General features: G+C 41.8%; 3 protein-coding genes across 3 annotated transcripts in view; 2 read left to right on the top strand and 1 right to left on the bottom strand.

Annotated features, from left to right (window-relative positions):
* The first annotated feature begins 26648 nt into the window (after positions 1–26648).
* NEUROD1 (neuronal differentiation 1) lies at positions 26649–29775 on the top strand. The gene is made up of 2 exons (XM_063118594.1): positions 26649–26780; positions 28550–29775. Exon 2 carries the CDS (start codon positions 28561–28563, stop codon positions 29659–29661), a length of 1101 nt encoding a protein of 366 aa, XP_062974664.1. The 5' UTR covers positions 26649–26780; positions 28550–28560; the 3' UTR covers positions 29662–29775.
* A 14394-nt stretch (positions 29776–44169) lies between these two features.
* On the top strand, positions 44170–95432 carry CERKL (ceramide kinase like). The gene is made up of 13 exons (XM_063118596.1): positions 44170–44480; positions 60106–60348; positions 72285–72416; positions 78589–78652; positions 81406–81548; positions 86762–86836; positions 88956–89133; positions 89515–89583; positions 90142–90167; positions 90244–90352; positions 92117–92213; positions 94557–94720; positions 95344–95432. The coding sequence occupies exons 1-13, from the start codon at positions 44210–44212 to the stop codon at positions 95423–95425; spliced, it is 1653 nt and encodes a 550-aa protein (XP_062974666.1). The 5' UTR covers positions 44170–44209; the 3' UTR covers positions 95426–95432.
* A 3632-nt stretch (positions 95433–99064) lies between these two features.
* ITGA4 (integrin subunit alpha 4) overlaps positions 99065–144179 on the bottom strand; it is a 51844-nt gene continuing 6729 nt past the window's right edge. Inside the window, exons 3-28 of the mRNA XM_063118597.1 lie at positions 142797–142903; positions 142297–142423; positions 140608–140675; positions 138458–138587; positions 136535–136620; positions 134555–134617; positions 134328–134465; positions 132708–132819; positions 128966–129060; positions 126057–126147; positions 124340–124385; positions 123101–123255; positions 120966–121123; positions 119151–119300; positions 117222–117298; positions 112916–113066; positions 110137–110235; positions 108955–109034; positions 108483–108572; positions 107254–107344; positions 106271–106378; positions 103284–103403; positions 101403–101522; positions 100980–101078; positions 100574–100693; positions 99065–100267 (exon numbers count right to left, since the gene is read on the bottom strand). Of these exons, the coding sequence (XP_062974667.1) occupies positions 100163–100267; positions 100574–100693; positions 100980–101078; positions 101403–101522; positions 103284–103403; positions 106271–106378; positions 107254–107344; positions 108483–108572; positions 108955–109034; positions 110137–110235; positions 112916–113066; positions 117222–117298; positions 119151–119300; positions 120966–121123; positions 123101–123255; positions 124340–124385; positions 126057–126147; positions 128966–129060; positions 132708–132819; positions 134328–134465; positions 134555–134617; positions 136535–136620; positions 138458–138575 (2472 nt within the window). The 5' untranslated portion in view covers positions 138576–138587; positions 140608–140675; positions 142297–142423; positions 142797–142903 and the 3' untranslated portion in view covers positions 99065–100162. The remainder of the gene's footprint in view (positions 100268–100573; positions 100694–100979; positions 101079–101402; positions 101523–103283; positions 103404–106270; positions 106379–107253; positions 107345–108482; positions 108573–108954; positions 109035–110136; positions 110236–112915; positions 113067–117221; positions 117299–119150; positions 119301–120965; positions 121124–123100; positions 123256–124339; positions 124386–126056; positions 126148–128965; positions 129061–132707; positions 132820–134327; positions 134466–134554; positions 134618–136534; positions 136621–138457; positions 138588–140607; positions 140676–142296; positions 142424–142796; positions 142904–144179) is intronic.

Genomic DNA, 144179 nt, shown 5'->3' on the forward strand with positions numbered 1-144179 from the left:
CGCCGTGGAGGCAAGTAAGTGGGGAAGGGGGGCAAAATGGTGGGTGAATCTCAATCTGACCCTTCGGATCTCGCTCTGGGATCCGATCCGGAGTGGGTCAGGGGAGGGTTGGATCGGCCCAAACTGGTTCGGGCCCAACCCAAAAGTTCCAGATCAGGCCACGAAGCGGTTTGGGGAGCTGCTGCACAGCCCTAATTAACCCAGTTCAGTGCAGGCAAAAATCCTTTTCCTGGCAACAAATGAACACATACACACACACACACACACACTAATATTTTTTTAAAAAAGCATCCACAAACACACAGTTTTGATGACTGAGGAATGTTGCAAGCTGTTCCCTTTCATCCACTGAGGCCAGCAAAATGTGAAGCTCAAACATTCAAAAGCATTAAAAGCAGACATCACTGAACAAAATTTATCTTGCCATATGTTTGAGGCTTTCACCACATGGCCCTACCAAGCGAAGAACGTCCTTCACAGTGAATGGGAGGAGATAAATCTCCCTTATCAATTGAGATCTTTCAGCATTACTGCACGAACATCTGGCGACATGGAACTATCACTTACATTTAAGTCTCTAATGCTCCTTCAGCTACACATTTTACTGTCCACATGTTCACACAATTTGCACTCATTAGCAAAACCCACATTTTGTTGATGACTAGTCTTTGACAGCAACCTTCTTCTTGGGCCCATTTACCAAAGATTAACTGCGATCTTTATAACTCTCTACATTTAAAAATAAAGTGGCATCCTGCGAAAATACTGCTGAGGAAAGAAACAGCCTGCTTCAAATATACCATATTTCTTCGATTCTAAGACACACTTTTTTCCCCATATAAACATCTCTAAAAACGGGGTGCGTCTTAGAATCGCGGGTGCGATTATTATTCTTAGAATCAAAGCTTTTTTTCTGTTGATGGTACTGAAATTATTGTGCATCTTACAATTGATGGTGCCTTACAATCGAAGAAATATGGTAGTAATTACCTGGGAGCAGTCTTGATGAGGGGTTTGCCCCAGAGTGGATTTGGAGTGGGGGCAAGTCATCTATATGACGCAGCTGCCACTCCGAAGCCATCCAGGGGCAAACCCCTAATCTCCGCTCCAAAAAAGTCAGGCTCTTAACCCAACTTTTTTGGACACGGAGGCATGCCACAGCCGATGGCGACTGCTGATTGGTCATCATCGGCTGGAGGAGGGCCGGGCCGGATGCAGCGTGTCCCTCTTTTCTTTCCCCTCTGGTTGCCCCATTCCTTCCCTTCCCTTTTAAGCATTTTTTTAATCTATAGATGTGATCCTTCCCATCTATAGATAAAAAAATAAAAATAAATAAAAGGGGGAAGAGGAACAGGACAGCCAGAGGGAGTGAGGGAGTGAGGGACTCCTCCTTCTCACTGTCTGGTTCCGCTCCCACCCCGGTTTTTAATATATTTTTTTATTTCTTATCTATAGATGTGATCCTTCGCATCTATAGATAAAAAACAAACAGAGTTTGTCTGTGGAAGGAATTGGGCAGCGAGAGGGAGGTCAGAGGGAGGAGAGCCGGTTCCCATCCCTGTCTTCCTCCCCCTCTGGCTGCCCAGTTCCCCTCCCCACCCCCGAATTTTTATTTTATTATATTATGATGATGATGATGATGATGATGATGATGATGATGATGATGATGCGAAGAATCACATCTATAGATAAAAAATAATAATAAAAAGGTGGGGGAGAGGAATGGGGCAGCGAGAGGAGGAGGAACACAGGGATGCAAACCGGCTCTCCTCCCTCTGACCTCCCTCTCACTGCCCCATTCCTTCCACCACCCCTTTTTTATCTATAGATGTGATCCTCCGCATCTATAGATTAAAAAAAAATGTGGGGGAGGAATGAGGCAGCCAGAGGGGGGAGAGCTGGTCCGCATCCCTGTCTTCTTCCCCCTCTCGCTGCCCTGTTCCTCCCGCCCTCCCTGGTGCTCGGCGGCGGCAACTCTGCACTTGTGCTCCTTGTAGTGCAGGTGCCAGGAAGGAGCATGAGTGCGGAAGCCCGAGGCCTCCGGGCACCAACTCGCTGCTGTCAAGCCAGGGCCCTCATATAGTTTCTCTCTATGCTTTCTTTTACTTCTCTGGAGTATTTTCTCTTTAAAGCAGCTCCTAATAAGTCTCTATTATGCTTCGAAGCCATGTTCTGTTACTCCATTTGTAGGGTGACCATATGAAAAGGAGGACAGGGCTCCTGTATCTTTAACAGTTGTATTGAAAAGGAAATGTCAGCAGGTGTCATTTGTATATATGGAGAACCTGGTGAAATTTCTTCTTCATCACAACAGTTAAAGATGCAGGTGCCCTGCCTTCTTTTAAATCTGGTCACTCTAGGATTGATCCTGCAGCTTTAACTGTTGTGATGAAGAGGGAAGGTTCTCCTTCCCTCTTCATCACCAGGTTCTCCATATATACAAAGGACACCTGCTGAAATTCCCTTTGCTATGCAACTGTTAAAGATATGGGAGCCCTGTCCTCCTTTTCATATGATCACCCTATCCATTTGTTTGCTTGTTAATTTGGGCAGGGGCGGGGAAGGTATTTGTATCGTGCTTGGGTGAACTCTCACAACCTGAGAACAAATTTATTTATTTATTTATTTATTACATTTCTATACCGCCCAATAGCCGGAGCTCTCTGGGCGGTTCACAAAAATTAAAACCATTCAAAGTATAAAACAACAGTATAAAACCATAATATAAAATACAATATAAAAGCTCAACCAGATAAAAACAGCAGCAACGCAAAATTACAAATCTAAAACCATGTTATTTAAAATTTATAGTTTGTTAAAATGTTGGGAGAATAAAAAGGTCTTCACCTGGCGTCTAAAAGCATATAACGTAGGTGCCAAGCGAACCTCCTTAGGGAGCTCATTCCACAACCGGGGTGCCACAGCAGAGAAGGCCCTCCTCCTGGTAGCCACCTGCCTCACTTCCTTTGGCAGTGAGGCAGGTGGCAAATGCTTAAGTTCTCCTGTCAGCTCTAATGGCTGCCATGTTTCCTTGCTCCTGCCCTTCTACTTCGCTGGCTGTTGCCTTGAGACCTCAACAGGTGGCAATGCAGGAAGTGGTGGTATGGTGGCAAATGGGGGAAGTGGTTGAAAACAGGGGTGTTTTAAGCTTTGTCATACCCTCTGGTCAAATTGCTGAAATGAATATGCTCAATGTGGGTCTTCCCTGAAACCTCATGTACAACTCTCCTAATATAGCTTACTTTTAAGTTTGGATATTATCTTATTCAGTAAAGGACTATATATTATGATAGATTTGTGTGTGAGTTTGTGTGTGTGTGTTTCCATGTTTCCTGTAGTGCTTGGCTCTGAAGTCCTGGAAAGAAAGACAAGATGGAAAAAGAGATACTTATTTTATTTATTTATTTATTTATTTATTGCATTTTTATACTGCCCAATAGCCGACGCTCCCTGAGCAGTTCACAAAGACTAAATTACTTCCAGTGTTAGTGCTATGCAGGGCCAGCCCAAGACATTTTGCTGCCTGAAGCAAAGGTCAATAAGATACCACCCTGCATTTCACATCCTGAAGGTAACTGGACTGGCAACTGAATCCGACTTCAACACTGGCAATGAGATACCATTTTACACCATACCTGAGGGAAGCAGACTCATTTAGGGGTTTACAGCAGGCTGTGTGGATGTCTGGGGGGCTCAAGGGGAATGGCTGACAGGCTGCCATCACTGCCCCCAGCATGTGCCCCCTGAGGTAGTTGTCTGACTTTGCTTCATGGTAAAGCTGGCCTTGGCACTATGAGGCTTTGCGTGTGCAAAGCATACACCTCTCAAACGTGGACAACAAATAAGGATGAGTCACTGCTCTCACATGCCAGCAGTTATCAGCCTCTGTCTTGTGGTAAACAGATGGATAATTAGGATGACTCTGAAGACTTACGGGATTTCTTTGTAAGGCCCTAAGCCATTAGTTTTCAAGATTTTAGACCCAGGACCTAACGTTAACCCACTTTTATTTCTATTTCACACTTTATATGTCTGCCTTTGTCCTTCTCTCTGTCTTTGTTCCTCTTTCTCTTCCTCCTACTTAGCTCAAGCCCACACAACTTGTGACCCAACAGGCCACACGCCACCTGTGATATACATGAGTGCATCTTTAAAGAGGCCACTTCCTGTCCCTCCTGAATCTCTGTAGGTGTATCTCTCCCTCACAGTTTGATTCTGGCAGTCAGCCATGTTCTGTGCTGTAGCTGGAATAATGGCTGCTGTTCTCTTGTTGGATCTGCCTGATTCTTGACTCTGAAGACAGGTAACCCACTTCATGCATTCTCCTGAATGAGTGAAGGCTGAAACCTGAGACAGGGCTGCATGTGCTGCTCCTGTCCCCATGTGTGCATTCAACACAGAAGTGAGGGGTAAGGCAGCACAAATGGGGATGTTGGGTGGGGGCAGTAATCCGGCCCTATAAAGGGGTGTTTTTTTTCTGAGACCTTAGATTGCATGAAATATGTATGTTCCCTCCTGAACCCACACATTAACAAAAATATACGATGTCAGAAATTCTTGAAGATAATCACAACGTGCACCAGCCATGTATGGTGGCCTATCAGGGGTTTGATGATAAACCTCCTGTTTTTGCTGCCTGCCACGAACTAAAGAAAGAAAGAAAGAAAGAAAGAAAGAAAGAAAGAAAGTCAAGCTTTCTTTGGGGGAGACTGTACTGGATGGCTGCATCCATCTTTGTGAGTTGCATTGTACAGAGTTGTCTCCTACGTTTACATATGCTCTCTTATTTTCTTATCCCCCTCTTTTTCTGGGCTGGGGGTTTAAAAGGAGAATGATGAAAGTGTCACTTGACTTGCTCAGCTTATGAATGTATAGGGTGGAGGCTTAATGAAATCCACAACCTTGACTCCTGTCCCCTAATTTTAGCCCAGTCATTTCCCCCTAGCCTTCTAAATCAAAATCCAGTCTCTAGGAAGCATCTCTAAAGGAAAGGCCTAGCCTCCTGTAATCCCCTGTGATTCTAGTGTTGGTCGCTTCCCCAACCTTAGAAGTGTGAACAAGTTGTGAGCTACAATGGCTTATTAGCTGAAGACAAGAAGTCTTAATGGTCTCTGTCAAGCAGCTCCATTAATGGTGGAAATAGGCCATCTGAGGAATCTCAGACAGCTGGATTGAGACCTCAGGTCTGAGGTTCCTCACTCTTGCTCTATTGACTATAACCCTTAAGGGAGGATCCTTGCTTAGGTACCTGCTGTATGCAAGATTATGGCTTGCATAACAGGGGGCTTTGCTTCTGTCATCCCTTTAGGTGAATATTTCCCCCCAAAAAAGGGCATTGAAAATCAGTCCATTGTTGTTCATTCATATAGTACCACCATGCAATACACAATGCTCTGTTAGACTGTAAAATCTTTTATTCCATTTTTATCGATTACCCTGTTCAGACAACACACTAAGTCATGGTGTTAACCATTTTGAGCTAAACCTTATGGCTTAGTGTATCAAGAGAACCATTCCTAACCATGGTGGTTACATAAGCACAGTTTAAACATGCTCACTAACCATTTGCTGCAAAAGGGTTAACAGCCTAACCATGGCTCAGTATGTTGTCTGAACACACCCTATGTAAGCTAGGGGTGCACATCCTGCAGCCCATTAGCCAGGTATCACCCCCATGACTCCCTGCTACTGCTGCCAACACCCCAGGGTTGCTACTTCTGCACCACTAATGGCGATGGGTAAGCAGTTCTCCCAAATGAGGTCACTGGGGTAGGGCAGAGGCTGTAGCCTTCCCCTACCCAAATGACCCCAAAATGCCTGGTGCATACGCTCTGCTGTCTTTCACAGAAAGTGGAGCACTTTTTCTTCAAAAAGAGAGAGTTTGGCCAATCCTTCAATGCCTGTGGGGAGGCATGCCAGAAGGACATACACTGCATGGGACATAAATTGCATGGGAAAGATGAGCAAGAAACAGAAATGATATATTCATGTGCTTTCCATAGGACAAGTATTCTTGTGAGGTTACCTTAAGGATATATGCCCCCACCCCACAAGGATCTATAGAGGTATATCAAATCTAACAGAAACTGTTCTTGCTTTGAAGGTGGAGAAAATACATGTGGATACTTTTTAACATGGGGTGAATCTTTCAAACCACTGCATTATAATAAACATTGATTATCATGGAATCTAGACACAGTCGTCTTTGTGGCTATCAAGACAGCCCCCTATCAGTTCCTGACATCCAACAAAGACAAAATCCTTCAAAGCAACCTGGCACATTGACAACATGCCACAATGATCATCCTTCTGAATGAAATTCATTGACAAGTGGCTGAGATAATGCCAAGAACTTCCAGAACCAATTCGCCTTGCCTCTAACTTGAGTGCGGAACAAAGGGACCCATTGAATTGCACTTTCTGGACCAAGAAGCAGGCAATAACAGAAGTGAAATAAGCAAGAATAAGGTTGGGAGGAAACTGCTTAGGTCAAAAGGAACATATTAACTATAGCACCACCAAGTGACCACATTTAAAACATCACACGCAGATGTTGCAAAGAAATAGAAGTGGAGGAAGGCATACCAAGAGCTGAAATCTACATGAAAAAGCGAGTTCAGTGCTGAGAGTTCAATATCTACATGAAACTGCTGGGAAAGGTTATGCTCTCCCCAGATATGCTCACCTGGTACCTGCATTATGTTCTTCTTATTTTCCCAGGTGGTTTAGAAACTGTTTTTTGTGCTTTCAGATGTTTGCAAGGTTTTGCCCTGGTCCTTGGTTTTATTTTTGGTTTTTGTCATGTTCTACTGCCATTTTTACCCTGTTTTTAACTGACTTGTTTTATTATTATTGTTTTATTTTATTTTATTTATTTATTTATTTATTATTTCATTTATATCCCACCTTTTTTCCTCCAAGGAACCCAAGGCAACGAACATAATCCTCCTCCTCTCCATTTTATCCTCACAACAACAACCCTGTGATGTAAGTTGGGCTGAGAGTCTGACTGGCCCAGAGTCACCCAGTGGGTTTCCATGGCCGAGTGGGGACTAGAACCCAGATCTTCCGACTCCCAGTCTGACACATTAGCCACTGCACCACACTGGCTTTGTATTTTACTGTTGCTTTGTATTTTATATTATAATTTGTATACTGCTCAGTGAACTTTCGTTATTGGGTGGTTTAAAAATCTATTAAATCAATACAAATAAATGGATTGCTTAGTGGGTATCTTTATATGGGGCTAACATCAGCATTTATAGATTAATGTTGTAGATCAGGGTTTTCTTTGGCGGTGGAGAGGATTGTCCTCATGAGGCCCTAAATGGGCTGGATGATGTCAATGGGCATAGCCCTGCCTGTTTTGCCTTTCTCCATGCTGAAGCTGAGAAGAACAGCTCTTCGCCCACCCCCACTGGCTTAGTCTGTTGTCCCCACGAGGGCAGCTAGTGCCATGCAAAGCCACCCAGCTCTCCCAGCCAAGTACCCTACCACCTGCATCCCCACTAAGATTGGAGATAACAATGGATTCCTCCAGGGTGCAGGGCTTGGAGGCCATGCCCTGCTCCTTGGAGGAACCCAAGAAAGCTCCATGGGCCAGACCTCAGCAAGCCAAATTTGGCCCACAGGCCAAAAGTTCTACATCTCTGATGGAGACTGTACATAGGAATAGAAGGTAAGAAGGTACTTGCTGGGTCAGACCAAGGGTCTATCTATTCCAGCATTCCCCAACCTAGTGCCCTCCAGTGTGTTGGACTATAACTCCCATCAGCTCCAGCCAACCTGTCCAATAGTTCGGGATGATGGGAGTTATAGCTCAAACACGTGGAAGCCACCAGCTTCTAGAAGGCTGATCTAGTCCATCATCCTGTTTCCAGCTGTGGAGAACAAGTTCCTTCCATGAATTCCACACATGGGGTGTCAGACAAGACAAGCACTTTGATAAGGCAATGCTAGCATTTTGTACATGAAAACAAATGTTAGTGCCACACATTTACTACATTACTAAAGGACTGTCTTCTTTTGTGTGAATTTCTTTGACCAGAAATTCTTTGACCAGAAGTTGCCAGGGTGGCTTTACTTTGAATTAGCGATGTGGCCGAAATTTGTTCTGTTCACATATTAATGGAAACTTACCTAATTTCACACCCTGAAACCACAAAACTGAGAGATCCTTCGAAATTCACACTTATCCGAAAGTTGCAGTGGAGTTCTCCAATCAAAAAATGCGAGCAACATGTGTATTTTAGGGGAAATAATGGTCAAAAATACATTATATTGGAGAAATTGTTTGCAAAAAAAATGTGTATGTTAGGCAAAAATGTTAGGAGAATTAGGAGAATGTTCAAGCAAACTTTATTTTTTAAAAAAACAAAAAAGCTCTCAAATTTCAGGATGAACTGAAGATTGGAAAAAGCTATCAAGACTGATCTCTTCCGGCAGGCTTATCCAGTAGAATTTTAGGATACTTTTACTAAGCTTTTAGGATTTTTTTTTAACAGTGTATACTATGTTTTTAATCAGTATTTTATGCTTGCTGTTGTTCCCCGCCTCGATACAATCGGAGAGGCGGGTAAGAATTTTTATTATTATTATTATTATTATTATTATTATTATTATTATTATTCCCATTCTTAAAAATGGAAAGCATTATTCTTGCTTGCCACTTTAAAGAAGGTGGGAAATGCATAGAGACTCTCACGTTACTGGATATACTGGGGAAGATGGATCATTTTAGACCCTGAACTTAAGGATCTTCTGGAGGGTGGAGGGGGGTTAGATATCCAGGTTGGGATGGGAACACCAGCTATTTTTCAGCTCATCTAAATTCTCCAAAAAATCACTTCAAAGCTCATTTCAGCTCAGTCTCATTTCCCTTTTTGAACAGCTTTTCAGGGCATTCAAACCAGAAATGTGCACATTTCAGTGTGTATTTTTCAGAAGTATGCACTTTCCCCATTGGTTAATGTGTGAAAATGCACTTTTAAATAAAAGTGCATTTCAAAGTGCACTTTTTTTTAAAAAAATGGATTTTTTAAAAATGCAATTGCAAATTTAGGAACATTTCTTGAAAAAAAGGGGCACCTGCTCACGTTTGCCTTCACAATTCCAATGGGACATGTTTACAAGATTTGCAAACAGAAAAGAAATTCTTATACCTTGCTACGTGTGGGTGTGAAGTATACAAGCAACATTTCTTTTACCCCACCCCCCTGCCACTACTACGACATTCCTCACAGCTGCTTCTACATTCCTGATATGTTAGAATAACCAAACTGTTTGTGAACAATAGAGATATATCCTGAGTGGGTGCAGTTTTGTATTTTAAGCTCCTTTGAGTCGTAGCAGTAGCATGATGCCAGGAATAAAATGGTGTTTGCTTCTGCTGCCCTCATGCCCACATTCCTTCCTGTTCTCTGAGTGGTGATTTGAGCACCTACTAAGGTGCAGGGCCCTTAATGTTGGCCCAAAGGTCCACTGCGCTGCTGCCTGGATCCACTTGTAAAAATTTCTGGGGTGGTGGTGGTAAAGTTGCCCATCTTTAGCTTAAAGCCTTGGCAGAAAGTCATGGGAATACTATCAAGTGGAAGTGAAGCCCATCTTTAAAACTGAGCTCTGAAAAAGCTCTGGAACTTCATATCAGGTCTCCTTGGGGCAAACAAGAGTGAAGAGACTTCAAGGCATGTGCTCTTCTTTTGCTAGCAGCTGGTGCATGTTGGTCCACTCTCTTTTCAAAGGAAAGACGTTGTTCTGTAAGTGAGACTGAAAGGCCAGCACTGCCTGCATCCTGAGATCAGGCTAAGGCCCCAGATTACCTTGCCTTTACAAAGTATTGCAGGGCTTTGCTTTGAGCCTCTTCCTAGTTCCAAGTAAGAGCAACTCTGTAACAATGTCATAACTCCAGTAACACTTCTTCTTCTTTTTTCTTTCCCCCTTTCTTTTTTTGGTCCTCTAAGAAATATTACCTTTTTTATTTTGTAACTTTAATTCACTGGATACAATTGAGCAGTCTTCCCCAACTTGACCAATCTTTTCCAAACTTTACTACAGTACCCATCATCCCTGGTCAGCTGGCTGGGGATTATGGAAACTGTATCCAAATATATCTAGAGGGTGCCAAATTGGGAAAGGCTGAAATAGAGCAACAAATCTCTATACCAATTGATAGGATATTTGATTAAGCACCGCAGAAAATCGATATAGACACAGGAGCGAATAAATTCAGTGGAACTTTTTAAAAAAGCTGCCCTGTAGGTGGAGCTACTCACTTAGCTATCTTATAGCCTCTTAGCATCCTCACTATTTGGAAAACAGTGACTAATGGTGCTCACGGAAGATTTACAGTAAGTACTGGCTGAGAATCAAACTTATTAACTCTGCCGTATAATGAAAAATGTTAATCTGAACACTAATCTAATTGATTGGCTTAGTAAATGCTGGATGATCCCCGCCTCCCAGTATTTATAATTATTAATGTTCGGTTCAAAGTGAGTGTACACAGCCTATAAATTGCAGCTCTGTTTTCATGCAAATTTCAAGCACAAGTAAACCAGAACCTGTATCATTATTAGAACAGTAGTGAAATTTCTAACATTTGTGTGTGTCTGCTTAAAGGGAGAACCTGTATATTGCAATGAAGTGCCTGTCAAGGAGACACACACTGTCAGGAGTAGTGGATGGGTTTTGACCCCAATGCAATGTTGTCTCTGAATGCTGGGCTGTATTTTACCCTGTATCAGTGGATGGCAGCTATTCATTTATTTGGAAGAAAGCGAAAGAGTATACTTAAGGTAGGGTGACCATATGAAAAGGAGGACAGGGCTTCTGTATCTTTAACAGTTGCACAGAGAAGGAAATTTCAGCAGGTGTCATTTGTATATATGGAGAACCTGGTGAAATTCCCTCTTCATCACCACAGTTAAAGCTGCAGGAGCTATACTAGAGTGACCAGATTTAAAAGAGGGCAGGGCACCTGCAGTTTTAACTCTTGTGATGAAGAGGAAATTTCACCAGGTTCCCCATATATACAAATGACACCTGCTGAAATTCCCTTTTCAATACAACCGTTAAAGATACAGGAGCCCTGTCCTCCTTTTCATAGGGTCACCCTAACTTAAGGACACCACTGGGGGTGAGGGCATATTCTGTCCTTCCCCTTGGTGATCCAGTATCTGGGGAGAGGGTCATGTTTTATCCCCTTCTGAACTGTGTTCCAGCTTGAAGACACCTTACTTTAACCCATAGAACTGCAAAAGAGCCATTGAGAACTGCACAATTCCTTATCAGCATAGCCATTTACATTCATCTTGTTATGGGCCCAGACTGAGAGCCTTTGGAGGTAGAGTCCTTGAGTGGTAGCTGCTCTGATGAGGAGTCAGACCTTCTTTCCACTCTTTCTCATGTATGCCCCCTAGATCCTGCACCCCTCCTCCAAACCCTGGGGTAGGGCCACTGCCATTGGACTCTGAGGAGCAGAGTCTCCAATGAGCAGGGAGGCCTTGAGGAACGTTCTGCACCAGCTCAATTGCCAGACATCAAACCTCAACCCTAAGAAGAAGCCAACAACTGTGTTAAAAGATACTGGCCCTTTAAGATGGCTAGATTCAACAGTTGAGGGGCGGAGCTTCAATGTGACTCTCTTGGCCAGACCACAAATCTCTGGCAGTTGCTCCAGGCCAGTGCTGGGTTACTTGTCTCCTTACCCCGTGGTTCTGAAACCCTGCACTGATCTTTGGATCAGCATTTCACTCTTGCCTGCAAGCCATGCTCCTGCTCCAAGGCAACTCTGATTTATAGCTTTGGCTCTTGCCTTTCTGTGGCAGAGGAAATTGTGATGGATCAAGAACAGGGGTGGGTGAGAATATTGTTTCAGTTTTGATAAGGATTTTGCAACATTTGCTAAGTTCTCAATATTCAGGACAAAAAGAACTTGAGATATTATTGTTGTTGTTGTTGTTGTTGTTATTATATGAATGTGGGAGAAGCTGAAACTGACAGACTCCTCCATCCAGGCCCAGGACTTGCTCTTTAAAGACTGGGGTTCAATCCCTGTGTGTTCAACCATTTTAGTGTTTAATTAGGATTGCCACCTCTTTTTTTTCTGACAACCCCCTCATCTTTAATAGCTACATGGAAGGCAGGTACACCACAGAAGTAGCTGTATCTATTGAATTTAGTTGGTGCAGATGGGCAAGAATTTTGTTTCAGTTCATTTTTTGAGAAGAATTTACCAAATTTGACAAGGTTCATCATTGTCATGTCTAACCCTACTGCCCCTGTTTTAGGAGAAGATGTTTCAGGTAATCAATCAAAATCAAATTCAGAACTAGAAGATGCAGCGCCAGACACCAGCCAGCCCGAACCAGTGGGGGAGGAAGATCTCACGGGTGATTCCTCAGCTGGAAGTCAGCCCTCTCCAGAGCTTATCTCCTCAAGGCCAAATCCTACACACTCAGGGGGAAGTGAGTTTTCTTCCGGGGGCGAGCATCCCAAAAAACTAGTTGATGCTAGGGTCTGCTGGAAGCTGAAATGCAAGGTGCGAAAAGAAGGCGTGAGAAAGTCGGAGAGATTATGCCATAACCTACCACTGCACCAGGCACTCTGAAGTTACGGGCATTTTGAGAAGTAGCTTTTTCTTTTTCTTGAACAGACAATTGTCTTGCTTAGTTTGCATAGTTTTGCCTAGGGGGACGTTTCCAAGAAGTTAGACTCTATTCAGGTAGAAGAGCCATTTATTGCTTAATAAAAGCTTTCTGGATCACTAAGCAAGCCTGTCATTTACCTCCCATCGAAAGTACGAGTGTTCTGGGAAACACAACAATCATGTACAGGAGAGAGAGAACTTGAGATTAACAAAATTCAAATGCAGGGGAAAGCAAAACTGACAGATTCTCTTATCCCGAGTCAGGACACATCTGCATAGCTCTATTGTTGGTTCTATTTTTTTATTGTTTATTTTTTAATGTTAACAGTAGAGCATAATGCTGGAGCAACAGTTCCATGAGATTCTCCTACAATGAAGTTGTTGTGGCTGTTATTGTAATGTATATGCTTCTGTTGTTAAGTATTACCTGGGTAAGATAGGTTTAATAGTGTGCTACAGAGTGAATGAAAGGTGGGAGGGGCTTGGGTGTGGGAAGCTTCTAAGGTGATAGAAAGGGAGATCTGACAGTTAGGCCTTAGCGAGAGCTACTATTTAATCCAGGATGGAGGAGGGAAGATCTTGTGTTGTATTTAAGGTGAGATCCCTCCTCCATTTACACGTGAGGCACGACGACCTCAGGAAGAGAGGCGTCGTGCCCGCCATTTTTTTTAAAGAGGAGGGAGTGCATGAATGCTTGTGAGCTGAAGGTAAGGTGTTTTTTTTTAAAGTACTTTCCCCACTTCCTCCACCCTAACCCTGATGAACGCAGTGCTCCTCAGGAGCGCTGCAGCCTGTGCACAGCTCCCAGCGAATAATTGCGTGGAGCAGGGTCAAACCGCGGCAACTGGCCACACGTTTTGCAGTCTCAGGCTCAGCCCAGGATGGTGTAAAAACCAGGCCCAAAGGGGAGTGCTCTATCCCGGGGAAAGGGAGGGCTCATCCCTCCCTGATCCCGGGATCCCCTGTGCATCACATGGATGCACAGGGATGATCCCGGGGTTCACCCCGTGATAAAGCCTGGTCTAGCTAAGGCCTTAGTCAGTTGGATAGGGCTTAGGGATTGAAGAGGCAACATCTAGTTAGTCAGATTTGTGTATAGAACTTTAGAAGGGGTAGAATAGGTAGGGAATTTAGGGCCACACATTGATTATTATCCATACTATATATTGCTTCATATTTTAAATAAATCTTTGTTGTTGTTGTTTAAAAAACATAAACTCCACTTGTTGACTGACTTATTATGCTACCGTTATTAAATCTATTTGCTTGTTATCTGTATTGGGTTGTGGGAACCAATAAGGCATATTGGATGTCTCTGGAACCCAGGGGGGGGGCTGATGCTTGGGTGCCAGTGGGACAACGGATCCAAGTGAAAGCAGATGTTCCTGAGGGGTTTGCTTCTCAATTTCTGAGGTAGAAATTGGAGAAGGGTGGAATTTGGGAAGGAATGCCACAGAAGTCTTCTCAGGAGGTCCTCAGTGTGAAGATCCTTCATGGAAGACAAGCTCCATTGAAAGGCAGCTTGCCTATCAATGTACATTTCCTCCTGCCATGCACAGGCACAGGCAAATGCTGGATGTCTTCTAGGATACACTGGCAGCTCATGTAAGATGACAATGAGACCCAATAGGTTTTGCCCAACAACAACAACACCAGTGAACTGAGTGTGCACCCTGGTGCAGAGGTGGGCAGAAGATAGACCTTCAGATGTTTTAGACTTTGTCTCCCAGCATTCCTGACCATGGCCATGTTGGCAGGGGCTTCTGGGATTTGAATTCCTAGCCATCGGCCCACCCATGCCCTAGACGATGCACAAGAATCCTCTGCAATGTCCATGGGATGTGTAGTACAATTGTCAACCATTATTTTCTAAGAGGGGAGAACAAAATCAGTTCCTTTAAAGCCCTAAGAAGATTTCAATTTAGAGTATATGTATATTGAGGCAACAATTTAATCTTGCCAAGGCTTTAGATAATCTGCAAACACCTGTCCTTGCTGTTTTCCCATCCCACAACTGTCCTTAGCTAAGGGGTGCATTTGTCTTTACTAGTGGCAGTGATTCTTCTGCATCTGGAACAAGTGGTCAAGGGGACGGGGGGAGAGGACATGGCCATCTGGGAAATCACAGATGTCTGGAGTGGGATCCCAGGAAGGTTGGATTCAAAGCCCAGGCCTGAGTTTTCTAAACATGTAGACTGGCTCTAAGATATAGGACAAGAAGTGTATATCTAGAGTGACCATATGAAAAGGAGGACTGGGCTCCTGTATCTTTAACAGTTGCATAGAAAAGGGAATTTCAGCAGGTGTCATTTGTGTATATGGAGAACCTGGTGAAATTCCCTCTTCATAACAACAGTTAAAGTGCAGGAGCTATACTAGAGTGACCAGATTTAAAAGAGGGCAGGACACCTGCAGTTTTAACTGTTGTGATGAAGAGGAAATTTCACCAGGTTCTCCATATATACAAATGACCCCTGCTGAAATTCCCTTTTCTATGCAACTGTTAAAGATACAGGAGCCCTGTCCTCCTTTTCATAGGGTCACCCTAGTATATCAAGAAAATGCTAACAAGTGACTGGATGTGCTGTTTTCGCACTGCTGCAGTACATTTTGGCAGGGTGCAGATCCACACAGTTACAACCAATCCTATGCACTATACTCAGAAGTTCAGTGGGGTTTACTCTGATGTAATTGTGCATAGAACTACAGCCTAAATGCATGTGTGTGAATCTGAGCTGTCTGCATGGCCGGATTCATCAGGAGGAAAGGCGTTTGTCTTTCCTGTGTTCCCTGGAGCAGGCTACAAAGGCCAAGCAGACATGGCTAGGGTGGCCATATGAAAAGGAGGACAGGGCTCCTGTATCTTTAACAGTTGCAAAGGGAATTTCAGCAGGTGTCGTTTGTATATATAGAGAACCTGGCAAAATTCCCTCTTCATCACAACAGTTAAAGCTGCAGGTGCCCTGCCCTCTTTTAAATCTGGCCACTCTAGTATAGCTCCTGCAGCTTTAACTGCTGTGATGAAGAGGGAATTTCACCAGGTTCTCCATATATACAAATGACACCTGCTGAAATTCCCTTTTCTGTGCAACTGTTAAAGATACAGGAACCCTGTCCTCCTTTTCATAGGGTCACCCTAGACATGGCAGAAAGCTGCTTTGCAGGTTGCTCACAATGTGGAACTCCAGGAGGGGTGTATTTGAGTTTGGAGAAAGGACATTGTAGAATGCCAGTAAGCAGCACTGGCTTAATGTACATTGAGCCTGTAGTGAAAAGGGGGTATGGTGACCATATGAAAAGGAGGACAGGGCTCCTGTAACTTTAACAGTAAATGTAGAAAAGGGAATTTCAGCAGGTGTCAATTGAAGAGGGTGAAATTCCCTCTTCATCACAACAGTTAAAGCTACACTAGTTATAGTAGAGTGACCAGATACAAAAGAGGGCAGGGCTTCTGCAACTTTAACTGTTGTGATGAAGAGGGAATTTCACCCTTTTCAATTGACACCTGCTGAAATTCCCTTTTCTACATTACAGTTAAAGATACAGGAGCCCTGTCCTCCTTTTCATATGGTCACCCTAAAAGGGGGCCATGCTCTCTCTTATCCACATGCAAGCAGAAGCTGGAGATTCAGTTCCCACTCCCCAGCCTCCACCAGCACTTTAGAAACCAATGGGATTTCTCTCTCCCCTCCCCCCAATTCATGGAGTAGTCCTATTGAGTCTGTTGAGACTTCAGTTTGAGTTTTCTAGTGCTTTGAGTATGCCATTTATGCTTTCCTATTTGCTTTGTTTAAAAAGGGAAGCTTCCAGCCCTCATGATTACAGGGAAGCAGTTTCCATTATTGCTGGGTGCTTGCATGCACAGAAATAAAAAGGTGGGTCAATAATGGAGTGCAGCTTCTAGTAATAGGAAATCTTAGGTGGGCTTCCAACCAATAAAAAAGTGGGGGGTTATACCAGGATAATCCATTGGGATCAAAATTGAAAATGAAGATGTTGCGTGTTTTTAATGCACCAACTTTGTATAGCACAGAAACTAATTTCATATAATGATTAAAGCACATTTTTAAAAAGTGCTTCTTGAGATATTGACTCCACATGGTTATACATGCAGTTGACTCAGTTTTGGGGGACCACTCTCATGCAATCTGCTACGCTGGGTGCACAGGGTGCTAAGTTTCTATGGCCATGGGACCACATACAAGCACACATTCATGGCAAAGTGTCTTCTGCACATAGCATGCCTGTAGATGTGTAAGTAATGTATTACAGTCTGTACAAGTACTTTAACACATTCTATGACATGTGCATTCAAATAGGGATGTGCTCCGCTTCTCCTCGAACCGGAGAAGCAGGAGCGGAGCGGGGGGCTTCGCCTACCCTTAAGGTGGAGGTGAAGAGGATTGGGGGGCCAGCGGATCGAGGCGAAGAGGATCGCCTCAATCCGGAGCTTCGCCTGAAGGTAAGTGGGGGGGGAGGGGGACTAATCTGGTGCTGCCAGTGCTGCCATCCATGCGGCGGCAGCGGCAGCACCAGGTAAGGGAGCAGGGAGGAGGGACGCTTACCTTCCTCTGTCACCGGCTTCAATTGAGGCCCCGGTTGAAGCTGGAAGTGAAGGCCGAGGCCTCTTCTGGCTTCAACCGGGGCCTCAATTGAATCCCGCGACGGAGGAAGGTAAGGGCAGGGGGCCGGGGCCGGGGTCTGGCCTACCTGGCGCCACCGCCGGTGCCATCCATGCAGCGGCAGCGGCGCCAGGTAAGGGAGCAGGGAGGAGGGACGCTTACCTTCCTCCGTCGCGGCTTCAATTGAGGTCCCGGTTGAAGCTGGAAGTGAAGGCCGAGGCCTCTTCCGGCTTCAACCGGGGCCTCAATTGAATCCTGCGATGGAGGAAGGTAAGGGGGCGGAGTGGGTGGGTGGTTTTTCTGGTGCCGCCGGCGATATAGTGATGGCGGCGAAGTCGGATCTCGCTCCGCGGAGCGGAGCGGGAGACAGGTGGAGCGGCACAAAGAGGATTGGGCCCGATCCGAATTTTCCGGATCGGGCCACGAAGCGGATTGGGGGGTCCGTGCACACCCCTACATTCAAAAATGGTTGAAACAGCAAAGCCTCTGCTTCAGCCATTCAGAGGATATATCTTAAAATATATTGAGATGTAGCACAAGACAGGCAGGACACAAATTAGGCATACTTAGAATAGACTCCTTGAAATCAATGGGATTTAATTTTAATCCCATTGATTTCAAGGGATCCACCCTAAGTATGACTAAATTTGGATCCAACCTGATGTTTATTTTGACTTGGGCATACCATTTTCATATGTACAACAGCAGATTTAATGTTGTTTTCCGCTTTGGTAGTTATAGTCATGTCTCAGTCTCAAAAACCTACACACGATATCTTTTTAAAGGGCAGAATGACATCGCTTGCAATCTGACCCTTTGCTTCTCTGTGCCATGATTCACACTGAGAATGCTGTGCGCTTTAAGGGCAGGAAAGAAGGCCTGCCAGGACAGAAAGCAATTTCCCATGGCAGGTGCAGGGAGCAGGTGGTACACAGCATTACCTGCAACAAAAAGGTAGCTTTGGCCTATGTTGTTGTTGTTGTTGTTGTTGTTGTTATTATTTATTATTATTATTGAACATGGAAATCTTATTGCATCCTGAGCCTCTCCTGGTGAGGTGCCAACCCCCCCCCCCCATGTCTGCAGCATGATTTATTATGTGGAAATACCACCGAACTAATCAGTAGAGTCACTAATTAATACGGATCTGCATTTTTGCATAAGCAATTAGTGCAAAGAGAGGGTGCAGGGGTGGGGGGGAGGAAGTTGGGCTTGTTTAATCTCAGCACCTATTCAAGTGGAAAGGCCCACCAGGGCAAGGCTGAGGCCTATCCACATTTGGAATTTCTTTCTTTTGATTAGTTAAAGGAACGTAAAGGTCAGGTTATCAATATTTAATTCAAATGGAAATGAGTTTCTTAAACAGGAAGTTTAAAAAAAAGAAAAAAGAACAACTCACACACCATACACAATATTTTATTTATTTAAAGAAGGTGAGACTCTTGGGTAAATGCCCGGATCAAAACTAATGAGATTGTCTGCTTACAAATCCTGTCTGAGAAGAGTCCTAGTTCCTAATAATAGAGGAGGTTGACATCAACGAAAAAGGCTTTTGGGGAGAGAGTGGGGGATGTTCTAGAAAGGCAGTGGTTCACCTTCCAACAGGGCTGTGGGCAAGTTTCAGACTTGTGAGATCTACTTTGTGTTTTTTCCTAGAATACAAATTTCTGCCCACTGGAACCTCGTTTAGAAGGCATTCACTTAAAATTAAAGAAGTTTTAGCCCAGGATTTCGTTTTGAATACCAGAACTGAACGGAGCCCACAATCCTTCCACACAAAATTCATTCCTGGTTACCCCAGCCTTCCTTCATTTCATGCAGAGTCATTTTGTTGCTGCAACCATTAGGAGATCAAAACCCTTTCTGATCTACAGCAAATTGCTAGAAATATATTCCAGTAGATCCAGATCAACCTTCCATCCACTCTGGTCTGACAACCCTTTATACATAGATGGTTGAGTGCCCCCTCCCTGTCTTACTACTTTATTTTAAGTCAAATGTTTTTAAAATCTATTGTGATTTCATCATTCTATGCCAATGGGCAAAAGGCTCACTTAGCAAGCAGATAATTAAAACCTGGGTCTGGATGTAATTTCCATTAACTAAATAGAAGTTGTCATTTATAAAATTAAACAACCTCATTTAGCAAGGGAGGGGGGAAAGGGGAATAGGTTATTCAAATGAAGATGTTGTGGGGATGCCAACAAAAATGCCCACAAAGATCTTATGCAATTGCACTCTTAAATACAGGTAAGACTCATTTGTTTCGGCTCACTCACCTTGGAGTAATTTCTTTAGTCTGAGTGAGCTTAAACCAGAGAAAATATTTTTGGAACTGCCCCTAACTGCTTTTAGGTTCATGGTACTTAATATTTTTTTCCAATTGGTAATACAGGGGGCATTGCAATCAAGCAAAATAGGACTTCATTCCTAAATATCCCCAAACATACTTGTTCCTCTCTATAAATATATCTTTTTCTTGTATATGTAAGGTACTTAATATGCAATTCAAACTAACAAAACAAAACCCATCCTCATTTTATGATTTTGGAATTGTAGAGTTGAAATGTGGATATAGGTAGGATTCAGAACAAAGTCAAGGATAATAATAATAATAATTAATAAATAAATAATGTGTTCTTTCCGATTTACTTTAGTGTCACCAGGTGCTCTTTGAATTTGCAAGTTCAAATAAAATCTTTCCTTATGGGATTATCTAATCCAGTCCAATATCTCCCGCTCAATTATTGAGGGCTTCTAAGAACGACTTTTGTGGATATCCCCCCACCCCCCCAGAATTTCAAGAGAACTTTTGAACCGAAAATGGCCGGGGGTGGGGAATCAGTTGTGGATCGTCTCTGCACTTTGACGTGTCCCTTTTGAGCAACGGTTAGCCTTCTGGATGCTGCCCTCCATTTAGCAATTAAAAAATATATGCTTTTAGCAGTTCATCATGGACTTTGCAGGCCATCGGGGACTAGCTAACAGCAAGGGGAAAAAACGACCCGGGCAAAGCCTTTCGCCTTAGGACAATCTGGGACTGTGAGCTGTCCAGGGTCCTGATTTCTCTGCTTTCTCTTCCTTGAAAATTGCAAATTGGCTGGTACTCCACAACTGTTGTCCCCGAAGTGAGTTTCGCCCGGGGTGTTTCCAATCTCCACCTACCCACACACACACAGACACACCATCCTTCCCCGAGTTAGCTTGTGCTGATTAAACTCAGTGAAATCGATAGATCACCTTTGTTCGTAGTCAGGGCCCCTCGTCCGTTACCTGGCTCCGGCTTTCCTCAATCTGTTCCTATGGCAAACAGGTGTGAGGCTTTTAGCTCGAACCCCGGGCACGCCTCCATGTACTTCTTTGGCACACACCAAGCCCCAAAGCTGCGTCCTTTTTAATGAGCTCGGCGCTTCACTGGGCGAAATCCGCCGGCCTCGGACCTCTATGTATATTGCATCTATTGCATGTGTACATAGCATATGATTTAAACCATTTTATTTTTATTTTATTACGAGAATGTTCTGTCTCACTTACTTTCTGCAAGGGTTAGGAAATTCAAATAAACAGAACTCATCCCTAGCTACCGCTGCCGTCGTAAATCACTCAATATAAGCCAGGCTTCCTCTTTCCAATAGCTTTAAGCTATGATTGGGGGGAGAAGGGGAGGGGGAGCGACAGAGAATCCTTTTCTCCCTTCATTCTCGCAGGTGCAATATGAATCAATTATCTTAATTAAGATAATGCCGCAAACCCCAGAGATTTCCTTGGGATAGATTTTGCGCTCTTTGGACAACTGTAAGGCATTTTAATAGCATTTCCACCGCCTCCCACGCCGCCTTCCCTGGATCTGTCGTAAGTAGCAGTGCTTTGCATTTTAGGTCATCCATTGATTTGATATCCCCCTCCCCCCCCACGCTTAATAATAATTTTAAAAGTTTCGCAAAGCTGCCCCCACCCAAAAAACAAACAAACAATTTGTAAATAAAATGAGGCCCTGCCTTGGCTGTGGCTTCTTCAGTTCGGTGTTTAGATGGATAGCCAAATAGGTTTTGATTTTAGATTTTTAAAAAATGGGCTTTGTAAATTTGCTGTTTGAGGTGCAAAATAAATGTTAAAAGGTGTTGGAGGGTTGGAGAGAGAAGCGAAAGGAAAAGAAAGAAAGAAAGAAAGAAAGAAAAGAGAGGAAAAGGAAAGGAAAGAGAAAGAGAAAGAAAAAAGCGAAAAAGAAAGAAAAGAAAAAAGAAAGAAATAGAAAAAGGAAAGAAAGAAAAGGAAAAAGAAAAGGAATGGAAAAAGAAAGATAGAGGAGAGGAGAGGAAAGAAAAAGAAGAACATTCTTAAAACAAGGAACGAAATATTTTCTGTTTGGGGAAATTCTAGCGAGTTGGGCATGCAGAGCGGAGGGCTCGTAGTCTCCCGGCGCGCATCTTCTGACCTGTCCTTCTGTGCCACCCTCTCCCCGCGGCAGACGTCCTAAACGCTCCCCCCCCCCCGGCCCGCCTGCCCAACCCCCTCTGCTCCCCCCCCGCCACCCGTCGCTGCTGCTGCTGTTAGCGTGGGCCCAAGATCTGGCGGCGGCAGATGAGCTGCAAGCGGGCGGCAGGAGGGGCGAGCAGATTTGGGACGTTGCAAAGGGGCAGCGAGCCGTGAAAGCGGCTTTTGTCGACCGCGCGTGCCGCTCGCGTGGCGCTCGGAGGACCAGAGTCCTCCTCCAGCGGGGGGGGGGGGAAGGGAGGGAGGGAGGGAGGAGGAGGTCTGGAGTGTTTGTGAGAGGTCGAGGGAACCAGACGGGGAAGACTGATTCCCTGGGAAGGAGCGAGGAAGGGAGCAGCGGATGCTTTCCTGGTTCCTTCCCAGTGAGTGTGCCCATACTTACTCCGAAATACTACCACCACCACCTGGCCGCCGTAGTAGTAATGTACTACTGGAGAGATCCGGCCCTCGTCCCCAGTCGGCCATAAAGCTCACTGGCTGATTTCACCGACTCTCAACCTAACCTACCGCACAGGGTTGTTGTGAGGATAAAATGGCGAGGAGGAGGAAGACCGTGTAAGCCGCCTTGGACTCCTTGGAGAAAGGTGGGATAGAAATGTAACAGCTAAATGAACAAATAAATCGGCCCCTCCCCCTTGTAAATCCTAAAGCTGCCCTCTCTACTTGCAGGGACAAAGTTCTCGAGCCGCTTTCAAAGCCGGGATCGAGGGCCGGAACCCACATGCCAGCCCAGCCCTGGATCCACGTGGCTCTCTCAACCCAGCTAATGGAGGGTGGCTACAAGTAGGCAAAACTGTACTGTCGAGGATCTGCTCTAGCGGATCTGGAGGGCAGAGAAAGGTTGGGTGGCGGCGGCAGCGGGGCTAAATCCGCAAGCGGGGGGGGGGGGCGAAGGAAAACAAACAAACTCCCACCGGAGAGAATCAGTTGTGTAAGTTGCCTGGCTTTTAGCTCGCCTTCGCTGCTTTCTGTTTGCCATCCTCCCGTTCCTTCCCATCTCTCCTTCGAAGCAGGCCTCCCCTGGCAGACTTTCTGGAGCTATCGACCTCTCTCTCTCTCTCTCTCTCTCTCTCACACACACACACACACACACACACACACACACACACAAACACACACACAAACACACACCCCTGCCTGCCATTCTCTTGCCTGTCCACCCAGTTCTTGGAAAAGGAGAGGTTGTTAAAGGGAAGAGAAGGAAGTTAATACAGCCTTGCTGATTGGATTTATATAGTAATCGGGGGCGCTTTGCATTGCATGGTACATTCTGTCCCCGGCTCAGTTGGGGAGTCTCTCCCTGCTCCGCTCCATCTCCCTCCCGAGGCTGAGTGAAAAGGAGGTCTGTGATAAAGGGAAGGAGGGTTGTGGGGTGTGTGTGTGATGCTTCATCTGCAAAGCCAGCAAGGCAAACCGAATCGCATTCAGTTCTTCTCATTCGGGGGTGGAATCAAGAAGGAGGTCGGTCTCACAGATGAAACGAGAAAACTACCCGCCTACTCTGGAAGTGGAGGGATCCATCGATTCAGAAATTTCAACCCGTCTTCTCCGGGACCGTAGTTCAGGGTTTGGCATCCAGGCCAAGAGGCGAGCCGAACAAACGGCAGACCAAAAAAAATATCTGAGTCGTTCTGACGCCTCGGGGTGTGTGAGTGTTGTTTGTGAGTATGTGTGCAAAGGTGTGTGGGTTGAGTGTGTGTGAAAATAAAACAAAAACAAAACACCCTGGAATTTAGTTTTCTAAATATTTCTATTATTATCCGTTAACATGCCACAGGAAAAAAAGGTTAAATGTTGAGAATAAAAATGAAAGACTGAAATCTGTGGTGCCTGCCCTAGGGTGATTTTAGACTTCGGGCTTAGACTCTCCTTAGAGGGCAATGTTTATTACCGCTCCACAGGAGGAGCAGGAGGGGGGCCCTATACAGGGCTGACTGACCACGTTTTGGAGCATATTATGTGTATTACTTCATATACTCCAAAACCTCCTCTCTCTGCCCCTCGATTGGTACCACTTGGCAATGGAGGCTGGTGGCTCCAATTTCGGTGGGGCTGTGAATTCATTCTGGGTTTTAGTCAGAACCAGTCAGAAAACTCAAGGAGCTAGCCAAGGTGCTGAAGGTTACCCTAGCTGGGCTGAAAACTGTTTGCTCCAGGCCGTCCAAGTGAGCTTCTTGGCCATATCCAGGATTAGACCCTTGTAGTCGAATTCATGTTAGTCCAGAAGGACGGCTCACTGTTCCATATTCACAACCAGGATGGGTTTCTCAAATCTCCCCTTCCCTTGTCCTGCCTTCTGTGTGTGTGTGTGGGGGGGGATAGCGAATCTTGCCTAGAAACCATCCAAAGTCTGCACTTGAAGCGAGAATGGGAAGAAGAAGCGGTCCAAACTTAACATTCCCCTCCACTGCACCATATGAGTCTTGAGGGTTATATTATTTATAAACTTTTCAATGAGGCTTATTTCTGAGTAGACATGTGTAGCATCGCACTTGCTAATATTGCTGAGAAGAGCCTGTGAAAGGGTCACTTTTACTGGGGTGTGCATAATGGTTGAAATGAGTTTAAAGAACCAAGGGCTATGAGAAGTAGTTACAGACCCACCCGATGAAGATTTAAGTGCAGCTGATTTGAGAAAGTAGAATCGTAATGCAGAGAAAGCTAAAACCCACATAATCCTCTGTATGAGGAATGATCAGCTATTCTATGTTAATAGAGAGGATGCTGTTCATGTGATCTGGACAAATGGATTTCCCAGGTAAATGGGTATAGAATTGGAGCCTAAATGGCTTAGGACAGGAGTAGTCACCTCCAGATATTTTGGACCACAATTCCCATAACCCCTGATTAGGGCTTGATAGAAATATCTATTTATTACATTTCTATATCATCCCATAGCTGAAGCTCTCTAGGAGGTTTACAAAGTCGTTTTTTAATAATAACAATAACAATAATAATAATAATGTTGTAATCCAAAACATCTGGAGGGCATCAGACCAAATGCAGAAGGTAAACTCAGCTGTTTGGCCCGTTAAGGAGCCAGAATGGGACTTCACCTGTTAACCATATGGAAGCAGCTTTGAACTGTTTCAAAAGGAGGGATAATGAATAATAATAATAATAATAATAATAATAATAATAATAATAATAATAATAATAATAATAGCATTTTTTATTTGTTTCACCTCTTCCACCTTCTAGATGAACGAACTGCATTAAGATTTATTTTAATTTTATTTAATTAATTTTATTTATTTATTTGATTTATATCCCGCCTATATACAAAACACTCTAGGCGGCATACAAAGTTACAAAGGTTGTGTGTGTAGAAAATCGATAGCTCTTTAGTGTAATAACATATGAAAATGGATGCCTCCTTTTCTTCCCACCATTCTTTCCGCCTCGGTTAAGAAAGTTGTTTGCTTTTGGTTTGTTTGTTTTAAATAGTAAACATAAAACCGAACCGAACCTGCATGGGTTCAGTTCGGGGTGTGTGTGTCTTCTTTCCGCTAGTATTTCAAGGGGAGATTGTCATTTGTTGAGACCAGAGTTCCAAATCCCCTCGACCTTCTCAGCTATCCAGTCTGGCTGTTATCGGGCGGAGGGGTTCTTGCCTACGTAAGCTGCCGCCTCGGGATCAAGTTTCTCGGTCTTTGTTGCTTTGGCTGCCACAGACCAGCACCGCTCGTCGAACGGATGTCGCCCGTTTCTTTCCTTCGAGCAAACGTGAGTTGGGGACTGCTCGGCGCTGCAGACGACGCTTGATTTCTTCGGGAGGGAGGCGGCGAGATGCTGATGAGGCGAGGCGATTCCCTGACCCAAAGGTGGGTCCACACAGACCCGAGAGGAGAGAATTCGGAGTCCGCAGGAGTGAGGCGACAACTCCAATGGAAGATCGAAGGAGGAACGCACGCATACACACACATACACCCACACCCCATCTTTCAGAATATTCGGTCCTGGCCTGTGTTGTGGGTCTGTTGTGTGTGTGACGCATTGAAATAGTTCACGGGTGTGACTGTGAACGATCCCAGCAAGAGCTGCCTTTCCCCCCTCTGCGCCTCGGGTTTCAGCAAGCTAAGCCCATCGGGGAAACACGTGGCCAACCAGGCAACTCCATCCCTTGGGGCAAACCAGAGGAGCTTCTGGACGGGATCTTTGATCAGTGGAGGCTAGTGGCTCCGATGTCAGTGGGGCTGTGGTTTCAGTCAGAACCCTAAAAGAGGTCACCAAATTAGTTCAGCACCTTGGATAGCTCCTTTAGAGCGCTGACTAAACTCTGGCTGAAACCCAGAGCGGATTCACAGTGCCACTGACATCGGAGCCACCAGCCTCCACTGTTTTTGACGCTGCCTGCTGGGTGGCAAAGGAGGTGGGCGATCTCATGAAAAAACCTTCCCTGCCGGCCTTTCTGTTCCAAAGCCGAGCAGTTTCGCCATAAAAACAAAAATAAAACGTAAGAGTTCAGTGACACCCCAACCCCTCCGGACACGTTCACCTTTCCCGGTCAGCCCTCCCCCCCCCCCGCGCGCCCCTTGGAGCAGCCAGCCACAAGCGTTTGCCCATGGGCGAAAGGGTTAATCTCTCCTGCGGGTACAAACAGGTCCGCGGAGTCTCTGGCTGGCGACAGATGGCCACTTTCTTCGGGCCACAAAGGGATGGGATGGAGAGGCGGGCGGCATACAAATGGGTAGGTCACGTGACCCCCTCGGAGCTTGACGTGGGCGACCATATGGCGCGTGCCGGGGAAGGCTGAAGGGAGGAGTGGGGGGGAGAGCGAGGGGGCGGGGCTTGCCATCAGCCCTCACCAGGGGGCGCCTCCAAGTCCCCGCCCCCTGCCCTTCCCCCGGCATGAGAGCCTGGCTATATAACGGGAGCCTCCTCCTCCACGCAGCCTCAGAGGAAAATAAATAAAATAAAATAAATAAAGGGGTAACGCGCCCTCACCCAAGGAAAGCTTTCCAGAAGCAACAGGGTTATGAGACCGTCACTGCAAAGGACACGCTGAAGAAGGAAAGGTAATTCTGAGCCTTGATTCCCTGGGTTAGGCAAGGGGAGCGCTTGGGCGAGAAGCAGGGACTCTTCTCCAGGCGGAATCGGTGTCTTGCATGACGGATATTCGTAACTGAAAGGGGGGAATAAACAGCCCACATCCCATAAAATAAATAGGCAACGTCCCATCGCGTGGATGGCTTTATTTCTACAGGACGCGATTGACTCTATTCTAATCCAATATGGAAGAACCGTTGAACTGCCTTCTCTATTTTCCTTTTTAAACGGCATGCCTTATCGGCGTACATTGGGTGGGACTCCCAGCCAGAGCCTCATTATGTTTACTCAGGAGTAAGCCCTATTGATTGCAACCTCAGCTGCTCTTCAAATTTTATAGAGCTAAGCCTTGTGAAGGGACGGGGGTGGGGTGGGGGTGGAAGAAATGCGACAGAAAAGATCCAGCGTATTTGTGCGTCGTGGCTGGTTGGCACTGATTTGGGGAAGCAAAACGAATCCGGCGGATCTTGCCCATCCGGCTGGAAGGAGCGGGCTGCCGTCTAGAATCGAGGTTGCACCCACTGGTAGTCGATCTCGTCCCATTCGTTTCACTGGGTCTACTCTAAGTAGGACTAACGTGGAATACAGCCCTCAGTGTCTATGTTTTGAGGGTGGTGTGGGGCAGAGAGGAGCAATTTCCACTCATTTGATACAACTTCGCTGTCCTTTGAATGAAGTTTGGAAACTAAAAGAAAAGAAAAGAAAAGAAAAGGGGAAAGTCCATTTTGGAGAGGGAAAAGAAGCAGCAGACGTTTTGGTACCTGTTCCAGTCAGGCGGGACAGGGATGTTTTGAAGTGCTAGATGAGCAGAAGGTCTCAGAAGCCACTAATCAATTCAACCATGGGGCTCAACTGTTGCTTTTTGATTGCACTGGAAAGGAGACTTAACTAGCATCGCTTGCCCGGATAGCCTGCAGGTTTCCTTCCATCCCCCTCATTAGCAAACGTTTCCCCAGAACACTGAAGTTCCTCTAAGACAACCCCTCCCTCAAGGGGGGAGGGGAGGGGAGGGACGGTTTATTAGGCGGTGACTGCACCTGATCCCCCGTCTCGACGGCCGAGTTTTTCTTGACTCTGAACAGTTGGGAACTCTGTACTGCTATTGTACAGGATGGAATCGGCAGCTATTGTGAACAGGCATGAAAAGGAATAAATCGTGCCCTGGCGGAATCATTATTGGCAACTTGCCCTGTTGAATCGGTAGCCGCCGCCGCCGCCGCCTCTTCCTCTTCCTCCTCCTCCTCCTCCGCCTTCAAAAGCATGTTCTTTTCGATGGTGTCAGTCAAATTTCCTTCTACATATAATCTCCTTAGAGCCATTGGCACGAATATAAACAAGTTACATAATGCTATTTGAGGCGATAGATCTCATTGTAGTGCAGAGAAAGTTAGACGTTTGTTGCTTGGAGCGGGAGGGGAGGCGGAAGGAGTAAGGGAGGGTAAGTGGGGAACATCTATAAGTGATTGGGATAGAACCAGTCTGGATGGGATGTCTTGGGTGACATTCATTGCAATTACGATGATCACGTTCCATGGCTTTGAATGGAGTGGCAATTACAGTGCTTCCCAAACAATGCCGGTCGTGCGATCGAATGGATGTTTGCTCGGAAGTAAGCCTCACTGTGCTCAGTGGAGGTTACTCGCTAGTATGTGGGTTTAGGATTGCAGCCTGGAGTGATGCCCTCTTTGTGGCGCCTCTGTTCAATGTGTCCCTCTTGTCTCATCTCTTCTGTGTCCAGAATATCCCAGGATGACCAAGTCGTACAGCGAGAGCGGGCTGATGGGGGAACCGCAGCCCCAAGGGCCCCCCAGCTGGACTGACGACTGCCTCAGTTCCCAGGACGAGGAGCACGAGGCGGACAAGAAAGAGGAGGAGCTGGAAGCGATGCACGCCGAGGCCGAGGTCGACTCGCTGAGGAACGGCGAGGAAGAGGAGGAAGACGACGACCTGGACGAAGAGGAGGAGGAGGAGGAAGAGGAGGAGGAGGAGGAAGAGGAGGAAGACGACGATCAGAAGCCCAAGCGGCGCGGGCCCAAGAAGAAGAAGATGACCAAGGCTCGCCTGGAGCGCTTCAAGCTGCGGCGCATGAAGGCCAACGCCCGCGAGCGGAACCGCATGCACGGCCTCAACGCGGCGCTGGACAACCTGCGCAAGGTGGTGCCCTGCTACTCCAAGACGCAGAAGCTGTCCAAGATCGAGACGCTGCGCCTGGCCAAGAACTACATCTGGGCCCTGTCGGAGATCCTGCGCTCGGGCAAGAGCCCCGACCTGGTCTCCTTCGTGCAGAGCCTCTGCAAAGGCCTGTCGCAGCCCACCACCAACCTGGTGGCCGGCTGCCTGCAGCTCAACCCGCGGACGTTCCTGCCCGAGCAGAGCCCCGACCTGCCGCCGCACATGCAGCCGGCCAGCGCGCCTTTCCCGGGCCACCCGTACGCCTACCAGTCGCCGGGGCTGCCGAGCCCGCCCTACGGCACCATGGACAGCTCCCACCTCTTCCACGTCAAGGCGCCGCACTCGTACGGGGCGGCGCTGGAGCCCTTCTTCGAGAGCGCCCTGGCCGAGTGCGCCAGCCCGGCCTTCGACGGGCCCCTGAGCCCGCCGCTCAGCGTCAACGGCAACTTCTCGTTCAAACACGAACCTTCCGGCGAGTTTGAGAAAAACTACGCCTTCACCATGCACTATCCCGCCGCCGGGCTGGCCGGGGCGGCGGCGGCGGCGGCCCACGGATCCCTCTTCTCCTGCCCGGCCTCGCGCTGCGAGATCCCCCTCGACAACCTCATGCCCTACGAGAGCCATGCCCACCACGAGCGCGTCATGAGTGCCCAGCTCAATGCCATATTTCACGACTAAGCCCTCCCAGGCGCACCGGCGTCGCTCGGGTGCCCAGGATGGCAACGAATCGACGGGGCGTCCAGCGACCGCCTGGCTGATAAAGGGGGCCGCCATGGCTGCCGAGTGCAAGGCGGAGAAAGGAAAGGAAAAAGAGGTGGGTGAAAGAAAGGAAAAGAAAGAATAAACCTTCCAGGCGCTAGAGTCATCTCTAGGTATTATCGTGACTGCCTTCAGGAGCAATGGGGATGCTACACGTGTCCTCTTCCCCTTCCCTAATCCACCCCCCACCCTCTCTGCCCCGAATCGAAACCTACACTGGGGATGTAGAAGAGATTCAACTCGCCTCCCTATTGATCTGATCGGGACAACAAAATCACAAGCAATAATTAGGATCTATGCAATTTTTTTTTTCTAAACTAGTCACTGGCCAGTTACAAAAAATAATAATAAAAAATAAAATAAAGAAAAAAAGTATATATCAAATCTCTATTTTTCAATCAGCATTTTTTCCTACTTGTTACCTTTCCCATGCTGAATTATTTTGTTGTGATTTTGTACAGAATTTTTAATAACTTTTGATAAAACTATTTTAAACCATGCAGCTTCATCGATTTTTATACGTATCGGAAACAAAGTAGAATTATATCTAATTTATACAGAATAATTTAAGTAATTTAAACCAGCAGAAAAGTGCTTAGAAGAAAAAAGTTGTTTTGTTGCCTTAGCACCTCCCTGCCCCCATCCAATTTCCTTTTGAATCCTTCACACACAAAAATTGCACAGAACCAGCAACATATTTTTCAAGAAACTTTTTATTTTCTTGCAGAATTCTACGGTCTTTTTTTAAAAAGGGATGGAAGAAGGAAACGGTTCTTTTTCTATTACAGTGAATCATTCCAACATACGTTTTGTGAAAACTTGTGTAAATATACACCCATATTCCAATAAGCAAATGCCAACACTACTTATCGTCCCAATCAAAAGCTGCTTGATTATCACATTCAATTTGCACTGTTTCTTTATGATCTTTGGACCCCACTTCCACCCCTTCGCATCGCGTGATTTTGAAGAAAACCCGAGATAACTTGAAAAACACTGATGTTTCCAGGCAATGTTAAATGCATGATTTATTATACATAGTCACATGGATCTGTGGTTTGTCATATTTCTGTCCAGGAGTCGAAAGCGAATCAGTTGGTTTGGTTTGGTTATTATAATATATACCGATTGTAGTCAGTAGTCTCAAACCAGTTTCAAACCATTTGACTCCGTAATTAGAACAATAATATAGTTATGCATGTACAATGCAATCCAGAAATAAGTGCTGTCTGAAATGTAACGCTGGTTCAACTGAAATCAATCTGTACTGTAATTTTGTTCGTAATCCTGTATATGACGGTGTAATGCACATTTGGAATTTTAGGAAACACACTTTTACAACGAGATAGTAAGGAGCCCTTGGTCAAATGTCGCATTTCTCTTTAAGTGTGATTCCTCCCCCCTCTCTCCCCCCCCCCAACTTAGTGTAAGCAATTCCTATGGGATTATTGTAATCGTTCCTAAAAGGTGCAACCTTGATTATTTGTACAATAAACTGAAATTTAAACGACAAAAAACCATCTTGAGGTGCTATCCAATAGAAACCCTGGGAGATGGTGGAAAGTGACCGAAGCGCTCCGGGCAATCTGATCTGGGGGCTACAGCGAGTTCGGTCTCTCCGCTCCGATCGCGTGCGATACAACAGGCGCCGTTCACGTGCTCTCCAGTCACATGTTCGCCTAACCCGTGTCCACCCCTCTGCAGCGCTGGGCCACAGCCGAGCGACAGTAATAGCAGCCCCACGAGGCCCGCCCAGTTGATCCAACTCCACGTGTTGAGAGATCAGTTTGTCGAGATGCCGGCTGTGGCTGAGACCGGAAGCCAGGCGCTCTGACCTGGAAGCGTTTCTCGTTTGAGCCCTAGGTAAAGGGAAGAGGGATCGATTAGGGTTGTTCAGTGGCTTCTCTTAAACATTTTGCATCTGTGATAGTTGAGCTGTGGTTCCGAACAGGGCCCTGAGGCTGTCATCAGACATATACTTACATTGGTATAATTGCCAATGTAAGTAAACCGGAGGAAGTGGTGGTTGGTTTTCACCCCTGGAGAAAATCGTATTCAGTTCTATTACTGTCTGGGGGCTGCCAGTTAAATTGGGTTGGAGGGAGACAGCCCTACTTTGTGTTTATACCATATGTGATAAAAAGTTTAGGGGTGCTAGCTCCTACACACAGGATTGCCCAGGGTTCACAGACATCTCTGGGCGTTTTCTCCCCTCCCCATGACCATCTCAAATATGATTGAAATAACTGTGTGATATTTAGATAGGGGAGAATATTGCCTGCACCCTTGTGTTTCATATCAAATGGGATTATTGATCAAGAACGCACATCCTCTCTCTGATTATTGTGATCTCTAAAGAAGTAACAACAAACTTAAGCCCCCCACCCCACCCCCCAATTTAATCTTGGGCGTATCCAGAGCCGGCCTCTGGCCCTTCCTGGGAATCTTGTCCTCCATCTCCAACAGAATCTCTTTGCTTGTCCTACTAAAAACTGAAATGACATCTTTGCCGCTATCTCTGACCTAGGGCATGAAAGAACATAAGAGGAGCCCTGATGGATCAGGCCAAGGGTCCATCTAGTCCAGCACTCTGTTCCCACAATAGCCAACCAGCTGTTGATCAGGGACCCACAAGCAGGACATGGTGTAACAGCAGCCTCCCACCCATGTTCCCCAGTAACTGGAGTATGCAGGCTTACTGCCTTGGCTGCTGCATTGGATAGTGCAATGAGTATCCAAAGCAGGTGTTATTGAATCAGGTTCTACTCCACACCCTGTTTCAGCACCAATGTTGTTTTTTCTCAAATGATGTGGGTTTCTCCCTGAATAGGCTAACCAATATATCACAAAGACATCCGATGTTTGTGAAGCTACCTTTTTCTTTGGCCCTTGTATTTCTATGGCACACCAAATCTTGATTTAAACAAAGAGGAAAGGGAGCAGCCAGATCCACAGAAATGCCATGTATTATTAAATGTATTATTGTAATAAATTCAAGAATAATTTTAATGATCACAAGAAGGGGAGAGGATGTACCTCTGTGTAGAACAACATGTTTTCCACCCAGAAGGTTCCTGGTACAATCCCTGGCAGTGGAGGCTGGTGGCTCTGATTTTGGTGGGCTGTGAATCCATTCTGGGTTTCATTCAGAACCCCAGAATTCTTGAGGGGCTATCCAAGGTGCTGAACCCAATCCCCAAAATAGGTTCAGCCCCACCAAAATCAGAGCCACCTCTGGCAGACAGTGCTGGGCTAGATGGGCAAAGTGTCTGATCTGGTATAGGGTCAAGTGACCCAACCTCATTGCCTTTAAAGAGAGTGCTGGCTGAAATTCACATACTTTGATCAATGTTAGAACAGTAGTATTATCCCCATATCGATGGAGAGCTGAGTCTGAGAGACTAGTGCCTTGCTTAAAGTTACTTAGAGTGCAATGTTATCTATGTTCTGAACACTGGGTAGACCAGGATTGCTACAATGAAACAGAGGAACACAAAGATATATTCCTGCATAGTTAGACCAATGGTGGTGTGGCCAGAAGAACACATTATCTTATGGATGCCACATTTCAATCTTCTAGGAGTGGGACCCACATGCCCTGTTTCTTTTTGTAGCCCTCTTTCTCTAGTGAAGTACCAACTGGTGAATGCTGTGACCTTGCTGTGCATTCCTCCTTGTCCATACTGCTGCTTTCCTTCTCTCTTGCGAAATGTGCCCCCTTCCGCGCACAGTTGCCTCTACACACCCATTGTGTGCAATGTTCTGAGCGCATGAGCTCTGTGGAATTATTGGTATCTCAGTAGGATTCCAGCCTTTCTCCTTGGAAACCTGTCGCCTACAGATTCTACATGTAAGCCTGCTAACCACCAGGAAAGGCCTGAAACCCAGCATGTCATTGATCTGGCTGTTTTTAGTTTCCCCAACAAACCTGCCCATAACCCCACTGAACTTGGTCCCATTGGCCACCTTCTTGCAGGAAACACGAGAAGTGTCCCAAAGAAACCCAGCAACCTTGATGGGACAACCACAGCCCCTCTCTGTTGATCTCATCTAGCAGATAGGATCTCCTTATCTGATCTTGAACCCTGGCTTGTTCTTCCACTATGTGTTTGGGTATCTTGGGGTTGGCCACCTTTTTTGCACACAGCAATGTCACTCCCACCCCATTTCTCAACATACATAGAGCCTTCCCCTGACTCACTCTCACATATACTCACACAGCCTTCCCCACTCACCCATTCTCTCACACATACACATGCACTCTTCCTCCCCCCAACACACCCCTCAGCACCTCTTCCTGGGTGCTGAGGTCCCCGCACTTTTTTCCCCACTGCCCAGAGGTTGCTGTTAGGAACAGCTGAGGGGCGTGTGTCAGCATGCTCCTTCCGTTTACCCAATGGCAATTAGTGGGAAGTTCACAGCTTAAATATGGAAGACATGTGCATGGGAAGAATGAGTGTTGCACAACACCTTCACCATTCAAATAGCACTGCTGCCAGCCTGCCCAGTAGCTTTTTGTTGGGCTAAGAGAGGAGTGCTATTCTGCTCAGGACGATGGTGCACCAGGAGAATCATCCCCACATGCTGTCTTTCCTATGGAAATTGTGTTCCTGGCAAGAGTGTGGTTTGGGTGGTGGCAGTGGCAGGAGTTGCACTAGAAGCATCTAAGGGGTGCCTGCATATGGTATATTGGATTGGGTTGTCCCTCAAACCATCTCTGACCTAACCTCTGCTTGGTGATTCTGCTCAGTCCTGACTTCAGACCTTCTGCCTTGATCATGATCCCTTCCAGTTTGTTCCACCACCCATCCCTGCCTGTTCTGCTCCAGGTGCCGGCTGACACTGCTCACATCCCAGCATGACAATGCCATTACTGCCATTTCTGCAGGTTGATTTGTGCATGGCTGATGTGGAGTCTTCACTGATTAGCATCATCATGGTTGGTGGCCAAGCAGTATTCCTGGATTTTTGGCTTTGCTTGTGAGGGAGCATAGGGCCACCATCATGGGATGCCAGTATTCTAGCCTGGTGTGGCTGTGGGCAATGTAGCAGAGCCATAGGATTCTCATGTGAGTTTGTGACTAAAAGAAGATGTGAACCAGGGTGTTCTCTGTGCATGATACCAACGAAGAGTTAGCAAAAGCAGCCCTACCACTGTAGCAGAAGAAAGGAATAGCACATTGAGAAAAAGAGGAACAACTAGATAAAACTATAGATGTCTTTTGCTAATGACAGTTAAGCCACTATCACTAGGCTTCCAGATGGCTGACAAGTCACCACCTCAGTCTTACACAAATCTCTTATGAGGTCCATCTGGTTTCTCTTCATCTAATGGAGCATTGACAAGGACCAGCCATCACGAGTTGGGGTAACTCTGTTATGGATAAGTGTGACAAAAGCAGGTGCATAAGTAGTTTTCATATATATGGATGCCTGTCTGAAACTGCTCAGTTGAGATGAATTGAATACCTCTACTGTTTCTTTCAGATATGTTCTGTGTATAAGGTTCATTATGGCCACAACAAGGCCATAACATTGAAGCACTAAGCCTTCATGCTTGACAGGATATGCAAAAAAAATTGGATTCCATAGTGCCATGCATGCACAGAAGAAGTGTAGAATGGAATATTGTGCTTCTTGAGAATCTCAGTTTTCCTCCTGCTGCTGCTTTAAAAGCAAGTCCCTAGCCCTTATGATTGCAAAGGTGGCTTACGCAGGTAATTTTATTTTGAGGATTTATAGCATGAATATACAAATACACATTTTACACAGTACCTTTTGATTGAATTCTCCTCAAGGCAATCTATAATAATACAAAACAAACAACAAAAACATCCCATATACACATACAGACTTCAGCCCTACGGACGGACAATGGATGAGGCTAGTGTGTGCTCTAGTTGTTTCTGAAATCCAAGCCAACCGGCAGTCTGAAAGTGTTATTTCTGGTGTGGGTGATGCTGGGGGTGTTGAAAGTAAGTTACCCCACAGCTACTCCTTCCCTGGGTGATGTGATGAGTGGGGGGCAGCAGACAGGCTAGTTTTCCTATGCCTAGCTGAAAGTGTGCAAGGCAAAGAAGCCAGAGGAGTCACTAAAGAATGAGTGCGCAGGCAAAACAGTAAAACCTGCAGAACAAAGGAAGAGAAATGTTTTGCAGTTGTCTGATTTATACATCTCAGCCAGTGGAGGCTGGTTATTCTTATTTCGGTGGGGTCGTAAATCTACTCTGGGTCTCAGCCAAAACCAGCCAGAACTCTAAATATCCAAGGTGCTAAATCTAATTTGGGGATAGGGTTAAGCACCTTGGACAGCAGTTTTAGAGTTCTGGCTGGTTTGGGCTGAGACCCAGAATGAATTTATAGCCCCACCGGAATCGGAGCCACCAGCCTCCACTGGTCTCAGCATTCTGCTTTTCTTGATGTAGAGTGGAAACCTTTGGGAGAGACTTTTTAAATTTGTTTTTTTTTTTGTTTTTTTAAAGCCTAGAATATGCATAGCCACGAAGATGCTTGGTATGATGACATTAAGGGCTCATCTACACCAAGCAGGATATTGCACTATGAAAGCAGTATGAAAGCGGTATATAAAAGGCAAGAGCCACACTACTGCTTTGTAGCAGTATTGAAGTGCACTGACAACTGTTGGGGCCCATTGACACATACCATATACCGCTTTCATACTGCTTTCATAGTGCAATATCCTGCTTGGTGTAGATGTGTCAATGGGCCCCAACACTTGTCAGTGCTCTTCAATACTACTATAAAGCAGTAGTGTTGATCCTGCCTTTTAAATACTGCTTTCATACCACTTTCATAGTGGAATATCCTGCTGGTGTAGATGAGCCCTAAGATTGCCCTGTTCTAATTCACATGATGATGCGGAGAAAGAGTACAAAATTTTGCTGGCTTAGAGAACCTGAGCTACCTTTTCTTCCTGCCTTCCCTGTACATGGCAACTTTTAAAGCTGACACCTTTTCTAGCATCAGTAGTTCTGGAAACGGAGAACCAATGCCTGGCTGCCTCTGCCTTGTGCTTAGCGACTATGAAATGAGACCTGCAGTGCACCCATGTTCGCAGTGAGAAGGAAAGTGTGAATGCAATCCCTGTGCTTTCTTTTGTTTCCTCCCGGGATTGCCTGACATTTGAAAGTGTATTAACACAGTGAAAACGTCCTACTGCTTACTCTTGGTGCTTCCAGGTGGAGGGCTCCTAGTGCTACCTTCCACAACAGACCATGCAGCTATCCTGTCTTTCCCTTCTTAACAGATTTTTGGTGGAGAGAAAAAAGACAGAAGAAGCGATGGGAAACATTGGAGAGATAATAAGTGGACCACATAAAAAATTCCATGTAGAAGGATGATTGTACAATAAAAGCTTTGTCTGGAAGCACCCTCTATCCCAGGGGTGGGCAGACTTCAGGCTTGCGGGATCCATGTTGTCCCCATCCCACCCCACCCCATAGAATACTGAGTTTTAAGAACCAGAGCCTGGCACAAAAGAGATACACTTAGAATTCAAGAATTGTGAGCCCAGGAATTTGTTTTGTGTAGCAGAACTGAACAAAGCTCACAGTCCTTCCACAAACAAAAACCCAGCCCTGGTTTTCCCTCCAAGCTTTCTTCATTTCAGCAGGATTTCAAAATAAAATAATAAAAGGAAGAGAGAAAGAGAGAGAGAGAGAGAGAAAGAAAAGGGGGGAGGTCATTTTCTTGCTGCTAGTGTTGAACTGGGAATTAGAAATCCTTGCCAATCTATTACAAATCACCCAGAGACCTATGAGAAGATCCAAATCTTCCTTCTGCCCACCGCTGTACTAAAGAGCCACCCCAAGGTTTTCTCCCACAACCTTCAATCTTGGAGTGTCTTTCCTGCTGCTGCATACCACAGGCTCATCTTGGCTGAAAATCAGTAAGAAGTCTGCTTAAAATAAGGTATCTGAAGAATACATTTTTGGCACCACCCTACAGATCAGCCTTCCCTAACCTCAGGCCTTCCAGATGTGTTGGATGAGAACTCCCATCATTTCTTGCCAGCTGGGAATAATGGGAGTTGCATTCCAACACATCTGGAAGGCACCAGGTTGATCTAGTATTCAGCTGCCATATGATTACCCTTTCTAAATGCTGCACTGTTTTTCTTCTTAGAACCAAGGCCACTATCTCAGGGCCACCCCAACTGATTATGCACATTTTTTAAAGAAGTTTTTCTTTTTCTTTCAAGGTGAACATAAAGCAATCTAATAACCAACAACAAAGCAGTTACAAGCACTGCATACAACAGTTTAGAGCCTTGCTATAGCAACTACGCTTGCCTATAGTACACAAACCAAATTTGTGTACTGTAAGCAAGCATTTCCTTTACTTCTTATTTGGTATTAAAAAGGGAGGGTTAGAAGTTCTTCCTCACTCCCCAAAATGTCACTTTTTCATTGACTGTCTGTCAAGTCTATGGCAGGGTACCAAAGAAGCACAAAGATAATTCCATGTGCCACAGGAGACTTTGGGCTCATGCTGCTCAAAAATCAGCTCCCATCTTGCTTGCCAAGACATAGCAAACAGAGGAGACTCTCAAAAGTAGTTTGTGAATTTACAATAAAATAAAATAAAATAGTAAAATAAATAAATAAAACCTTGGATGTAGCTAAAATTGATCTTTGGAGCCCTGCCTGTTTATTAACATATGTAAAGATTAATTACCACTTAATTATACAAATATAGTTATAAAACAAATAGTTTCCATTACTTGTTTTATTTATTTGCAGATTGATAAGCAGTAGTGTAGATCAAAGTTTACACACTTTGTTAACTTGTTCCAGAGAGTTAAACCTGAATGGGGGAAAGTGGAATGACAATTATTTTTTGAAAAGAGAAAAAAAATGCTCCCACGTTTTGTTCCTTTTGGTTAAGTGCTTTCATTTCAGAGAGAAGGATTTTTCCAGTCAGTCAAGGGGCAACTCACATGCCACCATCTTTTATTCAACGGCAAGCACAGATGTTCCTTCTGCAGGGGAGGTTTTAATTTATGAAAATGATATCGTTTATGCATGAATGCGCTCCACATAACACACAGTACTTCCATCTGATGAGAGAAAACTGCAGAACCAGTGCCAATGTCAGGAACATATTCTGCAAATTTACTCACTTAAATGTTTAATGAATATTTGGAAGGCATTTACAAACCACAAGAAAGCTTTTCAATTACCTCCTTTTTTTTCACAGCTAATAATAATTTTCACCTCCTCCAGCCAATGCAATTGACTTTAGGGGTCTGATAAATGTTTGTTGCTGCAGTACATCAAAAGAAATAATAATTATGAGAACAAACAAGGTAAATCGGATATTAGTGAGATTTTGAAATTCCTGCTCAGTATTTGTCCTCATGAAAAATTTAGAATTTCTCCCCCTTAGATAGCACGCACACATATACAAAAGATTGATAGGGATTCTGTTGTCAGTGATACCAACAATGGTCAGCGTTTGCACAAAATTTTGATATCAGCAATCCAAGAAAAATCATATTTCATAATCTCTCAGTCTATACTTCTACATGTTTTCCCTGAGCTGATTAATAAATTGGTGGAAGATGGTCCTTGGAAGTAATCCCTTAATTTACAAGGCTGGAGTCAAGGCTGTTATTTTGAACCATGTTTGTGCAGAGGATATTTCCTTATCATCGCTGGTGCAACAAGTCTCATCCATTTTTATCCTCATGGGTGGAATACAAGGTAGCTGAGCCTAAAATGTCTTCTATCCCAAACTCCAATCCTCTCAGGTAACTTCATTGGTTTGGATCCAAACTATTATTATTATTATTATTATTATTTATTTATATAGCACCATCGATGTACATGGTGCTGTACAGATAACACAGTAAATAGCAAGACCCTGCCGCATAGGCTTACAATCTAATAAAGTTGTAGTAAACAATAAGGAGGGAAAGAGAATGCAAACAGGCACAGGGAAGTGTAAACAGGCACCGGGAAGGGTGAAGCTAACAGTATAGAGTCAGAACAAACGCAAAGTTTAAAAGCTATAGGGAAAAGAAAAGTTTTTAGCTGTGTTTTAAAAGCTGTCAATGGGACATAAGTTATGACTACCTTCAATCCCACTGATTTCAATGGTTGTATCCAAAAACATATTTCCCATGTGCAAGTAATGGGTTGGATCCAGATTCAGTCTTATTTAGAGTAGACTCATTGAGATGAATGGGACTAATGTCAGACCAACATTGGATGCAACCCAATGGGTCTATTCTAAGTATGACTGAGTCTGGGGCCACAGCTAGACCTAAGGTTTATCCTGGGATCATCCAGGGTTCGCCGCTGCCTGATGAACAGGTTTGACCCCTGGACGATCCAGAGATAAACCTTAGGTCTAGCGATAGCCTGGATCTAATCCCGTTATTTTCACGTGGGAAAATATGTTTTTACAACTCTCAATACGATTTTTTTAACAAAATAAAATCTGCTTCAATCCTTAGAACTGGTTTAATAACTTGTTATTATGTAGGATCCATAAAGCTTCATGATCTTAGCATAGTACAAGTAATAGACACAATTTATTAAAAGAGTTAAATACCTCTATCTCTTGGTTCTAAGAAATCTCTTTTAAAAGTACAGCAGTCTATTCTATCAAACTAGATTGTGTTAGAGTGACTGGATTCATTATGCACTTTATCATGGCCTAAATATGCTATTTAGCTGAAAGACCACTTTTGCAATTGGGTTCCCTGCATTTATTCATCTACGTAAAATATATTAATGCATATTAGAGTGATGGGATGAAAAACTGAAAACAGGCTGTTGTTTAAATGCCTACAGAAGTGGTTTCCATAAAAAATATTTTACTGAAATATTCATTTACCATGCTGTCACAAGTAAGGTAATCCAAATTTAAGCTTGGCATTGGTCTTAATGCATCCACTTATACTGCTGAATTGACTACAGTATGTTAGCCACTGAATAGCTGCTTTTAATTTATAGTTCCCAAGCTTGTAGTACTTTGCATCATAGACAGTTACATTTAATATGAAAAGCATATCTGATCAATACTTGTGATATACAGATTTGTAGCATCATTTTGGTGGGACCATCATATAAAGTAGAATCACTGGACAATGCTGAGAGCAATGCAGCTAACTGCCTGCCTGTCTTTTCAATAGACTGAAATTAATGGATCATGTGTATAGTGTTTGGTAAACAGTGTATGTTAAAATGACAAGCAATGCAAATTAAAAGGGGGAAATACATATTATTGGTATTTTGTTTTAAATTGAAGAATTTCAATTTGCTGTTTTTAATCTTTCTTTTTACTGTTTTATTCCTATGTTCACTGCTCTGGAATCTATTTTAGATATGGAACAGTATATAAATATTATAAATAAATAAATAAATAAATAAATAAATATGGATTCAGTATCTCTGTTCGGTTACTGCCTGAATCAAGGTGCCATGGTCATAACAAACTAATATCTCTGAAAATTCCACGAATATGACCCTTCAGTGAAACCCACATGGATTACCTTTCTCTCCTTTGAATTCCACCTTTCTAAATGAACCCTTTGGTGTAATCAGATAGTAATTCTAACCCCCCCCCCCCCCTGGACAAGGGGTTAGTATGGGTGGACCAGCCTCTCTTCTGTGTAGGGGCTTCCCTCCCACAGGTGAATTGGAAGCATTTTTTTAATCACTGGTAGGGGTGGGGGAAGATGAACCTATGGTAAGTGTGAATTGACTGCACATGTAACTGTGTTTGTTCACATTCCCTTATCCTATTCCTCCCTCTCTTCTGTTGTCTATGATTCTTGCCCCTTCCCTGTTATCTCCTTCCACTGTTGAAATTTAGGGCCAAACAAGATATGATGGATACCTTACAGTTGCAGGAGCCCTGTTCTCTTGACCAGATACAGCAGAGAGTAAGGCTCCTGCGGCTTTATCTGTTGTGATGAAGAGTGAATTTCACCAGGTGCTGCATGCATACAAATGACACCTGCTGAAATTCCTTTTTCTGTACAATTGCTAAAGATACAGGAGCCCTGTCCTCCTTTCCATATGGTCACCCTAACTGCCATGAACAGTGATGGTACTGCAAGAAGCCAATAAATAAATAACGGCCCATAGCGATGGGATGAAATAGCTACAAAGGGGTATCTGAGGGGTAGACAACTTGGTGCCCGTGGGGCACCAGTGTACCCTTGGACACCTTTCTTGGTGCCCTACACCTCCCAATTTTTATCTTCTTTAAATAACAAAGTTTCTTACTGGCAGCTGAGATTGCTTTAAAGCAAAGTGAGGGCCTCTTCCCATTTTCTTTTCCCATGAATGCTGGGCCACAGGTGGGGCTCAGAAACGTTGTTATGAAATGGAGATGGCAGGTGACTGCAGGCCAATATTTTCATATGCAGTGCACCCATTTTGTGGTGGTGCCCAGGATAGTTTCTAAAATTGCCAAATATACCCACAGGGCCCAAACGGTTGCCTATCCCAGGGTTATCTTATGCCCAAGCAACCAAGAGTGAGAGATTAATATATTAATAAAACCCAAGTTGTATTTTTTTGTAATGTAGATCTCTGTTGATACAATCTAATGTTACATGTGCTGATGTTATATTCATTATATTACTTATGGGTGGAAAACCACCAGTTAGATGTATGAATATTGACATGGGGTGAAAGCAGAGGCCATTAATGTCAGCGGCAAAAGTCCCACTGGCTTTTATGGAGAGAGGGTTTCCCTACTGTGTGTATAAATGTCGTTACTAATCCTTCTGAGAGAAAGAGAAGAAAAGAGAAGGAAACATGTCCACTGTTAGGTTTTAAATATGCAAAGTTTGTTGTGGCTAGGAATAACATAAAAACATTCATGTTAGCTATAGACTGCCACCTTAAGAAAATGAAACCAGTACAGACAACTTACAGATTTAAACTATGAGAAACAGACAAGAGTGTGCAGACTTCAGTGATCCGTAAAGCATTTCAGAACTATGCAATTGTTTACAGTAGGGGTGTTGAACCTCAGGCTCACAGGCCAAATCTGGACTTCCTGAGGTTCAAATCTGGCCCAACGAGGTTGTCTAGATGGCCTTGCCCCCTTTTCTTCCACTATTTGTAGTTTTCTACCATTTGCATGTTTTTTCCACACTCTAAAAGGTCTCTTAAGGCCTAGTTACTAGTTGGTAGAACTTGAAGCTAAATTTTGCTGGTGTTTTGGGTATTTTGGCCCTGTCCTCTGTTGCCTGTCATGACAATGCCTTGCACAAATGGAAGCACATCTCTGGGTTTTCAGTTTTGTCAAGTAAAGGTCTTGTGCGGTCAATAAAAACCCTTGGAATAGGTCTTATTTATTTATTTATAATATTTATATGCCATTCCCTATCCAAAGATTTTGGAGCAGTGAATAATGAGAATACTAGGATAAAATCAACACCAAAATTTTCATTTTAAAAGAACAAGGTTCAGATAAAACTGCAGGCAGTCATTCAGGTAAAGCTTCTTGAAACAATAACATTTTCAGGAGGTGCCTAAAGCAATACATCGGTCCTGCCTGACCTCTAAAGGCAGGGAATTCCGTAGGTCATCTCTGGGTCTAACCCCCAACAAAGGCACCTACTCAGTGGTGACCCCCCATTTATGGAATGATTTCCCTAACAAGGCCCACCTAGCACCAACATTGCTTTCTTTTCCATGTCAGGTTAATACTCTTCTCTTATTAGTTTTGAATGCATGACAGATGTCTTATGGCTGATTGTTTAAATTGGTTTTAGATATGTTGCCCGCATGTGTTTTGTCTATGTTTTTATATAAATGGTTTTACACTTTGCATAATATATCTTTAATGGGTCTTTTGAAAATCTTTGTGAACTGCCCAGAGAGCTTCGGCTATGGGGTGGAGCAAATATGCAATAAATAATAAGTCCCATTGTGCTCAATATGGCTTCCTTCTACGAAAGTGTGCATACGTTGGCAGCCTAATTGCACGAGAATAGCTGTGTAACACACACCCATTCCCGAAATTTTGCAGGGAGGCTTTTTATTTCTGGATTGGATAATATAAGCCTTGCCCTACTCGCAACCCCCAGCATTCTCTTGGGTGCAGGAGTCGTTAGGAGGACCATCCCTAATCTGGCTCCTGGCTCATTTCCCGCCTTTCGCAAAAACACCCAAGGGAAGGTTTCTTTCGGGCTCTCTTGTCTCCTACTCCCGCCTGCAGGCGAGGCCGGCCCCGTGAGCGCGAGGCGAGGAGGTGTGAGGGGGCCGAGGGAGGGCGCGCGCCTGAGAAGGAGCCCAAAGCTAAACGCGTGCGCGCGCGCCGGGCCGCTCACGCTCCTCCCCCCACGCCCTTTGGGGGAAAGGGAGGGGAGCGGCTCACGGCTGCCTTGGTAGCGGCTGCGACGCACTGGGATCTCTCTCTCGCCTTCCTCCGCCGTTGGGCGGGCGAAGCACGAAAAGGACGGCGCAAGTGGCCCTAAATGCACCGCCCCAGGAGGATAGCGTGGCCCGAGAGCCCGGGCGCTGGGAGGAAGGGAAGCGACGCCACCTCTCGCTCCTCTTCGAGAGAGGAGGCGGCAAAAGGGCAGCCCGCTCTGCAGGGAAGCGCCCGGGTGCGGGAGGAGGAGGCCCGGGGCGAAGATGAGCAGCCGCTTCTCAGAGGGATTTTCGAGATCAAGAAGAAGAGCTGCGACGTGGTGCTGAGTGCCCAGAGGCTGAGGTGGAGCCCAATCCAGCCTGAGAGCCCCGTAGGTGAGGGGGTGCGTGCGTGCGTGCAAGAAACACAGAGAAGCAGCTACTTTTATTTCTTCTGTTTAGCGCTTTGATGTTCTTGTGCATATTTCCTTGGAAGTGAGCTCCACTGAATCCCATGGGGTTTACTCCTGCATGAATGTGCCCAGGTTTGCAGCCCGCGCATTCGCAGATTCGGAAGCGAATGCCACTGGAGCTAATGGGACTCACTCCTCCCCCCCACCCCACCCCACCCCACCCCCGTCTTGAACTGGGCAACCTCAATTTCCCTTCTAGCTCAGACTCCTCCTCTGTCCATCAAAGCCATTCAACTAGGGAGGGCAGAACTAGTGCGTGACGTCGGGTGGAAACACCACTCCCCTTCAGGGGCTGCGTAATTGAAGAAAAGTTTGGTTAACTTTGTGCCTTGAGTGTACCCAGTGCGTGACGAGGTAGTCTAAGGGCTCATCTACACCAAGCAGGATTTCCACTATGAAAGAGGTATATAAAAGGCAGGAGCCACACTACTGCTTTATAGCAGTATTGAAGTGCATTGACAACTGTTGGGGCCCATTGACACATATATACCACTTCCATACATACATATATACCACTTCCATACTGCTGCATCATGCTTGGAGTGGCTCCTGCCTTTTATATACGGCTTTCATAGTGCTATACCCTGCTTGGTATAGATGAGCCCTAAGAACAAAATGCTACTCTGGATAGCTAGTGGAGAGGAATTAGTTTTCTTTTAAGATGACATTTGAAATCTCCCCCTCCTTCTACTTACCAGAGTGCTTCCAGATGAGGCTTTTTGTTGTGCAATTGCTATGTTTCAATCATGGAATTTGAAAAGGAGTTCAGACCACCTTTGCTTCCAGATGAGGCTTTTATCGAACCATCAGCCTGCCTCATTTATGGAATTATACTTATTCAATCAATCAAATTTATTACGGCTAACAGCCAGCATGGAATTATACTGGATGGGGGAGCGGCCCAGGGCCCTCATAGTCATCCACTTCTAATCCTTCCATATTTTACTATTATTTATTTCACTAAGGAGAAAAAGATGGAATAACTTCGCCATACCTTCTAATTGGTAAAACTCTCTGAGAGTACACTAAATCCTCCACTTTTTCAGGTTTTTTTTTCTTGTTACAAAAAAAGCCTTTAAGGAGGAAAAGGTGAAATGGGCTGCACAATGCCTTTGATTGCGAAAGATAGGAGCTGCTCATTTGGAAACAATCTCCATTGATTTAAACCAGCAAGGAACAGCTGATTTCAATCATGTTTCCCATTGATACTATAGAGTATTATTTATCCTGTTATATCATTTTTACAACCAGGGTTTGTATTTGTTTTTTGCACTATATATAATTTTGCATTTTTTTAAAAAAAAAATACCTAGAGAGGGGACATCTTTTAAATATTCTCATATAGGGCCTTTTTAATGATCAGCAGCTATGACAATTTGTAGGTATGAGAATATAGGAATCTGCACACTGGACAAATTTTTTCTTCTTTCAAGTATTGCTCTTTTCTGTTTTAGTCTGCCATGGCCAAGCACCAACATCATGAAAACACATTAAAAAAAATAAGAATAACTGCTCATGACTGATAGGTACAAGAACATTCTGATAGTTACTGGGCATACTAGAGCAACTTATTTTTTATGAGTGAGAGTTTATTTTATTGATTGTGTAAATATTCATATTTGAGAAATGATCAAATTGGTTCTTCATTGATATAGAAAAACTTCCTTAGAAGGAAGCCTCTGATCTCAGAGACTTCCGAGTATCCAGTTGTTGGTTAAGGCTAGATGGGGCGATATCCCGGGGATCGCCCCGGGATCATCCTTGTGCGTCCACATGACACACAGGATCCCGGGAGCAGGGAGGAATGATCCCTCCCTTTTCCTGACATATCGCCCTACCCTTCTATCCTGACATTTCCCACGGTCCCGGGATGATCCCGAGACCGTGGGACGTGTGGCCGGGCATTCTGTTTTCATTCCGGCTCCTCAAAAGTAACTGCGAGGACCTGGGACCCGGGCAAGGAGCTCCTCAGGAGCTCTGTGCCCATTGGGGGGGGGGGGGAGCGGGAGGTGTTTTTTTTAAAAAAACCCACTTACATTTTGTGCAGGAGCGCTCCTGAGCTCTTTTACGATTAAAAAATAAAACAAAATGGCGGGCGTGACATCCTCTTCCTCCCGGGAGATCACACACCACATGTAGATAGAAGGGGGATCCTGTGATGATCATATCGCGAGATCCTCCCCCCTCCCTCCCTCTACACTGGTATGGTGTAGACATGGCCGTTGATGCACGCAGGGGTGAGGAGGAGCAACAGAGGTGATTTTTGTCTTTCCAGTAGACAAGCCTTTGGGCCCATCTAGAGAAGGCACACTGTTGGGGCCTGGGCCAGGGCTGAAGAGGCCATAGAATTTCTCATACTCCAGCACTCTCCTCCCTCTCCACCAGAATACTTCCTTTTCCCTCCCTCTGAGGCTGCATTTGTGGCCTTAGGGGGCCACCAGCACTGGTCTTTCCATGGTTGCGGCAAGGGTGGTGGTGGCAGGGTTTCGGAACTCAGAATCTCCTTACTAAGGTCTTAGCAGTATCTACAACCTGGGTGGGGACTCCAAACAATCCTATGTTCCCTGGAACACTGTCCCAGGTACCATTGGATTGCGCTCTAAATCACTATCTGGTAGAACTTTATTGAATCCGTTTATAGATTAACTGTGGGGTTATCCATTTTATATACAGATTATTTAATATTAACTAAGTTATTCTTTAAGTATAATATTATACTAAGTTATTAGTATTTGCAATTTAAAAAAGGCAAAACAAACTGATTTAAATTAAATAATTTCATTAAAAATTTTCAAATTTGATTTAAAAAAACCTACTGAAAAACTATTAGCCTTCTCCCTCCTTGTACGCTGTGGCCCCACAAAATTGCACCCTTGTATAGCAATTAGGCTTAGATGAAATGGTGTAGGGGGTGGATTTGGGTGGTTGTAGCAATGGGGAGTTATCCATGCCTTAGTAACACCTAAACTTGATTAATATAATGCATTATATGCGAAGCTGCCTTTGAAAAGTCTTCAGAAACTTCAGCTGGTCCAGAATTCAGCAGCTAACATGTTGACAAAGGCTCCTCATTGTGAACCTTTTACACTAGCTCCTAAATTACTATACCTAAAAAAGGATATTGTAGAGTTGGGAAAAGTGCAGAAAAGGGCAACTAAAATGATCAAGGGGCTGGAGCAATTCCCCTATGAGGAGTAGTTACAACAACCCTGTTCAGACAACACGCTAAGCCGTGGTGGTTAAGCATTTTGAGCTAAACATAGCTTGGCATGTCATGTGAACCATTCCTAACTGTGGTGGCTACATAACCACGGTTTAAACATACTCATTTGCTGCAAAAGTGTTAGTGGTCTAATTATGGCTTAATGTGTTGTCTGAACAGGCCCAACAGCTGGAATTGTTTAGTTTAGAAAAAACGCGAAGGGCGGGGGATGAGAGAAGTGTACAAAATCATGCACGGTATGCATAGAGTTGATAGGAAAACATTTTCTCCCCTTATAATACTAGAACCCGGGATCATCCCATGAAGCTGACTGATGGGAGATTCAGGACAAATAAAAGGAAGAACTTCTTCATGGATTGCATTTTTAAACTATGGATTTCACTTCTGCAAGATAAAGAGATGGCCGCCAATCGGATGGCTTTAAAAGGGGATGGGACAAATTCATGGAGGAATTAAGATATCAATGGCTACGTCCTGATGGCTATATGCTACCTCCAGAATCAGAGCCAGTATGCCTATGTACAGCAGTTGCTGGGGAACATGGGCAGGAGAGTGCTGTTGCACTCATGTCCTACTTGTTTTCGAATGGGCAGCTGGTTGGCATTGTGATGCACAGGGAATCCCGGGATCAGGGAGGGATGATCCCTCCCTTGCCCTGGGATAGAGCCCTCCCCTTTGGGTCTGCTTTTTCCATGGTCCCGGGCTGAGCCCGAGACTGCAGAACATGTGGCCCATTGCCTCACGTGTAAATGGAGGAGGGATCTCCCGTTAAACACAACGCGAGATCTTCCCTCCTCCGTCCTGGATTATAAAGTAGGTCTAGCTAAGGCCCCAATTTCATTTTGAACACTAATTACCTTGTTTTGTGCTTGTCTACATTTTCCGTGAAGTGGTGTCCTATCAAAAATACTGAGATATAAAAGAAGTTTAAAAACTAAACCAATAGTAAATTCATTACCTTTGCTTGTTGACTTTTTCGTATTAGCACATCTTTGTGCATGTATTATTTTGTGAAGTTCAATTTTTGTTAATAGTGAAACTTAGTATATCTATATAGCATCTACAGATAAAATCTTGAAGAGCTGTGAATTCTGAACATTATGTGCTTGCATGCTTTAACAGACTGTCTCAATTCTTCTTGTTGCTTTTCATGAAAACCCCCCATTAATTTCTGCTAGTTATGCATTCTTATCAGAACATTCTGTTGAAACATAATGTGTTGGGTATTTGATACATATATTGCTATCCTACCATAAGGGTCTGCTATTATTTTAGACACCAACTGATTTTATGATAGTATTGGATTTCTTCCACATATGCTTATGTTTTTGTCCAGATGAACTCAAAGAACATCTGTTACTTTTGTGGTGGTATCTGCTTTTTCCTTTTAGAATTTGCCCTTTTGGTTAATTACAGCAACAGTTCTGCAGTTTTTCAGTATTGCAGGCTCCAATACAAAGGAATATATGTCACATTAATCAGCTATCAATAGATAGTTCAATTCTATTATATATTGCCATATCTACATATTAGAACTAGTTGTAAAATGGGCATGGTTATTTTAAATATGGTGTGTTACTCTATAAATCGTGGAAAAAAATCAGTTCCATATTTATGTATAGTAGATAAAATATATAGTACACTTTTCTTGATATCGACGATGTTGGGAATGAGGAATTCATGTTCAAATTCAAATTCTGCAGTTGGAATGAATAAACACAACACACACACGGTATATTATATGAATTTACTTATTCATCCTAATCCAGTAAGGGCAATCAATGTACAGAAACTGGTTTCTGTTTACAAGTTGATCTCCTAGATCTGTACCCCCAAAGAATAGGCGCTGAAAAGGGAAAAACTCCACATCTAGCACCAAGAGTTGTATCCTGATAGATGGCTGGCATTGTCAGCATAAAATCATCTCTGCATTTAGACAATTATTTGCATCTGCCCACTTTCAAAGAATGTGGAATATGTTGCGGAGAGGGGCAAAGAGTGCTGTGATAGAGGGAAATTCACAAAAAGTGGAGTTGACCCTTAATATTGGACTACCTAGTTCTTTAATTTCTGAGCCTCCGCCATCTATTGCTTAAATCATCAAATTATCTATCCGATATCATTTCTCTTGTAAAGAACTCATGGATATGATGCTTAAATTTGATGCTTTATTTATTTATTTCATTTATATGCCGCCCCATAGCTGAAGCTCTTTGGGTGGTTTACAAAAGTTAAAAACAAACATTAAAAACAAATATAAAAAAGTTTTAAAGCATAAAAACAGCAATATCCATTTAAAACAGATATTCTGGAGTCAGTTAAAAAACTCAGTATATGTTGTTAACTGCCTGGGAGAAAAGAAAAGTCTTAACCTGGCGCTGAAAAGATAATAATGTTGGCGCCAGGTGAGCCTCGTTGGGGAGATCATTCCATAATTGGGCCACCACTGAAAAGGCCCTCTCCCTTGTTGCCATCTTCCGAGCTTCCCTTGGAGTAGGCACTTGGAGGAGGACCTTAGATGTTGAGCACAGTGTACAGGTAGGTTCATGTCGGGAGAGGCGTATTGTGGTCCCAAGCTGTGTAAGGCTTTATAGGTTAAAATCAGCACCTTGAATTGGGCTCAGGAACATATAGGCAGCCAATGCAAGCGGGCCGGAATCGGTTTTATGTTTGGGGTCTTTGAAAAAACCCACTTTTTAAAGAATATGCCATGTTAATTGGTCTGATAGCATAATGTATAATCATCAGCAGGGCTTCTTACTGAGTCCTGTTAAGTTTCAGAATTTGAACTCATGACAGCCTGTATTGCTGCTGTGAGTTACAGCACACCTAAAGTTGCATAGCTATATTGCCAGGCCCAGCATAGGTTTGCCCCCTATATTCTGGCAGAAAGATAGTGTTGCATGATATAATCTATCCATGTTAGTTGCTGCTCACTAATGATCAAAAGCATTTAAACCTGCTTTTTGGACATTTACTTTGTTTTTAAACAGTTTTGTTATCTGCCAAAATGTTGAGTAGCTTTCAACTAAGGACCACATATATGATGTAGAATAAGTTGTTAAAGCCGCTAAAACTGTGCTATTGTTCATTTGAAACTTGACTTGTATATTCACAATTTTTTTTGGTTAAACAAATGCTCATTGAAATTTTGAAATCATATTTGCACATATGTTTTGTTGATTTTGAAACGGCAGGATTGCAAGGTATCAATTTATTATTTTATATGTAGATTATGTATCAGTGCAGGTTTTGAAAATGATGGTGTAAAATTAGTTTGCCATATTCAATTTATTTGAACTAAGACAACGTTTTCCCCTGTAAGTTTACTCATCAGTAGGACATAGGAAAGTAGCTTTGGTAGGTTTTGCAAACCTTTCAATCTCTGAAACAACAGATGTTACGCTTTTGCATAGTAGTGTGTATCATGGAAACAGAATGACTGCTAGAAAAACAAATCGGATAAACAAATGACAGCAAAACCTTATTGTTATCTATTAACTTTAATATGATGTGGCTATGCATGCAGATATGTGAGGAACACTAAATGGATTAATGAAAAAGAACTGAAGTTATATAAAAAGACATGTTTTAGTTTGCTTTCCTATTACTCTAAAATTGCTCTGTCAGTCACAATGGATTTGATCCTATCCTTATACACAGATGGGAAACTGCTGGTAAAACTACTTTTACCAGTCAACAGCAACTGTGGGCAGGCGACAGGGAACTCCTATTTAATAAGTAGCTGTAAGATAATGGAGGGAAAATAATGGAGGGTGGTGCCCCTCCAACCCAACACAGTCCAATGTTTTAATTGTGGCCATGCCAGTGGATGGGAACTTGGTGGGCTGCCCTGCCTTGCAGTCTCCCCAAGTCTTCCCCCCCCCATCCCCCCCCCCCACTCATCAAAAGAAGCATACATGTGTTTCCCACCTGGCTTAATTGCAGCTAGAACTTGCAGCTGTTTTCCTCTTCACACTCAGAGCAGGAACACGTTGTACAGGTGTCTGTGGCTATCTAATGCCCAGAGAATGAAGGATTCTTGCCTGCTATGCCAGGGCAAGAAAAGTTGAGGAGTGTGTGTGTGTTTAAAAGAAACATATACAGATTTTATTATTACACTTCATTTCATACTCGATAAGCCGTATTCTAGCCATATCTCTATATAATAATAATAATAATAATAAATATATTTATTTCTTACTCGATCCCTTTGGATCGAGGCGGGGAACAACATTAGTACAGGAATCAACACATCTTTAAAATTCTTGATTTTACATTAATCTGGATAGGCCTGCCGGAAAAGGCTAGTCTTCAAAGCTGCCTTAAAATCACAGAGGGAGTTATTTCCCCACTGGTGAGTACAATTCTGAATATGCATGTGTTTTTCTGTTTGGAGGCAGTTGGTATGAATAAGACGGGGGTGGGTGGGAAGGGTGGAATTAAGAGAAGGGAAGACTATAACTGCAGAGGATGGTAGGATTAAGTATTGTAGTTACCATGGATGAAGGCTGCACTGTAATAATGAAACCTACATACTGGATTAGTTTTACTCCTTATGCAGCTGACACATATATTACAAATAAGAATACAGACAATTCTTTTTCAGACATATAAGTCAATTTATTTATTTATTTATTTATATTTATTACATTTATATACCGCCCCATAGCCAAAGCTTAATTCAGTCTTGTGTTTGTTATATTAATGCCTTTCATTTATGCAACATCCTGTATGAATCTACCTATTATCAGAAATGTCAGGTTTTCTAATTACATTTCTGATGCATGAACTTACTATTTTTGGCCTGATTGACAAATCTGATGCACAGGTGGACATAGTGATTACAAGCACCATGCAGTGAGACACATGGCATGAAACAACATGGGGGAAAGAGTACACAGCTTGAACTGGAAATCATTTTGTGGTCTGAATGCTATATGCATGTCCATTGAATGTAGTGCCTGGTACTTAAGAAACACAAGTTGTCTTGATATTTAAGCCGTACAATAGTATATAGACACTTCTAAAATTGACTTCATTTTGTGAAAATACACACATATGCACACTCACACATTGGTAAAGTATTACAATGCATACAAATACTTCTATGCTTAATAATATTTGAAATGTATATAAAATACTGACACCTTCTGCTTACATTCTGCAATATAAAGCATTTCAATAACTTTCTTTTAGCACTTCTGTTAACATCTCCAAGAAAATGCATGTATGATTACTTGATGGCTGCAACATCAAACGATAAGTGGCATTTATTGAACAGCCATCACAGATCAAACACCATAGAAACAACTTTCATATTCGCTTATGTTGTCCCAAATAAATTGGCATTTTAACTACAGCTTTAAGTCATTGAACAATAAATTACAAAGATATGAAGTATAAGTGATGAGCATGCATGTGTGAATACTCCCTGGATCCACTCTTAGTTTTGCTATTCTTAGTGCTATGTGGCTTTGAAGTTTCTGAGTCTGAGATAATGTGATCCTGAAGTTATATCTATACCAGTCCAACCTGCTCAATCATATTCAGTGACACTAAATTCTTTGTAGAGAAGTTATCTCTAAAAGGAAGCTTGCATTCATCAAGAAGCAATGGACTTTTCTAAGAGGCTGCACAATATTTTTTAGTACTGCGATTTCTTGCTGTGGGTGAAAAGTAATTTTGTTTCAGATAGATCAAATCATATTGCTATCAAATGTCTCTGGAAAATGTTTGACAGGAGCACTGAGCATATTAGCTTTGTATCGTGGGATTTATTTCCAAGTAAGTGTGCATAGGTCACAGCCTTATAATTAAAGAATAAGATTTATAACCATGAGACCATTAGAGATTAATCTGAATTGTGCTTTTATTTTGGCATTTTCTTTTAAGACATGCAGCTTGGCCACACTATAACTTGTGCTCTTTGTGACATAAGTATGGAGTATAGGGAAGATGATGCTTAAAACTGGAGATTGAGAACTTCCAGAGTTAATCATTATATGACAAGTTCTCCCATGTTGCTGAACTTTCAACCCTGGCAAAGGTGGCCCTCAGGTGGTGTAAAAGAGGAAGGGAGGGGTTGGATCTGTTCCTGTCATCCTCAGGTAATTGGCATTGTCAAAACTAACAGGGCTAATCATTCTCCCCCCCTCCCTCAGTACTGCAAGTTGCATGCAGGAGCATTTCAGGTGAATGTATATTTTTGTTCTTCTGCGTAAGATTCTTTTGAATGGGAAGGAATCCCAATCTGTTAAAACAATGCATTAATGGCCCCTGTTCAGAAGACACATTCTTAACCATGGTGGTTAAGCCAGAAAGCCAGGCCATGTTCAGAAGACACCTTAAACCATGGCTTTAACTATGGTGAATAAAACAAAAAGCCTTATTCACCATGGTTAAAGCCATGGTTTAAGATGTCATCTGAACGGGCCCAATAAGTCTTCACAATTGCAGTGGTACATATATGTACATGACTAGTTGCAGAATTGCACCTGAGTTGTGTTTATTTTTACTTTCCTGTCTTTAAATTTCATTCTAGCCATCAAAATAGATGAGCAAATCCAATTGCCTAAAACCTTATCTTTTGTTTTAAGCTTTTAAACAAGTAATTATTAGGTGATATTATAAGTTCAGACTAATAAAAACAAAAAACACCAGTATGTGTATGTCTAAATGTGCATCCCAATATGGGGAAAGACAGAGCTTTCAACAGATTATGTAAGTGTTTACCCACCTCAGTGTGAATTCCACTGAAAAGTATTGAAGTGCTGACAAACCACCCACATCCTATATACCTTGGGTTCAGTTTTGGACTGTGTGTGCCAAAGAGTGTATGTTCTCTGGCCAGTCCCCACACTGTAGGGTCACTTAAGTTGTGAAGTGCTGCTCTGGGACAGCAGCGCACAAGAGGAACCAAGTAGCAGCAATACCTTAAAATTTGCCTTGCCAGCTTTAAAGGATTCTGTGAAGGCAGGAATATGGCTCAGTTGACATTTTATTTATTCATTTATTATTTATTTATTGCATTTATATCCCGCCTTTTTTCCTCCAAGAAACCCAAGGCAGCGTACATAATCATCCTCCGCTCCATTTTATCCTCACAACAATAACCCTGTGAGGTAGGTTGGCCTGAGAGTCTGTGACTGGCCCGAAGTCACCCAGTGAGCTTCCATGGCCAAGTGGGGACTAGAACCTGGATCTCCCGACTCCCAGTCCAACACTTTAGGCACTAAGGGTGTGTTTCCTTGAGGATGAATTCTCCCCCAACCTGCATTTGCTTGAAGAAGCAAGTGAAGAGAATTAGGAATCTTCCTCCATTCCCACTGTCCTTTAAGTTTAGGCTGAACAGAAATCTGAGGAATATTCAACAATATTTTTGGATATCATTTAGGGAAAATTCTAATCTGAAACTGTTTTGGACAGGCTCAGCTACTTAACAATATAGTATATCTTACCTAAGTGCTTATCACATGCTGGTAGATATTAATGTCTTAGCCACACTTATTTTTCATGCTTTATTTGAAAAAGTGGACATGTGCAGAAACTGTATGTACAATTAGCGTCAAGCAGATAAATCCAGCTCTAATCCTGTTTATGCTCTAAATCAGACAGATGTGCCAAAATTGATGTAGACAAGCTCTTGGCTTATAATAATATTTTTTAAGATTGATGTAGTATTGTTTTTGTTAAGACCTTTCTTAATGTTAAGTGTCATTAAAAAGAGAAGAAAAACCTAACAAGTGTAACCTACTTTATGAAATTCCCTGCTCAGCTCTTATGGTGATGGAACAACCTAGCAGGAAAGATTATCTTTATTCCTTATAATTAAATTGACTTTAAAAAATACAATGGGAAGTGGGTGCTGAATTAAATAAATAGCATGATATCTAATGTATACTTAAATCCCTTGTAAGAACAGATGGTACTCTGTATCCTTCTAGGTAATATGAGAGGAGAGTTAATGTTTTGAAACAGCTAGCAATGACACTAATGAACGGATAGTTCTTGAATGGGGAAAAATAATTTGCAGTAATTTTAAAAGCAAGTTTAGATTATTTAGAATAGTTTAAATATGGAAAATAAATCATTTCCTTTTTTAATTTAATGAGAAACCATCCATACATTCAGATGAAGTTAAAGGTTTGAAATTAAAAACTTCTTTTGTTGTTTATTCGTTCAGTCGCTTCCGACTCTTCGTGACTTCATGGACCAGCCCTAGTTAATGGTTAATAGCTGTTGTACATCCGTTTGAGCACTAACAAGGTTGGAAACATGGTTTTAAAATGGTAAAAATAATACTGATTTCCTTGCTGTGATCCAATCCAGTGGATCATCTTCATAAAACCGGTTAATCTAGAGTTGCACAGAGTGTTTGTAGCATACAGCCAAAGACAGTTGTATTCTTTTTTCTTCCAACTAGCAACAAGATCATCCTATATCAGCTTCATTTGTAGGCAGATAACAGCAAAGCAATAAATAAATGGTTTTTTATTTGGTTGGTTAGTCTGTTAGCAGCATGTAACCAGGAGGATTTGTCAAAGATGCTCTCTTTGCTCCCTTGATTTTATTGGCTCTGGGCCTTTGGCTGTGACACCTCACCAGCTGCAAGACCAGTCTTTAATGGCTGAAAAGACACACGAAAGCCATTTTACTCAGGAGCAGGTGGTTTCCCTGCCACATAGGTACTTCATATTTAGCAGTTATTAAAAGGTAGAGTGCAACCTCAGAGACAGACAGAACTAGAGAAGTATATGGGATAGGTTACCTCAAAGCTTCAGAAAGAGTTATGTGGCCACCTTGGTAGTCTATTGCAGCAGTTGTGAGACATTTTATTCCTCTTTTTCATGGCTGTGTCCACAGTGGGACATTGAAAGAGGAGGCTAGAGGAGGTTCAGCCTTTAGGTCCAGGAGATTCCTTTTTCTTCTTGATAAGTTCATCCTCACTTGGGGGCTGTTTATGCTACAAGTCATTGCATGGCTACACTGACATGGAGGCACATAAATGGGTCTCAGAAAAGCAGTCACAAAATCCTAGCTGCTTCCCAGGTGCCATGGGTCTTGAACCTTCAGTTGTAAAGAACACGTTCATGGAAATTGGATCCAATTCAATATCTTTGCTTAACTGATGTAGTTTCAATTTTTGTAGTTTTAGTATACTTCTAATGGATAAGGCAACCAGAGAAAAGAAGACTTGGAAAAACTTCTCAAAGTGTGAAGTATTGACAATAGACCTTCTCTGGCCTCTTTTCAATTTGATATTAGAAAAATGGTCATGCAAGATACATAGTTTAGTCCTTGGATCTGGGATGAAAAACTAAATCTAGGCAAGCATCTATGTATTGTCACTGCTTCTGTTTTGTTGTTTATTCGTTCAGTCGTTTCCGACTCTTCGTGACTTCATGGACCAGCCCACGCCAGAGCTTTCTGTCGGCTGACGCCACCCCCAGCTCCCCCAAGGTCAAGTCTGTCACCTCCAGAATATTATCCATCCACCTTGCCCTTGGTCGGCCCCTCTTCCTTTTGCCTTCCACTTTCCCTAGCATCATCCTCTTCTCCAGGGTATCCTGTCTTCTCATTATGTGGCCAAAGTACTTCAGTTTTGCCTTTAATACCATTCCCTCAAGTGAGCATTCTGGCTTTATTTCCTGGAGTATGGACTGGTTTGATCTTCTTGCAGTCCAAGGCACTCTCAGAATTTTCCTCCAACACCACAGTTCAAAAGCATCTATCTTCCTTCGCTCAGCTTTCCTTATGGTCCAGCTCTCGCAGCCATAGGTTACTATGGGGAATACCATTGCTTTAACTATGCGGACCTTTGTTGTCAGTGTGGGACCTCTGCTCTTAACTATTTGCGCCCAGAAATACAAAGTCTGTCACTGCCTCCACGTTTTCTCCCTCTATTTGCCAGTTATCAATCAAGCTGGTTGCCATAATCTTGGCTAGCCAGGAGTAAGACATCTTTTAATCCAAATATCAATTTTGGAGTCCCAGAGACAACCAAATGCAGTTTTCACTTTTGCCTCAGCTACTTCAGAGTAAACAACATTGTGCATCTCTGTCTGCACAATGCAATGGTGTTTTGTTTTGTTTTTTTGCCTCTCTAAGACCAAGTTTTCAGGCCTGTATTGGCTTCAGTATATGAACCGTTTTGAGCGAGCAAACCAAAAATGGGAGATGACGATGATTAAACAGAAATAAAGTCCACTTTTCAGGTAAAACCCCTTACAAAGTAGGTTACAATATAATTTAAATTACAAAACCAACCATATATTTGTTTTATTCATCATAAAACAATACAACAGGTTTCTCCAATTTTGGGGGATCCATTTGGCATTTTGAAAAAGTGTCCTGAACACCACTACAAATTAGCTGCTGCAGAGGTGAGAAAGGTTGGGAACACCCCACCCCCTCATCTGTTGGCGTGTGTGCATGAATGTGTATGCTGTTTGTGTGCTACTCATTCTGGCTTCTCTCTCTCTCTGGCTCCTTTCCTCTCTGACTTCTTTCTCTCTCTCTTCAATTTGTCTTTTTTCTCCTTCCATCCACATAAAAGTAAATGGAGCATTTTCACCCCTGCCAAAAGAACCCCACCACCAAAAATTGGCTAGGATGGTGTGTGTGTGAAGGTCACCCCCTATCAAGGGTTCTTGTGGGGATGCTTTACCTCCCTCCAGCCATTTTTCAGCAGGGACCGTCTCCTCCCTATTAAAGCCAATAGCTCCATTGGCTTTAATAGGGAGAGGGACCTCCCCCTGCCAAAAATTGGCTGGGGGGAGGGGGTTAAAGGTCACCTCTTGCCAAAGTCCCTATTTCCCCAAGGGTCCTTGGTGGGGGTGCACTTCATTCTCTACTCCATTTTTTCGGCAAGGAGGACTTTCCTCCCCTTATGCAAATGAATGGAAGAATTGCTCCATTCACTTCCAGACGGGGGGGGGGGGGGAGTTTGGTGGATGCTTCAGCCTGGCCTTGTGGATGCAGGGGTGCCTGTGGATACCATGCTGGAAACCCCTGCAATTCCAGTTTCATTGAATTGCATAAATCATTGAAGAGAGAGAGAGAGAGAGTGGAAGATAAAGCCCATTGTTAAAAGCATGGTACATTAAAATGGACTAAATGCAGACTGGAATATACCGTATTTCTTTGATTCTAAGACACACGTTTTTTCCCATATAAACATCTCTAAAAATGGGGTGCGTCTTAAAATCGCAGGTGCGTTTATTATTTCTTAGAATCAAAGCTTTTTTTCTGTTGGTGGTACTGAAATTAGTGTGTGTCTTACTATCGATGGCATCTTAGAATCGAAGAAATACGGTATAAGCCTTTAAAATCTTCCTAAAGGCCAAGAAAGGGGGAGTCATACGCATTTTGTGGGAAACAATATTCCAAAGATGTCTGTTAGATCTGTGGTAGAACTTTTATGGCATATCCCTGATTTTTATATTTCTTTATTTCTTTATTACATTTTTATACCACCCAATAGCCGAAGCTCTCTGGGCGGTTCACAAAAATTAAAACCATAATAAAACAACCAACAGGTTAAAAGCACAAATACAAAATACAGTATAAAAAGCACAACCAGGATAAAACCATGCAGCCAAATTGATATAAGATGAAAATACAGAGTTATAACAGTAAAATTTAAATTTTTAAGTTTTGGAAGGGGAATTTAAGAAGCATTTTAGAGTCACCAAAGGACTTTTAATTGCTAAGGGAATTAGAGAGAAAAAGGTCTGTGCTCATTCTCTCTGCATTGTGGCCTGTGTTTCTTACAGACATAAATGGTGATAGTGGTTGTCTGGCTATTTATGTCTATAAGAAATTAGCCACAATGCAGAGGATGAGCATTTACCCCTTTTCTCCACTGAAGAAAAAGAGTAACATAATCTGAAATGAAATTATCCTCCCTACAAAGAAGCAAAAACTTCAGTCTCTTTCAAACATTACTGAACATAGCATGGGAGCAGCTGTGTCCACAGCAAGCCTCACAGTGCACCTAGTAAAAATAGGACAGGGTCTGAAGAATTCTCAAGTGTAAAATGATGGGATGCACCTAAAAAAAACACTATTAATAGATCATTTGTATGTGTGCCTTTAATTAGGAAAGAACCATAAGTGGTTAAACTATGGCCTTAGCTAGACCTAAGGATTATCCCAGGCAAATGGAGAGGTCGTCCCTGCCTGCTCCCAGGATCCACTGTGAGTCATTTGGATGCACAGGGATGATCCCAGGATGATTCTGGGTTATAGGCCTGGTTAGCCATGGCCTATGATTTACTATGAGATTTAACTTTTTTTCCCCCTTTCCCCATCCTTTGGACAGGTCGATCCAGCATGCCCTTGCAGCATGGAGAGGAGTATGTTGAAATGAAAGACGTATTTTCCGTAAAACTGAAACGTCGTCGTTTTGTTGGGCAGCCAAAAGGTGGCTTTTTATTAGGTATCACACTGTTTGTGTGTCTAAAAAAAGAAGGAAATAAACTTAAGGATTCTGCCATCCATCTAAATAACAAAAGTGAAGACCACTGTCACTTGTGGTTTCGGTATTTGAAAGAAATATTGAATGGTAAGTACCTATCAGGAATATTTTATTTCTGTATTTCCTAAAAGCTCTTGTGTTAAAAGAAATATACAGCATGAGCCTATCCATGTTTCTAATAAACATGTTCTTTTGATCTCAGTGTGATGTAGCTGCGAAAAAAGCAGATGCTATTTTGGGCTGCATTAATAGAAGTATAGCTTCCAAATTACGCGAGGTACTGGTTCCCCTCTATTCAGCACTGGTTAGGTGTCATCTTGAGTATTGTGTCCAGTTCTGGGCTCCACACTTCAAGAAGAACGCAGATAAGCTTGAGCGTGTTCAGAGGAGGGCAACGAGGATGATCAGGGGTCTGGAAACAAAGCCCTATGAAGAGAGACTGAAAGAACTGGGCATGTTTAGTCTGGAGAAGATAAGATTGAGGGGAGACATGAGAGCACTCTTCAAATACTTGAAAGGTAGTCACACAGAGGGGGGCCAGGATCTCTTCTCCATCCTCACAGAGTGCAGGACATGCAATAATGGGCTCAAGTTACAGGAAGCCAGATTCCGGCTGGACATCAGGAAAAACAATGGAACCAATTAGCCAGGGAGGTCGTGGGCTCTCCCACACTAGAGCCTTTCAAGAGGCAGCTGGACAGCCATCTGTCAGGTATGCTTTAAGGTAGATTCCTGCAATGAGCAGGGGGTTGGACTCAATAGCCTTTTAGGCCCCTTCCAACTCTACTATTCTATGATTCTAAGCCTAACTTCCAGATAAGCACACTTAGGATTTCAATCATATTCTGTTAGCTAGCTATCACATATAGCTGATTTTAACTTAGGCTGAGTGTGAGTCCATGCGTAACATGAAACAATGGTTTCTGTTTTCAACTAGCTGTGGTTACTTGTTATGTCAGAATTTGGACGAACTGTAGTTAGTCTGAGCTATGATTTAGGGAAACAAGCCTACTTCAAATTGCACTTTATGATCCTAACTTGTTTCCCTAAATCAGGTCTGGGTAGCGCCTTTTTTTTTTTTTTTTTGGCTTCTGAAGGCTCCATGCAGTGGTGGGCAGCAGGTTAGGGGCTACATGCTGGCAATGGGCATGGCTGGGCACTCTCTCACTGTCTCTCTCTCACACACATGCACACAGCTTTCTCACCACTCTGCATGTGTGTGTGTGTGTGTGTCTGTCTGTGAGACTTACACACACACCACTGTGTGCCTCCGCCTCTCCCTGCTTCCCATTTGATTTGGACTGGGGAGGGGACATGCGAGGGATGTGCTGTTACCCTCCCCCATTGCTCAGTGCGCTGGTGCTGGGATCAGCTGTTTCCAGTGCCAATCTGCTGGGCAGCGGGAGGTGGAAGCAATCAGGTGGGGAGGGGGACTGCGGGTTGCATGGAAATTAGCCAAGAGCTGCATGCAGGCTGTGGGTTGCCTGAATGTGCCCTAAACCATAATTAACACTAAACACATTTCTCAGTTTTGGGGGGGGGGGGGAAGTAAATACAATTAGTTGAAAATGGAAGCAAAAAGCTTCTGATCTCCTTGTGGCTGGAGAAGGAAGGATGAGTGCACAACTCCAAGGCTGGTCCAGCCTTGTTCCTATAGTGCTGACCTGTGGTTTAGCCTTACGTCTAAGTACAGTCACTGTCTATGATCAGATGATCATATCTTTGCTTATTAAGCCAGCATATGCATGAGCTTTTTGTTCGTGTACACAGCCCCTTTACTGCAAACTTAGATTTAATATCCTGGCTTGTTCTGAAGCTGTTAACTATAGTTTCCTGGTTTAGATGAGTTTTACGGGGTTAATTGTGTATAGTGTGAAGGGGCTGCAAGTACAGAGAAAAGGGTTGTGGATAACTGCTTAATAAGTCAAGATGTGGCCCGGTTTTGTTAATCACTTTCTGAACTTAAGAGATCACCTGATCCTTTTGCTGGCTTGCTGGCTTACTGCACTCATCAGGAGATACCTTCCTGACGGTATCCAGGATTTTGGAGGTCCGGTCTGTTATAGCTTACAACACGGCCTTCAATATTGTAGCAGCCACTCTCTGAAACTCTATACCACTACAAATTAGGCAGACGACAACTCTTATAGTTTTTTGGTGCCTACTGGAAGTCGTAAATCTCTAGGCAAACAACTGGTTTGCTGTTACATTTGAATTCACAGACCACTTGACAAAGCTCAGTTAGGGGACACAGCATTATCTCAAGAGGCTGCTTCTTCTTAGAAATTGTTGTTTTGCCTCATGAGGATGCTGCATTATGGAGATAGGAGTGAACTTATGAAACGGAGACCTCAGCAAATGAGAAATAAAAGTCGTTCAAAAGCACCGGTTCAAAGTATAGTGTATGTTCTTAACTCTAGTTAGCACAGCCTAAATGTGTTCAATGAGCTCAGATAACACCTTTTTATTATTCTATCATTGACCCAATTCAGATGACACGCTAAGCCATGGTGGTTAAGAATTTCAAATTAAAAATTATGGGTTAGTGTGGCATGTGAATCATGACTTACGAGTCGTGTGAACTATTCCTACCCATGGTGGCTACATAACCATGGTTTAAATATGCTCACTAATTATTTGCTGCAAAAAGGTTAGTGGGTTAACAATGGCTTAGCGTGTTGTCTGAACAGGCCCTGTGTTTTTATTATTCTATGATCCTGTTCAGACAACACACTAAACCACGGCGGTTAGGCCCTAGCTGTGTTAGAATGGCATTCGACCTGCTGGGTGCATAAAACTCTTCACAAGCACAGCTTGCACAAATTAACAGTCTGTTTTCTATAATAATAATGTCAACCAGCTGTGGGAACTATCAGAGTGTTCTTCTGTTTAAACTGAGAGCATCATGACACAAATCAAGGACATGCACCTCTATTTTCCATTACAAGCAGCTACTTATTTCTTGAAATTGCCCCTGACAGGTCTCCAGGCAAACTCGTCTGCTGAACAAGGGGTAAAGGGATTTGTATGTGGTGGGCTAGAGGGCGAGGAATATTTGTGCTTTTGTGGTACAAATATTTATACTATGACCTCTTCTGTGATATTGTGTGTCGTGGAATAAATGTTATCACCTTTAAATTGCAAATCTACCTGGGTTTAGTTCAATACACTTTACTAGAATAGGTCCAAGTATTATAAATGTATCATCTCATATTCTAGTAGCAAGTTCTTTCTTAGGTTGAATTTACATAGGTTTAAAAATAACTTGGGGCTTATTGGTGGGGAATTAGGACAGTGAAGTGGGTGCGCATGTTTGGATGTGTGAAAGGGTGAGGAAACAGCGGTCTTCATTCTTGAATTTTTCCTACTGACCAACCGACCACTGTACATCAAGAAACGTGTACTATAGATGACAAAGATTCCGCATATATACTCTGTAAGAATATGTCAGCACTCTGGAAAACGTAGGGTTGCTTTTGCTCTGTAGTAATTTATTTATATTTTTTTCTATATTGCCTTTCACCCCTAATAAGGGGCCACAAGTGGGTTTACAAAAGAACATACAAAAACTAATTTAAACAAAAACAGAATTAAAACAGAATATTAAAAAGAGCAGAATTAAAACATTCAATCTCAAACACCATTAAAAGCCACGCAGAATAAAAATGTTTTTGCTGCCAGCCTAAAAGTCATCAGGGGGTGGGTCTAGTCCAACCTTCTTTGGGAGGGTATTCCGAAACTTGGGTGCTTCCACAGAAAAAGTTCTCTAGCATTGTGTGTGTCTTGATTGTTTCTGCCCTTTCCTGATGGCATTTAGTGATATGGATGATATGGCTAACCCACGAGGGTAGTTCTCTTATGAAACATTCTGCCTTAATACAGGAGGTTCTGCTTCATATATTCAGCTGATTTTGTACCTTGGTGATTGGGTTTGGAGGGTAGATGTGTTTAGCTATGTGATTTCTTGTCAGGAGTTGTGTGAGGAGTGAGTGAAAATAAGATCATAGGGACTAAGGATTGTTATTATTAGATTTGTTACTACCAGTATTCTTAAGAATAGGCAGGATTTGAATAGAATTTGAAGGAACTAAGAACTGTAAACAACAATAAACATTTTGGCTGTGTCTCCTGGGGCTGATCTACACCAAGCAGGATATAACACTTTTAAAACAGTATGAAAACGGTATATGTAATGTGTCTTGGGCCTGAACAGTTGTCATAACCCTTATAAACCGTTATAAGCAGTAGTGTAGAGATCCTGCCCATCTCTATTGGTTCATAAATAAACACATTACATTAAACCTTCAGGCTGCTATATTCACAGAAAAGCCTTTTCCAAATCTCCTTACCTTTCCCCTCTGCTATAAGGGAAAGGTTATACTTTTCTTTCTACCCCTTCCTCAGGTATTTAAGTGGTGGTGCTTAGCCTGAGGGAGGTGTGCGCATCAAAGCCTTGTGTGTGAGGTGGTGGCGTTGCAGAGTTTTCAGTCATTCAGGCAAGAAAAAATCTTTTTTTAAAAAAAAGTCAGAATATTATACATAGTTTATTTTACTTTTTTTTTTGCATCTCATTGGTAATAGAAGACCGATGATCATTTTTGTTACACGCACTCTATCTAGCACAAATGGGAAAGGTGATTACTTAATTAAATATCCATATGTGGACTGCTAGATGCACATTTTTCCTATCAAAGACTAATAATAATAATAATAATAATAGAAAGAAAGGTGAGCTAACCAAGGTTAAGGTTTATTTTGTCCAAGACAGCTTCAGAAACCTTTTCTGAAAGTTATAACGGGAAGAATGCAACTTTTTGAAAAAATATCTCAAAAATTTCTGATATGAAGTATTCTGTTGTGTCCTCACATCTCTGTCCTGCTGGAAAGTCTTACTTTAAAGAACTATCTTAAAGATTCTAGTGAGTGTGATTTTGCTTGTGTCTCTAGAGTGACACCTTTGGAGAGTTTCAGGCAAAAGTCTGATTTGCTGATGTTTTTAAGAGGACAAATATTAATGTACCAAAGGAGGGCTCTTTGAACTTGATTTCCACTATTATGCTTTAATGTTCATTGCAATGTTCATCAGTAAATCTAATTGTAGAGTTTTAAAAGCTCTTTTAAAAAGGAGCAACCAGGTCTTTATAGTTCAATGGATAGTACTTCATTGAAGAATACTGTGTGTAGAATAAATCTGATGATTTTATGAAATATTAATGTAAAACATCAAAACCAGAATAGATTTATTTGAACACAGCCATACTTTTCTTTTTTATCTGTAACCATCTTAGATTTACTTTAAAGTAAAACTACAGAATATAACCCATCTCTTAGAGATATTTGCATTTGTGAATCTGAAATGTTGTTTGACTTTAGCAGTGAGCAATATATGGCTGTGCTTTCAGAATAAAAGATAGAATGGTTATTTATAGAAATGTGTTATCAAATCTGCCGTACAACATGACTCCCACACCAAGTTCTAATGTGAATGTCTAAAGCTTCATGCGTGAAGGTTTAATTATCCCATTAATGTTATACATCAACAGTGGTATATCTCTAGTTAGCATGAAAAATGTTTATTCACATCATTACTTCTGTCTCCATGTAGCAATTTTCTTATTGCTTGTTATATAAAATATTAATATATATATGACAGTGACATCATTTCAAGCTCTTAACTTTTGTAAACATACGCCTGCTGCCATAAAACCTAAACGCTAAAAACAGCACAGATGTGTGTCTGAGGGTAGCGTCTCTGCTGCCCTATGAGCCTTTGTTTTCAGTACACCCTGATTAACCCCTACCTTTCATGGTTCATTGATTCACTGATAGATCAAGTTTAAACTAGTGCATATTAGCACATTTGTTACTACCAGAATAACAGTTGGCTATTTCTGTTTTAAAGCGCTGTTTCAATTTAGAAGGAAACTACAACAAGCAGTCCAACAGAGAATAGATTCTGATTTTTGTCAAAGGCTGCAGCTTGTGAATCTTGGTAATGAAAGCCGAAACCTTTAAACATTAATGTATAATATTGTTTGTTATGAGACAGCTGAACAATATATTTGTGGGAAGTGTAAAAGTTATTAGATAAAATAATACCTTGGCAAATCCAGACATCAGTTTTCTGGCCTATTTGGTATGGATTGGGCAACGTTCCTTTTCTATTAGACATTTTGCCGGTGGGGGAAGTACTGGCAGGCAAAGCTGGTGAAGCTATTGGTGGGTCAAGTACTGGCATATGAAGCCGGTGAAGCTACTGGCAGGGAAAGCTGGTGAAGCTAATGGCAGGGGAAGAACTGGCAGGCAAAGCCAGTGAAGCTACTGGTGGGTTAAATACTGGCAGGTGAAGCCAGTGAAGCTATTGGCGAGGTAAGTACCAGCAGACGAAGCCAGTGAAGCTACTGGCGGATCAAATACTTTCAGGTGAACTGGCCATCAAATTCAATCTTATCAAACAACTTACACCATACTATACACATAATGGAAACTATCTTGGAAAATGCAGATCATATTAGTGCTGGAAGTACTGGCAGGCAAAGTTACTGGTGAGTCAAGTACTGGCAGCTGAAGCTGGTGAAGCTACTGGGTGGGGAAGTACTGGCAGATGAAGCCGGTGAAGTTACTGGCAGTGGTAGTATGGCTTCGCCTGCCATTACTTCTCCCGCCAGTATGATCTGCAGTTTCTAAGATTGTTTCGGGTGAGTATATATAGTGTGGTGTACATCGTTTGATAAGGTTGAATTTGATGGCCACTTGTTGGTGAATTGGTAAGAGCCTCGTGTGGCGCAGACTGGTAAGCGGCAGTTACTGCAGCCGAAACTCTCCCCACGGCCTGAGTTCGATCCCAGCGGAAGCTGGTTCTCAGGCAGCCAGCTCAGGTGAACTCAGCCTTCTATCCTTCTGAGGTTGGTAAAATGAGTACCCAGCTAGCTGGGGGAAAGGTAACTGCAACTGGGGAAGGCAATGGCAAACCATCCCGCTACAAAGTCTGCCAAGAAAATGCCAGCGAAAGTAGGCATCCCTCTAGGAGTCAGCAATGACTCAAGTGCTTGCACGAGAGGTTCCTTTCCTTTCCTTTGTCCAGGAAAGCCGCCAAATGGCTTGACAAAGAAAGATAAGACCAGCCGGTAGCTAGGCAAAGAAGGTGTTTATTTACAGAAGCTAAACAGTGCAGGGAAAGGAGAGGAAAACGGGGGTTTGACTGCAAAAGTCAAGGAACAGGAACAGTTCAAGGAGCAGGCTTGTAGAGTAGTCAATGTCCAGTCCAAAGTCAAGGGAGCGTGGCAAAGAGGAGATTCGATAATGCAGTCCAAGTTCAAACACAGCCAACAGTCAGCGACAAACCAGTAACACAGTCCAGAGTCAGGGGCAACAACAGGCAAGACGTAGTCACAAACCGGTCCAAGGTCGAAGCAGGAATCCAGAGTAGGCAGACGTGGTCACGGGGTCTGGGAATCAAGACAGGAATCAGAATCCAGGCGTTCAGGAACAAGGCACGAGGTCACAAGATCCAAGAGAAAAAGCTTCCGCCAGAATGCTCAGATAATCTCTGACAACTTTGCATGGCTCACAGCTGCACTTTTATCCTTAGTCAGAGTGCTGAGTCATGGCCTCTCAGCTGATCCCTAATTGCCTGGTGTTTCTGGTGGAGGCGGTGAGACCGGCGTCTGGTTGCCTTCTCCGCCCGCAACTGGCTGAAACCAGGCTTCTCCGCCTCCTCCTCAGACCTCTGCGGCTCCTCCATAGTCTTTGCTGGCATCAGGCCCTCAGAGCTAGCAGAGGTCCCAGCTGGCCTTGGCTCTTCTCCCTGAGGCTCTGCCACAGTCTCTGCCAGTCCAGCCTCCTCACTACTTGAGCTGGGCTTCTCGGTACTAGGTCCAGCCTCTGCCACCTCCTCCTCATCTCCTGACTCCATCTCTATGCAGGGCATGACATCCTTTCTGTTGGTGAATTATTTTTGCAGCTGTATTGTGTCTGTCCATATAGTCCATTCCTGCCAGAATTTTACATCCTTCTCTTACAAGGTTTATTGTTTCTTGGAATTGATGGCATTCCCTGCATCGGTCTATTACATTGTTATCTATTATGATGTATTTTTGGTAGTTCTTGGTTGCTATAACTTGATCCTGTATAGCTATTAGGAATCCTTCTATTTATAGAAAGACCTCCCCCTTCCTGAGCCATTCATACAATTGTTCTTTGTTTATTTGCCAATACCTCCCCTGCCAATAGCTTCACTGGCGGGTCAACTACTGGCAGGTGAAGCCGGTGCAGCTACTGGTGGGTTAAGTACTGGATGGCGAAGCCGGTGAAGTTACTGGCAGAGGAAGCTCGTGAAGCTACTGGTGGGTTAAGTACTGGCTGGCGAAGCTGGTGAAGCTATTGGCAGGAGAAGTACTGGCAGGCGAAGCCAGTGAAGCTACTGGCAGGGGAAGTACTGGCAGGTGAACTGGCCATCAAATTCAACCTTATCAAACAACCTACACCATACTATACATACTCACCCAAAACAATCTTGGAAAATGCAGATCATACTGGTGGGCGAGGTACTGGCAGGTGAAGCTACTGGCAGGGGAAGTACTTCACATGCCAGTACTTGACCTGCCAGTAGCTTCACCAACTTCACTTGCCAGTACTTGACCTGCCAGTGAAGCTACTGGCAGGGGAACTATTGGCAAATAAACAAAGAACAATCATACAAATCGCTCAGGAAGTGTGAGGTATTTTTATAAATAGAAGGATTCCTAATAGCTATACAGGATCGAGTTATAACAACCAAGGACTACCAAAAATACATCATAAAAGATAACAAAGTAACTGCAGATCTATGCAGTGAATGCCATCAATTCCAAGAAACAATAAACCATGTAAGAGGAGGATGTAAAATTCTGGCAGGAATGGACTATATGGACAGACACAATACAGCTGCAAAAATAATTCACCAACAACTGGCCATCTTATCAAACAACCTACACCATACTATACATACTCACCCGAAACAATTTTGGCAAATGCAGATCATAAAATATACTGGGACAGAACAATTCATACTGACAAAATATGACTTATCCAGATAGTGTGATGGTTATTTCTATCGTTTATATATCTATGTCCTTCTTCTCCTTCCAGATACTCCGTTCCACTGCTCACCCTGGGAACACCTTAAAATAGCTTCTCTGTTAATAATCTTACCAGACAATATGATTCTTCGTGTGTGTGTGTGTGTGTGTGTGTGTGTGTGTGTGTGTGTATATATATATATATTTATATGTATATATATATATATCAGTGTGTGTCTTCTGCCTCCCTTTCCAGCCACTTCATTCCATTTCCCCCCTCCAACCAATTGTCAGTTCTTTTCCTTCTCAATCTGTCAATGTTCCTTGCCATTGAGTTATCTCAACAGTTGTATTTTGGGGTCTCCCCCTTCTTACGGTTTTTTCCTTAAAATTTTATGTACACTTGCACACTTCAGGGTTACCCCAAGTCTGCTGAAAGACTTGAATTGAAAATAGAAGGAATAATATACTTCTGAGCATATGTAAAGATCTGCCCTCACCACTGAGAAACTGTAGCTCAGATATGTGAAAACACACACAGTTAAGAAGTAGGTGGGTGGCATATCTCCTGCACAATTTAGAACCCCAGGATGTCTGTTTACCAATTGCAATTAAGCACCAATTCCATCAACATTGCCAGAAAACTACAACAACAGACAGCGCTGGTGCCAGGGGCAGGAAGCTGGTGCCAGGGGACAGGAAGTGTCAGCAAGGTGTTAGAGGACAGCCTGCCAAGTGCAGTGGAAGATGCTGCCCAGTCACCAGTCACCAGTGTTGAAGTAAGATTCACTTGCAAATCTGGTCATCTTCCGTAAGTGGAATGGGGATAAGGCAGCATTTGGTTCATCCAGGAAAAAATATTTCAGGTTCGCCCTGACCAGAGAATTCATACAATATTTCATCTGTGCAACTATTTACTGCTAGTTTTTCATGTGGGAAAGCTGTCCATCCATTCACACACACACACACACACACACACACACACACCGCCTTAATCTGTGCCAAAACAACAGGAGTCTGTTTCAAATACAAGGGCTGAGTCCTGGAATATAAGGAGAAAAATATCTCTGAATATGTACAGTGTGGTTTCCTTTTAGCGCTACAGTTTCTCTGCATACTTTTAATTCAGGTGTACATTACCTCTGAGCACATGCTTAGCTTAAGCTTTTCATAGGGCATCTCTACATTAAGAAAACAACACAGACACCCTTTCCAGGCTTCCCCCCCCCCCTCGGGTCTTTCCACATTCACTAGGGGCTCTTTTAGACAGTGACCAGGTGATTTGTAATTGAAAACTTCCCTCTGGGGAATGCTTCATAAAGTTCAGTGAAACAGCACCATCTAATGGCAGAATTAATCCCAGGATTATTTTAAATATTGCGGATGGTGGGGGGGAGGGAAGAAGAACGGGGCCAGGGCAGGGAGATCGGGGATGGGCAAGTGAGCGGGGGCCAGGGCAAGGAGATCGGGGACGGGCGAGCGAGCGGAGGGCAGACATGGCGAGCAGAGGGAGGACGGATGGGCGGGCGGGCGGGCGGCATCAGACATTGGGGGGGAAATTGGGGCAGGGGGAACGGGGAACCCTTTATTTTTTAAAAAAAAGCCTTACCTTTCCGTTGGTATGCTCCTGCGCACATGGCCCCTTTAATTAAAAAAAATGGCCGACGCGACGGGGCTTTCCCTTACCCTGTCGCGTGTTACATCTAGCTAGGGGCAACGGCCCCACTAGCTGCAGCACGGCCTCGCCCCGACTCCCCACCGGATTATCAGGTAGGTCTAGCAAGGCCCCCAGTCTCGGCTGGGCTGGGAGAAGCACAGAGAACTGTCCAATAGTAAAAACCATCAAGTTTGCATTTAGTACTTTGGCTTTGAAAGGAAGTTCAGAAAGAAAGGGTGGGGGCAGGGAATCAACATTTGTACTCGAAAGAAGAAATGATGCCTGTTTTTTTTGCTTGCCTAGAACTTACAGTTAACATGATCAACAATTAGAATATTAGCATCACCATAAAGGAAGGGAGATGAAGAATATAACACTTTGTAATGCCAATTCACAGGGTTTCAGTTTTAGCTATCAAAGGCATTTATAATGGAAAAAGAAAAGAAAGAAGAAGTAGACCTGTTGCTCTTCATCATGACATTTAGGCAAGTGATTTTTTTCCCTGGGATTATGGCTGCCCTGAGAAAGCTACAGGCCAAGTCATTCATGAACTCAAGCAAATGACCTGTCTATGTAAAGGTCTCATCTGATATAAACTTGATTAGCATTGCTGAAAAATAAAAATATTGGGTAGCTTGGAGATAAAAGATTATTTGTGTTTTTTAAAAACTAAAAAAAATGTAGAAAAACAGCTACATAATTTGGCTAAAATGTGAGTTAAATAATACACATTTTGACTCCCCCCGCTCATACCCTTGTTTCCTGATCCTTTAATCAAGGGCAGATTTCTTTTGCACCTGCTCCTTCTGTGTGGCACGATACATAATCTGTAAATCCTGAAAATTGCAGTATCAAATCTCTGTACCAACTGTGAAGGAGTACTATTATCAAATCCTTGCTGAGAGGCATTTCCTTTTAAATTCTCAGGGGAATATTCTCTCTTCATCTCTACCCCTCTTTCAGGTTTGAACCATGACCTAAAACCTCTTTCGGTATATCTGTCACATAATGCTCTTGATGATGGTCACTGACTCATTTGTACTGGTTATTCTTAGCTGTAGACTCACAGCGGGTCAATGCTACAGTTCCTCAAGGATATTACTTAGGTGTTGGATATAAATAATAAGCATCTTCATGTTAAAAAAAAAAAAAAGGTTATAGACAGCCTAGAGTTGCTGTACTTCGTTAGATTGTATAGCTATCTGCATGTGTTAACATTTAAAATTATATTTCTTAATATTTTCAAGGCTTTGTGTTGTTTGAATAAATCTAAAAATCATATATGTTTTGTTTTGTTTTGCTTTTAGGCTTTCCAAATAGGCCAAAGTCATTAAAAGTGTTTGTCAATCCAAATAGTCATAGAAAAGAAGCTACCCACATTTATTATGAACAAGTTGCACCTCTCTTTAAGCTTGCTGACATCAGAACTGACGTTAAAGGTAAGATGCTTTGCAGAACCAGATTTAATCCATTTTTGAAGCAAACAAGGCAGTCTGCATGTATTTCTATTTCAGCGACATCATTTTGGATAAATGAATGCATTTAAAGAGTTCCCTTTCTGGTTAGTGAAGATTATTCTACATGGTTCTGCAGGATTTTTAATTAAATGTTTTTGTATTTTCTGGCATTTTGAAAATATCTTTCACCAATCTGATTATTGGTTATTGCAGTTAATGAAATTAACTAATGCTGCAATAAGCATACTTTCTAAGGCGTAAGAGTGCAATTCTATACTGAACTCAGAGGGTTTTGCGTCCAAATCGATATGTATATGATTGCACTGTATAGTGGTGAGAAAAAGTTTGTGAACCTTAATGATAATCACAGAAATTCCATCGTTTTAACACGATAGCCTTTGTGATTCAAAACCAATCCTTTTCTAAATATCAGATAGGGTTTATATTAAACAATTCCATCACAATCCTAAGGGGTACACAATTTTTTTCTCGTCACTGTAAGTCCCATAGAATTCAGTGGGACTAATTTCTGAGTAAGCGTCAATAGGACAAGGCTGTTAGTGATAGAATGGAAACAGTTTGGCCCTCACTCCAGAGATTCTCCTGCACAGGATCTTCCTCTTCTTTTAGTTGCTAAACAGTCGATTGGAGCTGTCAATTCTGACAGACCAAACAGTGTGTCAGAGGCTGGTGTTCTGTGCTGAGTCCCCTTACCTTTCCAAACAGAAGTAGAGTTCTTTCAGAGCCGATAAACTGCAAAGTGGTGTATGCCTATTGTATGAGCTCTAGATATGTACCCCTAAGAGATAGATGTGGAAAGTGGCCTTCAGCATGCAGAGGAAATCCAGCAGTTTTTCCATGCATTGACGAACTCTGCTGAAGAATCAGTGACAAGGTTTGCATGATCACCGCAGCCCATAGTGGCTTATTTATGTCATGGTGGATGTAGCGTGTGCCACCCGTCCTTTTGAATATGCATAGTGTGGCAGGCGATCGCTGTGTCTTAACGAGTTGTGTGAACCTGCCAAGGGTAGCTTATGTGAAGGTTAAACAACCCTCATATAACCCTAAAACAGCCCATGGGTTATGCAAGGGCTTTTTAACCCTTACACAAGCCACTCTCACTAGAAACCATGGCGACTGCCCACTGTGGCTTTAATATTCAAAATGGCCACTGGCATGCACCACAAACCACTGTGACTTACATAAGCAACAGTGGGCTGTGGCAATCATGCGAACTGGCCCAGTGTCTGTGGATTTTTTTCTTTGTTTTTAAAACCTCAACTAAAGAGTCAAAGTATTCAATAAGACACCAAACTCTAAACATAATCAGAAGGTAAAAAAAAAAACATAACATGCAATATATTCTGTTCAAGGAATGCTAATTTTATCTTGATGTTTATGGCTGCTCTGTATTTTTTTTTATTTCAAGTGCCAAACACAAGACATGTCTCTTTAGAAGATGGTTATTTGCTTTAGTTGTTAAAACTATTTTTGCATAATAAAATTCCAGCAACTCAACAGCCTGTTGACAACCAAAATGTTCATAAAATAATCCTTTGGCCCTGTTGCCAAAGTACTGATGTAAAATAGCTTAAATAAAGATAATTACTTTAGCTTTTTTAAGAAAAGAAAAAGAAAAAAAAGGATAGGATGACATTAAACATATGCTACATATCGCAAGATCTATGCCATTTTGTAATAATTCAAAGCATACTTCTGTGTTTATTGGCTAACACTCCACCTACAGGATACTTTGGCAAATTACATGTGCTTCAGTTTTGTCAAATATATTTCTATTAAACAGGGTAGTTCTTGTTTAATGTATATCATGAATGCACATCAGGGATACAACACCCCTTCAAGAAGAGAGCAGTAGACCAATAAAAAACATGTCTATTTAAAACCTTCCCCCATTCTGAATGTGTTAACTATGGTCAAACTCTAGCGTTATTTTACATTTAATTCTTACGTTATTTTTTTTATCATCCACAGAGCTTGCATTGCTGAGCCAATAGAAAGTAGAGTGTAGCAAAGCTTCTCCTAAAGGTTGAACTGGGTCCCGTCCCCCCCCAATCCTACTGAAGCCCAGATGTCCTTCAGTAGAGTCGCAGGCTTTAATTAGCAGATCACCAGATCCTTCTTTTTTGTGGTAAAACCTTTCTTCACAAATTTGAGATGAAAGATAGGGCTTTGTATAGTTCTTCCCAAAATAAAATAAAATCTGAATTATAAACTGAATTCTGCAAGTTCTATGAACGAGCATTTTAAGTATTTGTCTATATTTCCTTATTTTAGGTTTGCTGAGGCACTTGAGGGAAGTCTTCCTTTCCTTTGCTTCTGTTTTCAACTAAGTACAGTTTGTTGTTCTGTCTGAACTTAACTTTTATGTTTTAACCATGCTTTGTTTGGATAAGCCATAATTAAAACTAATTGTATAGTTAAAACTAGCTGTTTTGTCCTAGTTAAGACATAACAACAAATCACAGCAAACGCTTCCAAACATAAATGCTTCTGATCTCCTTGGTCATGGTTTAGCGTTACATCTGAAGACATCTCTCTCCCGGTGGCCTCTGACTCTTTGCATTTCAGTTTAGCTTATTGCTTCATATTTGCTGGATCAGAAGAGGGTATCGAAGGAGAAGGAGAAATGGTCATGGGACCGTTATGTTAGAGTTCTTTATTGTGTCTTAGCAAATTGCCATTATACACAAACACAGAATAAAACGCTATACAATTTAAAACCCCACCAACAAACCATTAAGAGTTGAATAGTTTTCCATACAACTTTTAAACTTTGTGGCTTGTATTTGTAGAGCATTGACAAGGAATTTGGATGTTCTAAAACAGCGGTCCCCCAACCTTTTTGGCACCAGGGACCAGTTTCGTGGAAGAATTTTTTTCCACGGACCGGGGGTGGGTGGGTTTGAGGGGATAGTTTTGGGAAGCTCCCCCCCACTCCAGCACCCTGGCTTCGCTTTGGCTGGGTGGGTGCCCAGCCGAAGCAAAGCCAGGACGCTCGGGCGGGTGGCTTCGGAACGGCGCACCCGGAAGTCACTCTCCCAGAGCGGCTTCCGGCCAGGCGCACTGTTCTGAAGCCACCCCACCCCAGCGTCCTGGCTTCGCTTTGGCTGGGCAGGCGAGATGGTGCCCTGCACCCAGGTACGCTGGGGTGAGGGGTGAAAGCAGCTCACCTGCGCGGCCCAGTTCCTAACAGGCCACGGACCGGGACCAGTCTGTGGCCCAGAGGTTGGGGACCCCTGTTCTAAAAGATACTTCTCAGTATTAGACAATAGGAAACAAGCCTTAACAAGGGATGGCCTTCCCTTGAACGATCTTTACAGCGGATGAATGTATTTGATTCTGAGATCATTATACATAGAGCATTCTAGCAGTACATGAATAGCATCTTGAATTGATACAGAATTGCAACTACATACTCTATCCGTCTAATAACCAAGGACATTAATGTATCTCTGAGCATGTGTGGAATATGTAATTATTGACTCCGCCTAAATAGGTAGTGTGTAAGGCGGGGTGGACAAGGCTGCAAGAACACCCCAAAATGGATTCCCAAAAATTAAAAAAAAAGTTGCATTTTTTTCTGTTATAGCTTTTCATCTGCCCATCTCTACATTTTTGAAGGATGGTGGGGTTAATTTCCACGTTAATGATAATGCCACAATGATGCTTCTGGCTCTGCACACCATTATTTGGGCCTTTAAAGGCTAAGGGTCATGAGTACAGCATATGGAGTGATGACACTGTAGTGCTGTTCCGTGGCTGGAGTTCCTTATTTGCAGCCCCAGGCCAGAAACTGTGCAATGGTGTTCTGCATGTTACTCCACTTACTCACCTTAAGGACATTGCTACCTATCATAAGGAAGCAGGTGAGTGGCTACCTGTGTAGCTTTTTAATTAGAACTGTTTTTAGATATCTGCACAATAAATTTAACAATATTTAAAAACACTAGACAAGAGAGAATGTACTATCACCAAAGACAGACAAGCATGAAAGATTTATGTAATCTTGCATATAATAATGCACATTCTTACACAAAAAATCCATCTGGAAGTGTCATGTCAGTCAGCAGAAATCTTTGATGAGTGGATGCAGCTGTGCTGTCTCTTCTGGCAAAGATGCCCTAGAAAATGCTAAATGTAGTTATGATGCTTTATGCCATCTGCAGTATGCCAGTTTACTCTTCCTTTGCTAGCATTTACCGCACTGCATAGGGTATCAACAATCAGAGACAGCAATGTAGATTGACAGATTCATTTCCTCCAGAGGCTACAGATTCTGGTATATACTTGTACCACCACCCTCCTGTGTTATATTCTTTTGTTACTGGTATCCAGCTTTATTATTTCCATGGTTAACTTGTCCAAGTTAAACATTTGTCTTTACTGATGTAAAGTGCATTGTGTTTTCAGACAATTAAGTTCTGTGTGATAAAATAAGAACAGGGGTGGGCAGACTTCAGACTTGTTGGATCTACTTTGTCTTTTTACTAGTACGGCAAGATCCACCAACTGGAGTCAGGAGCAAAAGACATATACTTAGTATTAAAGAATGGGGTGCTTCTGAGAACAAGAACTGAACTGAGCTCACAGTACTTTGATACAGAAGTCCACTCCTGATTACCCCAAGCTTTCTGCTTTTCAGCAGCAGAATTTACTTGAAAAATAATGTTGTTGCTGCTATTGTTAAACAGCTGGTGTTCTGCTGCACCTTGAGATCTACCAGTACAGTGACCTTCACTATTTTTCAAGCAGAAACCAGTTAGGCTTCAGGCACTGCTGCTTAGGCCACTTTGGAGTCCTTTCCTCTCCTTGCCCCAGGGTTAAGTGGTGACACTGCACCTCACCTGGCTGGAAGTGTTTTTGGGTCTGTCCTCCCCCTCCATACCATCCACGCAAAGCCTCACCATCAGTCAGTTACCAGGCAGACACATTCCAACAGTGTCATTTAGTCCTTGGATGGGGATGGATGTTTTTTCTCATCACTGAGGGAATGCTCTGCTCTACTCAGTGCTGCAAAACCTCCCCTACATTGCTCATGCACATTCCATTGTCTATCCAATAGTGCACTGCTGCAGCTAGCCAATCATGCTGCTCTTTTCTCTTGGGCTCCTCCCATACTACACCTGATTGGCTGTTTGCTCCTGCATTGTCCGTCCCCCCCCCGCCTGCCTTACAAGTGATGAGTGGCAGGTCTCCTGACTTCCTATTCTCAAAGCCTCCTTTATTAGCCCAGGTCATAGTAGTTGCCCCTCAGCTAAACCACAGTGTAAAGCTAGAGAGCTCCTGCCAAGTGTATGCAGTTAATGCAGGGAGAAAGGGCATGTCTAGATGGAGCGATATCCCGGGATCGTCCCTGTGCTTCCACATGACGCACAGGGCGTCCCGGGAGCAGGGAGGGATGATCCTTCCCTTCCCCCAGGATATCGTCCTACCCATTAATTTAAATTTATCCCATGGTCTTTTGCGCACAACCGCTCGTGCACTCTTCTCTGATTGAAAAAGAAAACAAAATGGTGGGCACAATGTCTTCTTCCTCCTGGGACGTCGTGTGCCGTGTGTAGATGAGGGGGACAATCTTGCGATCATAAAATCACGAGATCATCCCCCCTCCACAGTTAGGTCTAGACATGCCCAAAGAGAGAGTGAGGGTAAGAGCCACACTTGAGATAATGGTCCTCGGATCTACTTTCTGTCCATCACTGTCATATTCTTGTGCTGTCATTGGAAAATTGCAGATAATTTCTGTAGTTTAAGTATACATCTATTCTTCATTTACAAATTTGTAAACATGTTATTACACCTTTTTTTTACGTTCCAAAATATGAGGGAGAAATAATTACCATGACTATAATCCATAAAAATCATGGGATTGTATGCCCATAGGGACTTTAGAATTGTGTTTCCAGAACTGCAGCACCACGTGGCAATGTGTTTTTGAAATTAAGGAGAACTTGATATTTGTCTTGGAGGTCTACTGCTCCAAGGAAAAAGGCCCCAAAGCCCACTGGGTGCAGAGTAGCTCTCCGGGTTGTGATTTATGGCTTCCAAAACAGCTTTATTCTAAATTGAGAAATGTTTAAAATGGTCTCTAATAGTTTCTGTGTTATAATGAATCGTGTATCTTTCATAGTTACTGAATATGAAGGACATGCTCTTGCATTGCTTAAGGAATGTGATCTAAAGCCATTTCATGGGTAAGAGTCTCTTTCATTGTTTTCCTTCTTACTGTAAGGATGTTGTTAACTCGGGAAAAGTAACAAATGACAAAAGAGGAGAGGTGTTGTTTTTTTAATAATTCGCAGGAGGCTATCTTTTGCATCACAACAGAGTTTTCCCCCCAAACCCACTATTTGATGCAGGAGTTCCATTGTGCTCACAGAATTTCTCTACCTGGGTTCCCCACCAAATGAATCAAATCTATGCTCAGAAAACCTCAATTTCACAGAGCACCCACAGATTTTTTAAATCAAGGTGTTAATTTCAAATTTGTACAAATGAAACAAATGTATGAGCCCCATAGTGATCCTGTTCAGATGACACTCTAAGCCATGGTGGTTAAGCATTGTGAGCTAACGTTATGGCTTAGCGTGCCGTGTGAACCATGACTTAGTATGTCATGTGAACCATTCCTAACCATGGTGGCTATATAACCACAGGTTAAACATGCTCACTAACCATCTGCTGGAAAAATGTTAGTGGCCTAACAATGGCTTAGCGTGTTGTCTAAACAGGACCATTATGTTATTCAAATACCTAAGAGTTATCATTTTCCTTGATCATGCTTTAATAATTGAGATAATTATTAATGCGTATACTGAATCTGACAAGGAAAATGATAACTCTTAAGACTGGAATATTTTAATTGAGGAATTTGCAGTCTTAATAGATGTTCTAATTCCCTCATCTCTCATGCTTTCTTACAATAATAAAATAAATGATAGATTTCTCTTTCAAATAGTCAGTTTAATAACATTCAACTCAGTACTACTTAATGCAACTGTACCAGTTTGCTTCTGATGGGATGTACTGAGTACTGAACCTCTGAAACTTGAAGCATGGATAGTAAGATGTAATTTCAGGAATGCAGAGCAGAAATACGACCGATTGTAGACAAAATAAACCTGCTCAACATTTTGGACCGACGTGCCAAAATTGAAGATAGTTTTGGATTTTATTAATATTAGTTTCTTTCATTATTACATTTATGTCCTTCTTCCAAGAAGCTCAGGACAGCTTATTCTATTTTCTTTGCTTTCCCTAATTTTATCCTCATGACAACCTTGTGAAATAGGTTAGGTTTGTCTTCCCCAAACTGGTATTCCCAATATATTTTGAACTACAACTCTCAGCATTCCTGACCGTTGGTCATGCTGACTAGGGCTGATGGAAGTTGAGTTAGGTGAAAGATAGTGACTACTCCAAGGTTACTCAGCAAGCTTCATGGCTGAGCAAGGATTGGATCCAGATCTCTCCAGGCTTAGTTCAGCACATTACCAACTACACCATGCTGACTCTCTTTTAATGCAACTGATAAAGTCTAGAATATGGCCATTGACAAAACTGGAATCAAATCAGTTACGCAAAATTACTATGATTTGAAAACTGGTGTTTCATAGTGACTTTGGCCTTAGCTAGACGGGGCTTTATCCTGGGGCGAACCCCAGGATCGTCCCTGTGCGTCCACATGACACACAGGGGATCCTGGGATCAGGGAGGGATCATCCCTCCCTTGCTCCGGGATATAGCCCTCCCCTTTGGCCCCGGTTTTTCCACGGTCCAGGGCTGAGACCGTGGAACATGTGGCCAGGTGCCACGGGTTGATTACTCTTCCGGAGCCTAAAAGAGTGCTGTGCCCATCGGGGGTAGGGGGAGCAGGGGAAATAATTTAAATTTTAAAAAACACTTACCTTTAGCGCACGAGCGTTTGTGCGCTGCTGGTCTTTTCAAAAAATTTAAAATGGCGGGCGCGATGCCTCTCCTGCTGAGGTCGTTGCGTGTCGCGTATAGACAGAGGAGGGATCTCGTGTTAAACACAACACAAGAACTTCCTTCCTCCGTCGCAGGATAGCAGTTAGGTCTAGCTAAGGCTTAAGACTGAGCTACAAATCAAGATGTTGCTGATTCAAAGTTGCCCTGAACTCACTAGGTAGCCTATAGGTAAGCCCCCCCCCCCCCGCCCATCTCTGTGCAGTTTGGGGCGTAATAATACTGACTCACTGTCCAGGGCAATTGTAACAATTGCAGCTAGATAATACTTGTGAAGAGTTTTTGACACTTGAAAGCACTATAACAATGATAACTATTGTGTGAAATGTGAAAGTATAAAAGTTAGTAACTCAGTTATGGAGTGTTTCAATTTTCCATCCATATATTTGTTATAAAGAGTCAAATATACTCTACAAACTCATTCTGCCAAATGCATATTGACTCTTATAACAGCTGTCTTTTCATATGTAAGTTGTCAAAATGTTTTGTTTGGTTTTAAATTATGTATGTATTTATAATATTTTTATCTTGTTCTTCTTCTTAGTATCTCAGGGCAGTCTACATGGTTCTTTCTCTCCTTCCATCTTATTTTGTCCACATGTTGAAGTAAAAAATAAGAATACAAATTACATTATTAGGCTGTAGTGTAAATTAACTGTATAAAGTGAAAAATGAGAATTGCATGCTTATAGATGTTACAAGAAGGAAAATGCATTTGTGTGCATGATATTCTTTTTTACAGTTTGATTGCCATTCTTGTAAGGTTTCACTGATCAGAAAGATGAACCTGGAAATTATCATATTTGTAAAAGGTTAAAGAAGTCAAAACTATGTAAATTGTCCTGAAGCATATTTGTTTAATATGCTGTCCTTGAAAGATTATGAAGGTAATTGGTTTCAGCTTGATCGTATGTAATGTGTGACACTAAATTGCTCTCCTTGCCATTTTATTCTGCTCTAGGGTGGTCTGTGTTGGTGGAGATGGGACTGCCAGTGAGGTTGCTCATGGTCTTTTGCTTAGAGCCCAGGTGGATGCTGGAAGGGACAGTGATGATACACTGGTACCAGTTAGAGCACAACTTCCTCTTGGAATAATACCAGCAGGTGACAGTATAAATTTAAAGAATGCTACAAAATAGTTTTTCTGGTGTTATGATATAGAAACTCTTCAAATTTGATATTGTGCAGTATCTTCTTACAATATATATTATCCTTTGGGTTATTCAAAAGATCCCAATAATCTGTCGTTACTAATGGTATATGCCATTCTCTTTGGCTATCTTCTCGTAGACTTAGGTATGTAAAACCAACCTTTGCCCTTAACTGTTTCAATATGGATTGTATCTAATGGTGTCATTCTGCTAGTGTGAAGTTTTTACCACTTGCAGGAAACCTATTTTTATCCTTACGCAAGTGTCAAATCCAGTACTTCGATTCTGTTTGTGCATGAGGTTCACAAGTTCTGCAAATCATTGCATAAGACATTGTACAACTTTATTAGACTAGGGGTTGCTTGCACTAGCTGCTCTAGTTCTGGGTTATAACCAACATTCTGCTAGTGGAGGAATGCTAAGAGTTGACTGCTATCAGAACTAGCACAGCTAGTGAAAGCAACACCAAATGAAGTCGAAATGAGTTGTGCAACACCTTGCATAACGCTTTGCAGAACGACAGCGCTTAAACAACGGCTCCTAGGGAAGTTGTGGGCTCTCCCACACTAGAGGCATTCAAGAGGCAGCTGGACAACCATCTGTCAGGGATGCTTTAGGGTGGATTCCTGCATTGAGCAGGGGGTTGGACTCGATGGCCTTGTAGGCCCCTTCCAACTCTGCTATTCTATGATTCTATGATTCTGAAATGCCTGTGCAAAAGCTGGCAACAGCTTGTACAAGCAGAATCAAAGTATTCGATTTGACACTCGGGCAAGGATAAAAATGGTTTCTGCAAGTGATTGAAACTTCTAGCAGAATGACACCAATGGATACGAGCAGTGGTTGGACGGCTGCAGACCTAACCTAGCACTCTGGTTTGCTGTAGGAAAATATGCTTGCAAAGAGGTGGCAGCCTGGGTAGAAAAGTCCCTCTCCAGTCTCTCAGTAGATGTTAGATTTTACATGCCATTCATAATTTATAAAGATGATCTGCAGCAACTGTTTTACTGTTAAAATGCCCGTTCACCTTGCATTTCATTTGCCCCAAAGCTATTATTTAAATGAGACTTAAGTAAAAAGTTAAAATGCAAACGCAAAATGCTTTGTCCTGCTTTGGCTGTTGCATTGGCTTTGAAACATAAAACCCCACCACAATTTAAAAACTGTATTTAAAATTGGCAAACAAAGTTGATGTATGAGTTAGAATAAGATGAACAGGGACTGAGTTAGCAAGAAGCATGAAATAATGCTAATTACATGGAGCAAACAAAAATTAGGCTAACACTCTGACCTTCACTTGTCATTTTAGTTGCTATGAAAACTAGACAACATGGAATAGAATCTCTTCAGATCTTATTCCGTACAGTTTAGAAGGCTTAGTTCTCTCTTAATAAGAATGTGTGTATCACAAGTGAGAGAGATGTTTGTGTCAGACTGCAAGGTGATGAAACTAATTTAAATTAGCATCTAACAAATAATTAACTTTTAACGTTTGTTCTAAACACATTTTAGTGAAGCTCTTACGTTAGGCTTGCTGAAGTCTATAAAGTAGATGTTTTGTGTACTTGAAGAATATGCTATTAAAATGTTAGTTTTGTACAGGGACATTTTGCAAAACCTGAATTTAGATAGCTGTGCACATGAAATTCTGCACACACTTCCTAAATTCTAACAGGCAATATGTGCCTAAATTGTAGCTTTCCAGGTTGTGCGTGTGTGTGTTTGAAACAAGGTGTCCTCTACAGCACAGAAGGTTTTGTTAGGCCAATATATCAAGCTGCTGTACTGTAGTCAAAATAAAACCCATCAGAGGGAGGCAGCCTGTGGTGGTACTGCTGGCCATTTAGGAACAGTGTTTGTTGCTATGGGAACTACAGCTGAGGAATTGTACAGAGGGATTTGGATAAAGAGGAGAAAAACTGGGAGGACAGGGGGGAAGCAGTTTAATTCCCGTAGAACAAAGGGAAATGTATCTATTGCCTGTAAATCTTGTCACCCTAAATCATTCACTTACATTAATTCCCGCTTCCAATTAATTTGTAGAGAATAAAATATTGTTATGAGACTTTTAGTTTCCATGATAGTTTGGGCAAAGAACCACGGTGTTGGTGCAATTTTCATGAGACTCTTAGATATGCTTGACTAGGAAGTCATTACATCACATTTATCTGTTTGGATGTGGGAGACATTAACAGACTTATGAATATTCATGTTGTCTGGTTAATTAAGTTAATTGTTCTGCAGGAGTGCTTGCACTTCCAAGGACATTTCTCCTCACAATTTCTATCGGGTGTCTTCGTCAGTCATGCTTTACATGAATGGTTAATACTTTTGTCTTCTTTGTCATCCTTTGGAATAAGGATTGGTTAGTAGTTGATATTAGAAGAAACAGAAGCATTTGAGCATACATTATATTTTATAGACTGTAGTTTGTGGAAATACATGTTTGCAGTATTTAGAGAAATGCCACGACTTGAACAGTCTTAAAATACCCTTTAATAAATAGGTCTTAAATTATTGCTGCACTGTCTTGTCACTGGGGAAATGTAAAACCCACGATCTGCAAGGAATAAGTAGCCTTCATTTATGGTTACATGTCTTACTAGTATAGTTGTTAGTACCAAATAAATGTTAAGTATCAGAATAGTAAACAAAAGAAGAAGTTATCCAGAGCCTTTATATTGTGTAGGGAAAATGCATAATATAAAATATTCCGTTAGGATTTGTACAAAGACTACTTAGGCTTGTACCTAATGTTGGTCTAACATAAGCCCCAAACATTTCAATGAGTCTTCTTTATCTAGGACCGACATTGGATACATCCTCAGATTTTAAGTTCTTTGACGTTGATACGGTTCTAAGCACATGGAACTTAGTGTTTCTAATGGCAATATCCAAGTGTGCCTGTGAACCAGCAGGACCCACTGGGGTTGCTTTTTGAGCTCTACTAGCTTTCTGTTGTATGAGCAATAGGTCCCACTTGCGTGACAGATCAAGCAGGAATGCAGCAGCAGTATTAGATACTTAAGTATCCCTAAGTAAACATGCTTACGATCTGAGTATAGGCCATTTAGCTGTGGGAGCTCACTCTTGTCCCTGGTTATAGCTAGGGTGATAAATGGGAAAGGTTCAGAGCATGGCTTGCTTTGGAAATTCAACAGCAAGAATCCTGCAAAGAAAAAGCAAACAGTACATAATAGTGCCAATGTTTCTCAGTGGTCTAATATTATAGATGTAAACTAAAAGGTTTTGATATTGCTACCTAATCAAGGTAGAAGTTTTAAATAGCTTGGTACCAAATTGAATTTGAGAGCCAGTGTGGTATAGTGGCTAAAGTGTTGGATTGGGAGTCGGGAGATCTGGGTTCTAGTCCCCACTGGACCATGGAAATCCACTGGGTGACTTTGGGCCAGTCACAGACTCTCAGCCCAACCTACCTCACAGGGTTGTTGTTGTAAGGATAAAATGGAGAGGAGGAGGATTATGTACACTGCCTTATGTTCCTTGGAGGAAAAAAGGTACGATATAAATATAATAATAAATTGCCAAGCTTGGATATTTACCATACATTACTGGCTCCGCTGCCACCTAATGCTCACTTCCAACTCCTTGGTTACCAAAGTCCTGTTAGAACCCTCCGAATCTCACTGGTCTAGGGCAGTTGTGCAAAAAGTAACCTCAATAGGGCTATCCCCTTTTTTCCTGCTATCTCTGGACTTGGACAGCGCTAAACAGATCACCAAACAGAGACTACTGGATATAGACCACCAAGAGCTCCGGGGAACTGCCTGGGGACCATGTTCCCCCCAATCATTGGGTCTCCCAGTCCCTTCTTGCAAAGATGGAATGCCATATCTGGGTTGGTTAACCATTCCCAAATACAGGAAGGCATTCACCCTAGCAAGATTTAACGTCCTCCCCTCCAAGTTGCTGGAGGGCAGATATAAGAAAATTCCATCCAAAAACAGATACTGCCCATGTAATACCGTATTTCTTCGATTGTAAGACGCACACTAATTTCAGTACCACCAACAGAAAAAAAACACCCTAAGACACACCCGCAAGACGCACCCCATTTTTAGAGATGTTTATATGGGAAAAAAGTGCGTCTTAGAATCGAAGAAATAGGGTAACATCGAGGTGCATGTGCTCTTCCATTCTGCATGTGCTCTTCCATTGCATTTTTTACAAACAGGCAAGGAAAGACCTATTATGTCCTATTATGCAACGTTTCCCTGGACGCCTGAGTCACTTCTGATTAGTCTACTTCTGAGCAGGTGGCCAAATTCCTGAATTTGGCCATCCGCACCAGATCTCTTACGGATGTGCTTAAATCCACAGATGAGCAATTTTATTATCTATATATCCCTCCCTTTTTTCACTATGCTAGGCACCAATAACCCAATTCTGTTTCCTTTTCAAAAACTAAAAAATAACAATCTAGTATCTTTAGTGGTTTTGTAACACTCCCTCTTCTTTCTTTATCCCTACTTTGTATTGTTTTATATAATGGTGTATCTTCTTGTTTTATATTGGTCTGTTGACTGTAAATAAAGAAATACTACAGAATACTAATAATAAATAAATTTGTTGGCAATTGAGAAAAGATATGGTGAATGGACATTATTTGGTTGCCCAAATGACCACCATACTATCTCTATTTGGTTGTGAGACACTGTCATGACTCTAGTTTGGAAATGATGTTACTTTGGCAAGCTCTTTTACTTGAGGCAGGGGTAGACAGCTTTGGGAGGTTTGGGAGCCACTTTGCCCTCCCACCCCTCTGCAGGCCTCACCTCCCCCGTTTCGAAGCACTGAAAAAAGAGATAATTTTTTAACATGTTTTAAAATGGTGTATGGACCAGCTACGGAGTGCCAGAAGGGTCAAAATTAGCTCGAATCTAATTTTGACACTTTGGGTGACCCATAGTAGCTGTGGAGCTCTAAAGGAGTAGAAAAAAGGTATCAAAATGACCACACCAGGTGCTTTAAAAAAAATAAAACAGTCCAACAACTGGGGGAGGATGGTGGTGTGGGGAGGCAAGGGCCGTAACCAGCCCATGGGCTGTACGTTACCCACCCCTGACTTAACTGGTTAGAGGATACATTTTGAAATATACTCTTGTATGATGTCAATCTTTAGCACACTCTTTCTAACATTTACAGGTTCTACAAACATTTTGGCACATACTCTGAACGGAGTCCAACATGCACTAACAGCAACATTGCACATAATAACGGGTAAGTATTAGAGAACTTTAGAAAAGGAACGCAACTTAATATGTTATGTTACCTCAGGGTGGATCATAAGTAGTTCTAATATACACAAATAAAAAGACTACATTTACATTTTTTGCACATTGAAGTTAATAAGGTAAATAAAATTACACTAAATTACACTATTTTATTTATTTCATTTGAGCCTTCATATGAGCCGGCCCATGCTCTGAGACCTTCTGGGGAGACCTTTCCCTCAGTCCCACCAACATCCCAGGCACACCTGATGGGTACTCAGGAGAGGGCCTTCTCGGTGGCTGCTCCAAGTCTCTGGAACCCCCTTCCCAAGGTGGCTAGGCTGGCTCCCTCTGTGTTACAGTTTCGGAGGCAGGCAAAAACTTTTTTGTTTCAACAGGCTTTTGGAACTATACTGGACCTCTGTTAATGTATTGGATTCCGCCCCCCCCCCCTTTTAACCTGTTACAGTTTTTTAACTTTTTAACATGTTTTTAATTTTACTGTAGGATTAATTCTGTTTTAACTTTAGCAATTTATATTTATATGTTTTAATTGTACATGTTTTAATCTTGTAAACTGCCTTGAGTTACCAGTACTGGGGAAAAAGCGTAACAACAACAACAACAACAATAGAATAGTAGAGTTGGAAGGGGCCTATAAGGCTATCGAGTCCAACCACTTGCTCATGCAGGAATCCACCTTAAAGCATGCCTGACAGATGGTTGTCCAGCTGCCTCTTGAATGCCTCTAGTGTGGGAGAGCCCACAACCTATGTAACTGGTTCCATGGTCGTACTGCTCTAACAGTTAGGAAACTTTTCCTGATGCCCAGCTGGAATCTGGCTTCCTGTAACTTGAACCCATGATTCCATGTCCTGCACTCTGGGAGGATCAAGAAGAGATCCTGGCCCTCTGTGTGACAACCTTTTAAGTATTTGAAGTATTTGCTATCATGTCTCCCCTCAATCTGCTCTTCTCCAGGCTAAACATGCCCAGTTCTTTCAGTTTCTCCTCATAAGGCTTTATTTCCAGACCCTTGATCATCCTCATTGCCCTCATCTGAACATGCTCCTTCCATTCCATTTCTATACTGCCCAATAGCTGAAGCTCTCTGGGCAGTTCACAAAAATTAAACCCTAAGATACGTTTGTGAGAATTATGATTTAAAATAGTATGTCATGGTATAAAGAAATGTAAGTGAACTCTACCATACTTCCTATTCAACACTTTCTGGGTACCCTTGAAACAAGTGCATGAATGACATCTCATTTATTCATTCTGTTTTCTCTTGTATGAGGGAGATGGTGATGGGGAGTTAATTTCCAGTCTGATGGTTATAAGGAGGGGGTGGGGATTTGTAACCTCCATGTTACCTTCACAGGTAACACATTTTTTCCTGCACACATTAAGGTGTATCCGATGGTTGTATGAGTTGAAGGTGGCTCAGGCAGCCAGGTTTTGTTTTTTGGGGGTTTTTTTTAGAATAAGAGAAAAAGAAACTAAAAATCAGAAAAAGATCACTGGCAATGCTTTCTCAAAGAGAATGCAGAAGCTCCTGGTGAGACGTCTTGATAGCAAGGCGGTCGAAAGAGAACTGAGATGGGTGGGAATCCGCGGACATGTGCAGTGGACGGTGGGGGAGGGGTTCCTGCCAAAAACATTTCTTGGCTTTAGAAGGTTCCCGAAACGAGCTCCGCGCAGACGCAGGGTCCACATGTGTGATGTACAGAGACCACGATGAAGAACCAGTCTTTCCCATGATTTTCTCTGCTTTCCCTGCAAAGCTTCTCCAGAGGGTTAGGGGCCCTCCTAAATCGAGTGAGCTGTGTTGCATGGGGACTGCCGTGGGTGTGAATCACTGAAAATCAGGCAGAAACCCTTTTGCCAGCTGAGGATTATAGACTATTGTTGCTTTTTAATCAAGTGAGCCTTTTTTTAAAATCAGGCACAATATTGAGAGAAGATCTAGGAGCTCTGACTTTCTAAAGATTTTAACTGCTTTATTATTATTGAAGTTAAATAGTGAATGGTTTAATTTGGTTTTGGTGATGATACTTGAGTCCTGAGAAAAACATGAAATGTTTAAAAAGCCGTACATACGTTTGCATTAATGTTTACCATTTCAGGGCATCTACAATCGGTGGACATGTGCACTTTCAGTAGTCCAACCAAACTACTTCGCTTTGGCTTCTCTTCTATGTTTGGTTTTGGGGCAAGGACTCTGGCTTTGGCTGAAAAGCATCGTTGGATGCCATCAAATCAGCGAAAAGATTTTGCTCTGATCAAGACACTGGCAAGTCTGAAGTATGATTGATATTTTTTTTAAGTAAAAACTGCTGCTTCTAGGATAAAAAAAAGCAATAGTATCATTTAGACAAAAACATGTGTATGTTAAACATTCGTATGTTTAACCTGTTTACAAAAGTCTAATGATTGTAGTTATTAAGATAACAATCTAGATACTAATTCAGGCTAGTAACTATTATTAGAGTGCAATCTTATATCCATTTGTCTGGGAGTAAGCCTCGTTAAATTCAATGGGATTTACCACTGAGTAGACATATATAGGATTGTGCTTCAAGTCTTATAATCTCAAGATAAAGAAATATTGTAAACATTTAGAGGTAGATGTATGCTCATATAACAGACTTCTCAGTGTAGGAAATAATCTTATTCTGTTTTTAGGCCAGAAGATTGCGAATTATCATTCCTGCCTTTGAAGCATGTACAGCAAGATGCCCAGGAAAATGATAGGTAAAAATCAACCAATCACATGACTGTGTATTCCAAACATAATGTATCCCATAACAGTCCCAATACAATGTGGAGCTCGTTGTAATGTACTTAAGCACCACTGGATTCAATTAATGTAATTAATGTAAATGTAATTAATAAATAAATAATAATACAATTTAACTGTGACTAATGTTCGTTGGCTGGGCCCATTGTACTGGACAGCTTACTGAGCATGCTTTTTTAAAAGTGACTTACTAACTGTATATAAAAGAAATCAGATATTTATTTTGTTTTCTGATTTTGCTATAAGTAGTTTAATTTTTTTCACACTAGTGTGTTTCATTTGAAAACCTTAATCAAAAGTAGTTCCTTTTGCCTTCAGTGGGACTTGCTTTCAAATAATGTGCTTAAGATCAAAACCTGTCATTCTTCTATATAGGACTTATTTATATTCTCTTATTGAGTGTTAAATCTTTATTTTGTTTCCATTAAAGCACAAACATTGCATTTTCTAATTTGTTATTTTTACATCCTTCAGTGCCTTTTAATTATTTTATCTGACACATTTGTTTTTAGAAAGAAGCAAGAGACACTTAAATCTGGTGAGTTTCCAAGTTTAATCACTGACAGAAGATAATTAGGATGGCTTGAAGTAATACATTATGATGTTGTATTTAGACAACGGGGATCAGTGGCGCAGGATGCAGGGTCACTTCCTGAACGTGAGCATTATGGCAATCCCTTGCCTCTGTTCAATGGCACCAAGAGGCTTGGCACCTAATACCAGGTCAGTAAGGATTTACAGAATTAGAGTAATGTTTCTGACATCGTATTCTAAAACCTTGGCTTCCCCGGGCTTGCATGCTTGTGTCAGGAGCAGTCTAGACCCACTGAGGCTGGGAGAGGAGGATGAAGAGGGTTGGGTTAGACTACAGTTGACTCCCTAATCTCAGGAATTGTAATCAGTTTTTGGATCAGGCAGATGAGGTCATCTGCCTAGAATAATCATTAGATAATTACGGTGATTACATTAGTTTACAAGTCTGTCTTAAGTGGTAGTCATCAAGTAGTAATCTCCCTGGGGCTTTCTTAATAGGCAATCTAGTTCTTTTGATCTGAATGATTGATTTCAGTTTATTGCAAATATTCTGTTGTTGTAACAAATGCAAAGTAGAAAAGTTAGAGTGAAAACCTGTATGCAGAACAAAAAGAGACACAAATACGGTGAATGGCCAGGATCATGTATCATTATCAAAACAATCAACTCTGTTGTTTTCGAGAATCCTTGATAATGTCTGGTTGCAGCACTTGCAAAATCCCACTAGTTTACCACTTAGATTCCTATAGTCTCCTCTAAAGGTACACAGTTGAAAGATTCATTTCATACACAGTAAAGGTTGGGCTAACTATTCATCCTTGATGTTTATATGTAGAGCAAACAAACAAGAAAGATGGGAAGTCTTCCACCCTTCAGTTCCGTAGATAGCATGCCTTAGTTCATAAAGCATTTTCTTTACACGACCATCTAAGACCGCTCAAGGCATCAGTTAGAATAATAATAATAATAATAATAATAATAATAATAATAATAATAATAATATCAATTCTCTTCCAATATAAAATGCAATAATTTTCAAAAATAATAATAATTAATGGTACACTATCAATTTTTTTCACGGGGAGAGAGAAACAGCAATGAGCCAGAGGTAGTTGCTTAGTGATGCCTGGATTGAAAATGAGAGAGAAGGGGGTGCAAGTTGAAAGAGCGGACAAGGAATGTTATCTTAGGGTGACCATATGAAAAAGAGGACCAGGCTCCTGTTATCTTTAACAGTTGCATAGAAAAGAGAATTTCAGCAGGTGTCATTTGTATGCATGCAGCACTTGGTGAAATTTCCCCTTCATCACAACAGTTAAAGCTGCAGGTGCTATATACTCCAGCTATACTGTGACCAGGATTTAAAAGAGGGCAGGGCACCTGCATGGTTAACTGTTGTGATGAAGAGGAAATTTCACCAGGTTCTCCATATATATAAATGACACCTGCTGAAATTCCCTTTTCAATACAACTGTTAAAGATACAGGAGCCCTGTCCTCCTTTTCATAGGATCACCCTAATTATCTTTCCTCAGGCTCTGTCGAGAGGCATGACGGAGGGAAGAGGAGCAGATCCCCAGAAGCAGGCTAAATCCAAAAAGCAGGGAAACCAGGCACTCACAGGCCGTGGTAGAGCTTTTACTGGGCAGGATCATGCAATGCAAAGGTGCAAGGATGGGCCCTGAGTTGAAGGTTTCCAAGAGCGAGTGAGGCAAAGTGTTTTCTAGCAGGTGTGTGAAGGCCCATTGTGTAAGTGGTGGTCCCACGAGTGCATGAGCACACTTGGATACTACGCTTAGGCATTTTACTTTAAAAATATTGACATGGGCGAAGTGCTAGAGCTGCTAAGTGGATTTCTAATTATATCTTGTTTTGAATAATTCATTTCTAATTATGTTACCCAAAACAGTGGTTGTTGCAATTCCATGCTTTAACTGAACAATGTCATTTTTAGATTGAATGATGGAAGCATAGCTCTTATTGTTGTACGAAACACTTCTCGTCCAGAGTTTGTTAAACATCTGAAAAGATATGCCAGTGTGAAAAACCAGGTAAAGGCTTACTGTTATATTTTGTGATCCAAAGCTGTTCAGATTAGATTTATTTAACAACTGCAACCACTAGAGACCACAGAGGAAAGAAATATGAGGAAAACAAAATATCTAAAACATGGCATAATAAAAAACAGACTAATATAGGTTTAAGATGGAAGTAAATGCACTACAGGAGATGTTATAAGGAGACTTAGCTTCCTGTCAGAGTACATTAGCCCACTTTTATCTGATTTTTGAAAATCACCAATCAGACTAATACCGATTAGCCTATTTCCGTCCATCTGTTGTGGTTTAGTTATATGTGGTTCTTATATATAGGAGTTACTAGAGTGTAAAGCTGCTAAACTGATTTTTTTAAAAAACAACAACAACAACACCAAATTCTATATTTAAATGTAGACTATGTTGTGATTAAGAGCAGGTTGAGACTCTTGACGTTTTGTGGTTAGGATTTTAAAATTTCGCTGTCTACAGGTGGACAACTGATGCAAAGGACCGTTGAAATAGTGGCAAACAGCAAACTATATTTACAGAACTTACACAGACACACAGCACATCTCATACAGTATATCTGTCGGGGTAGGGAAGAGCCTCAGCATATCTTGTGTCAGAAGACCTAAAGATGGTAGTGCATGCGCTGGTAACTTCGAGGCTCAACTTCTGCAATGCGCTCTACATAGGGCTACCTTTGTGCCTAGTCCGGAAACTTCAGCTAGTTCAAAATATAGCAGCCAGGCTGGTCACTGGTACACCTAGGAGTGACCACATTACACCAGTTTTAAAATCACTTCACTGGCTGCCAATTAGTTTCCAGGCGAAGTATAAAGTGTTGGTTATCACCTTTAAAGCCTTACATGGTTTGGGTCCAGGCTACCTGCGGGATCGCCTTCTCCCGTACAATCTGCCCCACACACTCAGGTCCTCTGGGAAGAATCTACTTCAGTCAGTCAAAGTTAGGCTGACGGGTATTACCCAGAGGACCTTTTCCTCTGCCGCTCCCAGACTGCGAAATGGCCTGCTGGAGGAGACTCATCAACTTGACAGTCTATTAGCATTTAAGAAAGCTATCAGGACTGATCTCTTCCAGCAGGCCTATCCAGTAGAATTTTAGGATGTTTTTTAGACTGTTTTTAGATGTTTTAACAATGTATATTATTTTCTTAATTCAGTTTTATGTATTTTGTATTTACTGTTGTTCCCCGCCTCGATCAAAATGGAGAGGCGGGTAAGAAATAGTAATAATAATAATTATAATTATTATCTACTCATGAGTGCCTCCTTGGAAAGAACATCCCCTTTAAAGGTTTGGAAAACAGGGGAGCTCAAGAGCTATGAGGAACTTTACACTGCCTAAAATTAATGACAGCATTAGGAGTATTGAGGTAAAGGCTCACTAAGGCAGGTCCTCTTACACTACAGGTTGGCTTTGATGACCACAAACCTGGCTCTGCTTATGCTTGTTCCTGTGGTGGTGGTGGTTGGTTTCAGGATGGCTTTTGAGAGTCTTGCAACTTGCTCCCCTCGAGGCCTACTCCCTGTTGAGGGGTGGGGGTGGGGGCAAAGTGCACTCTGTTGAAAACCCTCCAACACCACTGCCAGCTTACAAGCAGTGGACAGTGGCTTTGCAAGGTGTATCAGGCAGCTGTAGGCTGCCTGCTATTTTCATTACCCACAACGCCTCAACATACTGTTGCTCTATTTTAGGATGTTTGTAGCTGCTTGCCACTGCCACCAGGTATGCCCAGACCCCCGAGGGCTCATCTACTCACTACGTTGCCTACATATGTGCATATTGGAGATGAAATGTTTACACAAAGATGTGGAGCAGGGTTTGGGCAATGCACAACATTGGGCAAGTCATCCTATATATTATAAGGGACAAGGGCAGAACTGCTATTTTCAGGTGGACCCATCTCTCAAGTGCAGAGTTCTGCCCTGCTATTAAACTAGGATTTTCAGATAACCTGTATATCAGATACCCTTATTTGATTGTCTGTCTCCTTGTGTAGAAAATCAGAGGCCCATAACCCAGTTGCCTGGATTTTTAAAATTATGCTCAGGCAACCATACCCCCCTCCATAACTCAAAGTTGAATCTAATTAAGAAACTTTTTCGACGTATTCGTATATCAATTTTATTTTGTGTAATCAACCTTTGGAAAATTTATACTATGTGGTCATTTGACATTATTACCATATTTTTTTTCTTCTGTAAAGTAAAGCACAGGCTTATGTTTATTCTATGAGAGCAAACAAGGACTAGCAAACCTTGACTTTAGGAGACCTTAAGAATTTTTAACTGTTGTATTCAAAAAAAATTATCTTCCGTTTTGTGTTTTAGTTCAATTTTCCTTTTATTGAAACTTACATTGTTGAAGAAGTAAAAGTCCAACCAAGAACTAGAAAGGGACATGTCACTGGAGATACTTTGAATTCTGCAATGAAGAGCTATCCTTGGAATGTAGATGGAGAGTTAATGGAATGGGCATCAGAAGTTCATGTTCGGTAGGATAAAGTGATATTTAATTTTTGGTAGCCACTAACTGGTTCATTAATGTTTTTGGCCCTGTTCAGAAGACACCTTAAACCATGGCTTTAACCATGGTGGTTAAGCCAAAAAGCCTTAAGCACCTTGGTTAAAGCTGTGGTTTACGGTGTCTTCTGAACAGGGCCATTAGTTCTTTTGATTTTACATACATTCTATGCTATAGTTCAAAATGCTACACTTGCAAATCAATAATCTTATGTAAAGCCATTTTGGGTTTACCTAAAAGCTGTACTTTTGCTCTGAATTCTGCACAATTAGGCTGAACAGCAAATGGCAGCAGAAAAGACACTACACAGCAGAGGATCCATTAAGGAAATTATTTTTCCATGCATTTTTTAAATTTATTATTGCATTATATTTGTATTCAATTATTTGACACACATATTCTAGGCAATAAGGCTCATATAATTTAGGAAGGTAACTTTCTTATGATAAATTATATTAGTTTGTAAGTAATATGAGGATTTGTTTCAATTAATTTTCTGTGGACTTGGTATTTCATATATATCTTCACTCAGTTAAAATGCCATAGTACTGCTATAAAGGTAATAGTTTTTCCCTGTTTTTGTCCTATTTTCAGGGTACATCCTCAATTAATTAATCTGTATGGCGGGAGTATTGATACATTGGATAATCCAAAAGGATCATGCAGCTGTCTTTAGAAGTAATTTACGAAGAGGAAATTATCTGTTTTCCTGCTAAATCATGTTTGAATCTGGATAGCATATGATAAAGCAGTGCAACCTAAATTCCAACCCAGATGATACAAATTCCTGATAAATAATATTTCTGTAGGAAAGTTTAATGGTTATTATATTCTGGATCCCCCTCATCTTGAAAAACAACTTCCAGTGATTGAGGAGTGATCTGCAGCATGTTCTACATTCACTCTAGGAATGTGTGTTCATTCCTAGAGTGAATGTAGCCAGTGTGGTGTAATGGCTAAAGTGTTGGACTAGGAGTTGGGAGATCCGGGTTCTAGTCCCCACTCAGCCATGGAAACCCACTGGGTGACTTTGTGCCAGTCACACACTCTCAGCCAAACCCACCTCGCAGGGTTGTTGTGAGGATAAAATAGAGAGGATTATTATGTACGCCACCTTGGGTTCCTTAGGAGGAAAAAAGGCGGGATATAAATGCAATAATAAGGAAGGAAGGAAGGAAGGAAGGAAGGGAAGGAAGGAAGGTGATCAAGAAACTGTTATAAGAGATTAAATAAAGCATTTAGTTGACCTTAAAATCACTGCAGGTGCCCAAAAATGTATCTTGTATAATAAAACAAGAGAGACCAAATTAGGTTATTTGCAAAATTGGACTTAAAATGTGTTATCAAATTAAGAAGTTACTGCAGCTGGAGGGAGGGTAGGGAAAAGGATAATCCATTTCCCTCTCTTGACTTTACTGTACAAAAGGGTATGGGAAGGTGTGGCTTTGTTCCTGGCCCTCAAGAGAAGAGGCAGCCATGGAGCACAGTTCTGCTGATGTCCCCCTGCCTCTTTCAAAGTGGCCTGTAGAAACTAGGCCTTTGGCAATCCAGTTAAGCCACATACTCCCATGTATAGTGGAACTACCTTTTAATAATGGTTTGATGACTGAGTGTTTGTATTTTATTTGATAATAAACTACCCTGGCATTGCACAACAAACAGTATAGGGATAAATAAATGCTGGTTGCCTTTTGGGGTTAAGAGTATGAATTTTCCCCTTTGACCTCAATCAACTGTAACATGTCCCCCCCCCCCCCTTTCACCTGCTCTCCATTGTAATCCTTTGAGTGCTGGGTCAGTTGTGTAGGTCAGATCTACCCATTTATGTCACAATACGTAGGGTTAGGGAAGATTAAGGGTCAGAGAGTAGAGTAAGAAATGTGGGGCAGGATCGTGGCAATAAAGGGAGATTACTCAGAACTGTCTTTTTAAAAGTATGGGGCTCAAGGGAACTGAGGCAAGAACCCCTTGCATTAGGAATGTGGGTTAGTCTTCATGAATCCCTTGACAAATTAAGTTCGGGGTAGAATTGCTCAGAGGTAGTGTGGAGGCAAGCAGGCCAGTTTATTGTAGCTCATCCCCAGCAGTGAACTTCCCTGGACTGTAAGGGGAATTTCTATTACAAGGAGCTCTCATTTGTCCTCTAACAGATCATTTAATAAAATTCATCCAACATGTTGTGTCTGCCTCTTCATTTTGTGTCAGTGCCTAAACTTTTCCGAACATGAGTAAATGCAGTCCCCTTCTAAATCTATTCTACCTGCTTCCCCCTCTCCTTCCAGTCAAGTTTTGTGTCTGTATTCCATGGCAAAATCTGCAAAGTGCCTTCCTGGGTGTAGATGCAGAAATAGAAATAAATGTGCACATTACCAACCCTTTTTAATAAGTTTTAATTTTGGAAGGGAAAAAATTAAGAACATCCTTACTTTTTTACACCACTTTCAATTTATTTCTTTAAAGCAAAGGGACTTAAAATACTTAACTTTGAATTAAAGTACATTAAATTTGAATAAACCTCTTACATACATTTAGGGCTAAGCCCAAACCAATCAGTGTCTCCCCTTCTTTTCTGCTTTGCAGCCCCCTACATGCACCCAACCCTCTGGAACAGATTTGGTGATGGTGGGGCATTCAGAAAGGCTGCGGGGGCTGGGAGAAGAGAAGTTTGATCCACCAATGGTGTCTGTTCCACTGGCAGAAAGACACCACTGGATACCACCTTTAAACTTTAGGGTAAAAAAAAAATACTCTTGACAAACTTATTTTTGTCAAATGTGTATTTCATTGTAATACAGTATTTATTTATTTATTACATTTTTTTTACTGCCCAATATTGACCAAATACAAAATAAAGTAACTTTTTATTTATTAAATACCAATTCCCAGACAATTTATTTTCTATTAAGAGGCAGGCTATTTTAACTGATATGCTATCAGAACTTACTTGCATTCAAACTAAACTTGTGATCTTAATAGGAATACTTGTCTCATTTATAAAGCAAAAATGGCAGTTTCCAGGTATTTATTTAGGGCACAGTTCTGTTGAGATGGCCATAAGCCTCTGAACTCTTCTCCCTCTCTGCATTTTAGCTAGACAGGCTTTTTCTGCAAAGCAGGAGGGAAGGAAGGCCCGGTGATACAGCATAAGCTGACCTTCTCTGTCTCCATGCTGGTGGCGAGGGGAGCTCAGATTCTGGATTGAAGAATCCAAACTATCCTATGATAGTCTCAGTCTCGAAGCCACAGGATTGCACCCTTATTATTTCATTTAGTGAAAAGAAAGTCCAGATTACTTTGTACCACATTTCAGGGTCCTTAATGCTAAAACCTCCGAGGTGTAACTCATGACAATGACGATACAAACTGCAGGTAATGGTGTTTAGGTTAAAGTGCAATATTTGATCTTGAACTTTACTCTAAAATTATATTAAATTATGGTATCTATATATATAAAATGCTAAGGCAATGTGATGCACCAAGGTTCTGAACTATGACACAATGGAGGTTCTGAGCTATGAGAAGAACTTTGTGTGGCTGAGCAACAAGACATATAAACACAGCTGATACAGCTGGCATTGAAACATATTGCAGAACCAGGGGGGGGGGGGGGCGTGCAGCTCAAAGAGTAGCAAGTCCAATGGACTCCCAGATCCTGCAGCTGGCATTGAAACATCATTGCTGAAGCAGCCGAACCACTTCGGGCCTGTTTGGCCCAATGACATTTGTTCTTAATAAGTTCAAAAATAAATGCAATGATTGTATAAAAAGAACTGACTACTGCATTTCTCCAAAAGCTAATGCAGAAGATTGACTACTGTACCCCCATTTAGAGCATCCAGATTATGATTTAGCTGCAAACTGAGGGACTGCCCATGAGAAACTTCACATAGGCTGGGGACTAAAAACCCTATTTTGGAGTTTAATGAACATATGAGAAAGGGATCAAGGATGAACACACTAGATCTGCACCCTTTCTCCAGGTGCTGAGGACAAAACCTCTGCAAGTTTCCCCCACGGATTTCAAACCTTGATTATTCCAGGGTTCTAAACTACATGGTAAGCCTGCACGTATAGAAAAATGCTCCCCACTGCATTCATTGCCCTGAACACATGGAGTACAACAAGAAATGCAGAAGGAAATGGTGGGGGAGGTGACCAGAACTATTGGGAAAAGAATGCTTAAATAGAACTAATGCTTTCAATCCTTCCATTCACAGAAGGGGATGTGAGCAGCATTCTTCTCTTATGAATTGAAGATGCTTTGCATTCACAGAGCAAAAGGTTTCCAAGCTCCTGCTTCTACAGGGAGTGAATATGAAAAGAGTTGTGGTACAAAGATTAATTTCCATGTGTGTGATTTGGGGTTGAGGAAGGTTAAAGATCTCTGATTTTGTGTTTTGGGGTCAGGTTGGCCCTGGGGAAGAAAAAAAAAAAAGAATTCTTGAAGTCCCTGCCTGTGCAAGCTTCACAATTGCTGACATAATCCCCAATTCAGTGAACTGGGTGGAAAAGGATGCACCATAATAGTATCAATGACCAAATTTGTCTAATTTAGTAGTATACATTTCAAATAGTATATAAGGGAATGTCAGTTCTCTTGTACATAGGAAAAACTTTATCCTGCATTGTTTTAAAACGTAAGTGAAGGTATTGTTTATTGCTATGCCCCAGGGTCTGCTCATAATGTATTTACTTGTTACATTTATAATTTTATTAGCTAACTTCTGGGGCAGTGAGGATATGCACTTGAATTCAAGTATGATTCAGTCTATGCTCCTTGTCAAAACATATATTTTTTACAAGAAGTGGTTCTTTCCTAGTGTTTCTCTGGCTGCATTCGGACAACACAGTGGTCAATGGTTGGATAATAACCAAGTTGACAGTTGTTTATCTAGGGGGTGTTCCCCACACAACTATTAGCCCACACTGAGTTGACTCACTCATCCCCTGCCCTCTCTCCCCCTCAGTCCTCCCACTAGTATTCCATCAGCCATTGTTGCTGAAAACCTATCCTGTTGGCTAGACTAGAGCAGCTGCCACCGTTTTGACCACTCTTACCTTGCAACTCTGTGGTTGACAAAATCACCAACGGTGCCCTCCACACAACACGATAACCCACAGTGGGTTAAATAATGAGCTATCGACTATTTAAACCACCGTTGGTTGGTTATCGTGTTGTCTGAACCCAGTTTCTGTTTTCATTTGGTTTGCTTTTGCCTTTGCAGCCAGAAACTAGTTGTCTTGAATTTTTTATATTTTACATTTATTCTTCAGAGATTCTATGATGTGTATTTTAAGAACCCAGTTAAGATGAAATTTTTCTTCTGCTCAGGTATATATGACAAGGACTTGTCCATTCTTGTAATCCGTGCCTTTGATGAAACCGATCCTTCTACTGTTAGATAGAAAACTCTTATTCATCACTGCTATCATTTTTTTCACTTTTTACAAAGCTCCAACTTTCTCTTCCATCTTGTTCTTGTGGGAGAAGTTTATATTTTCTTTTAAAGAAGCCAAGCTGGAATACACAATTTCAGAATTAATTTAAACTTTGGCAAATATTTTTTTAAAATTGTTAATTATTAATATTTTTTAAAAAAGGCATGATCCATCTAAGGTAAGCACCTTTTAAGTTCCACTAATTTCACAGAGATTCTTAAGGATGTGTTTTAAATATTCTGAACTTTGGTTGGATTGTTGCCCAATAAAGTTAGGTCTACACAACATAATATCTTTCTATTAATGCCTCACTGGTGCTTTTAATTTATATGGAACATCTTATAAAAGGTATTCACAGAAATAAGATTGCCATTGAACTACGTACCTTCCATAAAATACATGCAAGAAACAAAAGCAAAGCAAGTCCAACTATTGAACCTATTCCAATTATCAGCATTGTAACACGAGTTTTAGTCTTTTGGTTATGAAGTCCCTCCAGAATGACCTGCACAAAATAAGGTATGTACAATAAGTATACCATACATTCACAGAAATGAAGAACTATTAGGAGGCTTGTGCCACCATTTTTCTAATACAAGCACAAATAGGTTTTTTCTGGAATTAGTGGCAGAGTTGCCTTCAAGGTACAAACATTAATAGGTTCCAAAAGAGGTTCAATACCATTGGTTTCATTGGTGTTTAGGATTTCAGGCGTTATACCAAGGAAATAGGGGTGTGTTTTCAGCCTATTGTTATTCTTCCCTAATCAAATGTCATTTAACAGTACTTACATATGTGGTTTGCTTGTCCTTGTGCATTTCAATGACTTTGGGATCTTGATACGCTGAAACTTTTCCTTTTACCTCAAATATAAGTGATGAAGCTTCATCCTGTTTTTAAAAGGTATGTTACTCTCTAAAAATTAAATGTTACATCTGGAGAAAATAATATATACCTATTGAATTGGGGTTAAAAATATGCAGAGTTGGGAACCCACATAGAACATGACCAGCCAATGTTAAGTACTTTACAGTTCCATTGATTTCAGAGAGAGAGAGAGAGAGTTAGTTGAGTATGTGCTTAAATCTCTGTCACCGAAATCAGCAGGATTGAAAATCACAACATTTTAGCTGGATTTTGCCCTGAAGTTTCTGGCTTTCAGTTACATGTATTTATAACCACCAATATGATAGGTCAAAGATTAAAATATTTACCATGTTTAACAACGAAGGTGTTGCTTCCAAATTAACATGAACAGTTGCTTCCTTCCCACTTTCCATGTCTCCAAAGTTGCAAAGTATTAGCAAACAGAATGGGTCATCTTTCATACAGTACTTTAGAAGAGAGAGCAAACATATTAGATATTACTATGCAAGGCTATTAATTTTAATCAATTTTTTTATGATTTTGCCTGTTTTCATGAAGAAAGATTCTTATGGAAGTCAAGTCACAATGGGGGCAAAATGGTCCTAGCCACAACTGGAGTGCTTCAGCCACTGCTTTGGCTGTGGCCACTTTGGCTTTTGCCACATCTTCCTCCACTGGAGAGGATGGAGCATATGTGAAGCATTCCCTGACATCGGAGGGCTGAGCATCCAATTCCCAACTTAGTTCCTCTCTCTTGATCTATACCGTAAAGCTGGTGCAAACATAATGTTTACAATCTCTTTAAAGCTGATAAAAAACATCTGAAGCACTAAGGGTTCTGTCAAAAAATATCTCACAGACCTGAGTACCTTAATTTACAATTTCAGTTTCAAGAACATTGTGAATAGTAAGACACTTCTTGTTCATTTATTTTTGGCATGTGGGAAAACCTGCATTACAACAACAACAGCACTGGACTGGCTACAGAGCTGGGAACTAGATCCATCACTGGGAGGGTTCATACGTAATGCTAAGCCATGGCTTAGCACTACAGGCATATTCAGAAAAGATCCTGAGCAAAGCTATGAATCATAGCTTTAAATAAACAAGCTCCCAAGTCGACTGCTAAGAAGGCTAACTACAAATCCTGGCTTGTTTAGCTGGCTTGTTCAGCAAGCTAGCTTATTTTAGACTACAATTCCTGGTTCGCATGTAACAAGGAATTGGGGCAAAGTGAAACCGAATGCTAGTTTATTCCTCCTGGCCACGCCAGAGGATGGAAGGGAACGTTTGAGCTTTGTGCTGGCTCCTTTCTGCTCATGCACATAACACTAAATGATGGTTTATAATGATGATAATTGATATATGGATATAATTGCTGTGGCAACAAATATTGTGGAGGCTGTCCACGTGGAGGGTGAGCAAGAGTGTAGAATGACACACAAAGATCTTTCAGAACAGGGAAACACACTAAAGCCCTAAACACAGTTGGGTTATTCAGCATCTGTATATACTAACAGTGACTGATATCTCTACTGTTTTGAACCTTTGGCAGCACAGAACATTAGATGTAGAGAACATAGTGATTATGGACTTTTCAGGACTTTCTTCTTTGTTTCTGCACGTTCTGCTTTTATGGTAATCATAGTTTCAAACAGGTTTGGCCATTTCAATATTTTAGCATCCCACTGCTACACAAAATATGCCTTTCGTAACATCTTGATAGTAAACCTTTCTTAATTGAATTAGAAACATATTCAATCATCTCTTGTCAGTTCTCTTGAAGATTGATGCCTCATATTCCAAATTCGAAAGTAGTGAATCCTTAGTACCTTTTGTTTTCCTTTTCTTTATACGGCCAAAGTTTACTTTTAACTATTATGTACCTAACTTGTTTTCTAGTACTGAAAAATCGCTTATCTAATTAAGAAAATATAATGTGGAAGTGTGTTAATCCATTACATTTCATTTAGGTATATAATAGTTAAATGTAAAGGTCAACAGGACCTCCCGTTTCTCTCCCCCATGGCTCCCATATCTACTCTGGATGCTTCCCCAATCCTCCAGAGCAGATTTTCCGGGTGTGTGTGTGCAGCACTGCAGGGGATAGGAATTCCATTTCACCAGCATTTTCATTGCAATGGTAGATGGCTATTTGATTCAACCCAATATCTTTAATTTAAAACACTACAAATATCTATGAACAAAACAAATTAAATAGAAATTACCAATAATCTCTTGTCAATCTTTGTAAAGAATGTAATGAGATCTTGCAGCATATTTGCATGATGTTCTGGTAAAGTACAGTCCCTTGTATAATTTTTGTAGCTACATTGTCCAACAGTTGTCTGAAAATGAGCAAAAGCACAATTATATTTAGTTTTCAGATTCTATTAGAAGAAACATCTAAAGCTTGCATACACCATGATTTCTAACAAGTTTACTTAGTAATAAATCACATTATTTTAACAGAACTTACTCAGTTCTTAACGCATGGCCAAAAAAGAAAAACAACTATATATAGGTAGCTTTGGAGAAAGAGAGCAGATCTAGCATCTAAACTTTATCCATGACTAAATTTGTATTACCTTTCAGCTATGCTATACTGTGGCGTGGAGGTGGGTTGGCAGAGAAAAGTAGGCCTGATCCTGCTCTTATGTGTGGGACTCTGTACCATCATAGATAATAGAAGTAGGACATCTAGAGGAGGATTCTCAGCTGTAACTGGGAGTTTGGGATTTACCAGGTCACATCTTAGGGTTAGGTAAGAGTTGGGATATAAGTGGCATTCAATGGCTCCAGACACAATTGCAGGACCCAAAGATGTCTGCTACATGAAAGTCTTCATACCCATATCTGCTGTGTAAAAAGGTCCTGTGTGACACTGTAGCTCCATCCCAACCGCCTTCACAGCTGTAACTTTTGTCAGTGTTTCACTGTTTTGATGTGTCACCATTATTTGCAAATTCTATGTGGGCACTTCTACATAGTAATGGAATTGAGCCATAATGTCCTTAAGCAAACTAAGATTTAATGCATTTCTGGATCACAACTATAATGTGGAAACACTTATCACCATCAAACACAGCAGAGCTTGAGCTGGGAACCCTGAGGGCAGGTACAAGTTACTCAATGCACCCATCTGGAAAGGAGATTGGAGGAGGAGAAAACCACAGGCACTTGAAGTCTCCTAGCAGCAACCTTGAAGTGGAACCCTTCTAACCAAGGACTCAACTGAACATTGAGAACCAACCACTTTCTACTTCTATAAAGCCATCAGGGCCTGCTGCTATTATTCATTCTGAGCAACTCATCAGCAGTCCTCTGAACCAATATCTGTTGTTCCTGCTCACCTACCTGAGTTTATTATAATCTGCTTTTATTTATTTATTTATTTATTTATTACATTTCTATACCGCCCAATAGCCAGAGCTCTCTGGGCGGTTCACAAAAATTAAAACCATTCATAATATAAAACAACAGTATAAAACCATTATATAAAATACAATAAAAAAGCTCAACCAGATAAAAACAGCAGCAATGCAAAATTACAAATTTAAAACACCATGTTAAAATGTATTTATAGATTGTTAAAATGTTGGGAGAATAAAAACGTCTTCAGCTGGCGATGAAAGGAGTACAGTGTAGGCGCCAGGCAGACCTCTCTGGGGAGCTCATTCCACAGCTGGGGTGCCACAGCGGAGAAAGCCCTCCTCCTAGTAGCCACCTGCCTCACTTCCTTTGGCAGGGGCTCACGGAGAAGGGCCCCTGTAGATGATCTTAAGGTCCGGGCAGGTACATATGGGAGGAGGCGTTCCTTCAAATAACCTGGCCCCAAACCGTTTAGGGCTTTAAATGTCAATACCAGCACTTTGAATCAGGCCTGGACCTGGACTGGCAGCCAATGAAGCTGGAAAAGGACTGGCGTAATGTGATCTCACTGGCCAGTCCCTGTTAGTAAATGGGCTGCCCTGTTTTGTGCCAGCTGAAGCTTCCAGACAGTTTTCAAAGGCAGCCCCACGTATAACGCATTGCAGTAATCCAAACGAGAGGTTATCAGAGTATGGATAACTGTAGCTAGGCTATCTCTGTCCAGATAAGGGCGCAGCTGGTATATCAGCCTAAGCTGGTAAAAGGTGCTCTTTGCCACTGAGATCACCTGTGCCTCAAGTGACAGTTCTGGATCCAAGAGCACCCCCAAACAACAGACCCGATCCTTTAGGGGGAGTGCAACCCCATCCAGGACAGGGCGAACATCACATCACCTCTTCCCACTCCCCCCCACTCCAGCCCTTTTAAATGAACAGATCAGTTGATTTTGATCTTTCACTTGCCTGTGGAAGTCCTAAACACCTGTTACCACATTTTAAGTCTTTGCATTGCTGCTAGTTTTTATTTTGGTTTTTACTTTTATTTTATACTTTAATTTTAAACTTTTATATTGTGTCTTATGTTGTATTTTATGGTCCTAATTGCTGTGAAACACCCAAAGAGCTTCAGCTATTGGGCGGTATAGAAATGTAATAAACAAACATTTGTTCCCAACACTCTGACAATCATTCAATTACAGCACCTGACAATCACTCAATTATAATTTGTAAATTTGATTGTAGAAACTTTGGCTGTGTTCAGATGACACAAAAAACACCCCCAAAATTTTAAGGAGTCAACCCTCAATGGAATGGGCAATGGTTGCTATTTGTGTCATCTGTTGGGCAATTTCCACCCCGCGGTGGACTTTTTTTTGGCAGAAAAACAACTGGAGAAACACAACTGGCTGCAGGGTTGACTTCTCACACAACTCGTGTTTTTTGCATGGTCCAAACCAAGCCAGTGGTTTTCCTGAACGATTGAGTTGATGTTTTCGCCTGGTTATAGAGTTGTCCGGCAAGAGTAGCCAAAACCGAGCTGGCTGCTCTGCTACAGCCAGTACAACTTGCAGAGGCTGCTGGGATAGTATCTGAAAAACTGCGGGAGGAAGGAGGGCAGGGATAGGGGTGGAGGGTGTGTCAATCAAATGCTGGGTTGAGTAGTAATTCACTCCATTCGAGCCTTAACCGCTCCATGGGGGCATGGCACCATTTTGTGTGGGGAATACCCGCAAAAAAGCCAACCATGAATTGACTGCTCCACCCACCAATGACAAAAGTGTTGTCCGAACACAGCCACTATGTCACAAACGAGACTCCAAATGCAGAAAATAAACTAGGCATACCTTGACATCCAGAACATTAAACAGCTTATTGTCTTTTGGTGCAAAAGAATTGGGTATCTGTATCATCATGTCTACAGCAGGAGCCAGGCTTAGTCCAAGATTACTAACCTAAGGAGTAAAGGAGGCCACAATTATGGCTGGAACATCTCTCAAATTGGGATCCGAACCAGACACACGTAGCGTCAAATACTTGAACTCTTCAAAATTTTGAATTCCAAACTAATAGTTTTTCTAGTATTTTAGTTCTTTAGAACACTAAATGTTTTTATGTTTTAATATGTGCAGCATCTATTCAATACCTCAGCCCCTCTTGCCTTTCAAGGCTTATATTCCAATAATATGATGACATGACCTACCATAAGCCTAATAAATTTGAACTGAAAAAACCCCAAGACCTATAAAAATAAAGCCTCTCAGTTGCCATCTATGTCTAACTCCAACCTCCTCTTCCATCCCTACTCCAACCCCTGACCAATTCATAGCTGTGAAAGACTTGTTAAAAGATTAAAAATAAAGAGCAAAAATGTTGACACCGGTTTTCAAAAGGTTGTTTTCACTCATTGTAAATGGCTTAATTCACTGGTATATGCAATTGAAAAACTGCAAACTAACATTCTTTTTCACTTAAACTTAAAAAACTGACACAACAGGTAATATTGAAGGACTTGTATTCCAAGAAGGGTAGGCAATTGATGCCTTCCAGCTGTTTTGGATGACAACTCCAAAAACAGATTATGCTGGAAGGGGATTATGGGAGTTGTAGTTCAAAACATCTGGAGAGCACCATTCTGCCTACCCCTGGAACAGTCACTCTGGGCAAAGCCTCACCCAGAATGTGTATATTTATTGAAATCACATTAACTTCCTACCAATAAAAAGCTTTTCTCCAATAAAAGTGATGATTTGCCCATTTCAATTTTCATTTGATTCACTTTTTACAAAGCAGCAAGATTACAGAATTTTGACGGATTTACAGCTCTTACATGGAACATGAAGTTGATTGTCTCCTTCATGCAAGTAACAGATGAATTTTCCTCATTGGGCCCATAAGCAAATGACGTTGGTAACACAGACCTACAAATGGTGTTTTCCAAAAGAAATGAAAGAGAATGCATAGTGATTAAAGTACATCCACTCCCCCCCTTAGGCATAATTCCCTACACAATTCTAAGAACTAGATGTTTGTCATCGCACTTCAGCAGAAAGGAAAGCAGAACAAGACTTACAGGAAGCCTGGTCCTGAGCCATTGCAGCAGCCGATGTGAGGCCAACCTATAGGAGCACAGGAAGCTGTCGTATACTAAGTCAGTAGCTGAGTATTGTCTACACTGACTGGCTGTGGCTCTCCAGGGTTTCAGACAGGGGCCTTTCACAGTCCTACCTGGAGATGCCAAAGGGCTGAAAGTGGAATATATTCTGCATGCCAAGCATATGCACTACCCACTGAATGCCCCTCTCTTTGTCTTTCAAAAATCCTCTAATCCCTCCCTACTCACATGTTCTGAGAATTTCATTAAGAGTTAACAAAACTAATAGATACTTTAAGAAGAAATTGAAAAAAATGGGTGCGTTCACAATATTTGTTAAAGGTATCTAAATTAAATAAACAGATTTCCAGTTCATTAATAAAAGTCTACCAGGACCACTATGCATTATAACAACCGTTTCAGGGGGGGAAAGGCTTTTGCTAGTTAATAAGCCTCTACTCTGTGCTTTTATGGTATACTAAGGGCTGACAGTGCCTCTTTATAGAGTCTAGTACATGCATTCTGCATCTAATCTAATTATCTTTCTGCAGTTGTATTTATTCGAAACACTTTTATGTTGCCTTTCCATAAAAAATGCACCAAAAGCTCAACCAACAATTAGTTTTTGGAAGTGTTACACTGGCTTCCTCAAAATCCTGTGGAGAGAGCAAAGCTCTGTGAGTGATTTTAGATGGAGGGTTCCTAGCACTAGCAATCCAAAGGCAATACGCAGCAGTTCCATATTTTGCTCCCTAATGGATTTTTGCATTAAGAGAAAAGATGGAAGAAGCACAAAGAAAAACATGGGAGGCTCCATGAGTAGGCGATAAATGTCTGGACCATTCGTAAACGTCTGTCAGAGAGGCAAGGGGAAGGCGCCATTAAAGCCTTGACTGGAATCTCCCCGTATGTTGCTTTGTAGTTCATAAACAATTCTATGTGGGTTTGCAAATTCATTGGCTTACCCATGAGCATTCAGCTCAACCTCATGCTTCAGAGGCAAAGTTAAAATTAGGCTGTTATCCAACAGTATGTCCTTGTCCAGTTCATTTTCACTATAGAAGGAAACAAACATTAGAAAGCATCACAACACCCATTCGTATGCATACAGATCATATTTGGTTAGATAAAAAAGTTTTCTACAATGCATTTTTGGTACTAAGCGATAGCATAATTCAACCAAAGGTAAGTACTTTTAGTCACATTAGTTTCAGTGGAAGTGTTAAGCTTATTTGGATTGTACACATGGTCTATTTTTGCAAATCAAACCAAGAGACTCACTTCAATAGCTTTTATTTGCTTTCTCTGGGGCTTCTGAAAATTATGGAATACATGCTTTCCTGCACTTCAATAACTTCTAGTATAATTCTCTGTTCTGTCTTTCAAATGCAGAAACAATATTAGACCAAGACAGCAATCTGTAGTAAATAACATTACCAAGTTGCATTAATGCTGATGCCGAGGTCATCTCTTGCCCTGCTAAGTGAGCTTGCATCCAACACAAAACTAAAATCCATCTGTGGAGCGAATGAAATACGTTAGGGTTAAATGAATACAACAGTATTCTATTGGCAAGCATTTCATTTATTATTTATTTATATAAAGTATTCTCTATTAGAATTAGTATCAGTAGTATATTATTCAAGTCTGAACTGTATGCTGCCTTTATAACTCATTTAATCATCCCTCAATATGCTTACTTGGAAGTAGGTACTACTGAGTTTAATGGAACGTACTTCCTAGCAAGTGTGATTAGGATTGCTACCTATATATATCTTTCATCTTGCTTATTGTATAAACATGTTGCATTTTTGTGGCAGCATCTATTACAAATACTACTTTAACCAAGTACACAAAATATGGAATTATATCCTGTGTTACCCTAGAGGACAAGTACAAGGATTAACACTGCACAAGCGGGTTGCACCCACTAGCAGCACAACTATCACAACCAGTGCAAGGAACACGGTAAACTAATGAGGCATTCTGCAAACCTAAAGCCTTGCAGAATGCCTTGCCGAACATCTTATAGAATGCCTTGCGCAAGCAGGGCCAAAACGTTTAAGACTTGTGCAAGAACAATAATACATGCTCTGCAGCCAGTAGAAACTTTGTATTAGAGAATGACACTATTGGATGCAACCCATAATAAATAATTTCTAAAGTACAAGATACACTGGTAGCACCCCATACCCAGCAATTTCTCATCACCAATAAATGCTTCATTCTGACATCATATCTTGGTCTTCTACTTTTATTTCTCTACAAAATTCTATTGCCAGGGAAATGTATTACAAAATGTATGGAGATACAGATGACAGTGAAACAACAATATCCTAGGCACAAGGCTATTTGTTGAAATAAAAAGAAAAATGAGGATATGCTCTTCCAAGAAAAGCACAATTTTGAGGCTATTTGTCATATTACATTGTGGGTGTGTTCCTTAGTGTAAACAACAGTGGTAACAGTAAAGGATGCAATTTGGTTTAAAAAGGAAAAAAAATTAAATCTTTAATCTGGTGATCTATTTCATTTTTATAATTTTTCCATATTTTTATGTACACAGCCCTGGGATTGCCTTTGGCAATGAATGAGTAAATTAATAAAAATAAATTGTACCTTTGATAGGTGATCTACGTATAAATACCCAACACTGCAGTCGAGTTTTACTGCATGGCTTTCCGTTTCTGACACTTCGCAATGTATCTGGGTTTCTTCCTGCGACAACAACAAACAGCGTATTAAAAGCAGCAGACAGAAGAAGAGTATGGATGGTTTGCAAAAGTAAATTTTCAAAAAGCTGAGGAAAAGACATTGACAAGACAATGGGGATCTGTAAGTGGATATGCCCCATTATATTTTTGTAAGGAGAGCAATAAAACCCACCAATTTGGATAGATGTATTTATTTATTTATTTATTTATTACATTTATATCCCGCCTTTTTCCTCCAAGGAACCTAAGGCAGCATTCATAATCCTCCTCCTCTCCATTTTATCCTCACAACAACAACCCTGTGAGGTAGGTTGGGCTGAGAGTCTGTGACTGGCCCAGAGTCACCCAGTGGGTTTCCATGGCTGAGTGGGGACTAGAACCCGGATCTCCCGACTTCCAGTCCAACAACTTAGCCACTACTCCACACTGTTGCGAGGGTGTGTGTGCCACCCCACCTTCCCAGCCCAAGCTAGAGTTTGCCCTGACAAGGAAAACATACATGTACCCACCATATGCTTTCCCAAACAGAGCAAATAAATTTGGGGAGCAATTTTCATTTGGAACATAAGAATATGGGAAGCTGCCTTATACGGAGTCAAACCATTGGTCCATCTAGCTCAGTACTGCCGACACTGACTGGAAGCGGCTTTCCAGGGTTTCAGACAGGATTCCTTTCCTCGCTCAGCTTCCTCAGATAGGACAAGGGACCTGGGACCTTCTGTATGCAAAGCATGTGCTCTATCTCACTAAGCTTTGGAAAATGGCATGGGGAGAAAGGGTTAACCACAGAACCTATCTGAATCCCTCATCCAACACTTGGTTTTTACACAAAAATAAAGATCTGGTAGATCAGATTATAAACTTCCATGCTCCCATCTAGGATGATCCAGACATGTCTTTGTGGGTAAGGAAAAACTTCCTGACTGTTAAGAGCAGTAAGACAATAGAACCAATTCCATAGGGCGGTCATGGCCTCTCCCACACTAGAGGCATTCAAGAGGCAGCTGGACAACCATCTGTCAGGGATGCTTTAAGGTGGATTCCTGCATTGAGTGGGGGTGGCGGGTGGGGGTGGACTCGATGGCCTTATAAGCACCTTCCAACTCTACTATTCTATGATTCTATAAATAAAAATACTCTGCTTCTAGTTGTCTACCCAGTTGACTCCAGTGCACTTTTCTTTATGCACTATTTGTGCACTATTTGTCTGGTTTAGACAACACGCTAAACCATGCTGCTTAACCACAAAATGGTTAACGGAATGCAATGCATTCCATTAACCATTTTGTGGTTAAGCAGCATGGTTTAGCATGTTGTTTGAACCAGGCCTCTGTCGTCCCTGTGAAACTGCTTTTGCTAGAGAGCCCTTTGAGCCCATGTAGATGTGTCAGGCTGCCAGGGGTGGGGACAGGGGCTGAGAGGCTTGTGAATCCAGCAGAATCACAGCCTCTCCCCTGCAGCCAGGATATGTCTCTCCCCCTTTCTCTCACCATCATTTTTTCGGGATCATAACACCAACCTCAGGAGGGGAGCTGCTGTGAAGCTTTTGGCCGTAGCTGGGAGCAGTGGTGCCCAGGCTCATAGGGTCAGAGAGCCAGCACCTTTTTTATTAGCAGGGATGTTGACAATATCTGCCACCCACTTCTCAAGTTTTCCTCTTCCCTCTGAGCTGAGCTGCAATCCACACAGTAGCTGGGGGAAAATTAATTCTCCCATCAATAATATATTGTTCCCTGCTATAAGGAGAAATACTTTGGGTGTGTGTGTGTCTTGTTCTTGAATGGCGATTAAAAGCCATTAGGCTTTACAAAAGATCTGCTCCCTGGGGAGATATGACAACTGCTAGGATGTGTTTGTTGATATCGACTGCCTGAATGTTTCGACTTTCCTTGGAGGCGTGGCTATGGGTACTGTCATGATGAGCACCTGCACTTTAAAATGTACTTCTGGCTGGGAGAAGTGGGTGGGTGGAAGGTGAACAGGGAGGGGAGATCCATGATCAGATCCTCCTTTTCCGAGGTTGGCTTCGCCCGCCCTTGCATGGGGGGCTTATCTGGTACAGCAAGTTACATAAACAGGGCATAGTTGTCACAATATTATGTATTGTTAGCTGTTAGAAATAGTTTCATTTATGGAAAATGTATAACTCTGCAATCAATAAGGGATGGGAGGAGGGATGGAGCCATGAGCTCATCAGGAGGGGCATGGAATGTTATAAAAGATGTTGGTTGTGGATGATGGGTAGAGAAGCTCGTCTTCGACCCATTGAGGGTGAGTTTCCTCCTACATGTGTAGTTCAATAAAGAAGTGGTCAACGAATCTGGACTTGTCTGGTTTTCCTGTTCCTCCCTTCTGGTTGGGGGTTTTACCCTAACAATTTTGGTATAGTCTTCGAAAAGGAAATCTGCAGCATCATACAGCTTAATAGAAGTTGGGATTGCACTGCCCAACTATTCAACATTTTCTGTAGATGACTCACCAAGATTTTTGGTGAAAGTTCAGTATTGTCCCTACTTTGATTTTTTTAAAAAATACTAGGCTAGCCTAAGACGCAATGGGGTGGGAGATGCTGGACAATATTGCAAAATGTACAGTATAATGCTTTATTTGCTAATTTACTGACAGTTCTATGGGTTGGAGTGTGAGCATAGTCAGTTTATAAAAAATATAAATCCAGTTCTTACCTGCTCTAAAATTTTTGTGAAATAAAGGCCTTTAGGGAGCTGGATATGGAGGGCAGCTTGATAGGCATCATCACCAGCATTGTACAGGGTGACATTTAGCATCAATGTTTTCATATTTCCCACTGCAAGGTAAGATTTCTTTTCATGGGGCCTACAGAAAATTAAAACAACATTATTAATTTAATTTTTGGCATATCTAAAAATGAAAGTTGCTCAAGTACAGAAGAAATGGCCAGGTTTACCTCTAGGCTCAAGGCTGAATGTTGACACACTGGGAAGTTCAGCTGGAAGAACTGAAACTTTCTCCTTACTGGGGTGTCTACATAGGATGGAGTGCAATGACCTCTTTCTGCCCAAGGGCCAAATTCAATTTTGGAGAAGCTCTCAGGGGCCACATTATGGCATTGGGCAGGGCTGGGGGCAAAGACAGCAGCACCTAAACTACCAGCATGCCTATAGTTTAAAACTCCTACTGCCAGTATCTAAGCCTTAGGAGAGGCATTGCAACCTTTTAGAATGGGAGAAATAACCACAAAAGCTGTGTGTGTGTGGTGGTGGGGAGGAGTGGGATCCATCTGGTGATGTGGGAAAGGGCACATGGCCCTCTGAGGAGCCCCAGAAGACTAGCATGGGACCCGACGCAAGATGGATTAGTCTACGGGCTTGAGGTGCCACACCTCTGACATAGAACAAATAGTCCCTTGTGAAGCAACAATGGACTACTTTCAGCATTTTTGCCTTACTTGTGGGTTAAGAAAGCACCTTCCCGATGTGATATAAATGTATTTATTTGTTTATTTTAATGGATACCTCCTGCAATCTTACCACTTGGTAAATTTGTTATCTGAGACTATGTAGAAGACCAAACTACACAAGGGTGAGCTCTCTCATCTTGGGATAGCGTGGCAGTCTGTATCATCTTGCTAAGGGGTAAGGAAATTTAAAACATTTTATCTGTGTGAGTCGTTATCCCTCATTCTAATCTGCCTCATAGGGTTGATATGAGCATAAAATGTGTGGGTGGGAGAGGAAGAACCATGTATGACACTCTGAGCTCCTTAGAGAAAGGGCAGGATAAAACTGCAATTAATACAGAAGTTGCCATCTATATTCACCCTTACAGGCAACCAAACCATTCTAAGAGTCAGGATACTCTCTTTTTGGGGTTAGCTTAGTTGTCTGTACCTTTCAGATAAAGGATAAGAAAGATTTTATCACACAACTGATGAAGATATGTGGTAAGAGCATCACCTCTATAGTGTCTTTATTGCCCTACTAAATGGTGGAGAGAAGTTTACCATTTCCTGTCTGATCAGAGGCATGTGTGGTACAATTCTTCTTCCACTTGGCAAAACAATTACAGATGATGATCTGCTTATCAAGTGGTTGTACACACAAACCGTTCTCTTTATTCATTCTGAGCCTCTTCCCAAACACCCGCTCTTCAAACATGCTCAATGTAGTTTTTGTGTTTGACTGGAATTGCTTGGTCTCACTAGCGATGAATGTCTTTTTTGTCTACTAGTTCCATTTCCACTATTTTAAAACACATTGCTAAGTGTGTCTGTGCTTAATGCTGCTTTTGTATTACTTATGCTGCACAAGAGCTCTTGTCTTTTAAATCTCCATCAAGGTTAATATCAGACAGAGCTTGTGCACATGAGTGAACATGTCTATCTCATATTCCACCTAGTGTTCCCTAATCACGTTAACAAGCAAAAGGTACCTAAGAGAATTTAAAAGTAAACTTCAGTTTGACATTAAAGTTTAATTAAGACTTGCCGAAGAGCTGCCTTGAAATAGACATTTATCAAATATTCTGGCTTGAGACCAACGCATTAGTCACTGAACACCTTCGGGAGAAAAGTTGGCACTTAGACAGGGAACAGAAGGTAAAACTACTACATAAGGAGCTAAGTTCTAAATTAGAGAAGCGGAAATGCTAAGGTTTCAGGGCTGGATCAGTGCGTTTACTGTTTGCTCTAAAGTTCTTTCTTTATATTTAAATAATGGTTCTCCCCCTTCCCTGTTGTACGTGTTACTGCATTTTGCTTTGTTAACAGGGTGCCAAAAGCGGGTGGGGGAAAAGGCCCAATGTGGAGTATCTGCACGCATATAATAAATCAACTACGTGCACATCTGGGAATGTGAGAAAGTTGAACTAGGGTTTTTCACCTCTAATCATAGTTTATTATTATTCTTTAATCAAATGCATAAAATCCATTTGACATGTGTATGTGTGTATCAAAGAAACAAACTCAGTTATTTGACCGAAGCAGATAAGGAATCATATCAGTAGATAAGATATAAGACTGCAATGAAGGCAATCACAATCAACGCTATCTAATTTCTTAATTAGAAAGGAAGCAAGCAGCCTACTTTCCTTTAAAAAGAACACTGTTTTGTTCACAGATAAGGGACATAGTCTGTCCGGAAATAAAAAACCTAGTGTTTCATATATAGCTTAATGTCTCACACCTTGCAGAAAGGCCAAACAAGGCATGATGGCAGCAAACTCATTTATTTAAGCCTCAGTCTGCCCCATTCATGTATAAAGTGTGTGTGTGTGTGTGTGTGTAGGGGGGGAGAGTGGTTAAGAGCAAAAGAGGACACGGCTGGGGGGTGATACATTCTGAACTGACTCATAGTTTACTTCACCAGTGTCTCCCCTAAACACATTTCTCTTCACTGATTTTTAAAATTAACAGGAGCTCATCTGGAAATCTGGGGTAGAAAAAAGCTTGGAGAGGTAAGAGGGGAGCACAGGGAGGGCTCTGCTCACCCATTGAAACATCTCTTTTGCTCTAATAATTAGGACCCCTCCCCCTGCTCTAACATGATCAGAACAGGCAAACACTGCTCAGCGCCATGATTTATTGAATGGACACATGATTGATATATATGCGCTAATATTCCTTTCCAGGAATACGCATGGAACCTCTGGCATGAGCATGAAGTTCTTTTGCCCACAGGGAGTTCTCAGCTCATCTTCATGAAAGGAGAAGAACCACTTACATAAGCTTACTGTGCTGGTTATCACCTTTAAAGCTCTACATGGTTTGGGTCCAGGCTACCTGCAGGATCGCCTTCTCCCATACAATCCGCCCTGCACACTCAGGTCCTCTGGAAAGAATTTACTCCAGTTAACAAAAACAGGGCTGACAACTATTACCCAGAGGACCTTTTCTTCTGCCGCTCCCAGATTATGGAATGACCAATGAAGAGATTCGTCAACATAACAGGCTTCCGGATTTTAAGAAAGCTATAAAGACTGATCTCTTCCAGCAGGCCTACCCAGTTGAATTTTAAGATGCCTTTTAATAATGTGCTGCTTTCAATAATGTATTCATTTTAAATGTTTTAATCAATTATATGTATTTTTTGGCGTTTGTGTTGACCCGGCCTCAATCCGGAAGGAGAGGCAGGTAACAAATAAATAAATAAATAAATAAATAAATATATTATTATTATTATTGGTCAGGTTTGAATAATCGGAATGGTAACAACGTAGTATCAGTTGTTTCCTCTGCTCCTGTGCATGCTGGTAGCAAGCCTTGTGGCACAAGCCTTGCATATATACCTAGAAGTTCCACTAATTTACACACACACGCGTACACAAACACACACGCTATGCTGCAAGAAATAATTTGGCATTCTATTCAATGGCTCAGTTCACACAACACATTTCTCAATGGTGATTTTAGAACTCCACAGTGGACTTTTTGTACCACCATTAAGAAATGTGTTGTCTGGCTGGAAAACTCCACAGAACAGCGGAGGGTTTTTTGGGAAAACACTCCACGCTGAATATCCTTGCTGTGCAGAGAAGAGTTCCTGCGCAACTGTTGTGTTGCATGTCATGTGGAGGACTCCATGGAGTTTTCCGTTGTGTTGAGTTGACTTTTCCCACTGGCTACAGAGTTCTCTGGCAAGAGCGGCGAAAGGAACGAATGCCACACTAGGAAAGCTGCCAAGATTATTATTTTTTGCAGCAATGGCTGATGGGATACTATCGGGAGGACCAAGGGAGGAGAGATGGTGGAGGAACTGTCAATCAAACTTCATGTTGCCTTTTACTCAACTCCACGGGAGCCCACAGTCACACAATGGTGGCGTTAGACCATGGTGTATGGTGAGTACCTCCTAAAGACTCAACCGTTGAATGGAGTTTTCCCATTGCATAGAGAAACGTGTAGTCTAAACTGAGCCAATACCTTCTAAAGATGATCTATCTTTGATTGAAATAGAAAAGTCTGTACAGCTCGTACAGTCCTTTTTAACCATATAGAAATCACATTTGACTTACTTTGGAAATGCGAGTTTTCCAGAAACTTGCAAGTTAGCAGAACAATTTTCTTGTGAGCAAAATCTTGCAAACACAAACTTTAAAAGAACAAAACAAAAATTATTCATGTTTCAATATATCAATACACTCAGAACCCTCTTACCACGAAGCCCACAACTATAAATAATATTTTGCTAATGGATTCTTGCTTCCCATTTCCTACTCTTGCATACACACCCCTTTTCTTTCTTTGCATGCAAGTCTGGTACCTTCTACCATCAGTAACACCAAACCATGGGATCTGAGACAGAAGGCTCTTTCTATTTAGTCACATTAACTAAAACCTCAAGGAGGCACTTAACAGTACTAGAAGACTTCAGCCCACACACTGCGTATAAATGGCATTCCTTCCTGCAATAGTTTACAGTGGCCTGATTTGGACCCGCTGGAGCACTTTCACTCTGCCAGCCCTGCTATTGGGCGATGAGACTTGAATACTTCTACTATATGTTTTTCAGAGAAACGTAACAACAAAATCTAAGCTGCTTTGTCACTTAACTGGGAAGCTGGCACAGACAAGTTTATATTTGACTTTTCTCTTCCCCCTGTGATTATTTCGATGCTATTAAGAAGCTTCATGAGGCAGAGAAACAAATCTTTTTGACCTTTCATCAAAATGGTACTTGTCAAGGGAAACATTTCATTAATTTGGAGGAGTTTATTATAGTCTTAACCACTGCCTTCCCAGTCTTTATATCGGAAAGATTAGATCAGAGGGCAAAAATATTTGCAGTGATCTATAAAACTATGCAAGCAGCAGAAGGCTGCATACAAATAAACACTTGTATGTATTAACTGCTATTTCAAGTTTCTAGAATAAGGCAGTGGCTCTGTAACCACAGCTGACATTTTTTAAGCCATCCTTTCTAGGCTATGTATATTTTCCAAAGCTTTCAAATATGCCCAGCAGTCTCACATGTGTTTCAAAAGAATAAATCGCATCAGTGGGCATTGATCTCCAAATCAATTTAGTATATTTGGACTTTGGTGTGAGTATGGACTGCCCCCATTCATTTTGGTATTGGGATATGCTCTATATGTGCAATTGCATATGTGATCATTCTATAGCCAGGGCTGTTGAACCCCTTTCAGCCTGAGGGCCAAATCCCATTTTAGAGAAGCTCTTAGGGGGCATATTCTAGTAGTGGATGGGCCAAATGCAAAAGGAGCGGGGCAAAAAGGTGGGACTAAAATACCCCCCCCCCCAAAAAAAATAATGCAGCTTACTTTACGTTAAAGCTATTAGGAGAAGCATTTCAACCTTTTAGAATGGGGAGAAAACAGCACAAAAGCTGGGAAGCCACCAAACAATCAGTGGTTAGAGGAAAGGGGGTGGGACCCTCTGGAGAACCCCAGAGAACTAGACTGGGCCACAGGGGCTGAAGTTCTGCCCCACTGCTATAGCCACATGTCACTATCTTACTACCGCCATGCTGGTAAGTGTGTAATGATGATGGTTCTGAAACATATTAATTAGCCCAAAATGAATATACAGTGTGAGATGCTTAAATCCAGTTTAAGTATGTATGTATTTAATACATTGACATTCCTCAGCTTCAGTTCCGAAGAGTTCCTTGGGTGGCAAACAATATCAATACAACAATACAAAACACACTTAAACTAAAGAAGCACAATTGGAATTTCAGTCCAGTTCAGCAGCTACATAGAAAGAACCAGTTGCAATAAGGAAATGAACACGAAACACATTTGGAAGGCTTCTTCCAAGTTCCCTTTGGCTATCTTTACATTCAGGCTAAGTACCATTAAGTATCTGTATTAAAATGACATGCACACAAAATTACGTCCTTGGATTATAACATAACAATGCAAAATTGGCTTCAGGTATGCATATTTTATAGTTACAGAAAGGCAAGCAACCCATATTCTTACCTTGCTGCGTATAATGTCATCCTCTTTTCGTTGCTGAAGAACTGGTTGGAGTGGTGGGAGTTCATCTGTACTTCTTGTCTTTAAAACATGATGCCCAAGGCGATAGGTGGCTTCAACATGTACAGGACCAAGGATATCCCTGACATCTTTCTATGAAAATTGGAAACCTAGTGAGTTAATTACATAAAACAAACATGTATGTAGGTAAAGAATATCCTGCCTCATATGAAAGCTAATACTAATTTAAGTCACAACTTTAATGTAAACAACAAATTACAATTTCAGGTACTAAAGGTGAGGGGAGACATGACAGAGTTATACAAAATTATACATAATGTGAAAAAAGTGATACTAGAACCCAAGGTCATCCGATGAAGCAGAGTGGTGAGAAATTCAGGACAGATAAAAGGAAGTGCTTCTTCACAACGCATATACTGTAGCTAAACTATGGAATTTGTACCGCAAGATGTAGTGATAGATGTCAACTTGTACAGCTTTAAAGGAGAATTAGATACATTCATGGAGGATAAGGATATCAATGGCTATTAATCATGATGGCTATATATTATCTCCAGTATGAGAGGCATTATACCTCTAAATGGCAATTGCTAGGAAATATAAACAGGAGGGTGTTATTGCACTTATGTCCTACTTTTGGGGTTCCCATAGGTATTGGATTGGTCAGCGGGTGCATAGAATGTTGTACTAGAACAGGCCTTTGGCCTGATCCAACATGACCCATGTTGGTCATCTTATGACAACTGCTCCAGCATACATGAATGCCACAGGACCTTTCCAAGTTCAAATTAAGAGTTCCCTTTAATTTTCAGTTCCATTTTTGCTACACAAACACATCCTCCCTGTTGATAGAAGGGTTCAGCTGACTGGAAGTTATATGGGACAACACAACCAATCACAGATACGTTTGTCAAGATTAAAACAATGATTTAAAACTTTTACAGTGCAATCCTATATAAATCAACTCAGAAGTAAAATAATGCCCAGTGAGCACAATGGGGCTTACTCCCAGGTAGATGTGTACAAGATTGCATATGTTAACAACAAAGGATAAAACATAATATAGAACAGCATTAAAAATAGCAGCAGAGTTAAAAACAAAGAGAGCCAGGTTAGAACTGTAGAAAACTCAACATCATTCAGCACCAGGCAAGCCCCTGGAGAGAGCATAAACTAGCATAAGGATGGCATAGCAAAAAAGGCCCTATTACTGATAATCTCCTGCCTCATCTTGAAAGACAGAAGGGGCCAAAGAAGGGCTTCTAAGTAAGACCTCCATAACTAGGTAGGCTCATGTGGGTAAAAGCTGTCCTTTTTATTCCTGTATCTTTAACAGCAGACATTGAACTGGTTCACATGTAATGACAATCTATCTGTTTAAAAACTGATGGGTTGTTGTGCACTGCAAGCAGCCCGCCTGCCACTTCCACTTTTACTTAACAACTCAAGTTCGGCTCCTTTGTAGGTTGTTCAGCCTGATGTCTGAACCTGGATCAAAGGGTTATTTAGGGGCTGAACAACCCAGTGGTTAACTCACGGTCTGTTGGGATGTTGAGTCTCTAAATGGTCCATCAGTCTGGGTTCACAGACCTCATGCTCATCTACTTACAAAGGAGTAGATCATGGGTCGTGCAATAAAAGTGGAAGTGGCAGGTGTGCTGCAGGCAACGCTGTAGGTCTTCTCTTTTTGTGCACAAAAAACCATCAATTTTTGGTTCCCTTTTCTCCTGTCACTCTCTTGGCTGTTACCAACCATTTCATCCCAACTAGCCTGGTTTAAGACAGAGAACACATTACCCTCATGAATGCTTGGTGAGTTGTGCAAGTAACATTGTTGCTGCTGTAAATCTCGATGTTTCCAGAGGTTGTTTCCGAAGTTCCATTAGAGGAAAAATAAAACCTTGCTGCAGTATCTGCCCTCCTGTAAACATCCAGGCTTAGATTATAAAGCAATACTGTAAAGGTTAAAGAGAAAGAATGAATGGATAATATAAGACGAGGGGTTCAAAAGTAATTCCAGAAGTGTTTCCATATTCATTAAATGAATGGTGAATTATAGTAGGCAACTTCTTGAAATGCCAGTTTCACAGTACCATTTTTCAAATCATTCTAAAAGCTATAGGATTTTCTATCTGACTTTTGGAGCTGCAGTGATATGATCTTTACATCTTTTTTTTCCTTTTCAAAATATCAAATGTGTGTTCTGATGAATGTGGGGTTTTTATTTAGTTTACAGATGTAAGCAAATCATTTCATAGCACTCTCATCCCCATAGAGTAGAGCAGATAAGACAAAAATCGTTAAGGGTGGAATCCTACAGCACTGAACTCAGAGGCTTATGGCCATCCTAGGCAGGGCCGGGAGGAGCAGGAGAGGCAATCTTTGCCTTCCTGTCCTCCCACCCTAGATTTCTGCTAGACGGGCTTCTTTTGCCCATCTAGCAAAAGTATCTCAGAGATGGAGGCTGGAGAAGGCTCGGGATAGCTCGCTTTCAGGCCTCTCCAGTCAACTCCCCTCCACACACAACAATTCCCTGTACTCTGAGGTTGCATTCCTGACCTTGCTCACACCTTGCATAGTGTTTTAAGAAACATGGTTCTTTCCATGCCAGCTGCTATGGAGCAAGGTGAAGTGACCTGCTATAGGACCTTACAAGCTGACACACAATTGCTCTCCTCCCTCTGCACCTTCAGGCCCTCAGAGATCTGCCCCCAGGGCTCCCCCAACCCTCCAGAACAGATTTTGGGGGCAAATGGCTATGGCAAGGGGAGGGTGAATCTTATTTCAGCAATAACGTCCATTCTGTTGGCAGAAAGACAACACTGGATTTCACCAAGAACGCTGAAGTCTTATTGACTTAAAAAGGGATTTAGGCAGGCCAGAACTGTCTACAGACATGCATACAAGGGGTTTTGTGCACACTCGAGCTTTTCATATTGGTTTCAAAAGTGAATTGCAGAACAGTGTATGTGTTTGCATGTGTATGTTTCTTAAAACACTATGCAAGGTGTGAGTAACTATCCCTTTTTATAATCCGCTAGGTGAGATCAAATAACATCCCCTGGAGCATTGTGGGCTCGAAACATGTCAGGATACCTTATCTTTCTAATTATATTAATTTTTGTGCTTTCCCCTTTTGTCAGTTGATGCAGCCCCTCACCCACCTTTCAGATGATGTGTTTATCGAAGTAACAGATACAAGAAACCTGTGTACATGTGGATTTGGGGGTGGGTGGGGTGGTGTTCACACTTCTGTATTGTTAGATTTCTAGATTTCAGGGTTTGAACCAAGATCTCAGGGTTTTAACCTTCTTCTCAGTGTCCCAAGGGAATGAGCAATTCTCAGGGATAATAGGCCAGAATCAAAAGGGTAGGCATTTTTGTTATTGGCTTGAGAGCTTCTGCTATTTTCTCCAACCACCAGGAAAATCAAATTCCGCTCTAGGGCGCCAAGCACAGCCATGCTCTTCCTCTGACTTGCCAGGTACCATCTTTTGCCGTATGATAAGCTCCATAAGGCTCTTCCCTACCTCAATCTGCTAGGCACCAACCCTTAACTCCCATTCTCTGTTCCTGTGTCTCAGAGCATGAGCCTTGCAAACTTGTCTATATATTACACCCCCAAAGTATATCGCCTTGATTTAATTTGATAGCAAGAGAGAAAAACAAACAAACTCAGGCAATGTAACTAAAAAGGTAAGTTAAATTTTAACTATTGTATTGCTACTCAATATAGATATTCTGGACAGTTTCCCCTGTCTATAACACTTCATATGGTTCCAAAACCAGAGACGGATACCTACTGGCATCAATATGGGTCTAATAATAAGTTCAATTTATTCACCAATAATACGTCCCTTTTTAAACAGAGAAATTAACCCATGTAATGAAGTACAGAGAAAGGATGTTGCAGCACTTAGCAAGCAGCTTACCAAGATAACCTGGAACTGTGCGGCCACTATAGTTAAAACAAAGCATCAGATTCACACACACAGCTGGTTGTCCATTTCTTACACAGTCCAATTTAGTTCGATTTACTGAATTGGGGTGTTTTAACGATGCATCAACAATGATTACTGCCCTTGTCCTAAAAGGTAAAAATTAATTGTTACAAGGTGCTCCCTTAGCATTCATGCATCTTTATCATTTATACATCCAATTTTTGCAAATACAGAACAATTATACACTATTGCTTAGATTCCAAGAGTCAAACTACACATTGGCCCTGTTCAGACAACACACTAAGCTATGATGGCTAAGCCTTTTGAGCTAACCATGATGGCTTAGTGTGTTGTGTGAACAGCTTTTTCCTAACCATGGTGGCTACACAACTACAGTTTAACCATGCACACTAAGCACTTGCTGCAAAAGGGTTAGCGGCCCTAACCATGGCTTAGCATGTTGTCTGAACATTATGCTATCTACATGATCTGTATCTGTTGCTGTTGTTTTAACTCAGTATGGGTGGGGACCCTAAGTATGGGTGAGGACCCAATCTGGTTCAGGATGACAGTGCATGATTCCCAGCCATGATCCATACCCAGCAATTAACGAGCAGGGCACCAAAGCTTAGCTATGTGCTACGCCAGCCTTCCCCAATGTGGTGCCCTCCAGATGTGTTGGACTATAATTCACATCATCTTTAGCCAGCTATGGCTGGCTGGCTGGAGTATTACAGGAATTGTAGTCAAACATATCTGGAGACCACCAGGTTGGGGGAGCCTGAGCTACGTGTTTTATGTAAGGAGTAGTTTGACACTAAGATGATTTAACTTCAGAAAAGATCACAGAAGGAAAATTTCCTGTCCCTGCTGCCCTCGTAAGGGGGCAATTCAATTACTGCATGGGATGAGGTATAGAGAGAGGAGGATATGGGAAACTTATCTTAGGATCCAAGCCATGACTGTAAAATACTATTTGACACATGAGTTCTGGGGAGTTCATTTCTTGGATCATTTCTTAGTGACGCTAGAGTCACACATTTGTATGTGCTGCAATGCATCTATTTAAATATGTCTGTGGTATATAGAACTCCAGAGCTTAATGACTAAGTTAAGAGCTTAATAAAGAACATTATGAGGTTGGTAGGGCATTGCAAATTTATCTAATTGTATCTCATAATTTACCATTATGTCCAGTTGTCTCCAAGCACTGAAATGTGTTTGACTCACCTCAGCAGCACCGCAGAATCAGACAAAAAAGCACCAACTGCTACATCTGAAGAAAAAGTACACACCACAAATTGATTATCATCATTAGTCACCAGAAATCTTCTCTCAGGCACAATCCCCTGATTGCATATTCACCTCTGGACTGCATTAAATCACTGTTTGCACATTATTAATTAGAGGGGCTTCAAGACACATCTATCATTAGAACTTCCTAAACAAAATTATTGAGATGGGGCTACACTACTTTTATTCCTTGTGTTAAATAATTCCACAGCAATTGTTAATAACATAGTTAAGCTGCTGCTCAGTCTCCACAGGAATACTCAAGATGAGCGATTCAACCAGAAAAGAATATTTAAGCAAGAATATTTACAGGGGAAAATAAATATCCTGTTTCAGTACATTTTAAAGAAAATTGTACAGTCCGAAACAAAAATCAAAATGAACAACAGATAAGGGACATCCCCCTTTAGAAGTTTTCCTCTCAAATGTTCAAACAAGTGTGGAAAGGCAGAGGAGCTGGGTGTGCTAGGCCATCCCCCAATCTGCCAGGTCACCTCCTACCTTCATGCGTTGAGAGCGAAGGTCTGAAGGAAGGTTCTTAGCTCGTTCAAATGAACACACATAGAACCCCCCGCATGACGAGAAGCCCAAACATATGAAAAATCCCCGTCCATGGCTTTGGCCTCTATGGGAGAATGTTTGCGCTAGTTCATGCAACCTCCCCTCTATATGTTGTTCAAACACATGGAGGAAAGCCTTTGAAGTGGGCTTATATGCCATCTTTTCCAGGAAATGGGGAACTGAGATCTGACCGCCCTGAGTTCTCAATGAATTAATAATTAATAATGTTTTAATAAATACATAAAATAAACTGTAGAATAGGGATTTTTAACACAGTACTTTTAGTAAAAAAAAAAAAATCTTTCCAGGACTCTTAGGAGAAAGCTGTGGCTATAAAGCAGTTGCTGGGGAACATGGGCAGGTGGGTGCTGTTGCACTCATGTTTTACGTGTGGGTTTTCCATGGGCAACTGGCCAGCCACTGTGTGAGCAGAATGCTGGACTAGATGGACCTTTAGTCTGATCCAGCATGGACAAGCACAATATAGGTTTGTAGGGTAAATATGTCCAAAGTCTTTTATATTATCTTTACTGCCATTTTTCTTTGCCTTCTTAAAATTGTAACTATCAGAAAGTGCTCACCTGAATTGTTAAAGGACTTTAAAGTGTGTGTGTGTGTGTGTGTGTGTGTGCAAATGTCTGCCCGGGTTGGATTCAGTTGGTCACACTTTGACCAATCAATGGGCCTAAGCAGGTCATGATTAAAATCCATTAATTTTAATGGGAGTATAATGAAATCTGGATCCAATCCAGTGAGACTTTCTTTTAAGCAGAATTGTATAGTGTTGCATTATTAATTTGCTTACATATAAATGTATGTATGTATGTATGTATGTATGTATTGCATTTCTATACTGTCCAATAGCCGAAGCTCTCTGGGCAGTTTACAATTTGATTGTTACAATTTGATTGTTTTAAAACTGTGCTGGGTTTTTAAACTAATATTTCATAGCAGTTTTATGGTCTTGTTCATAATAATTTTGTTTTATTCATTTGTAATCAACGTACGCTGTACCGCAGAGTAAGGAATAACAACACAAGACATTGTTCCTACAGCTTTAAATAAACAACAGAGAAACAACGTTTTAACTCACCTGAATACCCATTGTTATCTACATCAATTCTCCCAGCTATGGATTGACCAAACATGCGTAAGGTATTGCTGATTTGATGTCCTTGTATTCTCTAAAAAATTAAGATAGGCTTGATATTTTTAGGACACCTGAAATAACGAATTTGCAGGGCGGGGGGGGGGAATGGATGGATACCTATTTAAGAAGTATTAGTAGCTACAATTGATGAACAATAGAAAATAAAACAAGAGAGCAATCCTATGGCCCCTAGACAGCATCTGGGGGACTACAGGATAGCTCAGATTCTTGGATCTGAGGTTGGAGACCCTAGGAATCCAAGTTCTCCCCCTCCCCCTCCCTCTCATAGCCAGCATGGGAGAGAACTGTGCCGGCTACCTCTCCAAGCTCAGTTGCTTCTCAGAGAGGAGAGAAAGGGGGCAGTTCTGTGGACATGGAAGGAGGGTACTGGGGAAGCTGGAATTCAAGATATCCCCAGCCTCCTTTCCTCTCCCTCTACAGAGCTCTAGCTAGATGGACAAAATGGCCATCTAACAAAAATGCAGAACGGAAGAGCGGGGCAGTGAACACTGCCTCCACCGCTCCTCCCACTCTGCATAGGACGCACGTCAGCCTTGAAGTTTGCATAGGATTACACCCTAAATCAGCTTTCCCATTAATTAATCCTTTTTTATTGTTGAATATTCACATTCAATTTGGCATTTAGTAATGCTCTTTTGAGCACCTTGGGAAGCTTTCCTTTTACTGTTGTCTTCCCTTACTATCCTCTTAGCAGGGCTGGCTAAGACATGAGCTGCTCTAAAAGGCTGAATTGCATGACCTCTTACTATGCTGGGACATAAGGGTTAGTGGGATGAAGGCAAGGGAACGTTCATTAACAGGGCATTCTTGGCACATTTATTTATTTATTTATTACATTTTTATACCACCCAATAGCCAAAGCTCTCTGGGCGGTTCACAAAAATTAAAACCATAAGAAAACAACCCACAGGTTAAAAGCACAAATACAAAAAATACAGTATAAAAAGCACAACCAGGATAAAACCATGCAGCAAAAATTGATATAAATTGATTAAAATACAAAGTTAGAACAGTAACATTTAAATTTAAGTTAAAATTAAGTGTTAAAATACTGAGAGAATAAAAAGGTCTTCAGCTGGCGACGAAAGGAGTACAGTGTAGGCGCCAGACGGACCTCTCTGGGGAGCTCATTCCACAGCTGGGGTGCCACAGCAGAGAAAGCCCTCCTCCTAGTAGCCACCTGCCTCACTTCCTTTGACAGGGGCTCACGGAGAAGGGCCCCTGTAGATGATCTTAAGGTCCGGGCAGATACATATGGGAGGAGGCGTTCCTTCAAATAACCTGGCCCCAAACCGTTTAGGGCTTTAAATGTCAATACCAGCACTTTGAATCGGGCCCGGACCTCGACTGGCAGCCAATGAAGTTGTAAAAGGACTGGCGTAATGTGATCTCGCCGGCCAGTCCCTGTTAGTAAACAGGCTGCCCTATTTTGTACCAGCTGAAGTGTCCAGACCGTTTTCAAAGGCAGCCCCACGTATAACGCATTACAGTAACCCAAATGAGAGGTTATCAGAGCATGGATAACTGTAGCTAGGCTATCTCTGTCCAGATAAGGGCGTAGTTGGTATAACAACCTAAGCTGATAAAAGGTGCTCTTTGCCACTGAGTTCACCTGTGCCTCAAGTGACAGTTCTGGATCCAAGAGCACCCCCAAACTATGGACCCGATCCTTTAGGGAGAGTGCAACCCCGTTCAGGACAGGGTAAACATCACCTCGCCAGACAGATGAACCACCCGCTAACAGTACCTCCGTCTTGTCTGGATTGAGTCTGTTTGTTAGCCCTCATCCAGTCCATTACCGTGCCCAGGCACTGGTTCAGAACAGTTACTGCCTCACCTGGGTTTGATGAAAAGGAAAGGTATAGCTGGGTATCATCCGCATATTGATGACACCTCAGTCCACATCTCCGGATAACCTCCCCCAGCGGCTTCATGTATATGTTAAACAGCATAGGGGATAAGATAGAGCCCTGTGGAACCCCATGGCTTAGGAGCCATGGCACTGAGCAATAATCCCCCAGCACCACCTTCTGGAATCGGCCATCCAAGTAGGAGCGGAACCACTGCAACGCAGTACCTCCAACTCCCAGCTCAGTCACCCTATCCAGAAGGATACCATGGTTGATGGTATTGAAGGCTGCTGAGAGGTCCAGGAGAACCAACAGGGTCGCACTACATGCAGTAGTTGCCTTTTTTTTAGAATCGTGTTTCTCCTGTAGCTTAGCTCAAACATTTTCTGCAACTTCACAAGAGAGCCTAGTGTGTATTTTTCAGACACTGAGCTGCTTCGTTGATATTAAAATACTGCAGCTGGGCTGGCCTTGAACCCTAAATCTTCAAGCCTAGTTCCACACTATGACTCATATTACTTGCTTTCTGTAGTTTTGCTACAGGATCTACTGAATACTTACGAATGATGAAGACTGAAGCCCTAGCAGCTTATATTTTCCCATTAAATAATAGAATGGGAATTAGTGAGTTCTTTTCCTTCCTCTCTCTTCCTCCTCTGGTGGCTTCCCCCGCAACCCCAGTGTCTGCTCTAGGGGACTCTCTGGTTGCAGGGAAAAGTGCTAAAGTAAGAAGAGCCCTGCTGGATCAGACCAAGGGTCCATCTTGTCCAGCATTTCAGTCATATAGCGACCAACCAGTTGCCTATGGGAAACCCACAAGGAGGAGTGCAATAGTGCCCTTCTGCTAATGTTGTCTCAAAGCAGCCCTGAACTCCCATGCCTTCTGGGTTAAAGGTTCTGCTTACTGTTCTATGTTCTGCTTACTATTACAATTAATGAATACTCAAACTATAACCACAGTGGCAACTTTAAAAGACCTACCTGTGAGAAGGTGGCAGATATTCCATCTTTCCTGCCATTGTATATGTAAATTGCTCCTTCTAAATCATTTTCCTGTGGAGCCCCAATGGCTACATCTGTAAAACAACAACAACAAAACACATTTCAGTGGAATATTAAAGACTTACACCTTTGCTTTCATAAGCTAATATATTAAACTATAATAAACAGAAAGTGACGAAGCACAGCAGCTCTGACATCTGTAATAATCTCACTGATATCACGTTCAGTAGATGTTACTGACCTTATATCAGTAAAAAAAATGCAATAAACAGAGAATATTTGAAAGGGTAGTTCACAATCCTATAACTGAACTTGCAAGAGTTATCTTTGTATAAGGGATTCACGATAGTCACACCCATCACCTTGAACAGCAAAACAGACTAGGCTTTCATCATGACTCATGGATAAAGATGGTCTCTTGACTTAGCTCTTCCTTCTGACTTTATTCCAGACATGGACTGCTTGCATGCTTTAAAAGCCAATGAGAGAACTAACAAAATCAATAGGATCATATTCCTCCTGTCCCCTCTCTTGGCAGTGACTGTCTGTCAGGGCAACTAGGGCAGCTTCCATTCCAAAATCAGGCCTGACTCCCAACTGAAATGGATTTTGAAAATCCATATTTATTAAGACATAAAATTTGAAAGCAGGGATCTAGTTAATATGCTACACACACACACACACACACACACACACTCCAAGTTGGTTTTAAGAAAGGTAGAGAATTATTCTGAAGTAGCAGCTCTAGTTTATTTTTATTCATTGCACAGTTTTACCTACAAAACAAATGTTAATTAAGCAGATCCAGAGGAAAGTGTGAAATGCAAATGCTGCTCAAGTTGCTTAGCAAATAAATTTAGCTGTTCAGTACATTAATGCATATATAAAGAAATCTGAAGATAATCATTTCGCAAATACTATAGATTAAAGCAAATTTTAACAATGTCAGACAAAAACAAATTCATTTAGCAGAGGCTGAAAGACACGATCAGCTGATTGAAACCAAGTTATTTGGAAATAGACTTGCTAGAAAGGATTTTCTGTCCAGGAACATCTAGGGAAATTATGGTATTCACTGCCGCATAATGTAATGATGCACACTGAGCATATTCACTCAAGCACATGTGGTTAACAAGCACAGATCATTACACAGAAACCCAGTGAGGGTGGGTGGCTGGGGTGGTTAACAAACAGAGCGTGGTTTGTTAACCAAACCAGCCACCTAACCTCGTCGGGTTCAGGTAACCTGCCCCTGGCAAAGGTAATTAGGAAAATTGGGTTGCACACAACAGGCACGCACAAGGATGGTTAATAAGCTACTGTGGGTTGTTAACCATCCTCATGTTGTGCGAACTGGTTTACTAGTTTACATGGCTTTTAAAGAATGGGCCTGTCAAGAACTAACAATAATCCAACCTGGGAAGAGTGATAGACGAAGGCATTCAACTGTGTCGGGACACCCAGTCAATGCAGGCACATCCTAAAGCAAGCCCAGGGAGGACAGAACACTCCCATGAGGCAACGGATTCACTTGAACTTGGATTTTAAGCTGATCTTGACTCTTTTGACCTTTTATGTTTAAACTAAAAGGTGTCAGAAAAGTTCTAGTGATGGCTGAAAGAAAAGTTTAATAAAGAAACTGAAGATCTTGGAAGCCCCCAACACTTCCAAGATCTCAGCTTTGTCCCTGGAATCTGTTTTCCCCTTGAAACTTGGAATCAAAATATTCTGGCATGACATCAACATGGCTGTCCATCTGAGCTCTCCAACCGAGGTACTCAAGGTAAGAAAAAGAAGCCCATATATCTCCACGCTTGGTGGATGTTCTTTTTGCCTATCAGAAGAACAGGCAAGTATTCTTTTCCCAAAGTGAACCATGATTCCTCCAGAAACCCTGCCTGCTGGCTGGGTTAATGGCCACTTCTACCCACCCTAGGCAAGTCATCCCAGGCATATCTCCACAAGTGCCATTCTGGCATTCAAGGGTTCCAGATACTTTCTGTGCTGATCCAGTTAAGGGCTCACCCCACCAGGCATCTTCCTCCCCAGCCCCAGGGTTCCAGGGATTCCAATGCTGTCTCCTATCCAGGGCCTGATTAATTTCCTTGAACAGGATAGGGTGTATTCATATTTTAATAGCTGTGGGCCCTAGTAGCCTAGTGCTGAAAAAAAACTATTGGCAGGCAGCTGCTGGACATAAGGTTGCCACCAGCCTCTGCAATTATGCCTTTCTACATGTCCAGAAGCACTTTGGATGAAGGTGGGAGGTGAAAGCAAAGGTGGCTTGGCTAACACAGACCGCATCATCTGTTTTGAGAGAAACAAGCACTACTGGTTTGTAATGGCTTGGTTCCAAAATCATAATGCAGTACTTTTTATTTATTTATTTATTGCATTTTTATACTGCCCAATAGCTGAAGCTCCCTGGGTGGTTCACAAAAACTAAATCCATTTAAAGTATAAAGCAGTATAAAAACATGATATAAAATACACATTAAAAACGGATTAAAAACATACCATACATGATTAAAACATCTTTAAAACATCGTTAAAACATCCTAAAAACATTCTTCAATTCTTCGGAACAATTTTTAGCTTGTGTGATTACAGATCAGAACTCACGCATCATAGTCTAAAGACTGCAAAAAGCAATAACAAAATGATCAGAGAACTTAGCACTTTAACAATGCCAATCAATAGTTGTGCAGTACTCTATTGTTCTTCCCTGGTATTAGCAAGGATACTTAGATACTGTTTTTTTTAAAACAGGGCACTTATTTTCCTCTTTTAAAAAGCTTTAAGAGAGGAATTAGAGCTTTGTTATGGGCAGGGCATTTAAAAGGGAAATGAAGGCAACTGGTTTTAAGTGAACTAATGTATTTTATATGCCTGGGTAGTTTTACTCCTGCAGGGAGTACAGAGATAAAAGAATAACAATTCTCAGTGTTACCTAAAGCACAAAGATGGTTATTTGAATAGCTAGGGTAAATGATCCAAGAAGAAAGAGAATCAGAATATTGCTTCAAAATGCATCAAGCTTTAAAGAAAAATGGGGGAGAAATCCATGTTTTTATTCACATAAGAAGTTTTCAATCTCCAAATAAAAGGAGGCTGGAACTCGAAATTACACAGCATGCACTGAGTCTCAATTAAAACCAATCAGGGTAAAGAGACTTCCCAGATACATTCTCCTAATTTAAACCCATTTACAATTTTTAAAATTATTTGAAGGTTTTATTCAACATTCCTAATTATATTGCTTGTTGAATTAGTAATTATTTTAATTAGTATTTTTTAACATATAAAAATATTGAATTTGGCCACACAAAAAAGTTTCCCCCAAAGGTCACTTTCAAAAACAATTTAAAAAACCTCTAGTTTCTGTTCCCAGAGTCTGCCCCCAACCCCTCCCCTCCTCTCTCCTCCCCTCTCAGGTAACAGGGCTGGGAATTATTACTTCTAGAGACTCAGACAGCTGCTGCCAGTCAGAAAATATAATATTGGTTTAGAGGGACCCAGCTAATCGACAGCTATTAGCACCTATTAGTCATAAATATCAGATGCTAGGGATAAAATAGATGATCAGACTGCTGAAACTTTAGCTGATCAGAAGGATTACATATCCCTCTATTGGTTGGTCTAGTATAGCTGTCTTCAGAGGTTATGATAAACTATCCAGTCTTCCTTCCCATTTAGATTTTTAAAAGATACATATTAATACCTTCAAAGCCATCGTTATCAACGTCTCCTAAATTGGCAATGGAATCTCCAAACCTTGCAGCATACAAATCACTCCCAACCAGTGGTGTCTCCAACTCAACCATATTTGCTTCCTAGAGATAAATAATAGTTCTTCATTAAAACAATAATTCTAATAGTGTAGATGCAATTAGAGTAGATATAGCTTTCAATGCTTTTAGAATAAAGTGTTGAAATTTTCAGTGCTCTAGCGACCAACATGCTACATGAAAACACTCTTATTTTCCTCTTGCACTAGCTTCTCCCAGATGAAAATAAGAATGTTTCAATGTGGGCATGATTTCAACTTTGAAATCAATGAGACTTCAACATGAAATAATTATATAGTTAAACTCCCCAATGAAATCAATATTATGTTTTATATACTGCCATCAGTGTAAAGTCTTTACACCTTTCATCAGATTCATATGAAATCCTTTTACTCTTCGTATCACCAGTTTTTGTAGTATAGTTATATGATGTGCAGATCAGATCCATATAATACCACTATCTTTGTTTACATATATTAGGCTTCATTTTGTTGAACATAGTCACGTTCCTAGTTTTCTCTTAGCAAACTCAGCAGACAAGGGGAAGGATCCAATGGTGTCTGAGAGCACTACTTCTCTTGTGCTAGTAGAAACCAACACTTGCTGCCCCTCCTGATTTTAATTTTATTTCTTATGATTCTTTAAAAATTAAAGCATTTTATTTATTTTTAAACTGGGAGTCTGTCTTGCTGCAATGATAAATGCTGCCTCCCAGCGCCATCTTTATTTGGGTTCAAAAGCATAGTTTTGTGTTTTGGAGCTCAGTCCCCACCTCTGCCATGTACTCAGGGTCTTGGGCAAAGTACTTTTCTTTTAGCCTCACCAGTTTGGCTTCTGGGAAATGTGTGTTCTAAGACCAGCTATGCCCACTACGGTAGCTGTTTATGAAAGGACAAGATGCTCCATGGTATCCATTTTGGGAGAGAAAACCTCCCCACACACCTTCTCTCAAAATTCAAAATGTGCCCACTGATCCAAAAAGGTTGGGGACCCCTGGTTGAGTCCCTCACTAATAGCAATAGGGTTGCCATCCTTTTTTCTGCCAGGGCTCCTGGCAGAAATTTATCAGGAAAGCTTTCTCCAGCACTTCATCTCTATAACATAAAAATCCGTACCTGTTAAATTTCTGCCTGTAGGAAGCTGTCAACCGTACAAGGGCTGCATGAGAAAATCTGGTCCTATGAAAGGGCCATCAGTCATCCCTCTGATTCAACTGAGAAGGTAGTATCCAAGCCAGCCTTTGCACAAGCAGGGATTACTGCCAATTCTGTTCCACAAGCAGTGCCCATTGAGTGCACAATGGGGATTTAGCACTTTCTCTAGAAACCACAGAAAATACTTATTCTAGAACAGAACAGGGCAGCACAGTTCGCATAAGGGAGCTCTGCCAGCTTGTCCCAATTCAGAAATGAGTGTTTCCACTCATTTCAGGGCTTCCTAAAGAACATGCTGGGCACCACTGGTAGAACAGGATCAGTGGTGGGTCTACTTGGGGAGCAGCCTGCTTGGATATTGCTCAGAGTGCACTTGTGTTAAAACAAAGAAATACTTACAGATCCTGAGTTGATGTAAACATAAACCCTTCCTTCTTCTCTGACTTTACTATCCATTGGTGCTCCAACCAGTAAGTCTGAGAAGCCATCTCCATTGAGATCCACAGCACAGATAGCAGCTCCAAAATAAGAACCAAGCTGTCCACACACAAGAAAAGAGTTTTATTTATGGAATCATCAAGGCATTGTACTCTGTATATCAATTCCAACCTTTATAGAAGTATTACCTTTTTACCCTTTAATTCAGTCAAAATCGATAGGTGTTCAAGCTCAATGTTTAAAATGTATGCCTACAATAAAGATAAGGGGAGTTAAATGTACCAGAGGGCCAAAAAGCTAAGTATTCAAGCACATCAAAACCAACAGGTAAAAAAAGTAAGAATATCCTTATTCTGTTTTTAAGCTCAGGATCCAGTATTTGGCAATGGCCTGATCCAGTAGTATACACCACTCTCTAGTGTCCTCTTCTGGGCTGCTTCACGTACTGCAGTAAAATATTCCCCTTCATGCTTCCACCTCTAGTTGACTACGAGTACTTCCAGATGGAGGGTTCCTAGCACTGACAACCAAAAGGCATCTTTTCCTTGTGAATGGATTTTTTAAACGGAAAGAAAAGAGATGGGAGAAGCAGTGGGACAGCTCTGGAATACATCATCGTCTGCACCTCCCGTAAATTCTGTGAACAAGGCAGTGTGATTGCATGATAAAAGCCTTGTCTGGAAGCACTCTAATCTTTGTCTTCATTCACTGGAGCAATGCAATGTGCGAGTTGACAGCTCACTGATGTCAGCTCCTGAATCTTCTGTTATCAGTTGTACACAGTTTTAAGTGATATGGTTCACCTCCCAGATCAAATATACATTGGCAGGTGCATTCATAAGAATAAACAATAACCCATGAAAAAATCAAAAATGCCTTAAGAAAATATGTATGGAAAAATGTGTCATGGCATCTCTCAGACAGACAGCTTTCCTGCACAAAGAGTCTTGTGGAACTTTAAAGATTAAGAAATTTATTTGGGCATAAGCTTTCATGGACTGATATGGAGCGCTTCAGGGGTTTTCTATGCAGTACATGGGATTGAGTGTGGGGAAGAAAAATGGGAAACCATGAAATCAGAAGGACTTTCAATGCAGAAAGTACTGATGGCGACAATTGTGTTATTAACAGTAGTCAATTGACAGTGCAGCTGTTATTGATAACAAACTTCCTATCAGCAATACTTCTACAAAACGCAAACAGACCAGTCTCTATGAAAAAGGATAAACGGACACAAATCAGAGATAGCAATATTCAGAAACCAGTTCGAAAACACCTCAACCTCCAAGGACACTCTATATCATAAATCTTAAAGTGGCCATTGTGGAGCAAAAGGAGATTAGAATTAGAGACGGCTGAGTTAGAATTAAGATGATGAATTCTATCGCAAAGGTTTGAATCACGATAGTGGATTTTTATCACACTTCATGTGTTAATTTGCTTCCCTAGTGCCAAGGCGTTATCAGCAACAGCTAAACTGTAAATAACCACTGTTATTAATGTGATTGTCATCATCAGGCCTTTCTGCACTGAATTTCCTTCTGACTTCACCGTTTACAATTTATTTATGTCTGTATTTATTTGTAACATTTATATACCACTGAATATAACAGAAACTCTCAGCTGTTCACAACATTAAAACACAATATTAAAACACAGCATTAAAACACTTCCAACTACAATAAAGAACCGGTAAAATGGAGTGGCACAATTAGCTTACTTACAGCCCAGGGAAAGCCTGAGTGAACAAGTGTGTCTTCAGGGGGCGTTTAAAAGATGCCACATTTTCAGCCTCCCTAAGTACTCAAGGGAGGGTTTTCCAAACGGTGGGTGCTGCTACAGAGATGGCCTGCCGTCTGGATAATTCATGGCGATGTCCCATTTGTTTCGGAATATCCAGCAAGACCTCTAATTCTCCCACCATTACCACATGTACTGTATAAAAAACCTGAAACTCTCCATTATTTCCCATGAAACAGCTGATGTTGACTGTTTACAAAAGCTTATGTTAAAATAAATTGGTTAAATCTTTAAGATGCCATGACAGTCTTCACTGCTTTTGCTGCAATAGACTAACATGGTAACCCTCTAGAAACTATAAACCCATTTTAATATGCAAAACTTTGATACATTACCACTACTGAGAGGAGGGGGGAATTAACTCTTACTTTACCAGTCTGCTCCTGCTGGGGAGCACCTCCAATTACTTCTGTACTTTTTGGAGAGAGGAAATGACCAGCTCCAACAGAATACCCTGTCCATAAGAGAGTCATGAATGAATGAATGAATGAATGGGTTTCAGGTTCTATACAATTTGAATAACAATGTTCTGCCCAATCCGCAACTGAAATTGAATGAAGTTTTTGAAGCAATTCTTGACATGTGCCAAAAGCTGAAGCTTATGGCTGGTAGTGGATTCACATCGCTTCTTGTTCACGGCAAGTCATTCAACAGGCATATCCTTTAAATATTTGTTGAGCAGACATTATCCAATCCTCTTTCCAATATTTATTTATTGCATTTTTATACCACCCAATAGCCAAAGCTCTCTGTGTGGTTTACAAAAATTAAAACCATAGAAACCATTCAAAATATAAAACAAACAGTATAAAAGCATAATATAAAACACAACATAAAAACACAGCCAGGTACTGATTTTTATGTCATAGAGATGAGGTGCTGGGGAAAGCTTTGTTATTTATATAAATAACAGACTGGGATGCACTTTCTTGTCTTGCAATATGGCAGGAACATGCATTCCCACTGCCACCTTGGGTCACTAGTCACATATTTGTGTAAAATGCAGTTACCGATTGCAATTACTACTAGAAACTATAAATTCTTACTAGGGGTATCTCCAGAATTCAGTTAAAACCAGTTTCTGAAAGCAGATTTGAGGGTTTTTGCTAGGTAAAATCCTCACACCTTGGGTTGCCATACGTCCTGGAAAACCAGGAATGTCCCAATTTCCAGGAGATTCTGAAATGTGCCACCCGGCTGGGCAAGAATCCCGGATTCCTGGTCCAGCTGGCCGGAGAAATTCTGACCTCCAAAACGGTGCCTTGAGCCTGCTCAGTGGAGTAGCAGCAGCAGAGAAAAAGACGCATCAATCTGGCGCTTTTTCCAGAGCATCACTGCTCCTCCACAGGCTCATCTGTGCCAGCGGCTGCGTAGAAGAGGAACAACAGCGAGGAAAGGCGCACGTGCTCTCCTCAGGCTACCTGAGTCCCAGGCAACGCAAAGGAGTTTGGTGAGCTTGGCTGGTTGTGGTCAGACCTTTAGGGTAAGTGCGGGGCGGAGCTGCTGGGTTATTTGTGGGGGAAGAAAGAGAGTTTTGTGGGGGACAGGAGGGAGGGAGCGAGTGGGGGACGAGGGGGTGAAGGAGAGGAAAGGAGAGAGGGGAGAAAGGAAAGAAAAACCACTCCCCCCAAAATCCCCCTTCAAAAATCCCCCTCCTTGGATTTGGGTTGCAAGCCTCAAATCTGTTACTTGGAAGTAAGTTGCAGTGAATTTAAGATGTCTGGTTTTACAAGTTGTTGATGTTTTCACTGAAAAATTAGGCTTTGCAAAAACTGGGCTTTTCCTAAACCTTTATATATTGCTCAGTTTTTGTTTTGTTTTTTTAAAAAAACTACCCCCCCACCCCGAAATTGTCCCGGTTTTGTGGATTCAGAATATGGCAACCCTACTCACACCCTTTCCAAAAAATCCAGCACTCGACCTTACTGGAATCTGTTTGTAGCTTGGGATAGTTTTTGATTGCTTTTTGGACTGTTCAGTTCAGTCTAACTGAACATACACAGGCAAATGATAATAGCAGACTAATAAGCCATATTTCCATGATGGATCAGTACCTTTATTCATGTCAAGCAAGGCCTAGCACAATCTGCTACAAGAGAATGCGTAGATGTCCCTTTCTATTTAGCCAGGTACCAAGAAGATATTATTTTTATGTCTTGTGTGAAAGTGTTGTTGTCTCAGTTCTTTCAAGCAAGTTCTTTCCTAGCGCTTTCTCGTAGACGGCAAAAACAACCACGGCTCATGAGGAGAAGCAGCCATATAAAAACATATTGATAAAACATTTCAGTTACCTAGATAGCTCCCAGACTTAACTTGACTATTCCCATCCTCATATGAAAGAATAATATTTGCAGTTTTATTGTATACAAAGATGGATCCAGTCCAATAATCCGATCCTGGAGCTCCCATAATAATTAAATCCTGGAAGAAAACAAAAAGCTTAAGTTCTTAAAGATAATCAGAGTGAGTCATGTTTATTCCTGCTCTGTCTGTTTTGAAGTCTGTGGCATTACCTAGGCCTAGCCAAGTTTGTTCAACTGGTACATTGTTCAGTAGGAACAATGAAGTCAAAGTGCATATCAAATGTTTTATGTATTTGAAAATATATTAGCCCTTACACTGCTAAAGATTAAGTCTGCAAACTATTCCAATCAAACCACAAGCAAAATGAAAGACTGCACTTCTTTGCAGAGTATTTTAGAATTCATAGTTCTTAATACAGAACATAAAGGTGCGTGGTGAAGTACTTTGATCTTTATAACCCCAAATAAAATGCTGTTAGTTTTATGATTGCTTTGAATATGTAATTCTGAATCAGACAATAAAATCTTATGTTCTATTATATTATTTATATATTTCGAAAACAGAGATGGTAATTCTATATTAAAAATATGATCCATGACCTGCATTAAAAATCTTGATGCTGTGAATTCGCCTGTTTTAAAATATATCACAGAACAGGATGGAATAGCAGCCTGAGAATATAGATGAACTTAAATTGTCAGCAGTGAAAGCAGTCACTTACACCACTCCATCTGAAGCCTGGTTGTATTATTCAGGAACGGAACAGAGCAAGTGTCCAAGTCAATCCGTTTCCCTTACAGTTACAAGGTACAGCTGTGAGACCAAAATCCCATAGGATTAGAGTCTCCATACTGGTGCCCATGGGCACAATGTGCCCAGAGATATCTCTCTGTGTGCCCCCTCCCTGTCCCTCCTGATTTTTATTTTATAGGTTTTTAAAAAAATTGGGAGGTTGGTATGCTGCAGAGCAAAGTGCTGCCCTCTGGTTTTGTGCTTTGGAGCGCAAACCTCACCTCAGCCTTGTAATTTGGTTCTTGGGAAAGTTAGTTTCTTTTAGTCACACCAGTTTGCCTTTTGAGAAATTAATCTTTTGTTACTGGCCATATCCACCATGGCAGCCAATTGATGAATAGACAAGCCTCCCCAACATGGCAGTTTTGTGAACGCGCCACTGACACATTCAAAATTCCGAATGTGTCCACTGGCCCAAAACGTTGGGGGCCTATAGGATGCTGCACAACAAAGAACCCATGCATCCAAGCAACACAGTGGCTTTTGGGTGTTGCACATGGGCTCCGGGGGGGAGGGGGAGTCTGGTCATCACAGTATGACAATAGTGGCTGGACCAATATGCAGGAAGGGTGGGAAATGGCCACATGTGCAAAATAAGAACCTCTCTCTGCAGGACCAGACCAGAGATCCATCAGGCAGTACTTTGTTTCCAACATCTAGCTAGCTTATAAGAGGCTCACAAAGCAAATCATGAAAGCAACAGCTTTCTTCTCTGGCTTGTTTCCAGTATCCGGAATTCTGGGATCTGCTGCCTCTGAACATTCTCTGAGTTTCCATGTAGGCAATATGACTAACGGACTTTGAAAAAACATCCTCTGTTGCATTAATTTGTTTAATCATTTTGTGAAGACAATATTAAGGTGAGCCCTGTCAGATCAGATTAAAGGTCCATAAAGACCAGTAGCCCATTCCTGGACTGCCCAATCAAATACCACTAGAAGCCCCACAAGCACAGCATGAAAGCAATGTTGCTTCCCAGCTCTACTTTTGGTTACAAGTAGCCATTACAACTACTGCCGGCCTTTTGTAGTGTGACATCATCAGAGGGATTTTTAAGCCTGAACCTCCATGCTTCAGAAATACAGAACCCAATATTAGATTTCAGTGCTGACACATACTTCCTGTTCATTATGTGCATTCATTCTGCTTTTTAGTCAAATCTAGGTCTATCTTCCCTGTAATAATATATAATACTGAATATATGGAGACATGGGTGTAATATATAATTTGTCTAGTGTAAAGCGACAAGATAAAGATGTACTGTAAAAACAAAACAAAATACCATTTTATTTTCTAGAAGAAATTAACAACTTTGAGAAAGAAGCAATATTTTTATAACACGTACCTCTGTGTAAGTTGTTGCTATTCCAGCCTGGCATGATCCATATTCTTCACCGTATTTTTTCCAGAATTCTGAATATTCACAACAAAACACAGAGAAATACTTTTAAGTATTAAAAAAAGCAACTAATAACAATAATCCTTCATGAATAATATAACAAATTCTCTACAGCTGTTTTGACAAAGAAGTTGGGATTAACTGGCACTACAGGCATCCGATAGCAAGATAATATCCTGCTTAGTAATATCTGAAGAATAAAGGATTTGAGAAGTATATTGTCACTACTCAGCCTTGCTTTCAAAAGTCTAGTTCATATTATTCTAATAAAATTGACAGATTAATTTTGGACAATGTTATTCCAATAAACAAGAATGCCAATGTCACAATTTTTATAGGCTTCATAAAAGAAGATGCATTGGTAGCATTGTTGGGTTTTGTTCTCACCTCTTTCATAATTGCAGGCAATATCTGGTAGGGAGAACAATAGTACTTTCCAGGGCATCTCAGAGCAAAGCAATAAAATAAAATAAAAGTGGTAGCAAGTAAGATATGCAATTGCCTTTGAGTGCTGAGGTCACCATGCTTCTGTGGGGTGGGTGGAAAAGGAGCCATGGCGGGCACAGTTCCACCCCCTTCCCCACAGAGGCAGGCTGGCAACAGCACTGTTTGTCTCTGCTTCAGCCAAGGGCAGGAGGGAGGTGGTTGTCAGAACAGTAGGAAGTAGGCTGGCATTGCCACCAGTTCACCTCCACTCTGGACTAAGTTCAACATAATCTTCCAGCAATCAGCAGGGACTCCACCAACTTGCTCTCTGAGGCTGCTGCTTCTCCTTCCATGGCTATACCAAGCATGAAGCCAGTGGTGCTTCTCTGTCCCTCAAACACAATTAATATTCTAACATTGCCTCTTCTGTGGATGATTTCAGAGTTAGTGGACCCGTTCAGAAGACACCTTAAACCATGCCTTTAACCATGGTGAATAAGGTTTTTTGTTTAATTTACCATGGTTAAAGCCATGTTTTAAGGTGTCTTCTGAACACAGTCTGGCTTTCTGGCTTAACCAATATGGTTAAAGTCATAGTTTAAGGTGTCTTCTGAATGGGGCCAGTGCTAGGTAGGGTTGGGTGAGACACTGGTTTGTTTTCTGATATGAATTCGCCCAAATTCACAAATGTTTCCATTAACCAGAAGAAAAAAACTTCAGGTTTTAAACATGTGAATGTAGGAGAAAGGGAAACTGACAGATTCATCCATACCTTGCCTCTCCTGCAAATTTCTCCATCCCAGCAGAGGACTCTGAGAGCTTAGCTCTTAAAAGTCTGGATTTAAATTCCTGTATATTCAACCATGCTCAACAAGAGAAACTGAGAATTTTGTCCATCCCTACTGTGAAGTAGATTCTTTTCATACATTTTTTTAAACCATGGCTGCAACCATACAGAGAGTTTTATAATCAAGTGCATTTATGACACATCCCTCTCCCCCCACAACACACACAACCCTGTTTTGTTGTTGATGTTGTTTATAAAGATAAATGTTTACAGCAATCATGGTAGTCACAAAAACTTTAAAAGGACAGAGGTCTGATTGTCGGCATTCATGGTTATGAAATGTTGAGCATTTGTCTGATGTAAACTAGTATTCCTCAAACCAATATAATTTTATTCTATCAATCAGCGGCATGTATGCTTACCCTTATAGCAAGGACATATCCTTTGACTCAACAATGTCCGGAAATTGGAAGGTATCTCATAACAAACGCCGTAAGGAAATTTGTCTTCTGTGATATAAAATACATTTTTCCAAAGATGTCCACAGGCCTACATAAAAATAAAGGCGATGTGAAAAGAAGTATGATGAACACAAATGTACTCCGAAGGCATTGGAAGCTTCCTTTTACCAAATCAGACCCTTGGGCCACCAAGCTCATTACTGCCTACATCAGGAGTAAACAACCTTCTCTCTCTCTCTCTCTCTCACACACACACTCACACACACAGAGAGAGAGAGAGAGAGAGAGAGAGAGAGAGAGAGAGAGAGAGAGACTGGCAGTAGCTCTCCAGACAAAGGACTTTCCCATCGCTACCTGTAGATATTATAGACTAAATTGTGGACCTTTTTAGCTGCAAAGCATATGCTCAACCAATATGCTGTCCCAAATACAACTATTTGAGAATGTAAGGCAATACTTACAACAATGGATCCATTTTCTCCTGGCTGCCTTGACAAGCTCACTCCAAGCCACTGATTGTCTCTTTCTTGTTTACAGGTTTTTCCACATTTTTCCCCTTTTGGATCACCTTTAACCAGAAAAAACACATACATACATTTAAATAGCAATCTTTGGGAACACATGAACTACACCATCACTACATTCCTCTCCTGAAATTATGTCAGCTGGATGATGATACGATTACAGTGAACACGTCTCCATATGCAGAAGTATAAATGTTTGTAAATTAAAAGGAAAAAGAGGTTTTTAACATCCCAAAACAGCCTCATGAGGACCTTAGAATTTTCAGTCCTTATGGAATGTTGGGGTACCAGGTGAGCTGGGAAGCAGAAGGAAATGACCATCTTAAGCCCATAACATTAGTAAGCATCCCATTAGAAGGTATTAAAGTTGAAATTATCCCCTCCATGCATTATATTGGAACAGGATACCTGAGAGAGCACCTTATCCTTTACCAACATGTCCGGTCATTGGAAGGCATGCTCCTGGTGGTTCCACATGGACCTCTGGCCCAATTGAGGTCCACCAGGAGAAGAGCCTTTAGTACATTGGCCCCTTCTCTGTGGAACTCCCTGTCCCTGGAGGTCAGGCAGGCACCAACACTAGGCTACTTCCAGCACCTCCTGAAAACAACTCTTTTCCAGGAAGCCTTCCTCAACTGACAAGCCACTGTTTTTATTCGTCTTTTGTTTTAAATTGAACAATTTTATTTTGCTGTTTTTAATCGTCTTTCTTTTTACTGTTTTATTCCTGTGTACACCACTCCAAAATCTATCTATGGAGCGGTATATAAATTTTGCAAATAAGTAAATAAATTATACACAGTTATGCAACCTGAAGAGGGTGAGGTTACCCTGCAACATTTTGTTGGAAGCCCCTCTGGTCTTATCTACCCCAGAATATACTTTTTCAGTTCTTTCCATCCAAACAACCTCCCTTTAAACAGATTTTCTTACAGATACTTCTGCAAAGCCCACCACAAGGAACATGAAGGCAACAGACCTCTCCATGCTTTTTAGTATATTTAGAGGAATTGAGCTTGTTTACATCAGCTTGTTTACATCAGCAATTTATTGTACACTCACGATTGGCCACTCACAGAAGTTTGTGGGTCAATTTACATGACGTCATGAACAGCCAGGATGTCTCCCACAGTATCCTTTAGAAATTCCACCATGAAACAAACCACTTTTAAAGTGGTAATAGCTGAGGAAAAGCTGGATCTTCCACCACTACATGGCACTGTCTCATTGGAAGTGAACAGAGGGGAAATATTCAATTCAAGCCATGTGATCCCCCCTCTCCGTCCATGGAATGCAGCCCTTAACAATCCCGCTAAAAAG

The sequence above is a fragment of the Elgaria multicarinata genome, chromosome 2 (assembly GCF_023053635.1).
Source record: "Elgaria multicarinata webbii isolate HBS135686 ecotype San Diego chromosome 2, rElgMul1.1.pri, whole genome shotgun sequence".
In the NCBI taxonomy this organism is placed as follows: domain Eukaryota; kingdom Metazoa; phylum Chordata; class Lepidosauria; order Squamata; family Anguidae; genus Elgaria; species Elgaria multicarinata.

What these genes read in the sequence shown, in the direction of transcription:
- NEUROD1 (XM_063118594.1), top strand. Translation starts at nt 28,561, where the DNA reads ATGACCAAGTCGTACAGCGAGAGCGGGCTGATGGGGGAACCGCAGCCC.
- CERKL (XM_063118596.1), top strand. Translation starts at nt 44,210, where the DNA reads ATGCACCGCCCCAGGAGGATAGCGTGGCCCGAGAGCCCGGGCGCTGGG. An exon ending in CCAGCCTGAGAGCCCCGTAG is followed by an intron (nt 44,481 to 60,105) that starts GTGAGGGGGTGC and finishes TCCTTTGGACAG; the next exon opens with GTCGATCCAGCATGCCCTTG. An exon ending in AACATTGCACATAATAACGG is followed by an intron (nt 86,837 to 88,955) that starts GTAAGTATTAGA and finishes TTACCATTTCAG; the next exon opens with GGCATCTACAATCGGTGGAC.